General features: G+C 40.6%; 3 protein-coding genes across 9 annotated transcripts in view; all 3 read right to left on the reverse strand.

The window, feature by feature from the left end:
- The window catches only part of LOC124878956 (homeobox protein NOBOX-like), a 22,105-nt gene extending 15,881 nt beyond the window's left edge, over positions 1-6,224 (reverse strand). The window contains exons 1-2 of one of the 3 annotated variants that reach the window (XM_047383166.1): positions 6,118-6,224; positions 1,202-1,962 (exon numbers count right to left, since the gene is read on the reverse strand). In XM_047383166.1, the coding sequence (XP_047239122.1) occupies positions 1,202-1,962; positions 6,118-6,175 (819 nt within the window). In that variant the 5' untranslated portion in view covers positions 6,176-6,224. Of the gene's footprint in view, positions 1-1,201; positions 1,963-5,475; positions 5,600-5,765; positions 6,096-6,117 lie in introns of those variants that run through there. The other 2 variants (XM_047383167.1, XM_047383168.1) reach the window with 2 other exon arrangements.
- Positions 6,225-17,951: 11,727 nt separating this feature from the next.
- On the reverse strand, positions 17,952-82,886 carry sdc3 (syndecan 3). The gene is made up of 5 exons (XM_047383698.1): positions 82,289-82,886; positions 34,169-34,262; positions 28,401-29,194; positions 23,772-23,961; positions 17,952-20,960 (listed from the first exon to the last, which is right to left on the reverse strand). Exons 1-5 carry the CDS (start codon positions 82,340-82,342, stop codon positions 20,794-20,796), a joined length of 1,299 nt encoding a protein of 432 aa, XP_047239654.1. The 5' UTR covers positions 82,343-82,886; the 3' UTR covers positions 17,952-20,793.
- A 4,555-nt stretch (positions 82,887-87,441) lies between these two features.
- On the reverse strand, positions 87,442-117,464 carry pum1 (pumilio RNA-binding family member 1). 5 transcript variants are annotated; one of them, XM_047383860.1, is made up of 23 exons: positions 117,307-117,464; positions 109,685-109,861; positions 106,308-106,430; positions 105,367-105,435; positions 104,808-104,910; positions 103,108-103,301; positions 102,793-102,965; positions 102,442-102,706; positions 102,257-102,350; positions 100,107-100,205; positions 99,822-99,964; positions 99,400-99,538; positions 99,087-99,221; positions 98,480-98,779; positions 97,585-97,827; positions 96,402-96,672; positions 94,795-94,924; positions 94,567-94,701; positions 93,830-93,967; positions 92,272-92,397; positions 91,960-92,081; positions 90,699-90,891; positions 87,442-89,056 (listed from the first exon to the last, which is right to left on the reverse strand). In XM_047383860.1, exons 2-23 carry the CDS (start codon positions 109,844-109,846, stop codon positions 88,925-88,927), a joined length of 3,489 nt encoding a protein of 1,162 aa, XP_047239816.1. In that variant the 5' UTR covers positions 109,847-109,861; positions 117,307-117,464; the 3' UTR covers positions 87,442-88,924. The 5 variants fall into 5 exon arrangements, with proteins under 5 accessions (XP_047239816.1, XP_047239815.1, XP_047239814.1 ...); XM_047383859.1 differs by having other exon boundaries at positions 104,808-104,913; XM_047383858.1 differs by having other exon boundaries at positions 105,358-105,435.
- Between the last annotated feature and the right edge of the window lie 7,898 nt (positions 117,465-125,362).

The following is a 125,362-nucleotide window of genomic DNA, read 5'->3' on the forward strand; positions in this document are numbered from 1 at the left end:
GTTTTAAGGACATTACATCAAAGTTGGATCAGCCTGTAGTGTGTTTTTCCACTTTAATTTTGTGTGTGACTCCAAATCCAGGCCTCCATTGGTTAATAAATTTGATTTCCATTGATGATTTTTGTGTGATTTTGTTGTCAGCACATTCAACTTTGTACAGAACAAAGTATTCAATGAGAATATTTCATTCATTCAGATCTAGGATGTGTTATTTGAGTGTTCCCTTTATTTTTTTTGAGCAGTGTATTTTACTGATATTCAGACATTTGTTTGAATTACAATATCCTACCAAGTATTGCATCTAAGAATTAACTACTACACATATTAATATTGTGACAGTGACTGATTTGATATATTGTGCAGCTCTAATTGGGATTTTAACTTTTTGTTGTTCAAACTACTTTCCCCACTACTGGTTTCATGGGAGCGTCACTGAATCCTGCATTGAATGCAATAATTGCAGTAATTGTTCAGCAGTACAGTTGTATTACTCAACATTATAAAATTAGGTGTGATGAAGCAGCCAATTTGATAATGGGTATGGTTGCTTTTTTTGGGCAATATTTATGTTTAAGGCTCTGATCGTGGAAATATTTAAAGTTAAAAAGACTGAATTGTTTTTGTACTATTTGATCATCATTGCAATAACTACCTTAAAATATGGTCTTCACATTTTAAGTCACTATCACCCATCAATACTTCGGGACATTTTTGATTTTGGAAGGAGCTCCTGAATCCTGAAATAAAAGAAAAAATGTAATTCTTGTAGCCTAAGCCATGAACAAAAGAGATTTTTGTGGTGAAGGTGCTGCTGTTGTACTGGCAAATAATAAGAAAGTACAACCTGTGTTCAACGTTTCCCTGACGAGCTTACATATGCTTGTTATAAGCTTCAGCGAAGCTCCATTACCAACTTCACACCTCAACTTATTGCTTTAATATCCAAATGGCATTTTCACTGGTGCTTCATTAATAACGCAGACGTTTGTAGGTGTGCATCATTTCATGCATATTAGGCTCTAATTAGAAAGGGTAAATGAGGTATTAACCACCTTTTAGTTTGCCAAACATATGGCGCAGTATTTGTGAACTCAGGCTCACCAGAACTCTTACTCAAACCAACAGAACTTGTTAAAACAAATCTAATCTGTAAAGGTTTGTTTCTCAAAATGGAAGAGATTTTATAGCAACAATACTTCACCTGGAGAGTGTGGGAGCTCTGCTGGGGGAGACAGCGCGGCTGAGGGGGGCTGTGGGGTCTTTTTGTCCCGTGTGACTGAGGTGCTGCAGACTGGATCGGGACTGGTGGCTGGGACGAGTACAGGATTGGAACAGGGACCGGGGGGCAATACTGCCCAGTCGTCCCAATACCCAGATAGACTGGATCAGACAGCTCAAAGCTGTTCATCAGCCCAACTGAGGGCTCAAAAAGAGCAGAGTTTTCCTCTGAGCTCATCACTGACATTTCCTGCATCTCACTCATCTTTTCCTCCTCCAGCTTCTCACTGAGATCCTCCTTTCCTCCTTTCCTGGTTCTCACATGCTCATTTTGTTTCTTGCCTCGCCTCCTTCTGCTCTTTTTCTGCTCATTTTTCTTTTCTGTCACTTTTTTAATTTTACTCTCTTGCTTTTCAACAACTGTTTGTTTGCTAATGTCGGTTTCTTTATCTTTCATCTGAGCCTGTACCGCCACCTCCTCCTCCTCCGCTTCCAGCCCACTCTCAGGCTTCACCTCTTCCGCTTCCTCCTTCTCCATCAGCTTCTTTTCTGACACAACAACTTTATTTTCTCCTTTTTCTTCCCCCTCATTGCTCTCTTCGTGCTCCAACTCCTCTCCTGTCTCTTTGTTATCCCTCTGATTTAACACTTTCTCATCTCCTTCGTCCTTCCCCCTGCTCGTCTTCTCTTTAGGGTCCTTTGTTTCCAAATCCTCCAGTTCCTCACACAGCAGGCTTGGACAGTCTGAAACAGGTGAAAATTAGAGCAGTTTAACTTATTGTCCAAGGTGCTGCATGGCTAAAACTCCAAAATAAAGATGATTAGTAAAACATGACCCGGCTTTATCAAATGTTTTTGTTCAGCAACCTTTTCTTCTTCAGCGTCTTTCTTACAATGGAACATATACGGCTTTTTCTGAACAAGTGCATCTGGAATATCAAGACTGGAGAAACGTTTTTGACCAAATCAAAGTAAAAATGAATCCAAAAACCGAGCGTTTGACCAAGCCAGAGATTTGTGATTTGATTCTTGTGCGTCATAGATAGCAACAGAATTCCCAGGAAGGCAAAACTGAGTATAAAATATAATAATAAATGGCTATAATAGCGCAATAAGATACTGTGACTGCGCTACTTTGGGGATATTACCATCATGTGGTCCAACAAGTTTACATGCAGTGCTTTGCAAAAGTATTTATATGCCATAAACGGTTTTTAAGTTTGTCACGATTTAAGGAGAAACTTGAATGCACTTTTCTCCAATACCCCTAAATGAAATCCAGTGCAACCAATTGCTTTCAGAAGTCACCTAATTAGAAATAGTCTACCTGTGTATGATTTTATCCCAGTCTAAATACAGCGGTTCTGTGAGCAATCATAAACAAACAGCATCATAGAAAAAACAGCAGACAGGGTCAGGGAGAATTTTGTGGATAGGTTTAAGAGACCCAGGTAACTCTGAAAGTATGATAATATAAGGAAACTCTAATAATGACCATGTTTTATCATGCTTATTGGATCTGTTTTATCTTTCATTTGTTTAATGGTTTTGCCACAGATCCTTAAAGGAAAGAACCGTCTTAAATCAAATAGTTAAATGGTCTAGACTGATTGGCGAGCCACAACAGTCTCTTCTATCCCTGTACACCAGGCAGGTACAGCAAGAAGCTTCTTTCATTTTCAAAAATGACTTCCATCCTTTACACAGCGAGCTTCAGCTCCTTCCTTCCGGACAGAGATTATTGGTCCCAAAATGCAGAATGCAACGTTATAAAAACAGCTCTGTTCCTGTAGCTGTTATCGAATTGAGTAACATGTAGAGGCACTTTGCACATTTAATGGACTATATGGTACTAGCCTTTTTTTATTTTTAATATTTTTTAATAATGATTCAACTTGGCTTGGTTTTAACTTTCTTTTATTGGGATAGCAATTCTTGTCATTTATTGGGTACATTTTACATTTTTTTAAGTTTAGATATGTCCTTCCTCCCAATTGGTGGAGCCTGAAGTACTAAATTTTAATTTATTGGCTCTGCTATGTGTTAGTTTTGTTCTTACAAAGTGTGTGTGTGTGTGTGTGAGAGAGAGAGAGAGAAACTGATGTCCTTATCTCACTGTAAAGCAAATCTGCCTTTGAGTATTAATAAAGAACCCTGAACCTTGAAGACCTTAGGTATCTTAAGTTTAGGTGGGATAGTTGAGCACTTCACAAATCTATCATTCCATCGTAGTTCTGACTCCAACAGCTAGGTTTAAATTGAACCATATTCATGTGTTAGAATAGGCCAGTCATAGTCAAGACTTATATTCGAATCTGTAGCAACTCTTTGAAAACTGAAGTTCACAGATGTTCTCCATTCAATCTGACTGAGCTATTTATCAAAGATGAATGGCAAAACATTTCAGTCTGTAACTGAGCAAAAGTCTTGTGGCTGTTATTACAGGGAATGGTGGTTGTATAAAACATTTACATCGGTGGGGTGAATACATATACATGCTCCAGAGATCTGATTTTAATTTGTAAAAACATCTTTAAAACCATGCATCATTAGCCTTCTACATCACAGATATGCTCTAGTTTTGTTTCTCTATCACATAAAATCTGAAAAATACATTGAAGTTTGTTATTGTAATGTGAGAAAGATTTGTGGAGATATAAATATGTTTGCAAGGTGGTGTATTTCATAACTTCCTTCAGGATTTAAATGAGTATTTCAGAATTGGGTCAAAGATAAAAACAAAGTTGAGGCATTTCACAGCTGATTTATATTTGGAGGAGGTTAGACATGCTTCATAAATCAACAAGAATCAAAAGAAAGAACAAAGAAAGCACACTGGAAACAGACATATTTTGCAAACACACTAATCTCATATTTTGGAAAACGGCATTATACTTGTCAAATAGTCAGAATAGAAACAGATTATATCCAAGCATTCGAAGAGTATTTGGGCTTTTGTACTGCTTCAAGGATAATTAGGAAATAAAAACCTATGATTCGAACTTTTTTCCCTTTTCCACCTCCATGTAATACATTTGTTACTTTATTCTGGTACAACAAATTACCAAAACCCAAACTGACCAATTCAAATCTTCTAAACCCAAATACAACATCAATTAAACTTTTTTCCCTCTTTGGCTAAAATAAAACAGTATTTATTACCATCAAAGGAGCAGCATCCAAAAACACCTTTCAAATATATTTAATACCCATTACTAACACGGACGAAGACAACAAAAAGAAGACCAATACTTACTTTACATGTAAATACTGTTATGACATCAATCACTTATTAACTCTCTGCTATACTACAGAACACATACATACATATATATCTTTTTAAACCAACAGACCAACAGGGAAACATGGTGATAGCAGTATCATGCTGTGGGGTTAGTTGTCTTTAGATGAAACTGGGTTTTTGTCAAATTTATGGACAGTTCAAAATACCAATGAGTTTTGACCAAAACATTCTGCCCTCCATAAGCTTAAGATTAACATGTATTTTATTTTTCAAATCACTTCGAGTCCAAGCATACATCCAAGTGAACGTTTTTAGTAATGCCAAACCAGAACCTAAAACCAACAGGAAATCTGTCTCACCTTAATCAGAATCAGCTTTATTGCCAAGTTTGTACATACAAACAAGGAATTTGACTCTGGTACACTTTGCTCTCAATAATAAAGAATATCTTTTTAAATGTACATATATACACAACTGACTTCACAACAGAATATAATGTGAGATCAGTCTGCAGTAAGAGGGACAGCGATCAACAGATGTCCACAAAATCTAAAGGACCTGGAGAACTTTCACAGGTTGGTGGTCAAATATTACCCAATCTAAATTCTGAAAGTACTGATTTAAAGCTGGTCACACTTATGCAACCAATGTTTGGTTTTTTTTGTTTTTTTTCTTACATTTTCACCTCCAACAGATTTTTTTTTTGAGTGGAATTGAACATGATAAATGCCATGTTGAGAGAGGACAATCATTTATTAAGGTCCACGGAATTTTAACAGGGTTGTGAATACTTTTGAGGGCCACTGTGTGTATTGTAAAGGCCACAAGCATTCAACCCACCAGCATGTATTACATTAAAAAAAAAAAAATGACACTACATAGTTAAAAACGTAATCCTGACTCTGGTCACTCCCGCAGGCCGCTTTAAACCTGACTGATCTTCCTCAGGAGAAGCTGCAGGCTGCAGTGACCTAATTAGTGTCCCAGGTGTACAGCGCATCGTGCCTTCTCACCTGCCCGTTAATTAACTCCTCACAGCTAGCTCCTGCTGCTAAACTTGCCACCCTGTCCAAACACCGGGTCGGGGATGTTAATAACGCGGTTTTTGAAGTGTCTCCTTGCACCACAGGGAGCTCTACCACCACAGGAGAGAATGCGTATTTAAATAAGTCTTGCAAAGTTCAAAGAACAGACAGAGAAAGTGACGAAGGGCTCGTCATGACCGGCAGATGAAAACGCCACAGACGAGCCAATTAAACAATAAAACAATAAAACAATTAAACCCCGGCCTGAGTGTCCTTACCGAAATCTTCAGCTAAATCGCAGTCCTCCTCCATATTATCACACGGCACCGTCAAGCCAATAAAGTTGAGCTAATAATCTCAATTAGGCCGATCAGGGTTATGCAGGGAGGTACCGCGTCTTAACGAGCCTGATAGATTGATTAAGCCTCAGCATTGTGACAGGAAGTGGTCACGTGGAAGGTGAAGCTGACAGCCAATCATGGAAGAAATCACACATCTTACATGTGTTGTTAGTTTATGCTTAAAGCGTCTATGGTAAAGTTCATTTTGAAAAAACAATACTTGGAAAAAGACGTTTTGAGAGACCTAGAACGTTTCAGTCATTCCTGTTAGAAATATACGTCATATTACCAAACGTTGTGGGACACCCAACCAAATCAATGAACTCTGGTGTCCTAATCACTTCCATGGTTGCAGGTGAATACGGTTTGGTGTGGAGAAATCTGATTGGCCTGCACAGAGTCCTGACCTCAACCTTCTTGAACACCTTTGAGATGAATTAGAGCAGAGGCTGCAATTCTGGTTTTCTGATCTAACACACTCTTAAACCTGGAGGAAGATGTTTACAGAATGGTTAAAGTTGCTATTGCTGGCAACGGTGCGTTGATAAATTGGACCTTATAGATAGGACGTCATTAAAGTTAATGTACATGTGAGTACGTTTGTTAATCATAATTCTTATGTGTTACGGTTTGATCCCTTTTTTTCATTATATTTGCTAAAATTGAATTGTAAAAAATATATTTAGCAAAAAAAGTAAAAGTAAAAGGTGATGCAGTTAAAAGTTTAATTGTCCAATTAGTAATATTGTGCTGCCTGTTCACAGAGTGCTGTATCCAAGATAATTAATGGAAGGTTTGGTGGAAGAAAAAAGTGTTGTTGAAAAAAGGTGCACAAGCAATAGGGATAATTGCAGCATTAAGGCAATTGTGAAGAAAAGCCATTTAAGAGTTTTGGGGAAGATTCACAAGGCATGGACTGTAATTGGAGTCAGAGGTTCAAGATCCACCATACACAGACATATCCAGGACATGGGCTACAACTGCAGTATTTCTGGTGTTAAGCCACTGCTGATCTAGAGAAAGTGTCATAAGTGTCTAATCTGGGCTAGGGAGAAAAAGAACTGGACTGTTGCTCTGTGGTCTAGAGTACTCTTTTTGCAGACCAAAGTGAATTTTGCTGTTGATTTCGAAATCATGGTTTCAGTCTGGAGAAGACTTCATAAGCACAGAAAGGAAGTTGCTTGAGGTCCAGTCTGAAGTTTCCAAAATCAGTCATGATTTGGGGCTCCATGTCATCTGATGGTGTTTGTCCACTGCATTTTATGAAGTCCAAGGTCACCAAGAAACTTTAGAGAACTTCACACTCCCCTTAATGACAAGGTTTATGTAGATGCTTATTTGATTTTGGGGTCCAGACACTGTTGCCTTGCAGTGGGAATGTTCTGGGTTCAAATCCCGACCTGGTGTCTTTCTGTATGGAGTTTGCATGTTCTCTTCAAGTTCTCAGGCTTCCTCCTACAGCGTTAGGTTAGTTGGTCTCTCTAAAATGTCCTTGGGTAGAGATGTGCGTGTGCATGGTTAATTTGCCCTGTGTTTATCTGTGTTGGACCAACGACCTGTCTGACGGAGACACCACCTCTTACCCAATGACTGCTGGAGATACGCACCAACTGTATAGAAAATAGATGGATAGATCATCTCATTTTTCAGCAGGACTTGGCACCTGCCCACACTGCCCGATCACCTCCATGCCATGCTGCAATTCACGCAAAAGGAACCCCAACCAAATTTAAACAAAAATTAATTTAAGAGGTTTTTTTAACTTTATTTTTATAATCAACAAGAAACGAATACAAATTGCCACATCTTTTTTACATGGTAAACCATATTCAATTCAATTCAATTCAAAGATACTTTATTGATCCCCGAGGGGAAATTAGAATTCCAGTACAACCCATCCGGGGACGGGTCACCAAGGCTTTGCTGCCCACTCACAGGCAGCCCTACGAAACAAGCTTAGAAGCACTGGAGAACTACATTAAATTTGCATTTGACTAATTCTGATTAAAGCTATTTAAATCAATGCTATCACCAATTCAGATCTATACTGTTGTCAGTGGCTTAAAAATAGTGCATAACAAAGACATGTTTTATACATTACTGACTCTACACTTGCACCTATCAATGATCTAAGCTATAATAGACATTGGAAATGATACAAAAGACCATCAGATCAGGTAATAAAAGCAAATTATCTCTAACACATTTTTTTCATCCACCAACCACAACACTGTGTCAGTTGTGGACCACTTCAGGTTCCAGGGAACCACCATCTCTGAGGACCTGAGATGGTCTTCACACATAGACACTGTTCGGAGGAAGGCCCAGCAGAGACTGTACTTCCTGAGGCAACTCAAGAAGTTCAACCTTCCACAGGAGCTGCTGCAACGAATAATCAGGAATGCAGAGAGAATAATCTGGGCTGAACTTCCCTCCATCCAGGACTTATACAGGTCTAGGGTCAGAAAAAGAGCTGCTAAAATCTCTGTAGACCCCACACACCCTGCACATAAACTGTTTAGAGTTTAACCTTCACGCCGTCGCTACAGAGCACTGTTTACTAAAACCAGCTGCCACAGAGACAGTTTCTTCCCCCAGGCTGTTTCTCTGATGAACATTTAGTACCAAACAACCTCATACTGAAGTCGCAATGCCACCTTGTATTTATGTACACTGCTCAAAAAAATAAAGGGAACCCTTAAACAACACAATATAACTCGAAGTAAATCAAACTTCTGTGAAATCAAACTGTCCACTTAGGAAGCAACACTGATTGACAATCAATTTCACAGCTGTTGTGCAAATGGAAAAGACAACAAGGGGAAATCTTTGGCGATTAGCAAGACACTCAATAAAGGAGTGGTTCTGCAGGTTGGGACCACAGACCACTTCTCAGTACCTATGCTTTCTGGCTGATGTTTTGGTCACTTTTGAATGTTGGTGTTGCTTTCACACTCGTGGTAGCATGAGACGGACTCTACAACCCACACAAGTGGCTCAGGTAGTGCAGCTCATCCAGGATGGCACATCAATGCAAGCTGTGGCAAAAAGGTTTGCTGTGTCTGTCAGCGTTAGTGTCCAGAGCCTGGAGGCGCTACCAGGAGACAGGCCAGTACACCAGGAGACGTGGTGGAGGCCGTAGGAGGGCAACAACCCAGCAGCAGGACCGCTACCTCCGCCTTTGTGCAAGGAGGAACAGGAGGAGCACTGCCAGAGCCCTGCAAAATGACCTCCAGCAGGCCACAAATGTGCATGTGTCTGCACAAACAGTTAGTAACCGATTCCACGAGGATGGTATGAGGGCCCAACGTCCACAAATGGGGGTTGTGCTCACAGCCCAACACCATGCAGGACGCTTGGCATTTTCCAGAGAACACCAGGATTGGCAAATTCGCCACTGGCCCCCTGTGCTCTTCACAGATGAAAGCAGGTTCACACTAAGCACATGTGACAGATGTGACAGAGTCTGGAGACACCGTGGAGAGCGATCTGCTGCCTGCAACATCCTTCAGCATGACCGGTTTGGCAGTGGGTCAGTAATGGTGTAGGGGGGCATTTCTTTGGAGGGCCGCATATGGTCCCCTTGTGGGACCATATCCTGTTGCGGTTGGCCCTGGGTTCCTCCTAATGCAGGACAATGCTAGACCTCATGTGGCTGGAGTGTGTCAGAAGTTCCTGGAAGATGAAGACATTGAAGCTATGGACTGGCCCGCCCGTTCCCCAGACCTGAATCCAATTGAGCACATCTGGGACATCATGTCTCGCTCCATCCACCAACGTCACGTTGCACCACAGACTGTCCAGGAGTTGGTGGATGCTTTAGTCCAGGTCTGGGAGGAGATCCCTCAGGAGATCATCCACCATCTCATCAGAAACATGTCCAGGCGTTGTAGGGAGGTCATAGAGGCACATGGAGGCCACACACAATACTGAGCCTCATTTTGACTTGTTTTAAGGACATTACATCAAAGTTGGATCAGCCTGTAGTGTGTTTTTCAACTTTAATTTTGTGTGTGACTCCAAATCCAGGCCTCCATTGGTTAATAAATTTGATTTCCACTGATGATGTTTGTGTGATCTTGTTGTCAACACATCCAACTTTGTACAGAACAAAGTATTCAATGAGAATATTTCATTCATTCAGATCTAGGATGTGTTATTTGAGTGTTCCCTTTATTTTTTTGAGCAGTGTATATTATATATATATGTATTTAAGGACATGAAGATATATGCAGAATATATCTTATAATGCAAAAAACAAAACAAAAAAAGAAACCCAAAATGTACCGGGATCAAATTCCTTGTTTGTTGTATGTACGAACTTGGCAATAAAGCTGATTCTGATTCTGAATGTCAAATGCCAACCCCCGGATAAACAGAATAGCACCTGCAGTGTCTCAGCACATTGGAGAGCATTTCTATGTTCAACATTTCTGCACCTAAGTTATTAATAGATGCAGCCTAAAAAGCTATCTTGGGGCTGTTTTCCCCTCTCATACTGTAGTTGTTCCTCTTTTACCCACCAGATGGGGCACTGGCTAGCACCATGGTCTAACAGTCTAACCCAGCTCTACCCTCCTTGAAAAGGGCTCATGCATGATGCACCCCTATTAGAGTTTTGTGGGGCCATATTTAAAGCTCTGCAGGCTACCTACCTTAAACCAGGACAGGTTGATGGCTTCTCTGGATCTATGCTTTGTCTGCTGCAAATCCTCCACTCCTTTGCTTCAGCTAACCTTATCAGGTCTGATCATGAAAATTTAAAACGTGAAGACTAAAAGATTGATTTTCTTACTAGTGTGCTCACAAATCCCCATGGAAAGTCTGAGTACAGTACACTTTTGTCAGGGGTACCATCATTTTTGTCAAGGCCTGTTTCATGAGTTTATTTTAAAAAATAATTCTGTTGAAGCATGTTTGAAAAGCAATGTCTGACTTTCATTTGTTCATTTTTATAGAATTTTTATTCACTATTACCTTTGTCAGATTCAAGTTATTTCTGTGACCATTGTGGGTTTTTCTTTCATTAACCGAGGGGTAGTCCACGTGTGTATCTGATGTTGTGTTTCACAGCGTGATGTATGAACAGATCTAGTAGGATCAGAGAATTTATAGAAGTTCACTCCCTCTAACTAAAGCATGTTTGTTTATATCAGGGGTCTGCAACCTGAGGCTCCGGGGCCACAGGTTGTGGACCCCATCATCAAATGATGTTTTTAAATACAGATCTAATAACAAATGCAGGTTTTAGCAGTTTTGGAGTTTTTTAATGGAATAATTTGAATATCCTCAACAGAATGAAACTAAAAGTACCTATAATATTCGTTTAGGTCGATTTTTCTTCTCATAGGTTGGAAACTATGTGCTTTTTTTAACATAATTTTTCCATAAATAATATCAAATAGAAGAAAATGTGTTTTTTATTTATTTTAAAACCTAAAAATATAAATAAACTTGTTTTTTTTAAATAACAAAACAATTCCTATAGTAGATATTTATCAAAAATTATTGTTTTTTTTTAATAGGCCATGTAACATTTGTGGCTCTAAACAAGTTGTAATTGTCTGAACTAAGAGCAAAATTGCCTCTGGATTGCAAAGCCCAGGGTCGATCTCCTGCAGAGTTGTTCCTGGTTCAACACACCTAAATCAAATGTTTACGTTACCTCATCAGCATGCTGGCTCGTTCTTCAGAGTCCTTCTAATGAACTAATTATTTGATTCAGTTGTGATAAAGCAGAGACACATCTAAATGCTGCAGGACACCGACCCCCCAGGACTGGAGTTTGACACCTGTGACTTAGACCATAACCTCCAAAACTATTCATGCCCCTTCAATTTTTTCCCATTTTGTTACCACGAGTATTTTTTAGATACATCTCTGATTAATGCTCTCCCTTCCAGTTTAGTTGGATGCCCATGTTTTGCTAGGTTTGCTGTTGTACCATACTAGATTCAAAACTTAACCCTACTTTAAACCTCTTCACAGCTTTATCTGTGACCTCACTGGTGTGTTCCTTGATCTCTGTGATGGTGTTTATTTACTAATGTTCTCTGACAAACCTCTGAGGTCTTCACAGCGGGAAAACAGCTGAGTTTATGTTGGCATTAAATATCAGCATATCAGGGTATCAGAGTAAAGGAAGCTGAATACAAATGCACATCCCACTTTTGAGATTTGTATTTGTAAAAATATATACATTGGGATTTGTAGTTGTTACTTGATAAAATGTGGAAAAATACTTGTGCAAGGACCAGTAAACCCCATAAAGCTCTGCAGATGTACTGCCATGTGAGCTCTGTACTTTAAGTTTTTCATTGTATTTCCTCACAATAACAAACTGAATACAAAATGGATTTTCCTTTGTAATGCTGTCAGCATGGAAAGAAATGACATTTAAATAATTCAGCAGTTGCATGTCTTTCCAGTAACAATGTCCTGGTGGATAATCTGCAGAGCTTACTAACAACAGTCTCCACTGGAACCAGGAGGAGCTGTGATGTTGATAGTTTGTTCTTTAGATTACATGGACTAAAGACATGTTGGAGATGTTGGTGTTTCTGGCTGAGTTTTCTGATCTCATTAGGCTGAACATATTGTGAGACAGATGCAAAAATATAGGGTGCTGAAATTATCTGCATGGCTACCTCCATTTCAGACTTGTTGAGAATGCACTTTAAAAATATAAACTCAAGTAGTTAAGAACAATTTAACATTACCTGAGTAAAGTTTAGCCTTCTTATTACAAGTGAACTTTCTGTACATGCTTCCTTCTATTTGAAGCTTTTCTTGTTTCTAAATGTTTAGTCTTTTACACAGATTCCCCTCTTAAATTCACTAGTTATCTCTGACATTTGATATGCCCTCTAAAATATTTATATAACAAATAAAAAATTCAGGGGGTTTTATCAGACAGTTAAATATTTCTTTTATCCATTTTATCCATTACTCAGACTTATCCAGGGTTGTAATGACTTCAGCTGAGACTGAAGAGATGCAGAACCCTTTTGAACAGATAAGCTTAAGAACTCAAACTCCAAGTCACACTGATCAAAGGTCATTGGTTACACTCAATGTAATAGGAAAACCATAGAGATGGCCATGAAAGAAGGTTGCTTTTGTGTCCTGTGAACCATTCTTATGCTGATCTGTCTAGATCGATGGATCTTTGGATCGCTGAAGACCCAGTGATGACCCATTTCTGGTTTACAGGTACAGTAAAGCAGATTTTCATTTAAAATGTCCTGGTATTTGAAATAGTTTATGATAGCAAGGTTCCCAGGCCCAGAGCATGATAGATCCTCCACATATTTAGTGGACTGAGGGTGCTTTAACAAATATTCATCCTGTGTTTTTTACCAAGCCCGCCTATATTGTTTTTTGTACAGAATGGCTAGTATCTTAGTCTTATCTGACCAAAGCTAACAGTTCTAGTTAAAGTCTCAGTAAAGTTTAACAAACTCCACGTTTACGTTTGTGATGGTAGATCAGAAAAGGCTGTTTTCTCACATGCCTCCAAAACAACCCGTTGGTATTTAGTTAGTGGTTGTTTTTGAGACATGGTTGCCCCAAAAGGGCGTTCATATTGTTGCAATTCCTTAACATGGGATTTGGAGATTTATTTTTACTTCCATTACTATCTTTGTGTCTGTCTGTGATAAACTCAGGTCCTCATCTAGCCTTTGTTGTCACACTAAGGATATGGATAAATCCATCATCTGCCTTACCTGAGAGGTCATGTTTCCTTGTCTTTCTGATTTTGAAGGGTAGCTAGGAGAAATAGTGGCTTCTGTGTCGTATTTATACCCCAGGTCAAACAGAAAGTCACAGATTACTAATTAAGTTATTAAATACTGTAACTCTGATAAACTTTAAAACGTAAAGTATAAGCTAAAAAAATTTACATTTACAGGTCCTTCTCAAAATATTAGCATATTGTGATAAAGTTCATTATTTTCCATAATGTCATGATTAAAATTTAACATTCATATATTTTAGATTCATTGCACACTAACTGAAATATTTCAGGTCTTTTATTGTCTTAATACGGATGATTGTGGCATACAGCTCATGAAAACCCAAAATTCCTATCTCACAAAATTAGCATATTTCATCCGACCAATAAAAGAAAAGTGTTTTTAATACAAAAAACGTCAACCTTCAAATAATCATGTACAGTTATGCACTCAATACTTGGTCGGAAATCCTTTTGCAGAAATGACTGCTTCAATGCGGCGTGGCATGGAGGCAATCAGCCTGTGGCACTGCTGAGGTCTTATGGAGGCCCAGGATGCTTCGATAGCGGCCTTTAGCTCATCCAGAGTGTTGGGTCTTGAGTCTCTCAATGTTCTCTTCACAATATCCCACAGATTCTCTATGGGGTTCAAGTCAGGAGAGTTGGCAGGCCAATTGAGCACAGTGATACCATGGTCAGTAAACCATTTACCAGTGGTTTTGGCACTGTGAGCAGGTGCCAGGTCGTGCTGAAAAATGAAATCTTCATCTCCATAAAGCTTTTCAGCAGATGGAAGCATGAAGTGCTCCAAAATCTCCTGATAGCTAGCTGCATTGACCCTGCCCTTGATAAAACACAGTGGACCAACACCAGCAGCTGACACGGCACCCCAGACCATCACTGACTGTGGGTACTTGACACTGGACTTCTGGCATTTTGGAGTTTCCTTCTCCCCAGTCTTCCTCCAGACTCTGGCACCTTGATTTCCGAATGACATGCAGAATTTGCTTTCATCCAAAAAAAGTACTTTGGACCACTGAGCAACAGTCCAGTGCTGCTTCTCTGTAGCCCAGTTCAGGCGCTTCTGCCGCAGTTTCTGGTTCAAAAGTGGCTTGACCTGGGGAATGCGGCACCTGTAGCCCATTTCCTGCACACGCCTGTGCACGGTGGCTCTGGATGTTTCTACTCCAGACTCAGTCCACTGCTTCCGCAGGTCCCCCAAGGTCTGGAATCGGCCCTTCTCCACAATCTTCCTCAGGGTCCGGTCACCTCTTCTCGTTGTGCAGCGTTTTCTGACACACTTTTTCCTTCCCACAGACTTCCCACTGAGGTGCCTTGATACAGCACTCTGGGAACAGCCTATTTGTTCAGAAATTTCTTTCTGTGTCTTACCCTCTTGCTTGAGGGTGTCAATAGTTGCCTTCTGGACAGCAGTCAGGTCGGCAGTCTTACCCATGATTGGGGTTTTGAGTGATGAACCAGGCTGGGAGTTTTAAAGGCCTCAGGAATCTTTTGCAGGTGTTTAGAGTTAACTCGTTGATTCAGATGATTAGGTTCATAGCTCGTTTAGAGACCCTTTTAATGATATGCTAATTTTGTGAGATAGGAATTTTGGGTTTTCATGAGTTGTATGCCAAAATCATTAGTATTAAGACAATAAAAGACCTGAAATATTTCAGTTAGTGTGCAATAAATCTATAATATATGAATGTTAAATTTTCATCATGACATTATGGAAAATAATGAACTTTATCACAATATGCTAATATTTTGAGAAGGACCTGTATATTATAGGAAGTGCTAGGAGTGAAAAAGTATGTGAAATCCATGATTGTGTGAAAATCTTTCCTTCTAACCATGGGATCCTTTTCCCCAACTAAATAAAATAAACAGAAAATAAAAGTTGGATTCTCCAAAATTTTCAATTTTGGATACAGCCACTGCAATAAAAGTAGTTTTTATGCAAAAAAACCCAAAAAACTATAAATAGCAGAAAATCAAAACGATTTGCTAAATACATACAACTTATTTGACTGATTTGACCTGCAGAGCTTTTTGCAGCAAGGCACTTGTTTAAAGCCATTGATAACAAACTTTCTCATTAAAAAGGAAGCAGAGCTGCTGATTATATAGAATGTATATAAATAGTTTTTTTATCTAATGAAACAAAAAAAGATATAATAAGCAAGGGTTGATTAGCATGACCTTCAGAGGCTCCAAAATCCCAAGGTTAATTACACTGTAATTAGTTCGAGCATTCTGATTAATGGTGCATTTGTTAGGGAATTAGCCCAGCTGAGGCACAAAATGAAGTCAGTTTGAAGTTGTGTTTAGGATAAAAAGTTTTTTTAGTCTTTTTTTAGTAGAATCTTGCCTAATATTTTTGATTAAAAAGCAGACTGCACATAGAAATGAAGCTATAGCCCCCCCATCGCTATGTTTATATGGCCTAGGATCAACCTTATCAGGTCAGCCGGAGCCTTTCCTTGTGAAGTTTTAAGGTTTTCCCAGTATCCACACTAGCTTGTCCAAATTTCTTCTGTTTATTTGCACAGCTTTAGCTGAATAAATTCCTGTGATGTTCCTTTAACCTCTTTTTCATCATGTTTTGCAATTATCTGACAGTTTTTTAAAATCCCTAAACTGTGTTTGGAATATAGAAAATGGATGTGGGAATTTATAATAGTATTTAGTTCTATAAATGTCCAATATAAGATAAAACAGAGTCTATAGAGTTTTGATGAGCCTGGAAGTGGATATTGGATCTAATCTTACACTGAGCCCTGTTAGATTTGTTTTCTTGGGAATTTCTTTAATATTTCTTCAGGAATATTTTTTCCAAGAGGTTGTTGATAGATGTTTTGAAGCTCTTGCTTATATCTTGGCTCCCTTTCATCAAGTTCTCTCAGACTGAGTTTGGGACCATGAAGAAGTCACTCAAGGACATTTATTTTCATGTCTCTGCTTTTACTGCATTAGCAGGGTGTTTGGTTAAAAATGATCCTGCTGGACAGGGAAACTGCTGCAAATCACATATTTTCCATATCATGCTGGATCAACATTTGACAGAACTTATCTGTGCTCATGAGTCCATCATTTCTGACACGATTCCCAACACTGACCGAAATGCGGTCCAATCCATGACAGAAACTTGTTTAATTTGACATACCACCCCCTCCATCTTCCCATTCCTTTAGAATCACTTTTTGACAGCTAATCGTCCACTGAGACCATTTATGATGAGGCTTTGGCAGACAGAAGATGGATGAACTGAAGGATGACCCATCTCTCAGGTTGTGCCAGACCCTTGCTGAACTTTTTTCTTCTTAAGGATATGATGTTTTTCTGGTATCTAGATAGAAAACATCTTCTTGTCCTAAAACCATCAACTTTCTTTCATTTTTAAGGACAAGACAAACACCAACTTTCTGTTAAAAGCAGGAAAATTTATATTTGTCAGACATGTTTAAACACATTTTTTTAAATGAAATCTTTACCTTTTCGTTTATGTGTAAACATCTGTATAGAAAATGAGTAAAAAACTGCCAATGTTCCATGAGATACTTAAAAGACTCTTAGAAAACCTGGGGAAGTGTCACATTAGACCATACTGAAAGATTGCATGAATGTGTGCCTCCTTAAAAGAAAAATAAGTTTATAAACTTCTAGTCCCAATTGACCTCTAGCAGGTTTTAAAAGGAATACCTTTTAGATGGATGAAACTGTATTGCCAGTGTACAAAAAATAGTAAGTGCTGCCTCTTATTTATAGTTTTTACTTCTCGTTTTCCACAATGGTCCAATTAAGTGAAATGTAAAATGAAAATCAGAATTTCTTTTACATAAATGACAGACTTTAAAGTCCCTGACAAACATTTTCACATAGAATGGCCCACATCAAGAAAATATCTAATTTAAAACTGAGGCTCAAAGAGGATACCCATCCAGTCTGACTTAGGTTGAGCTATTTCGCAAAGAAGACTATGCAAAACATTCAGTGTCTAGATGTGCAAAGCTGGATGAGACTTCATATTTATGTACTATTTTGTGTCAGCCTATCATATTAAAGCCCAATAAAGTACATTGAAGTTTGTGGTTTTACCCTGACAAAATTGGAAATTAAATTAAAACATTTGCAAACCACTGTAAGTACATGTTAACATATCAACTGTTGCAGCATGTTGCAAGTAACCACTCGTAGAAAACGGATGATTTTGAACCTCCATGTGATTATTTTTGGTCCTGTTTGGCTCCAAAACTAAATCAGTGCGTTTTCTCTGGACTAAAGGTCCATTTTTAATCTGAATGTTCCATGGGAACACATTTAGACTCAGTAAGGAGGGGCTTCACGAGACAGAAGAAAACATTAAAAACACAAGAGAGGACCCGTTTACCCAATCAGGTTGTTTTTTATTTGGAACAGAGTGGCAGATTAGTGACAGGGCGGTGGCGTGGAGGATCCGCCTCCTCTCGTCACTCAGCAAATGACAGAAACTCAGCATTAAAAAAATGCAAATGTATAAAAACAGGAATGGGAACAGCAAACATAGAGAAAAGTGTAGCCTCCACTGGGCTTCACACATACACTCACACATCCACACCCAGACTCACATTTACACTAATATACCCTCTCTTTCTCACACACACATACACACATATTATTTGGCTACGCAGGCTTAGATGGGTACAAACGCACAACTTTTTGACAGTCACTTTAGAAAAGACGTATGTGTTTAGATCATCCCTGCCTGTGACAAAGTGGCACCTCTTCTTTCCATCCATCCCACGTTGGACAGGTACACAAGCAAGACAGATAGTGAGAAGACACAGTCAGCGTGTGTGGTAGCCACTTTGAGGGCCGAGCTGCCCCACATTCAGCAGTGAGCAGACAAAACACATGCATAACACCCACACACACACACCGGGACAGGCTAGTGTCATGTACACAAGAGTCTGCTGTGAAATACCAAGGTGACGCACGCTTACAGGCGAGGTGGCGGGTTCAGATGAGATGCAGACACAAACACACACACACTGGTGAAGGGGGATGGCAGGTGATTTAACACACAGGAGTGGAGGAGGTGTGCTACCCGTCTGTGGAAGAGCGTGAGAACTGCTGGAGTAGGTAAACACACTTGACCACAGTACATTCCAACTCTTAACGCACCCCTCCTTAGTTTTTAATGCACACACACACACACACAGGAATCCACGCGTACACTCCGACAAGTATAATTTTGACTCCCATGCAGTTTTGTTATCTACAGTACTAAGTATAAGAGAAGCTACTATCCCAGATGCACTGGTGTGTGGTTATTGTTACAATCTCTTAGATCGAAGTACGGATCTCAGACCGCCTTCCCATCAAAAATGATCCCACAGCGGATGAAAGTTGTTCTCTTTGTTCTCGTTAACCAAGAATTACCAACAAATGTTATGATTTTTTACTCAGTTAGTGCACATGGGAGCATCTCTTCACACCTCCCATCCTCAAACTGAGAGCCAATCAGTGGTGGAGGGGAAAAAAGAAAGCGAGGCATGCAAACGGCTTGAGAGGGCAGATGTTTTCCGGATGACGTAAGGACTGTACATACACTGCCTTGCAAAAATATCCATACCCATCGAACTTATGCACTTTTTGTTATGTTACTACCACAAACTTTCATGTGTCTTATTGGGATTATATGTAATAGACAAAACGTTGCTCTACCACAACTGCCATCCCCAAGACGAATCATGTTGGTGGCAGCATCATCCCGGGGGTTGTTTTTATTGAGGAACGTGAAGCCAGTCAGAGATGAATGGAGCTAAATACAGGCCATGTATAAGGAGGTGCTCAGGACCAAAAGTAAAATTACATCATATTAAAATCCCAATAAGGTACACTGAAGTTCATATGCGTAAAGTGACAAGTGAATCCTTTTGCAAGGCGCCATAATTGTGCTTATACACAAACAAACCAAACCGATTAATAACTGATCAGTAACAGCACCTGACTTCCCTCGGTCACGTCAACGACGACTGTGGCTCTGATATGTGTTCAGATGGTATAATTTATGATCAGTGTGGCCCGTTTCTAATGGACTGCTGATTTGATCTGTGTGTGCAGAGTGTGTGCGTGCACGCGACAAGAGCACAGCTCGTTTGAGGTGATAACAGATGTGATGGATAGAAACAAAAAGATCATGCAGATGATTAGTGATGCCAGAAAGGAGACGCTGATATTTACATATATACTTATTTTTTTAAAATGCTAAATACAACATCCTCCAGTTTAGGTTTTATTATCATCATTATTGTTATTACCATTTTATTATTATAATTATTATAATTCCTCACCGTCGAGCCCTGAAACATTGATATATTATTGATTATTATTATTACTATCAATAACTAGTCTTTGTACAGCCCAGAGGAGCAGAGGAGCCACCAGCTCGATGTGGCTGAAACACGCTGCAGCATGTTCTGGTTGGCCGAGCAGAGCGAGAGGTCAGAGCCACCTTCAAGCAGACTCTGGTGTGTGTGTGCAGACGTGTGTGTGTGTGTGCGTAAGCTTGTGTTTATGTCAGTGTGTGAATATTTGAGCACCAAAAAAGGACGGAAGGCACAGAAGAGACCTTTCCTCTCACCTTTGACCCTGGACTCTGCATGGCCAACCAGACGATCAGTGTGGGGGATTTTTCTTGTTTTAAGGGAGGGGGAAATGAGGGGTAGAGTCATGCCCCACCCTTCTGTTAAGTCGTGGCTTCCTCTTCTTAGCGTCCCCCTCCTCTCCTCTCTCTTATTTGCTCCATAAAAACAGAAGGGGAACTTTTTTTGTTTGCTTGTTCAGAAAAACACAGATTGTTTGCTTTTTTTTTTTTTTTACAAAATAATGATATCATTACATACAGAACAAGAAAATCTGCAGAATATTAATAACAAGTTACTTTAAAAACGTCTTGTGTGTATGTGTTATTTCTTTTTGAATATATTTGGATATTTTTTGTTCTTTTTTTGTCCTTATTTTTCATTTTCATTGAAAAAAAAAAAAGTCCCCAGAGAGAAGGCGCTCTGAAATGTTTCGGAGACGAGAGGGGAGGAGCAGGATGAGGAGATGAAGGGGCGAGTAATAGTAGTAGTAGAAGGAGAAGGAGGAGGAGGGGGAGGGCTTTAGAGTATCTTTCTCTCTTCTCTCACTCTTTCTCCCCCCCATGCCTGGTGTGAGGTGCATCTCCCTGGCATCCAGGTGTTATGCGTAAAACTCCTCCTGCTTGTCTGGTTTCTGGTAGGTGACCGTGGCCTGCTTGGGCTCCTCCAGCGTGTAGCTGCCCTCGTCCTTCTTCTTCATCCTGTACACCAGCAGCATCACCAGGAAGGCGGCAAACAAGGCACCTACCACGCCTCCCACGATCACAGCTGAAGCAAAACAAAAAAGGAAACGGATCAGTGATTTCAGACTTAATGGCTACTGAGACTACGCTACTCACACTTCTACTCTGAGAGCACAGTAGATCTACCACAGCATCACAATCACCTTGCTGCTAAGTGAAAGGTGATGAGCCTGGGTGTGCCAGTGTACATTTTCCGCTGCCACAGCTTTGTGCTAAATTGTATCTCTGCATAGTTATGAGGAGTAGTTTAACTTGAAGGGGCTAGCATAAATTTTCTACCTCAAGCTCCTCACATCAACAATCCCCTGCTGTAAGCAAAAGATCAGTTTTTGGTTGACAAAATAGTCAGAACCTCCATTGTTATTGATCATTTGAATCAATGCAAAAGCAGAAAATAAACTCCAACAAACATCTGATGTTCAGTGTGACTCTTATGTTGTTGCTGATAAGATCAGGTCCTAACCACACCTTGTAAAGTCCAGGTTGCAGTATATGATCATTTTTATGTTTGCCGCAGTTTTTTTTTATGTATATGGCTCTTTGCCCAGGGCGGGAAGGCTTAATGGGCAAGACAAGTCAATAAAAGGATGAATTTGTCAGTTGCACACAAACTTGTTTTATTTTTGATTATTTGCAGGTCCAGTAAACTGGGAATTGGCATTGACCTGTGGCTGTACACCATGGGTGGTTGGTATGTGATTGGTATGTGATTCAAAGCTTATGATTCAGTTTTAAATCTAATGGCTATTTATGGTGGGATTTTTACTAAATCTTAACTGCATTTCACCCTCTTTAATACAAAAGCTGGTGCAAGGTATATATAAACCGGTCAAACCTAGATTGAACATCTTTACTAATATTTTTTTCTCTTAGTGAGTTGGAAAAAACACACCTTTTTGTCATCAACAAGCTTCTCTTATCAGAATTTAACAATAAAAGATGGCCTTAGCATAATGCTACCACTACCATGCCTTACAGTTTGCACAGCATTCTTAGGTTTTTAAAGCCCAATCTTGACAGATTCCTTGCCATTATGGTGGAAAAGCTCAGTGGTTCTTAAGTTTCATCTGACGTTGGGTCCCTTGTTGTGGGCAACTTCAAATGCTGTTTTTGAGCAGGGGTTTCCTTCCTGGTCTGGACCCTCTCAGCCCAGTTATATTGAACATGCTTTGCAGGGAACAATGACACAAGTGTTCCAGTAGCTTCCAGTTTATGATGGGCTTGAGCCTTGTTGGTTCCTGTGTTGTTCTTGAACATGCTAACCAATTTACTTTCCTTTGACTGGGACAGTTTTGGTCAGATAAGAAAAACTCACACTGTGGAGCACTCCACAAACCAATTTAAATTAACTCTACGAGTGAAGCCAAGAAAAGTGGTCAAATATCCAACTAATTGTACCAAAAACTTCTCGATAGCAACATAAAGGTTGTGGTTGAGGTGTAACTTGCTAAGGGACATGTATTAGTGAGGGTGTATGTATACATTTGACCCCTCTTTACATGGCAAAGCTCCTCAGTATGTGTTTGCGCTGCTGAAACCGTACTCTTCCTCACAGACTCTTAGTTCAACAGGTCAAAGGTTGCTGACTGTCACACACACTAGATGTTCAATTTATGAGAATCAATCCTTTCAGGCCCTGGCACCAAAACAGTGGGATGTACATCCTCTGTGTATTTGCTGCATAAATACTATTATTTAAAATAAAAAAAAACAGCAGCAGGCACTTTTATTTATGCAAGTGTCGCATTATGGCTGAAATTTGATTGATTTCTATAGTTTCTTTGATGTGTTGTTTTCATCCCTCTGTTTGCAGTAGTTTCATTCATTTGTGTGTTAGATGAAGCATTTTGCTGTGATGTTTTATTCCTTGAAGCACTTTATGATTTTTATCTGCAAAAACTACTATATAAATAAACTTTTCTTACTTACTACAAAATGGTCCCTGTGTGGATTAGAGAAAATACAAAAACAAGAAATTCTGACTTGTGCAACCATTTAAATTATATTTATCTTAAACCTCCTCACCGTCTCCATGTTGTATCTGTTTCTCCAATAAATCATTTTATGGTTTTGCATCTAAACTTGGGCTAAAGCTAAATATAAGATCACCAGAACCCACATTTATGTACTGAACTCTTACAGATTGTTTTTTAATTCAATCCTTAGCCTGTGTGAGGAACCAGCCTTGGTTTCATTAGTTGGAGCAATAAGTTCAGCGGTGCACTGGTTCAACAGGAACAAGTCCCAAATGGACAGAGATGCAAAGAAAAGGAGCACTAGTCTCCTTTTTAACTACAAAAAGGCTGAAAACTAATCATATACACAGCTCTATGTCTAGCACACAATCTAATCTAAAATCTGTTGCCTCCTGATCTTTACCAACAACCAGGAAATCAGCAAAAACCACTGCCAGCAGTCCACCAATCAGAAGAGCTGAAGGAAAGACAGAGAGCCAGTCAGGTCAGGCAAGTTGGCTGCTCCCTTGTTTTCTACAGCAGCTCTTTGGGATGAGAATAAGTAAAAGGGGAACGGTTGGAAAGAAATTAGATTTGCCCAAAGGGAAAAGGGGTTGAGAGAAACAGTGGAGGGAAGAGAGGTTGGAGAACCCAGCAGGAGGATTTCTTCTCAGTGGATGAAATGGGGATAAACAGCATGGTGATCAATCTGCTCTATGTGAAATTAGGGTAATGCTAGTTTATCTTAGCAGCCCCCCAGAAAGAAGCAGAAAAAGAATACAGGAGGCAACGTGGGGATATTTTCTGTTCATCTAATCAGGTGATTTGTTGAAGGTAGAAGGATCAGACAGGACAGGACAAACCATCAGACCTATTCTCACCTATTAGGACCTCTTTCCTCTCCAGGATGTTCTTTTGTGGCAGCTGGGCGGCAGAACTACCTCCATCCACCGTGTTCCCGTTGAACTCGGGCTCCTCCGGCCTTACGCCTCTGCCGAGATTATTCCGGCGATCCTCACTAATCTCTGATTCACCGCTCGGGCCTACAGCGCCCACATCGTTGTTCCCCTCCTGAGACGAAGACAGAGAAGTAAAACTTAACAGGAAATGTTGATTTGATCTAATTAACTTTGTTCCGCAGAGTCGCTGCCCTGAAACCTATCCGCAGCAGCACAGAGAGTTTTCCATGACATACCATGGCATTTTTAAACAATGAGTCTCTGTATGTTCTGAACAGTGGAAAAGTGCCTTGTTGTCAAACAAGTATATACACACACTTCATAAAATATGGCAGCCTAATTGCAATGTGGAAAAGCCGTCAAGTATAAATGCATCGTGCTGCAAAGCAGTGCTGCTGCATATGAACAGATTTAATCAGAGGAATGATGGTCTGAAAATATATTTTAAAGAAAATCAGGTGGAAGGTCAGATCTTTGCACAGAATGAGCTACAGTAGCACAGTTAATCAGATCAGTTTTGAATCTATCCTTTCTTAAACCTTTCCAATAATGTTCAAGAGCAACCAGATCTTGAGAAGAAGAGATAAGGGTTATTTGATCACTGTCAAAACCAATGAATAAATCCCATAAACCGATATTGGCTGTTTATCTGGATGATTCATCTTCTGACACTTAGATCAACATGTGCCTCATTTATATCACTACAATCATTAGCACTGCAATCTTCGTTTTGTCAGTCGTAAACTCACACATCCTACTGCTGTATGCATTTCTTGGCACTCCATATGTGTACATACAGTGCCTTGGAAGAATCTTGTACGGTTTCATGTTTTGCCATATTACAACGCAATATGGCAGACTAACACAAAGAAACGCAGAATTGTGCTGTGGAAGGAGAAGGATGCATGTTTTTTTTGCACATTTTTTCAACAAATAAAAATCCTAAAAGTGTGGTGTGCATTTGAATTCAACCCCTATGAGTAAACCACTTTTTGCTGCAGTTACAGCTGCAAGTACTTTTTTGGGATATGTCTCTGCCAGCTTTGAACATCGGGACTGACATTTTTGCCCATTTTTCTTTGCAAAACAGCTCAAGCTAAGACAGATTTGATAGAGAGTGTCTGTAAACATTTATTTTCAAGTGTTGCAAGACTCTGGACTTTGACTGGGCCATTCTATTGTATGTATCATGAAAATATGCCTCCATCAGTCTTCCCATCAACTCCGGCCAGTTTTTCCTGCTGAAGATAAGCAGAATGTTCCATTGTGGGGATTGTGTTTTATGGGTGTTTGTAAAGATGTATAAGTTGTTTTATTTTAAAATAATACTATATATGCTTCATAGTCTACAAAACAGACTGAAGTGACTCAAATTCGTAGAGTGTAAATACTATTGTCCTCATTTTGCAAAGCCTGAAGATGGTAGAAAGGTTTTGAACTCATTGGCTGTGATAAAACATTAGGAAATCTTGTCAGTTAAAGTTCTTTAAATCCTTTTGTTTCAGTGTTATCACCTTCTGCATACACAAATAATGTGTTTTCTTCACCATTCCTGGCAGCTGTTCACAATGTTTTTAGATTACAATGCAGAAGTAATCGTACGCATATTATTTCATTACAAAAGCTACAATATAAACTGCTTCCTAATGTATTGATTACAAAAACATTTTTCTGTGTATTTTTGCTCCCGAGCAAAACTATCAGCTCACTTCATTTCAGTATCAAAACTACAGGTGAAGCTTTGATTACTCTACCAGTAGAATTAGCCGACTGATTATTATCAAAGACGGGCAGATGTGTTTGCAGTCATTCTCTTCTTGGTTGAAAAACTTAAAGCTATCATCAACCCATTTCTTCATAGTTACCCATGTTAGAATATTGCACCTGAATAAACAATTTTCTGTATTTTCAAGACGTTTTTATGATGTTTAAAAGTGTGCAACAAGTGCCATCACCATCTCCTCCAGGGGATCATACTACAACATGATGTTGCCACCAGTGCAAAGCTTACTTAACAATGGCAACAGGTGGGTTTAAGTGCATCTGTAGGCATGGTGAGGCACATACTACAGTATATACTACACTATATACTTTACTTAGGTATATTACAGTATCTGAAAAAGAACCTAAACATGTTGAGGTTGCAGTACACGACATTTGTGAAGCTGTTGGTCGTGAATGCTGTCATTAAGGCTGAACTGCCTTTGAGGTAACAATAAACAGCAGGAGTAAGAAATTACAGTTTGGGTTAACGTTTTTTTTAATGTAGTTTTCCACGTGTTCAGTTAGTATTTACTTTCACTCCTGTTTTATTTTCATGATCAGGATTGCTTGTTAATTATTTCATTTGTCTCTCTTTCAGTCCTGAGTTTTGTTATCGATCGCAATGTGACTTCATTTGCCCTTTACTCACTCTGTATAGTTCAGCTGCTGGTTGTCAGATCTCTGCTCTGATCGTGCCATTGTCAGCTGACCTATTAAGTTAGTTTTTTCTTTGATTAACTGCTTGCTGAAATGTCTTTGTTTTGCTTCTGTTTCTCTACAGAAACTTTTGTTACTCTTTGACAGAAATGCTCCTCCTGGTCTACTAGTGGGTACAGTATGGCAGATTCTGAGCTGAATTAAGCTAATTATAAGGATTGGTAACCATTTAAACCAACTGCCTTCAGAGCCTGACTGACACCACAGAAATCTGCCGTTGCGGTTGCTTCTTCGGTCTTCCTAATTCTCCCACCCAGCTCGTCAATTCGCACCACTGCAACCACTGTTGAGCTCTCATTACATTAGAGGCACCGATTAACAGATCCAGAAGTTGTAAAGTGAACCACAGCAGCCGGATGCATGAGCACAAACAGACACACAAACAGGATCATTTAGGGGAGAATGGAAGGTTTATGTTTTAACTGTACCCTATAAAAAATTATTTTGGAGTGTATTAAATTCTAGTCAGTAAAAAGCTTTAAATTAAAAATTTAACATTTTTCTTTTAATAGGATAACATCATGAAATGGATTAACAAAAAATATTAAGAACATCACCCACCAACGACAGCTACACCATGCATAATGCTTTTCTGTTTTATATTATAGGTTAAATAATTAGTACTTGTAATTAGGAGTTTTAGAAGGCGACAACAGTAAAGATAAATCCTGATTTACTCCTCCAGTCTGTCAGTCAGGTCTGGTGTTCAGCGCTTCAGTACTGACTCAGAATAGAGCAGAGGGACGGGCTGAGTTTAATTCACTGTGCTTACCAGCAACCACAGAAAACTCCTTCGCTTGTTAAGATTTATTAGCACACATTTAGAGTGCATAAAATTAAACCTAAACCTCAGATATAAGAAATCAAAAGAGAATATATAACTTAAAACAAATGATAAATCACGAGAAATAAATAACTCTGTTAATATAACACCAAAATATTTTTTGTTGATATGACAAGTGATACAATTGTTGGTTCCTTTAAAAAAAAAAAATTACATTTTCAATTTTAATTGGAAATTAGAGAATCTTCTGAAACATGCTAGTATAAAAATGGGATCAATTTATTGGTTCATTCTTCATAAAACTGACAACAATAAATGATGAGGCAGGTCTTCTTCCCTCTGTTGGCCACGGGGGCCTAAGCAGCCATAGTTTAGTTATACCTCTGTCCGGCTCTCATTTAAATGTATATTATTTGAGTAAGAGACCTTTTGACACTATGCAATAATACTGTGGTAAAATGAAATGTTGATTGTGCTGTTGTTAATGTTTCGTGCTTACAGCACAAGCCGGTTGCATACATGTGCCAGGGAAGCTTTGCTCTACAAAAAAGTAACCAAGAAGTATTGATTATAATAGATGCAAATAAAAGCTATGCAAATTGTTTATATTTGAGTGCCCCAACAGTGTAAATTTGACTTACCTCTTTTAACTTTAATTTAACTTGCATATTTTACATGTTCCATTTTTTGTGTGGATATAAACAGCCTGTGTGCAAATAAAGGGTAAGAAATGGCTAAGGAGCTGTGTGCTGGTGACACTGTCACTAATTAATGTCTGTCTTTAGAAGATTGAGGCTTGGTTAAAGCTACAGAGCTCCACATTTTCCAGATATTTATTTGTAAACAAATTTTTGGAAACTAACTCAATAAACCCATTAATCTTCTTCCACAAACCTAGGAGGCAGTCATAGATCAGAGTAAAGACGAGTGAATACAAATGCACCACACTTGTTATATTAGATTATTGTTTGTAAAAGGATTTGAAAACCGTATATCCTTTTCTTTCCACATTATAAATATGAACTAATTTATGTTCTAGCACATAAAATCCTAATGATTTTACGTGCACATAAAATCCTAATTAAACATATTAAAGTTTGTGATGGTAAGGTGACGAAATGTGTAAGAGTTCACGTAACTTGAATGCTTTTGGAAGGCACTACATTCTGAGGAATATAAACACTCTTTAATCTGAGCTGAACTGAGCATTTGGAAAGGTTTCTGTGCCTATAGAAGGTAAACTGTGCTCTGCATTATAAAGATGAATGATCCGGACTGTTTCCCACCTGTGTTGTTGTAGGCGGCTGTGGGCGGGTCGTTCTCTCTGTTGGTAGCCCCTGAGTGGTCGTTGACACTGGACCCCTGGGCCTCAAGGGGACTCTGGTCTTGACGGTGGTCACAGCTGTGGTGGTAGTGGTGGTAGGCTCGGGCGTGGGCTCGGCTGTAGTCTCTGCTGTGGTGAGCGCATCATTTTCTTTGATGGTTTCCATGCTAAAGCCAATATAGCCCGACGTGGAATCAGGGGACAGGTACATATCCTCTTCACCTGCCTCTGGAGTGAGCAGGTCATCTGAACCAGCAGAGGGTCCTGCGCTCTCCACAGCACTGGTTGACAGGCTGGTGGTCGACATGGGGAAGACAGCGGGCGACCGGGGGGCAGCGGTGGTCTGAGCCGCCCGGATTCTCTCTAGCTCCCTCTGCCTCTCGAGCTCCCGCTCTCTCTGCCTCTCCCGCTCTCTCTCCCGCTCTCTCTCCCTCTCCTGCTCTCTCTCCCTTTCCCTCTCTCTTTCCATCTCTTTGATCCTCTCTCTCTCCCTTTCCCTTTCCATCTGTCTTTCTCTCTCCTGCTCCTTCTCTCTTTCTCTCTCCTTCTCCAGCTCCCTCTCCACATAGATGCCACTCTCTCCATCAGCCTCAGTGGGAAACACGGTGGAGGCAACATCCTCTGGGCTGGGGCTGGGCTCGGCTGCAGGTGAGGCCGAGGGGGCAGGGCTTGTTGCCTGGGTGGTGGAGAGGAAGGGGAGCTCTTCTGTGGTGAACAATACACCAGATGTTGTCGGCCTCACACTGATCTCAGAGACTGGGGAAGAAGAAAAGAGGAAATGAGAGGATTTAAAAAAATTTAAACTAAATTAAATGACAGACATGGAAATCATCTTTTCTTGTCATTTTCTTTGTCTGAAACAGCCTGTTGTAACTCCCTTATCATCTGGTCTGAGTAGATGCTCAGATAAGGCAGTATGCATCTCATTAAGGCCTGTCAATACAGTGACTTAAAAACTGGATGCAATAACTGTGAGAATGACATGGCAATGCAGGTAAATGTCAAAATTAAAGAATCAATTAAAATGTAGCATTTCAGGCAGTTCAGGGGTTGGCTTTGTTTCAGAAGGAATCATTTTACAAACATTTACAAACATTTGCAGACATGACCTTTTAAGAATCATGTTCTGAAAATTATTTAATTGTTTTGCTTGGTAAGAAACATTTCCTGTAAGAAATCAGTTTCCGGTAGCACCCTATCAATGTATTTGGGATGGCATGGGACCTGAACAGGAAGGATCTGTGCTTTGTTGTGTCTTGGCCTTCCCTGTCGATGAGACATAATATTCAGCTTCAGTCAAAGCAAAAACTGTTCTAAAACCTAAACAAAGAAGAGGAAAAACTGATCCTCACTGTGAGTAAAAACTGAAAATGTGGGCTTTTTAATCACAATTTAGGCACTGTTTAATCTGAGTAAATAAAAGAAAAACCATAGTGATGATCCCAAGGACATTTGGGAAAATAGAGGGTGGACTGATAACACAAAGTAGAACTTTTAGGAAGGATTATCTTTGCATCTGGTAAGAACACCAGCATGTCCACCTCTTAATGCCTCAAAATAAACAAATTAAGGTTTTGGGAGTGGTCTAGTCCAAACTTAAACTCAATTCAAATGCTTTGGCTTGACCTTATACAGATCATTCAAGTTTGAACACCTTCCAATGTGGCTGAATTAATAAAATTCTGCAAAAAGAGTGGACCAATATGTCTCCATGCCGATATAAAAGAATGATTTCCAGCTGTCTCAAACACTTGATGGCTGTTGTTGGTGGCAACAACTTCCATCAAGTGTTTAATATTCTGAAATCGGTACAGTCAGTGTGGCAAAAAAACAACAAAATAAGAAATCTGTACAACCCCCCATAAATATTGGCATCCCTGGTAAAGATGTGTAAAGATCCAACAGATAAATCTTTCATGTATTATTATGCTACTAAGTGAGGCATTTAGGGTCACCAAGTTTCCATAACAGTCATTTATTTGAAGGCTTTTATTAACATTTTTACCAGGGATACAAATAGCTGTGAAGGACGCTGTGTTTGCATCTCAAGTTCCACTTGAATGTGTTTTGGACAACACTAAAAGCCCCACAGAGGCTTCAAGCGCAAGCAAGCATCAAACAGAGCAAATCAACTTCACAATTAAATATATCTCAGACACTGCTTAAAGTTTCAGTTCCTGTATCGTATTACAGGCACACCATCCACAGAATAATATTAGGTTGTCTGAAAAGTAAAAATAGAAAATACATTTGAGAGCATTTTGTAAATTCTAATATAGGTAAATCGGTTCTATAAAAACTATAAGTATTTATTTAAAGTTTCGTTCAAACAAGAAATTTGTTTTCTGATTTAAAAGAAAAAAAGCGAGCCATGAATCCTCAAAAGGTAAGAAAACAATATTATAGGAGTACCTGTTTTTAAAAAAAAATTATGTTTTCTTTTTTTTAATTATACCTTTCTCAATATTCAATGTATGTCTATTGGCCTTACAGCAGTTAAACCCTTCTTATAATTGCTGACCAGCATTTTGATTTTTTTCTACAGGTATTTTGGCGATTTGTGCTCTTTAAGGTTGGAAGGCCTCCTTGCAATTACCCTAATCTTTGACTCCCTCCACAGGTTCAAGTCAGGGCATTATGATTACCAGTGAGAAGAAACATGTCGGTCAAACTGAAACAAAACCTAAACCTGCCAGATGTATGAATAATTTTGGGCTTAAGTGTAAGAGCTAACCATGTCATGAAAACAACAACAACACTCTTCGGTGTGGGAGTTGTTACTAAGTGGAGAAGACTTAAATGAGCTTTTCTACTATCAGTGGAGTTTTTATAAATGACGTTCAAAGATATAGAAAGACGCTATTTGAAAAGAATCTGTACTGTCTATCATGTGCCGAGACGAGTCTGTGGACCACTCAGGCTGAGAGAGAGAGCAGATAACAGGAAGGCTGAACAAGGTATATCAGAGATGATCATTTAATTATTTTGAGCATTTTTTTTATCCGTCGATTTTGAAACATGCTGGATCTAGACATTTCGGCAGCCTTTTGGAAGGCAAGAGGGGGACCTACATGCTCTAAATACACATGGAGATCGCAGTTTTTGTAATTCTAGCTGTGCTAATCTTGCTAATTGCTAATGTAAGAAATATTCCACTGTTGTTTTAATATAGTAAAACTCAAAGAATAATATTATTAGTCTTATTTTCAATGTTATTCTCACTGGAGAGAGGAGACAGTGGAGAAATTGGCAGGTTAAAGATTTACAAACACCAAAAATCAGAAATTGTAACAGCAACAGAATTGTAATTAGTGCATCTCTAGTTTTCAATATTTTACTAACTGATAGTTGACTGAGAGACAACCAAGCAAATTTATTTGACAAAACAGAACTGTATAAATAGAGCTATCCCTATTTCTTGCAAACTGAGCCCTTTTCCCTGAGAAATGAAGTGTCTTTGCCTTTGTGTGTTGGCTGATTTCAAATGTCACTGTATCTAATGACACAAGCACTGTAGGAAGGTGTTTGTGTTGTCAAATCACTTAAGAGTAAAATGATGGCTTTGACATGGCAATCGCAACCACAATGACAATGTTTTTCCTCTTATTTAACGGCCTAACAGCAGGAAGTGAACTGAGAGTAAATTGGATCAACTACAGTAAGCTCAGCTGGAGTAAAAGCTGGAGAACAGAAGGTGTTTGGAGAAATAGATAAGAAAACAACTTTCCTTTGTCACCATGATCATATATTAAAAAGGATGGTTTTGTTTTTGTTTTGTTGCTAAAAACATTTGTTTCGGTCAGTTAGTGTGGATGGAGATCTCTAAAAAGAGTAACTGCAGTGTATGCCATTTATATACATGAAGTGCATTTTCAGAAGGAGAAGAGAGAAGATGAGCAGGGCTGTGGCTCATAATATTATTACTCTGCCTTTCATTCGGTTATGGCAGTGAAGCTCCTTGGGTTGAAAGAGAACCAAATTGAATTTGCAGACACAAAGACACGAAGGCTGTCAGAGGAGCTGGAGAGGATATCGAAAAACGGACTCCGACAATGCGTCTTATGTTTAATGTATCTGAAGCCACAAAATACCTCCACTGAAGCAGCAGAAGCAGACATTAAATGCACGTCTCTCTGTTAAAAGCGAACCCTTTCTTTGGAAAGGTTCAACTCCATATCACGGTTTTAGATAAAGCAATTTGCCAGGCTGCTGTTTCAACCGCAGGGGGTGCCTCTGCCACTCTCCACTGCCCTGAATTGTAATTTATTTCATGCTCACCCACCAATGCAGTGCCTTAACTGAGGGCGACCCTCAATGGGTCACATTTGATAAGAAGAAACCGTCCACAAGCTTCAAAGGCTGATCAGAAAATCAGGCTGAGTTATACAATGTGATTTTTGTTGAGCAGGTAATTCCAAAACACGCAAACAAGCAGTGCTTCCTGAAGACGACATACGCTAACAGAGAATTGCATGTGATTGTCTAATCTGTGTGGACTGTAATCTGATTAGAGCAAAGAAGATCTCTTATTGATGTTAAGAGTGTTTCCTCTTAAACTGTACCCTAACCAAGCTGATGAGCTAAATGATTGTGGAAGAACTTCAAAAACGTCTGTGTATTTAATTGGAAAGTGTACTCTGCATTTGTAATCAGCATAATGAGTCGATACCTTGTAGAACCAGCTTTCGCTGCAGCCACAACTGCAGGTCCTTTGGGGTATGTCTCAATCAGCTTTGAACATCTAAAGAATGACAATTGTTTTCTTTGCAAAACAGTTCAATCTTAGTCTGACGAAAAGGAGAGCATTTCACCAGCAATTTTCAAGTTTTGCCACAGATTCTGTAAATGTGCTTTGATATAAACCATTTTATTATAACTCTGGCTGTAGGTTTAAAGTTTTGGTCCTGGTGGAAAGTGAACCTTCACCCTAGTCCCAAGTCTTTTGCAGCCTTTTCTGAAAAAAAAAAAAACCATATCCACAGCATGATGCTGCCACCACCATGGTGTGTTCAGGGTGATATGGATTGTTAGATAACTGCCGCATGTAGTTTACAAAGTTCAGTTTTGCTCTAATCTCCCCAAAATACGTTTTTCCATGTTTGCTGTGTCCCCTACATTAAAAGGTCTCCAAAGCACCAGGCTGACGGGCGCTACCGGTCCTTCAATCTTTTACCAAGCAGCAGAGGAAGAGTAAATTGATTGACAGTTATGCTCTTAAAGATGAAGTATTTTGCAAACCCAGATCCTCTCCATGACATCGGTATGTTTCTATTTGCATGTTTTACATAAAGACTTAAGCCCAAAATTATTAATACCCCTAGCAGATTCTGGTTTAAAGTAATCTTTTTATTTGGCCAACATGGTTTTTCTGACTAGAACTAATGTTAATGTTTTGGAGCTAGCCAGCAAGAGTCTTGACTTGACCCTGGCAGAGAATCTCTAAAGGGAGCTAAAGATTAGGGTGAAGGCAAAACATAAAACATAAAATCTACATATAATACTCTGAATTTGAATGTGAAAAAGTTCAGGAGGAATAAATACATGTTTATAAGGTGCCTGTCTGTCGGGATGTGGTGAACAGCAGCCTGAGGACAGGGAGCTAAGGTGGAGGGGGGTGGCTGGAGGCTTCAGGGTCAGCAGATTGAAACCAAGCAGCTGTCGGGGTTTGAAAGAGCCAGGGCGTGTGTGCGTAACCCTCACTCGCAACAACACCAACACAGACACACTTACAGCCAGACCCAGAGCCCGAGTAGAGGTCCTCGTCATCGTAAAAGTCATCTCTCGTCGAGCCTTCGGCATCGACGGGCTGAGACCACGTCTGCGCCTGTTGGGGAGACAGAGGGAGGGAGGTGCAAACGACAAAGATTAGTTATTCGTCACAGAGGGCCGAGCTGTTCATCAGTTTATTCGAAAGAGAAACCACTTTGGCAGATTACGTCCACACAGACATGCACACAGCTGTCTGAGAGGAGGTACAGGCTGCATAATGCTGGACAGGGTAACATCTGTCAGTGTGTGGCTCTCTGGAGGAGCATAGTTAATGAGTTGATCTAAAGCTGGGATTCTGGCAGGGAAACATCAAAGCTTTTTCAGGGGGAAAAGGAAAGGAGGGGGGTTTAGTTAGTCTCTGCTTGTAAGTGATGCTCAGACTGCAAAGCACCAAAGGGCAGGACTGCAATCAACTTCTGAGGTTGGCGAATTTTCACAGTACAATAATGGGGGGATGTTTTGTAATTTTTTATTGTGTGTAAAATGTTAGAGAAAGCAAGATTTACATCCACAAATCGCAATATTGAACTGATACCACCAAAACATCTGCACAGTTAACCATTATTATTATTATTATTATTATTAGGGATTTGCTATATTTTTCAGTTAAAAGATAATGTATACATGTAAATGTTTCCAAATTAAATATTCTGAAAATGTGCACTGACCTACGTGTCTAGGGAGTAAATGTCTTTGCTAATGTTGACATACCATTAAAATGTAGAAACCTTCTTACAGGATGATATATATCCATTAATGAAAAAAAAAAAACAATAAAAGCCTTCAGTTTTTATATGGGAACAAAACTGTTTGAATTTGAGAGCTAGATTTATGCTGAAAAAAAGCCATGGATCAATTAACACATTTGTGATTCCTTTTCATACCAACACAACTCCATATTATCCTAACTTGTGCTAATTTCATACCTGTAAATAACCCTTTCCATTCCCATTTACTTAACACTCACACCTATGATTATTACATGTAACCGTTTTGAGAAATAAACATGATAAGTAATCATAAAAATGATTTAATATTACATATATAACTTGACTGTATGGTATATTCCGAATATTTTATATTACACGCTGTTTTTAATGAATATGGTTCTGATCCCTGTTTGGGGCGGTTGACTCTTGGGTCAGAAAAATAACTCTAAGGGACCTCCTGTTTGAAGTTATTGCATACACATATTTTCCCACAGCAAACTATGAGTTGATTGTAGAAAATGTATTTAAATCATCAGCGCAGATATAAAATGTTCCCAAGACGTGAACACTGCCACGCAAAGCTATTTGCCGCCTCACAGATTTCTTTTGTGTGTCACACTAAAATGTTTCAGCTCAAGCAATTTAGTTTCACATAAAGCTAACTTGAACAAACCAAATGCAGTTTTCAAATGATTGTTTTATTTATTAGGGTAAAAAATTATCCAAAACATGTGTGAAAAAGTCACAGGTTTTGTCACCCTTGCTAGCTGTAACTGCTATCAAAAGTTTACAATAACTGGTGAGAAGACTTTTATGACACTGATCCACTCTTCTTTACAGATTAGTTTTAATTCAGCCATAACGGAGGGTTTTCAGGTCAGTTTAGGATCCTACCAAAGTATTTCAATCTGATCCAAGTCCCTACTTTGACTAGGCCACCCTAAAACCTTTAATTTTTTTTTTGCTTGAGGCATTCCATAGTGGACTTTCTGGTGTGCTTAGATTTATTGTTCTGCTGCTTACCCCAAGTGTGCTTGGGATTAAGCTCATGGAGCTGTTGGTTGGCCATTCTCCAGAGTTCTCAGCTAGAGAGCAGAATTATTGATTCCATCAATTATCTCAAGCCGTCCAGGTCCTGAAGCAGCAAAGCAGCCCCGAATCATCACATATAAGAGTTTTGAAAATGGCTTTGTTACCCTGACTGATAGATGTCAGTGGTTTGTTTCTCATTGGTTTCTGAAAAACTCAAAGGTATAATGTGTTGTTTCCTGACATCTTTTAGCCTACTTCGTGTTGTTATACAGGTACTTTTGACATGAATTCTTGATCTTTCCAGTCTGGTAATCAGGCCTGGTTCTGGTTATTGAAATTGAAATCTCAGTTAATTCATAAATTAACAAAGAGGGCAATTATATTTTCACATAAAGCCAGGTCAGTATAAATAAAGTTTGTTTTATTTAGATTGAAAACATCCTTAAAAACAAATTTTCGTATTTACTAAGATTATCTTTGTCCGAAGATTGTTTGATGATCTCAAAAATATGTGTTAAAATGGAAAAACTGAAGAAATCTGTAAGTTCAACACTTTTCACAGGACTGTATGAAACAACGTGAACTGCAAAAGTACAAAATGGCAAAGGGACCAGCACCTAAAAAAAGACCTGAAAAAAAAAAATTACTGTAAGCTCGGTTGCCTAAACAACAAGAAAAAGATCATCTAAAACAAGCAAAAAACATCTAAAAGTGTATTTTGGGCATATTTACATGAAATAATATAAATGATTGTGTCTGAATACAGTTGATAGTTTACTGGGTTGATCTAATAAGGCTAATTTTCAGTGGGTTTAAAAAGGTAATTGTTCAACATATTTATCTGGGCTAAATAAAAAAAATAAAAAAAGGACTGGCTGACCTGAAACATGCAGAAAAAAAGATTTGGGAGGGTGTTTGGAGGGAAAATGGCTTTGCTTGCAGAAAATCCCCTTAAAAACAGGAGCAAGCAGCAAAAGGCAAATTCAAGAGGCATTAGTATGAGACATATTTTCTTGCTAAACAAGTAATCAATGAGTTAATCAACCAATTAATGCCACAAGATGAGAGTCTTCAGGCTTTCTCACAGTTCTGAGCTGCTGGCTGTGAACTGTGAAGGGGTCAGGAATAAAAGTATCTGAAATGCCAAAGAGGGTGCCGGATGAAAAGGTAACAGATCACTGATAAGGTTTTTCACAGATAATCTTGATTATTTAAAGCAACAAATTTTAAGGCGTCCTGTCAAAAACAGAATGAAAAATGTACAATTTTCAGGAGAATTTTTAAGACTCATTGAAATATTCAACTGGGCTGCATGGTGGCGCAGTTGGTAGCACTGTTGCCTTGCAGCAAGAAGGTCCTGGGTTCGATTCCCGGCCGGGGGTCTTTCTGCATGGAGTTTGCATGTTCTCCCCGTGCATGCGTGGGTTCTCACCGGGTACTCCGGCTTCCTCCCACAGTCCAAAGACATGCCAGTTCGGTTAATTGGTCACTCTCAATTGCCCTTAGGTGTATGAATGAGTGTGTGCATGGTTGTATGTGTGTTGCCCTGTGATGGACTGGCGACCTGTCCAGGGTGTACCCCGCCTCTCGCCCATAGACTGCTGGACATAGGCGCCAGCTCCCCCGCGACCCACTGTGGAATAAGCGGTAGAAAATGACTGACTGACTGAAATATTCAACCAGCAGGCTAAAACCAACAGATAATTTTACTTTATAAACTTAAAAAACATGAAATATTTATGCTTTATCAATGGTTAGATCAAGAATTTATTGCTCTTTCTTTAGAAAAAAAAGCTGCTGTACATTAGAAGTTACATTGTGTCTTAACCATTTCACCGAATCCTCTGCTCTCCTACCTGTCCACCTTAATCCAGGTCTGTTTGTCAGAGCCGATGAGGTTGAAGCGTGAGCCCTAGCGGGGGTCAGGCAGGGGGTAATCGAGGATCGCTCAGATAGTTAAATCTCTGAAGTGAATGACCTCGTATTCCCAAACAGTACGAGGTCAACCCCCCCCCCCCTTTTTTTCTAATGACCTTAATCCCGGATCCCTGCGATATTTAACACACCCTTCAGCGCTCAGAGGCTTTTCTCATCACAGAGGGCAACTGATACTGCTATCTCATACGTGCACTTTGTCACAATACATGCTGCAGTGCAGAGAGAGAACCCAAATGACAGCACACATTGCAATCTGTGTCGAGAAAGCTTCAAGATGGTTGTTTTCAGGCTCAGAAAGATTATTATTAGAAGACTTGTATTAGTATACGGTAAGGCGTTTGTTTTTAAACCGTTCTGAACTACAGCTTTCAAGCACTTGAACTCGAGTTTCAAGTGCTTCTGGTCTCTGGTTTCTATACATTTTCTTTAAATACAAAAAAAAAAAGTCTGATTATAATTACAAAAGAGTTAAACTCATGCATCTTCTTATTTGTTATCCCTGTGAAAGTGTTTTTGTAGTGCTGAGTTTGCAGAGAGGAGCTTTATGGAAATGAGGATTGTCCCGGCTTTCAAACTTTCTAAATCAAAACTTTTGAATTAGCTTTAAGGAAAGAAAGTCTCTATTTTTCATCCACACTGTAAAGGACGATAGATTAACAGCAGACCTATTTTTGCTTATCTCAAATGTTTTCAGAATAATGTCAATGAGCTGACTTTCTCATAAGTGAAAACAGTGTGAGCAAATTACCATGTTGGTTTGGTCTGAAATATGCAGGGTAAAATCATAGGAAAATGAAACTACATCCCTTTCTGCTTCCATTGAATTCAAGCCAGGTGCTAATAATGAAATGAAATTCTTAACGCTACACCTGGAAGGAAAGACACCAGCAATTACTTTAAAGAAGCAAGAATTGTTGATGCCCATCAATCTAGTCAAAGTTACAAGACCATTTTAAACAGTCGTAAGTCTAGTAAAAGATTGTTCACAACTAAAAAAAGTTTAAGATGTTCTACATCTTCTCAGGAGTGGACACTGGAAATTCACCTCAAGATCAAACGTAACTTCAAGCATGTTCAAATACCCAAGAGCTCCATCTCAGACTCTGCAGGCCTAAACTAGGATGTTAAATGTTCAAGTTTGTGGCAGGACAATTAGAAAAAGGCTCAAAAGGTATGCTTTGTTTGAAAGTATTGCCAACATAAGAGTCTGGAAGCAGAACTAAAGTTTCCAAAGCTAAATCTAAATGAACTGCTTCTAGAACAACGGCCTTTAGGCAGAAAAATCCAAAATAGGGATGTTTAATCATAATGCACAGAATCATCTTGTTTAACGAAACCCAAACACAGAATATCAGCACACCTGGCACAAAGGTTTGACAAATATGGTTTGACAGTCCCAGGACCTGGGTGCCTTGCAGCTACTGATTTCATGATGACTTTCAAAATCAAATTTGAGACCATCTTATCGAACAGATGCTCTCAGATGACATTGGGTCCTCAACATGCATAACTGAATAAAGAGAGAAGCCAAAATGCTACTAAAGTGTTGTGACAGACGAAATCACCCAGAAAACAGTTACTTGAAGTTATTGCTGGTAAAGGTGTTTCTTTCTACAAGCTGTTGAATTACAGGGTGCACTTAGTTACTCCCAAATTTTGCAAGTCTGCCTACCTGTAAATCAGGTAAGGTCTTCAATGCTATAATGTTTAAGAGAAGGAAAGTATATTGATCACATATGTTTCCAACTTGTAATATACCTGATGTGTTTGTTGGAAACAAGGTCCAGAAAGCTTGTACTCTATAAAAGACCAATGCAACAGACCATCAAAGTCCTACAAATTAAAAGGAACACATCTTATGGTTACCAGACCATTACTTCTTCCCATAACTTTATTATAAAATACAAAGATTGGTGCGTTAGACCCTAACTTGTTTCAATGTCAGACTGACAGCCTCATTCACCAGTGAACGTCCATCGACATTACTTTGATTCATGACCATTCCTCATCTTCTGTCAGTAAAAGAGGTGGCGTGTTTTCCACACACAGTGCAGCTGCATTTTAAACTTGTTTTAATAAGTTTTTGGTTCACAGTAATTAATTATTGTTTATTAGGTAAACAGACCAAGAGTCCCTCATGGTACATCTTTTTTTTGTCCTGTTTGTTTTCTCTGTGGGTTCCAGTTTAAATGCACAAATTAACATCCATCTGGCAAAAAAAAAGAAAGAAAATATTAGACTTGAAGATCCTAAACCATGATCCACAAAACAATGGGTAACATCAAGAAAGCCACGTCTATTTTATATAAGCAGTCTGTAGTGAAAGGAGCTATTCTGTTTGAAGAATGCAGCTGAACAAGCGATCAGCCTTACCACCATTTTCTTTCATGTTTGAGTGCATTATCCGCAGCTTGCCTTGAAATGTTGGCTGATTCACACTTTAAACAAAGAAACATTGTTTGCAGTAGGAATTTCTGCATTGTGGTCATGCTGACATCTACTGTAGGCTTGTTTTTGCACTCTATCTGCTCAAAATCAAGTTAAATGTCTTTTGTTTTTTTATATATTCCCAAAATGTTCAACAGGACAAAAAGCTGTGTGCTTATGGTGCAGAACCAATAATTAACACTGAACTAAAGTCAGTCAGTCATTTTCTACTGCTTCTTCCATAGTGGGTCGCGGGGAAGCTGGTGCCTATCTCCAGCAGTCTATGGGCGGGAGGCGGAGTACACCCTGGAAAGGTTGCCAGTCCATCACAGGACTGAACTAAAGTTTTAGGGTGAAATATGTTGAATTAAAGTGAATTAAATTCATTAAAAAGTGAAGCTTATAAAACCAAAAAATGGCAGTAGCCAATAAACACGGCCTAAATAGACTTTTTACAGAAACTTGCAAAAGTACTTTTACATATTTCACCACATTTGAAACAGAAACCGCAGTATATTATCGGGATTTGATCTGATTGACACAAAGTAGTGCACAACTATAAGGTGGATAGAATATTTTACAAATACAAATCTAAAAAGTGTGGGGTTCATATGGATTTGGCCCACCTGAGTCACAACCTCCCTTTGCTGCAATTACAGCTAAACACGAATGTGTTTTGTTCTAAATTAGAGCCGCATAATATAACAAATGCAACACAGCGCATTCTAAAACAGTTGAAGGGGTATGATCACTTTGGCAAGGCACGATAAATGCTACCTGCTACTGCAATCTGAATATACCCATCCCAAAGCTATCTCAGTAAATATTAAGTGGTACATAGCTTCAGGTCCAAAAGAAAAATAAATCTTAAGTCTCCGTTTTACTGCAGGTATTGAAAAAAAGTATGTAAATCTGAAACTTATCTCCTCAGCAATCTTAAACCCATCCTTAGGCCCCACACAGCTGTTTTCTCCAACCTGGTTGATACTAATTGTACCAACACACACACACACACACACACACACAAAAGCTCCTCCCAGGCTCCAGACACAGGAAACTTGATGCCCTTAAAAGCCAATAAAAGCATAATGGAATCTAGAAACCCGAGCATCTCAGTCCATCACATCGCAGCGTGAGGTTAAGATGAGACGCTATATGTACCTCGTGAAAATGAAATTGACTCTGAGTTGTTTGGAGCGCGGACAGAGTTGGGATATGGGCTTCACGAATCGACAGGCTGAGAGTGAGCCTGCATGTGTGTGCGAAGGTCCGGTGATGTCAAACCATGAAAGTGCAGAAAAATAGTGAAAAGACGTCTCGGTGCGAGGGAGCATGGGACTGGAGTGTGTGTTTGTCGGTGTATGTGTGTGTGTGTGTGTGTGTGTGTGTGTGTGCTGTATTGCAAGGTTTTACAATGAAGGCCGTTGCTATGGGCAACCTTAGCCTTTCACAGAAACTCCCTATCTTACCGTGAGAAGCTACCAGACACATACAAGCGAAGCAGCAGACACTCTCACACATATGAGTATTAACCACACAAGCAAAGGTGTTATGCAACATCAAATGAACAAACTAAAAAGAAAACATCATCATAGAAGCTTTCACCCCCTGCTTTCTGCCTTTTCCTGCCCCCCGGGCCTCCCTTCGCCTCCTCCTTGGATCCGCCGACTCTGTGCCAACGTAGCCCTGTCCTCGCCCCATTTTCCTTTCATCTTAAACTCTGTTTCTTATCTCAAGGGTAGCCCACTAAATTCAGCGTGACTCCGAAAAAACACACACAGTTAAATAAACACACCCTGCCCATAAAGTGGCTCTGCAGCTCAATCCCAGGGGCCCCATTTATGCTCAAGTCCCCTCTAGGACTCACTATAGCTACAGAGCTAGAGTTTGCAGTATCTATGTTTATTTCAACATTGAATGGTAAAATATAACCACAGTCTGTGCCTGGACATGTTAAATTTATGCGTCAGTATGTGTGAACTCATGGAATGGTGGGCAGGAGTGCGTCACTGTATGTAATTACACCGTGTGTGTGTGTCTGTATGTTTGTGTGTGTGTCTGCATGGGTATAATCACAGGTTTTGTTTGTTGTGTATTTACAATCAGATTTTTCAGGGCCTCCAGCTCTGCTTTTTTCCCTCTTTCTGGGGCTACAACCCCTGCCAAATTCAGCCTGCGCCCTCAAAGCTAACTAACCGCAACGAGCTCCCCATAACCTAGGGCCAAAATCGTCCCAACTTGCCCTCGATTTTCACTCTGCTGCCGCATTTTGTTCCCCGCTGGTTATAAAAGGAAACTGTAAGATGACAACCATATTCAGCTGGATCTGCAGGAGTAAATGCAATCCTGCTTCTTGGCGCTGTATGAGGCAGCGCCACTGTAAGACATGTGGTGCCAGCTGGAGTCAGTTTAAAACAATCTGGAGATCTTGGAATTTCTAATTATGTATATAATTCCTGTGAAGAGAGAAGGCAAAAACAGAAAATGGAGAAATAGGGTTGGTTTTGAGTGCAAGAGAAGAAGCTACAGGGGTTGGACAATGAAACTGAAACACCTGGTTTTAGACCACAATAATTTATTAGTATGGTGTAGGGCCTCCTTTTGCAGCCAATACAGCATCAATTCGTCTTGGGAATGATATATAAAAGTCCTGCACAGTGGTCAGAGGGATTTTAAGCCATTCTTCTTGCAGGATAGTGGCCAGGTCACTACGTGATACTGGTGGAGGAAAACGTTTCCTGACTCGCTCCTCCAAAACACCCCAAAGTGGCTCAATAATATTTAGATCTGGTGATTGTGCAGGCCATGGGAGATGTTCAACTTCACTTTCATGTTCATCAAACCAATCTTTCACCAGTCTTGCTGTGTGTATTGGTGCATTGTCATCCTGATACACAGCACCGCCTTCAGGATACAATGTTTGAACCATTGGATGAACATGGTCCTCAAGAATGGTTCGGTAGTCCTTGGCAGTGACGTGCCCATCTAGCACAAGTATTGGACCAAGGGAATGCCATGATATGGCAGCCCAAACCATCACTGATCCACCCCCATGCTTCACTCTGGGCATGCAACAGTCTCTGGGTGGTACGCTTCTTTGGGGCTTCTCCACACCGTAACTCTCCCAGATGTGGGGAAAACAGTAAAGGTGGACTCATCAGAAAACAATACATGTTTCACATTGTCCACAGCCCAAGATTTGCGCTCCTTGCACCATTGAAACCGACATTTGGCATTGGCATGAGTGACCAAAGGTTTGGCTATAGCAGCCCGGCCGTGTATATTGACCCTGTGGAGCTCCCGACGGACAGTTCTGGTGGAAACAGGAGAGTTGAGGTGCATATTTAATTCTGCCGTGATTTGGGCAGCCGTGGTTTTGTTTTTTGGATACAATCCGGGTTAGCACCCAAACATCCCTTTTAGACAGCTTCCTCTTGCGTCCACAGTTAATCCTGTTGGATGTGGTTCGTCCTTCTTGGTGGTATGCTGACATTACCCTGGATACCGTGGCTCTTGATACATCACAAAGACTTGCTGTCTTGGTCACAGATGCGCCAGCAAGACGTGCACCAACAATTTGTCCTCTTTTGAACTCTGGTATGTCACCCATAATGTTGTGTGCATTTCAATATTTTGAGCAAAACTGTGCTCTTACCCTGCTAATTGAACCTTCACACTCTGCTCTTACTGGTGCAATGTGCAATCAATGAAGACTGGCTACCAGGCTGGTCTAATTTAGCCATGAAACCTCCCACATTAAATGACAGGTGTTTCAGTTTCACTGTCCAACCCCTGTATATGTACAGCGTATCCACTCAGTATTTTGTCAGGGCTCCTTTTGAATGCATTATGGCATCAATGCAGTGTGGTATGGAGGTGATCAGCCTGTGGCTGTGCTAAGAAAGCTCCGGTTTCTTTAATAATAGCGTGTAGTTTGTCTGTATTGTTGACTGGTGTTTCTCATCTTCCTCCTGTCAATAATCCATACATTCTCCAAGAGGTTAAGGTCAGGAAAGTTTCCTGTCCTGACAAGCGACACAATTGTCATAAAGGTCTCCCCATTCTTGATCTCCAAAAGAAAAGCAAAATTGACTTTCACCTGAATAGGACTTTGGAGCACTGAGTAACAGTACAATTGTAACACCTGTTTTATAGCTGCAGTTTCAGTGCACAATAACTGTTGAAAGAGGGTGTGTTCTGTTGTTTACGTCGGTCGTTAACAGCCCAATTTTTGTAAGAATCTGAGTGCAGTGCAAATGGTACTCGCCAAACAGGAAAAGCAGCAAAGTTCAATTCAATTCAGTTTTATTTATATGGCGCCAATTCACAACAGTAGAAAGTAGAGTTTATACATGGTTGAATATAAACGCAGAGGGAAAATTTATTTCAAAATGTTACACTCGTACACTTTTCAAAACGCCTAAAAGTAACACTTGGAACATCAACCTTTATAGCTAGAGTAGTCTATTAGGAGTACACATATAGATTTGTTCTGATTCAAATTGCTGCAGACAGGCTGATTTGAACTTCAGGCACATCCCCTGCTTAAAATAGGAACTGCAGTGGATAAAGACGGTCTTCTCCTCTGAATTTTCTTAGGACACCCAGTAGATGAATGTATACCTGCAGCTTAAGATGTCTCTGATATTGTCTCTGCTTCAGGAATGGCTTAAAACAAGAAATGTAACAGTTGTAGCCCATGCACTGGATACATCTATCTGTAGAGTAGCTCCCCGGCCCACACCTTGTAATTCTCCCTCTCTTGCATGGGCTATACTTCACGATCCTGTCAAAGCTGCAGTTATTCCTTTGGCTTGTGCACGTTTTGCTACCACACCTTTTCCTTCCACTCAACGTTTCATTAATATGCTTGGATACAACACTGTATGAACAGCCAGCGTATTTCACAAGGACCTTTTGGGGCTTTCTGTCCAAGAGGGTGTTAGTGACGGTCACTCGACAGGCTGTGAATGATTGTCCATGATTGTGTAGACCATAACATAATGTTTCAGTATCAAAAAGTAATTAATTTTCGAGGATATCCTAATTTGAGATTCTCGTGTTTGTCCTCAGAAGAATGTTGCAACATTTGCAATGACTCAGATGGAAACAGGATCCGAAGTTGACATAAGGCACCGCACAGTAAATTTGATCCTACAGATAGTGTTTGTCAGCTTGTTTTACAGCTGCAGAGCATGGATTACATTTCTGAGCTAACATTTCTGCTATTTCCCACATATTATTCACAGGACCCAATCTGTCCCACAACTAAAGAATTAAAGGAGGGGAAAAAGAAAGACCAAGGTGTGTTTTGCCTGTAGAAAACAATGAGTGTCTGTGCCGCACAGCTATTTCTGTGATATCAGGAAGTGAGATAAGAATAGGAGGCAGAGGTACAGTATTTATGTGCATTGACACACACACACACACACCGAAATCCTTGTGCCAGTAGAGGAGCAGCTGGGAGATCAGCATGACCCAAAAATGATTTCTTTGCTTGTATCTCTGGCCAGTCTGCCTTACTTTAGCTTAGATCTGCTCCAGGCTACAGCCGTTCAGATAGGTAGCTTCATTGTGATTGACTTCAAATACATTCCTCTGTAACCCGAGAGGCTGTTGCTGCTGTTGCACACACACACACATACACACACACGCATTATAATCTGACATAACAGGCAATTTTGCTCTTCTTTGGAGAAATAATCATTAAATGTGGTTTTGAATAAGAGAGATTACGCTGGAATGGGTTTTCTTGACTGCCACGGCACGTTTGAGCTCTCAAGCTGTGAAGAATAATTTAAATACTCCCTCTTCTCTCCGCCACCATCTGCGACTCCTCTGTCTATCCCTACATTTACTGCAGCCACAGCAATAAAAGGAAACAAGCGAGACAAAGACAGCAAAAGACACTGAGGTCATGTCCATTTATTACCCCTGTGTCCAAGACAAAACAGACAAATATCAGTCTGGACTAGGCATTGGACAGTATGAGATTATCACAATATAATAACTGAGTTAAAATATTCTGCATTCACTGTAATTAAAAAAACGTTTTTCAAAAAGTTGTAAACCATATTAACAATATAATGGGAAATTGCAGCAGTTTTAAGCCAAAACCTTTTAAAACTTGGGTATTGCAGTGATACTTGCAACTGTAATTCATCTTTTTTGAAGGAATCTTTGCCCCACAAACTCATTTTCACAAGTGTTGTGAAAATGAGGATCTTTGGCCAAATCGCTTACTTTTTCTGTTTGGTATATGAACCAAACTAATAAGACTGGCAGAAAAAATTTAACCCTGGAGATTAAAACAGAGATTCCAAGAAGGTCTCTTAATTCGACCACGTTCCTTTTAACTTCCAGGTACAGATGTTAAATGTATTTTATCACCGACTCTAGACCCTTTATTAAGAATTATTGGAGAATTATTGATTCCAGCAGATTTAAAAAGAAAGATGAATAACATTTATCCTAGTAGTTTAAATGCAAGCATAATCAAAACCCAGATTCAGTCCAAAAATAAACATCTAACATGTTACTACTGCAGGTGGCCTCATTAGGCGTTCATGTTGACTTTACTGCTTGCGTGCTTTCTCAGTTTTTGACTCCAGTGGCATAACGGCTTAAATTTGCAAAGTGGCCAAACAGGAGGTACAAGTTTGTGAGCAAGTCTGTCTCTGAGATAAATAACGGCAGAAGCACAGAGACTCCCAGATGGCATAAAAGTCGTGAAGGAAGATTTTTTTTTTTTTTGCAACAGTTTGAAAACTCAGAAGTTAAACTGTAGAATCGAAGAATCAATGGTATAGTGAGTATAAACGGTGCCAATGTGATATGATCAATATATCTAGCTCATGTGTACCTGCACTATATTGTCAAATGCTAATGAGATGCCCCTCCTAATAATTGGACTTAGCTGTTGAAATCACTTCCATGGTCACAGGTGTATAAAACAGAGGAGCAAGGGATTCAGAATGATTTTTCCAAACTGAATTTATGGGAACCATTTAGGAGTGACCCCCTACAGTTCCAATATGACTGCGCACAAAGCAATGTCCATCAACACAGAGTTTGAAAACGAAGAACTTGACTGGCCTGCACAGAGTCCGGACCTCAATTCTGCCTTTGGGATAAATTAGAGTGGAGAATGGAAGCCAGGTCTTCTCTACCAACATCAGTGTCTGACCTCATAAATATGCTTCAGGAAGAATGGTCAAGTTTTCTTTTAAACACGCTCACACAATCATAGAACTTTCTGGACAGCCTTCCCAGTTGAAGTTGTTAGAGCTGCAAAGAGTTGGCCAACTCCACAATCAAGCATATATATTAAGAATGGGATGTCATTTATGTGCAAAGGCAAAAAGCATCTAAACACAATAGGCAATTTAGTGTATCTTAAACATTTACATGATTTCCCCTTACATTTTATGTTTTCCATCCCACCAGGGCCAAGAAAACTTGTGCAATTTTTGTTTCATTGACATTTGAATACTCCTTAGGTCCTTGTGAAGATATTACTATGCAACATTTCAGAAAGAGAAAAAACTGAAAACCTAATGAAATTCACATTAAAGTTTAATGCTCATATTTAAAGACGGTGGAATCGCAGAACCTTTTGGTTCTGCACATAATCAAATATGCTGATGACATAACTTACTGTAAGGTTCCCAAACATGTCTTTCCCATTAAAACACTTTCTCCTAAGTAATAATTCCCAGTATATGTGTAAAAATAAAAAACGTAACCTCCACCTATGGAGAGTCTGTGTAAGGCTTGATCAGGTTTGTTCTCATATGAGCAAAGCCAATCTGTAGTACTGCTGCAACAAACATATTCTGTGTCCTTGTGAATGTCCTGTCTGAAGGCAAGCGCTGAATGTCAAACTTTTTCTCAGACGCAGCTGACAGATGTGCTTAAAACAATAATTATTAAGTGGCTAAAGGTTTAGTTGTTATAAAGCATCAAAAGAGGGAGAAAATGATGGTTGAGGGCCACATTTCAAGCATCCCAGTAGTTTAATTCGCTGTAGGAGAGCCTACGCTCTGTAAAGTGCCTGCTGATTCACAGCAGTCTCTGTGGCTGCTCCTCTCCAGAACAGTCTGACCCACGCTGATAAGAGACAGAGAGTTTGTCCATCTCTTTACCTGGAAATGCTTGAACTCTTTAGCTCCTGCAGCCACTCGGAACACTTACAGGAAAACCTGCAGCCTATTTACTGTTTGTCTCACTCCCCACCCATCTTTTCTCTCCAGAGTGGATCCCTGACCCTGTCAGCAACGACCTCTAATCTCTCTCCATCCCCTGCTTTTTTTCTGTTACGTCTGTCTCTAACCAGCTGGGCAGGCAGCCAAGCTGGGTGCTAACACGTTACAGTCAGACAAGATGTGAGAGAGAGAGAGAGAGGCCGGGCTGCATGTTTATGTGGAGGGGAAGGTTACCAGGTGAGGGCCTGGTTAAGACACCTGCCACTTGAGCAGAGATTAGCACAGAAAGCCTCTGCACAGTCATGCTGCTCGCGTTCTCTGGCACTGTACAACACATACGCACAGGTGGATGTATGACGTCAGCATTAAAACTGCAAACACCTGCACGCATACAACCACAAGGAACAAACAAATGCTTTCTCAATCTTTTATAGTAGTTTATAACTCTAAAATGAAGACATTGAGCAGAGATTAGCAAAATTATTGAACATGCTTTTTTATTATTAGCTTGTTTGTAAATGGAATTCATCCCTTTTTATGAAATTGTCCAAAGAGTTTGAAGTAACAGGGAACAAATGTGATTAAATGTCAGTAGATGATACCAAGGCTTATTGTACTTCTAAGGAGCTTGTCTTTCTGAGAACCTTTTAATGGGCAGATAATGTGTGATAAAGCAGCCAAAGACAAATGTGTGATCTGGACAGGGTACAAAGCTACTGACCTAAAGATGGGCCATATCTACTCTCAGAACAATTTTCAAAACATTTAAAACAACTCCAGCTTACAAACAAGGATGGTCGCGGACAGAAGTTTATTCTGTCATCAAACACACATATTTGAAACACTGAACATTTAAAAGGATAAAACATAGTAACTTTGAAGTATTGCATTCACCCTTCCTGTTATCTCATGGAAGCCTTGCTCTCTCTGAATGAAGCTCAGAGATGTGTGAAGTTTCCTTTGAGATAGCTTCTTACATCTCCCTGCATCTTCTGACTTCCTTTGTGATCAACTTAGTGATCCTGACATCAACGTTGAGTCCTATTTATTTAGTAAAAACGTCCACACTGAAGGTAGTTGTTGTCAGCGCAATTTGGGTGGTCTTAGGTTTGGTGCGTTCAGTAATTGGAAAAAATAAATGTAAATTTTATGTCAGGCTGGTCACCAAAACTGATATCCTGGGGCATCTCTAGATGGTAATGATCATTTAGTGATTTTAAGATTTTTTTAAAACATATTTACTAGTGGAGTCAATCAATGTGGAGGACACTGAATGTCAAACAATAAAGACCCTTGAGATGCTATTTTCTGGGTAGAGGCGTATTAATTCAAGAGGCTCTAATTTCCAGTAAGTATTTAGTAGCACATTTCAAAAACTGGCAGCAAATAAGAGGGAGGAATAAAATACATCTAAAATGAATTCCAAATATGCTTTTGTGGCATCTGTGAGTGAAAAATATATCCCTTATTTGTTTTCCACCGATTTTCTTCACCAGGAATAAACTGAGTAAAGTAGCTTCAGATTTAAAAAGAGACTATTTTATTTCAAGAGATGCTTCACATTGTTAGCAGCAGCAGGGAGGGTCGAGGGAAGTCATTTCTCCTCAGTTCCCACTGAGTTATTTTATACTCATTAGAGATTTTAAAGATGGGAAGAAGATGTCTTGGGTACAATCAACGTACATGAGTGAGTCTTTAAAATAAATTTAAAGCCATTAACCTTGTTTTAAATAGCATGAATCTGTTACTCAACTCTTCAAGGATATTCATATCTGATTTGCTATACAAACGCCACTGTGTGGGAAGCGGGAAATGTCTGCCAACCATATCTCTGATCCTTCCCTACATGTTTGTCTAACTTTTTCACACTTCAGTGCTCGTTGTGAACCAACGGGCGGAAAAACCCTAAACATGTTCATGCACCACAGCCAGGAAATGAGTGAAACATTTCTTCTCCCACTATTTTTAGTCCTGATCAGATTTCTGATATTTCAACGGTGGCTAAACCCAGTTGTAGACACACATACACACAAAAGAAAAAAAACCTGCGTGAGGGATGGCATTACATGGGCTTCGGTTTGTTATTCTAGCTTGGTATGGGCCTAAACGTGTCTCAGTGCAGCTCCAAAGCACAGATGAATATCATCGAAGCTCTAATATTACCGTTCTAATGTCATCTCTCTGGTCCTAGTTATAAAGGACGAAGAAAATGTAAGTGATAAATGCCCTTGTGAAAAGGCATGCATCTGCTAAATATGGTAGGCTATACGGTACAGTGCATGGCTTGGTCAGACAGAGAAGGTGCCAGATTGAATCCCCTCTCACATAGATCATCAGTATTTATCTCACATTTGCTCCAAAGCAAAGCAGTTAATTTATAGAGATGCACAGTGTACCTCTCCTGAGTGAAACGTTTTTGGATTGATATTTAATCTGTTTTAGGTAAATCATTCAGTGAATTCATTTACAATGGCTCACTTTATATCCTTTGTAATTTGTGGTCATTTTCGCACCTGCATCAGATTTTCTGTTCAACCACGAGGGATGCGCAGGAAACGAGGCCTGCAAGTAATCCAGAGTTGTGTAACTTTATCTCATTGATATCAGCCTGCTGATAAGAAGCACTGTATTACGTAGAAGCATTCATCATCTCACACTTCCACCACCTTTATTTTCTGTCTGCCTGTGGATTCGTCATCACAAGTATACACGTTACGAGCCAAATTGTTGTGTGGCAGATTTTAAAAGAAAAATGCAGGACACAACAGACAAAAGGAGAGATGGGTGTAGCTATTATGACCTCATCCGTCAGCTTGTAAACCTTTGAGGTTTATCCTGTCATCTTGACTGTTTTGGAGCCAGTAATGATCTTACTTGGATAGCAAAGGTCGAGAAATACCTGAAATGTATCGTGATAAAAAAATACTTAACTGTAAACCTAATTCTTGTTCAGTAATTTGAATGATAATAAGAACACTGTCCAGAAGAAGTTAATATTTACAGGCAAGGAAAAAAAATGATCCATAATAAAACAAAAGATGGCCAAGCTTACTGATAATGGCTTTATAATATAATACGAGTGTTATTACGCAGTGCCTTGCAAACGGTTTCATACATCTGGAACTTTCTCACAATGCACAAAGGTGCGGCGTCCATTTGTGTTCACCTCCTTTACTCTGATTCCCCTAACCAACTGCCCTGAGTAGTCATTTAATCAGTAATTATGTAGGAAAATGGAAAACTAAGCAAGAAGGTACTCTGGTCAGATGAGACAAACATTGAACTTTCTAGCCTACATTTAAAATCAGGTCTGTGGCTGAAAACCAAGAACCCACATCACCCTGAACACATCCCCACAGTGAAGCATGGTGGTGGGGGCATCGTGATGTGGGGACGCTTTTGTTCACCATAGGCAGGTAGGCTGGTTAGAGTTAATGATAGGACAGAGTTAAATGCAGGGCAATCCTGGAAGAAAAGAGCATCAGCGAAACAACCCTAAATATCTACTGTTGAATGGTTTGACAAATTAATGTGTTACATAGTGTTAGAAGCCATGCATCTATTCCCCACCACTTCATAATTATCACCTGGATCACATAAAATCCCCCCAAGGCACTGCAGCAACCTGCATATTTTTCGCTGAGCTGTTGACAGATACATCAGTTGCACTTCTCGTGTATGTTTGATTATGTTTCCTTTGGAAAAAAAAAAACTGGATCGCAATCTTCAGAAAGATACTGTATAATATATTGTATTTGTTGGTCTCTGAAAAAAATAAGCTGTCCGTCTGACCCGTAACATCCGAGACAAAGCAGCTGAAACCACACTCGCTAAACTATCAGTGAAGCTCCGGTGACTGAGCGCTCACACATCAGGTGGCCAGAGGCTCTGAGGCAGACTGGGCCCGAGAGGCAGCCACGCAGGGTAATCCACAGATCAATTTGGGGAGCAGCGTGGTGGGAGGAAGGGTGATACTCTGTGAGACAGCGAGGTTGAGATATTCATCAATGTGTAGGACCCAGCTGTTACAGTAATCTGACAATCCAGAGGGATTAAAGGCACAATCCCAAATCCAGAACACAAAACCCTTCATGCCAGGGAATATTCCTCTATTTATATTCAGTACTGGGCAAATGTTTTAAAACTCCACTTCACTGCTTTTATACTTTGCTTCCAAGAGGCCTTGTACTGGAAGGTGTGAGAGACATCTGTCCCTCCAAGGACATTCTTCAGCTGATCATGGTGCAGCCAAAGGCGTTGCTTTGGTATGGTTCCTTCTTCAAGTTCTGGATCTTCCAATGTGAAAAACATGCCCAGAATACCTCAGAAAGTAGTGGCCCAGGAGGCATCCTGATCACATGGCCAAACTGACTCATCTAACTCCTTTCAGTGCAGAGGAGCAGTGGCTCTGGTTGATGGCAAAGGAGGACAGAAATTGTCACATTTTGGCTGTATTAAGGAAACCAGGCAACCTCCTGGAAACAGGCTGGGGGTGTAGATCATCCATAGAGGTTTGGTGGTCAAGTCTCGACTCCTAGTCCTCAACCAGTGACCAGGCTAGGAATCTCTGTGTCATAATCTGGCTCCTGAGCTAGGCAACTTCAACAACAAAAAAACATTCCTCTGAAAAAATAACAAAGCAGCCAAATTAAAAAACAAGCATCTTCATTCATCTTAATCGGCCCTAACCAGTGACCATTCAAAATCAGATGTAAGAGACTATTTAAAAGGAAAACTGTGTTTGTTGAAACCTGCTATGCTTAATTATTGCTGCAAGAGAGCAAGAGAAAGCAAGACTTTCAGCAGATGGCAAGAAGGCTGCAATAAGCAAAGTTGTTCTGTTTTGTTCCGTTTTCAGGTTTCAGGGAACCTGCTGGATTCAGAAATGTTTGGCATCCTGTCTGAGATCCTAAAGGTAAGGAAAGGATCTACATTCTCTGGGGAATAAACACTGTTACTGCTGTTTTAGTAATGCTAGCCACTATAATCACTTATATAAGATGCTAAAGACAATTTAAAATGCAAACTCTGTAATCATTTAGGGTTTATTTTAGAAACAGTGAAACCCTGCTTTACAACAAATGCTCTCACACACATTTGCCATTGCTCTAAATATAAATAATATAACGCCCAATGAGAGAGATTAAAAAATATTTTGATTGATGTTTTTAGATGTTCTTAGAACATCGCTCGGAGGATTCGGGATCAGCAAAAATTATTACCGGCAGGTCAAAGCAGATCGATGCATCTCTTAGGTGCAATCTTATGCGACAGTATGGGCCTCGACAGTTTTGATACTGCTTCCCAACACTACAGCTCTCCACAGGGTAATTATTGTGCCTAAATGAGTGTGTGTTGTAAGTTTCGTTGCTCAGAGAGTGCCAGTGTGTGTGTCGGGTTGTGCATTGGTGTGTGTATTGATGCATAGTTGCAATGAGTGCTGCTGGTTAACTGGTGGGTCAATGGCTGTGTTTTTGTGGCTTCTTCTATGAAGTGCTGGAGAGGGAGAAGAGAAGCAGAGGATGAATGCAGATTTATGTGTGTGTGTGTGTGTGTGTGTGTGTGTGTGTGTGTGTGTGTGTGTGTGTGTGTGTGTGTGTGTGTGTGTGTGTGTGTGTGATTACAAACCAGCTCAATGGACCTATTTCTGCAGGGCCAGTGGGAGGGCGTGGCGCCTGTGGCTTTAACTTTTCTCTTGTTTCTAAGGAACTTTTGAAAACGGCTCAGAAATGCGGATGTGTGTGCGCGAGTTGGAGATAGCCTCACAGACCACGATGCCTTTGTGCAGCTGAGTGCAAGTGAGAGGACACTCAGGACTACACACACACACACAGAAATGGTAATCAATGGTCTCCTCACAGCCCCCTCAATTGAACAGACACACACAACGAAAATGATAAGAGTCACATTTCTGTGGATATACAGTGATGAGAATCACAAGGAAACATCTGTGCGTGTGTGTGTCTGTGTTTATGCAATTATAGTTTGTTTAATCAGGCTAATGACTGTCATGCAACTGCACAAAAACCCCGAGGAAGGATTGAGACACAGAAAAATCAATGCAAGGGAGGAAGAGTTACAGAGAGAAAAAGGTAGGACTGAACACTGAAGAAAAGAAGGAGTGAGGAATCTAGGGATGGATGAAGCCAGTGGGCAAAGGGTGGAACACAAACAAGAGTGATTTTTGTGTTTATTGCTGGGGGGGAAATTCAATCAACCCAGTCAAATTCAATTTGAAAAAACAGAAAGATGCACCTTTGTGCGTGCAGAAGCCACGAAAGTCGTTTTCCCTGAAACACAAACCAATAAAGGAGGCAGACGAATGGCTAGTGTTCTCCAGGCATCCTGACCTTGCAACGTTCTCTTGCCTTCATCAAATTGGTTAAGCGACTATGGCAAGTTGACATACAATCCCACCCAACTGAACAATGTCAAGGCTGTTTCAATGTGTATCATTCAGTTTTTTACATTAACTTCAAACCACTCGTGTTGGACGATACGGCAGCAGAGTGAGTTCTTGGTAAACCAACAGCAGAATATGGTCATTACTGAGAAGCACTGACGGAATCCTAAAACCTTGTGACCTCAGATATTTATCATGGGACACTGGAAAACTCTAATTAACTGATGTCAGAAGACTTTAACGCATGAGCCAACTCCATGAACTTGTAAAGGAGAAAGAAATAGCCAAGAAAGTTTATCATGTCGTCAGGATGTTGTTTTAAATTACCAATAACCAATATGATTAAGTCAGATTCTTACTAGTTTTATGGCATTGTTACCAATAAATAAATAAATTGCTCTAGCCACTTTTTAGCAGTATGTTCATCTTAGTTAATAAACATGAGGAACCTTTAACATTTTAAGTAAATTATGGAGGCCCAAAAGTGCCAAAATACGATAAAGAAAAGTAAACCTTGAAACTGGTAGGGTAAAATCAGACAAACAGGCGCTAGTGAGATATGGAGGAGTAGGCAGCGTTTCCCTAGAGCTCCTGCAGATTTAGAAATATTTCTGGCACTGACTTGATATTTGGACAGTTCTATGGTACGTTGGGAGAGAGGGCAGTTTAGACTTAATTTAACTGCACCAGGACATGATGAAAGCAAGTCTGAGGATGCACACCTCCAACAAGGACAAGAGAGCGAAAGAACCGGGCCCAGCCGCCCCGGACTCGCCTGAGGGTGGCTTTCCGATGGCTAATGCTATCATCCTAGAGGCTATAAACTCTCTCCGTACAGAACTACAAGTCACCAAGTTCGAAATTTGTCAGACAATAGATACTCGCATTGAAGAGGTGTCCGCCACTATGAGAGGGGAACTCCTCACCCTCAAGACCGAGACTCAAAATGCAATTCACGTGCTGAGAATGTCCAACGACCAACATGGCGCATCCATTGCTGAACTTGAACGAGCAGCCACACAGTCAGCAGATGCCATAACAGCGCTACAGTTGGAGATAAAACGTCTACGCACAGAAGCGAATCAGCTAACAGAAAAATACATGGATCTTGAAGGAAGGTCCAGACGACAAAATGTACAGATTGCAATGTTAAGAGAAGGGGCAGAGAAAGGCGTAGAATTGAACAGATTCGTCTCGCAGCTCCTGAAAGACGTACTGACTCTGGATGAATTACCGCTGGTGGACCGTGCTCATAGAGCTCTACAAAGGCGCCCAGACGACACAGGACCTCCTCGGGCATTGGTGGTGAGACTCCATTATAACGCGACGTAACAATGATCCTCCGGAAGGCCATGATTCAGAGAGACCTCACCTACCGCGGGGAGAAGATCCACATCTTTCCTGACTTTACCCCCGAGATTGCGAAGCGAAGAGCTGCATTTAACGGTGTCAGAGCACTTCTTCGGGACAAGCCAGGAGTTCGGTATGGACTTTTATATCCTGCAAAGCTGAGAGTGACTTTCGGAGGAACAGAATCCATGTTCACTGACGCGAAAGAGGCCCGGAGGTTCACAGAGCTCCACTTTGGTACAGGTGGAGGTGGCGCAGGTGACCCCGGGGCGGACACCTGATGCGGATGTGGGGTGGCTGGATTACGGTAGTACCCAATGTTGGACTGTCCTGTGATGTTTAACCAGCTAAGTTTATATAATGTTTAAAATCTTCATTTTGGTTACATAATTAGCTGCCTTAAGTTTCACTGACAATCTGAAGTGGTCTGATATTTATAAATAGGTAGCTTGGGTAACCTGACACATGTTTTTCAGACCATTTCTTTTCAGTTGCTCAGATGTTAGTTTGGTGCTTGAATTCTACATTTTGCAGAGCCCTTTTCAACTTCTAATTAGGAGTTAATAGTAAGGGAAGTTGTTAGTTGAGTAGGTTAATGTGGCTTTGTTGTGTGAGGGTTACTCTTAATTTAAGTTTTCTGTTTAGTTTTTTCTTTATAACTTCCTTAGAGGGGTCGCGCCTTACTTTGCAGGTTCTTCTTAGTATAGGCAAGACAGTAAGCATTTTGTTTGAAGGGGTGGGCTGGGACTTATATATGATGTATAATCATTTCTTTCACACTTATGAGGACCTCTATATTCTTTGTCATTCTAATCTGAGCTATGCAGGTTAATATAACGCAAACAAAGAAGGGCAGACAGGTTACGTTGGTCACATGGAATGTTAGAGGTTTAAATAATCCGGTTAAGAGGGGTAAGATATTAGCACACCTAAAGACATTGTCCAGTGATGTAATTTTCCTTCAGGAAACCCACCTTAATAAGAATGAGCACATAAACCTGAGATGCAGGTGGACAGGGCAGACTTACCATTCTACTTGTGCGGTGAGAGCTAGAGGCGTGGCAATTTTATTCAAGAAAGGTACACCTTTTACCCATAAATCAACCATATCCGACAGGGAAGGCAGATATTTAATATTAGTTGGAGAATTGTACTCAATTCCTATAACTCTGGTTAATATATATGGCCCCAACATAGATTCTCTACTTTTTTACAAACATGTTTTGGTCCAAATACCTGACATTTCACAGACTAATCTAATCATTGGAGGGGACCTGAATCTTGTTTTAGATCCATACTTAGACCGCTCATCAACACGTAGAGCACCTGCCTCTAATGCTAGTATTTTCCTTAAGGAATACCTAAATAATTCGAATTTGTTTGATAGCTGGAGGATTTTTAATCCACAGGGGAGAGCCTATTCATTTCACTTAAATGTTCATAATGTATACACACAAATTGATTACTTAATGATGGATGCAAAGTTAGTACCCCATACTAGTGAAGTAAAATATCACAATATAGCGATTTCGGACCATGCCCCCCTTTCTCTAGTTACACTTAGATAATTTGGGCCAAACTGAAAGAACATGGAAATTACACCCACAACTGTTGAAGGAGCCAGAATTCTGTAAGTTTATTAGAGAACAGATTACCTTTTTCTTTGAAATGAATGACCTTCAATACTGTGGGAAACTATGAAAGCCTATTTAAGGGGAAGCATTATATCTTTTCGAGCAGCAAGGAGGAAAAGGAACCGTGAAGAGTTGACGGATTTAGAGCAACAAATTAGACGTTTGGACAGGGATAATGCTATACACCCCTCTACAGAAACTCATAAAAAAATTATTTCACTGAGGTACAAATATAATCAATTATTGTCAGATCACATTACTAGAGCTTTTATTTTTACTCGACAGAAATATTTTGAATTTGGGGAAAAACCTAATAAATAATTGGCTAGACAATTAAGGAAAATTGAAAGTGACCGTACAATTAACAAAATTAAATCAGAAAATGGGGAAATCTTAACCTCACACAAAGACATTAATCATAGATTTAAACAGTTTTATGAATCATTGTACTCTTCCAAGGCTGTAAAAGATGATTTAATCATACATAAGTTCTTAGATAGTTGTGATCTCCAAACTTTAACTCAGGAAGACAAGAGCTCTCTTAATGCAAATCTATCATGCGTTGATATTCAGGTTGCTATTAAATCACTGAAAAGTGGAAAAACGGCTGGTCCTGATGGATATCCTGGGGAATTTTATAAAGAATTTTGTGACCTTTTATCACCTTATTTGTTAAATACGTACACCCAAGCAAACTCAGATAATATCCTACCGCCCACTATGAGAGAAGCCACTATAATACTAATACCAAAAAAGGATAAGGATCCTGAGGACGTAGGTAATTACAGGCCAATATCATTGTTAACCTATGATCAAAAGATACTAGCCAAAATTCTAGCTAATAGGTTGACCTTGTTAATGGATAAATTAATTCATCCTGATCAGACCGGTTTTATACCAAACAGACATTCTTTCTTTAATTTGCGACGTCTTTATAATGTGATTTATTCTCAGAGGGGGGAAACTTCTGATTTGGCTGTCCTTTCCCTCAATGCGGAAAAGGCCTTTGACCAAATAGAATGGCCCTACCTTTTTGCAACCCTGCGAAGATATGATCTTGGTGAAAACTTTGAAAAATGGTTAAAAATCCTGTATCATAAACCTTGTGCTAGAATTGTCACTAACAAGACACTATTTCCTGCATTTCAATTACATAGGGGCACCAGACAGGGTTGCTCGCTGTCACCCTTAATTTTTGCCTTGGCACTGGAACCCCTCTCACAATCAATTCGTACCAACCCTCTTATACAGGGATACATTACTAAAGGAACTGTAAATAAAATTTCCTTATATGCAGATGATATCCTATTGTTTATAACCAACCTTCACTATACCAACGCTCCTAGATACAATCTCTCAGTTTGGCGGGTTATAGGATCAACTGGTCTAAAAGTGTACTGATGCCAATTAAGCTCAAGGACTCTTCGATCTTGGAAAGTATGCCATTTAAAATTGCTAATAATAAGTTCACCTACCTTGGAATAGAGATTACTAAGGATTTTAATTCACTTTATGAAGCTAATTACCACCTTGTGGTGAAGCTGCAAAATAACATTCAATTTTGGAGATCTCTCCCCATTTCCCTAGTGGGAAGAATCAATGCAATAAAAATGTCTTTCCTCCCTCAGATCCTTTATCTATTTCAAAATATTCCCATCTTTTTACCCAAGAAATTTTTTAAGAAACTTGAATCTATAATCGTTCCATTTCTATGGGACTATAAAACGCACCGAATTAGCAAAGCTCACCTTGGCAAGGCAAAGTTGGAGGGCGGATTGGCCCTCCCAAATTTTTCATTTTACTATTATTCGTGTGCGCTTCGCATTATTACAATTTGGCTAGATTGCAATTTTACACAATCCAAGTGGATCACAATGGAAAAAGAAGACTGCAGCCCTCATGAAATTGGTGCTCTTATTCTGTCACCAACAAGTATAGATACCTTGGCATACAACAATAACCGCATCATACACAGTACTATACGTATTTGGAAACAGATAAAACTCCAATTCGGTATTGAATCTATATCTACCTTATTACCAATAGCAAAGAATCCCTAATTTGTCCCTTCCATTTTAGATTCAGGTTATATACAATGGAAAGATTTAGGCATCAGGACTATTGGTGACCTGTTGGTGGGTGGTAATTTTGCCTCTTTCTCTCAACTTCAGGCCAAATTTGGCCTCCATAAATACAATCATTTTAGATACCTACAGGTCAGGGCATATGTCAAAAAACACATGCGCACTTTAGAGAATATAATACCTAATGAATTTGACGAACTCTTTAAGCTGGGTGGCGGTGAACGTCATCTAATCTCCCAGATTTATAATGTGTTATTATCCAGAACCTCGCCGTCCATGCAGGGCCTTAGAACAAGCTGGGAGCAGGATTTGGGAACGGAGATAAGTGACGAACTCTGGAAGGCTGCGCTAGAGAATATTCACAAGTGTTCTGCCAACTCTAGACACTGTCTTATTCAATTTAAAATTATTCACAGGCTTCATTACTGTAAGGTGAAGTTACATAAAATTTTCCCCAACACATCCCCACTGTGTGACAAATGCCATATTGAAGAAGCCATGCTTCTCCATTCTTATTATATGTGTACAAAATTAACCCCATTCTGGTCTGGCATATTCAAAACTCTATCAGATATGTTTCGTACAGAGTTGAGGCTGGACCCACTTCTGATTGTACTCGGAGTTTCTGTTCAGCTTTTTCAATTTAATAAATACCAACAACGATTTTTATCTTATGCCTTTATCATAGGAAAAAAGCTAGTGTTGATGTTCTGGAAAAAATCTGAGGTTCCATTGGTTAAATTGTGGTTGGAGGAACTGGTGAGGCTCTCTCATTTGCAAAGAATACGGTACTTATTAGCAAATAACTTAAAGCGATTCAATAGAACTTGGCAGCCCCTTCAGCAATATATTGATAACGCTATTTGAAGATAATTTGATTTGATTCTCGGTGTGATAAGATGTAAGTCCTAAGAAAGGGGAGGTGGGTGGGTTTCGAGAATGTCCCTGTTTATTTATGTCACTTTTGTTTTGTTTTGTTTTTTGTATTGTCTTTGTTTTACGCCCATATCAAAGAGGACAAATTTGTATTGTGGACGTCTCAATTTACATGTCTGACTCCTCGATAAAAATTATTGACAAAAAAATCAGACAAATAGTTTCTTAAAAACATAATATTTATTTAATTTACACAAATTTACAACAAAAAAAAAACTTCTGTTAATTATTTCATGTCAGATCATGAATTTATTTAATCTGCCGGCCTAATCTTTTAAAATCAGTGACCGGGATTAATTCTGCTTTAGTCGAGATGATTGGTCTGAAGCAGACTCGTCATACAGGACAGCCAATTAGATTTTGCGGTCGACGCAATGCATGCTACACCGAAGCACAGGTGTCATGAAATGAAGAAATACAAAATAAATGCATATATACTTAGGTAATAAATTCAACTTATGCTTAATGGATTTCACATTATTTATTTTATTTAATTTACTGACAAATAATGATTCAACAGTTCATTTGTTTATTAGATTGTGGTACTTTTAGCACTGTTATTTTAAACTATTTGTCATGAATTGGAAAATTGTGAATCAATGTGAAATCTGTATAAATAAGCAATGAAGACATAAACCAACTGTATAGCCTAAAGTTTGGATATATGAAGTCACAACATCGCTTCTTTATGCTGTTAATCAGAAATCACTAATAAGAAGTTAACAGTTGTTTTAGTGCTGATGGAAATAAACTAGCAGAATCCTAGTTTAAAACAAAGTTAAACCAAATACAGACAAGTTTGTTTCTATTAATCATTTATACCCTAAAAGATGGAGATTATGGCCCATCTCTGACATATTTTAAGCATAAATTGCTATATGCTGAACGGTCTTCAATTTAAATGATGCTTTTACATAATATTTTCTGACAACACTCTTGGTCAGAGGTTTTTATTATTGTCGTGTCACTTTAAGCACATAAGTCTGAACTGCAGAAGCCCCGTGACTGGCCCAACAGATATTAGCAGAGGATTGAAATGGTTTCTGTACAGTTGTTTCCTACTTCATGGTTTTATCTGCAACACATGGTTGTTTTATCGTTGTCAACCTAAAAGGCTTTATTAAAAGTGCCGAAGCTACAGCTGGAGCTTCTCTCTGATTATTTAACTCAATATCTTTAACATCTCACATTTACAGCTGTTTTGACACAGTGCTGCTGAGTTTTCACAGCAAAATGACAAATAAGGTGGATCTAATTCAGAGAGATATAGTATGTCTTTGAACAACAGATGTAGAAGAACCATTTCCTCAAGAGAGTTTACCTTGCTAATGCAGTACAATTACTGTGCTTTGCATAACTATGCCTTGAACTATTCCACATTCTGTTGTGTAACAACCACGAACAACAGTGTGTTTGATTGGGTTTTTATGTGATAGAGTACATAAAAGTAGTATACTACAGAGAAGTGGATGGAAAATGATCGTTTTAAGACTTTTTAAAGAATAAAGATTTGGAGGAGGTGTAGATATCCAAGTCACAATTATTTGTTGTCCACTTCACAAACCTGGCTATTATGGAGTAAAGGCAAGCATTATGCTGTGGCTTTTATTCAGCTTGGACAGGGAAGCTGGTCATAGCTGAGGGAGGATCTATGTGCATACAGCCAGAGCAGCATTAGGATGGTTGAGATCAAGCCTCATTCGTGTGTTATAATGTCCCAGTCAAAGTCCAGACCTAAATCCATTTTAGAATCTGTAAAAAGACTTGAAATTGATATTCACAGATGCTCTCTGTTCACCGAATTGAGCTTGAGCTTTTTTTCAAAGAAAAATAGGCAAAATCTGAGTCTCTACATGCGCAGTGGAGACAATAGTCCTTCTTCTTCTTACTAACCAAAAGATGACTTTAGTCAAGGTAATAAGAACTGTTGTGGTAAATTGCTGTGATTTTCTGCAATGCTGAGAAGACCTTTGTTTAATGCCTCACTTGATGTAGATATCTACATTTTCATGAATAGCACATTGTTCCAACATCATGGCCTTTTAAAGGCTTGAACCCATGAGGTACATTGATGTAAAGGAGGCCAGTATGGATGACTGAATGTCAGCGCTTTAACAGATTGATGACCCTGTTACTGACGCAGATCTCATGCCGGAAAAGGATTTTTAATTGCAATATATATGTTTTACTTCCTAAACCAATATTAGATGGAAACTGATTGTAATACAGTCTTAATTTTATGGTAAAACAGCAGTAAATTTATCTTATGTGAAAATACGGCCCATTAAGAAACACTTAAACCAGCAGATAACCATACAAAATGTGCTTCAATATCTAGTAATGTTTTGTTAGGAGTTCTTCATTGCCAATAAGTGCTATTTCCTTTCAGTCTCTGTTGAATCCTTTATAAATCATTAAAGCCCCCAGGTGAGAGCACATTTACTTGTTTCTGATGATTACAAACTCTTAAAAATAGCCCCATTTCTCTGTGGGCTCATTACTCATTACATTACTCACTCACTAATTAATTAAGGGGAATATTTGAGGAACTAACGGCTTCTCAAACACATGGATCTGGTATAAATGTTCAGCATTAAAGGCTTCCTCATAATTAAAAAGTGTAGCTTGAAAGATGGAAAGTGGTCAGTGATGCTAAGGGAAATATGTGGGTTATCTTTCCCATCTTGCCCTGTCTCGGTGTAATCCTGTCCAGGTTGTTCCTCCATTCAATCCGCCTCAGCTGTTCTAAGCTCTTTACAGGCCTGTTAGCCACCGGTCTGTTTGTGTCTCTGCTGCTACCAGGACACCAATCCTCCCAGTCCACCTCTCTCTCATTATCTCATTTTCCTCCTTCGTCAGCTCTGCTCTACTGTTGTTTAACTTTACTTCCAGCCACTGACTCCAATTCCTGCCTCGGCTTTCCGATGTGTCCTTTTCCAACCAATCTGGTTCTCTCAGTCGCAGCACCCGTCCTTTCATACCTGTTATCTGGGATTGCCTCTGACCTTATTCAGCTTTCATTTCGCTCACATCGCTTTCCGTGCAACTCCACACAAAATGTAATCATTTTTGCCACCACACCTTGTTGCTTTGTTCTCCCTTTGACTCAGTCAGCCCTGTGGAATCATGTCCTGGGACGCAATTTCTTTTCAGCAACCACCAGAGTACATGATTAACAATTAGCGTTGGCAGCAATCCTACATATTTCACAGCACGGCACGGCGGTACTGAAGAACACACCACTCATTACACAAAACGCAACGCAAGTCGGGAATAAAAAAACAAAGCAATGAAAGAGACTGTGTTGCGTTATTTGCATGTCTTGCTATGTTTACCTAATGTTTGTGGGGAGTTCCTACAAAGTTTTATTTTGTTTTTCCTCTACATCTCCTCATCCGACCATCTGAGCCAGGTGATCCAGCCCCTCCCTAGCTACCTTCAGGTTGGATTGGATAGATGATGTGTTTAGGGTTTTTGCCACCCAGTGCATTGAGCTTTCCTCCTTAAATTAACACTATGTGGTAAAACTCAACATTCTAGTGCATAAAAACCTTAAAGATTCCTGAAAGATTAGTAAACCTTTGAGAAAAGTTAAGCCTTTAATCATTGCAGATGTTAACTTTTTAATACATAAGTTCTCTTTTCTCCTCTTTCCTTTGTGTGTTTGTAAATTAAATAATTAGGAAAAATCCTGATTAACAATCAAACTAACTCCTAACCACATAATTTGATTAATTCTGAAGTTGTTTTGGATAAAGTCTCATATTGATTGATTAATAGATTAATCTGAGGAAAACCGAGAAATGTCCTCTTTCCTTTAAAGTTCTGATAAAGATCCTCCCGTATCAAAGTAAGAAATAAATTATCCTTCGGACAAAGTTGTGACAGATTCTGAGACTTTAATTCTGATTAATTATGTACCTAAATATAGTTAAAAGCAGCTTATTAGCTAAAACACTTGATTAATGAGGAAAATAGCTTCCTGATTAATTGCGCAAGCAAGTGCAACTGCTGATAAGTTTTAAATGTCAAAATCAAGGATCATAATAAAGGAGCTGATGTCTTCTTTGTAAATATACCTCTTCCAACTCCTGCTGGGTATAATGTTTACATGTCGTGTGACCTGCCAGTCTGAGTTATTTATCTGCCTCAGTCAGATCCTGTCCTGTCATACAGACGCCGCTCTCTGTCCAACAAGGGAAACAATTATCACATCCCACACAGCTAAACAAACAATGAACTCACACACATGCACCCGCAGTCTCAGTGTCAGTCAGCCTTTCAGGCCCAAGTCTCTGCGGGGAAGATTAGGGCTAATCCACAACTGTTGGAATGAAAGATTAAGAATGAATCACCTGCTGCCGCATATATAAGCATGCTTGTTTGTGTGTGTGTGTGTGTGTGTGTGTGTGTGTGTGTGTGTGTGTGTGCACGCGCGCATATGGAGGCGTTTATCGGGAAAGAAACCTGTAGCAGCCACTGAACATCATTACAGACTCATTAGCTTAGGGGTTCGTTCAAACTGCAAACATCTTTGAAGGAATCCTTTAAATAAACGGTTCAAAGGTTCACTTTAGAAAATCCAAATGCGAAAGAAAAAACACACAGCCGGTTCCAGTGTCCGTATTTAATTGCATCGATGCTCTTCCCTCGTGGCTCGCTGATAATTGAAGGGATGTGATGAACACGAGGGAAGCCCCTTTGTTACTTAGTTCCTGTTTATCAAGGTGGGCAGAGGACCACTTTGTAGCAAAGACGAAGGATGAGAAAACCTTGTGGGTGTAAAGACGGATGGAAAAGATTGGGGAAAGGGGAAAATAGCATTGCAGCAATGAGCTCCTGACCTCATTCACTCCTCTGTCGGGACGTGTGGCTAAATTATTTAAATGCACACACTGTCACATGCCTCTCGCACACAGTGTTTCTCGCTTAAACTGCCTCCACGTGCCTCTTCCATCACCCCCTCAGCCACTGGTTCACATGTAAGCGAACACCTGTGTTAAATAACCCCATTGTGCATCGCTTAGGAAGCCCCCTCTTGATTTGAATTCTTGGCTATAAATACAGACATCCTGTAACCAGAGAAGCTGTCAGTAACACGTTGCAAACATTTAACAAAGAGATCCTTGAAATTGTGTCACAATTCAGCGATAAGTTTGGATATTTCGAAAAACATTTATCCGAAAAAGGCAAAATGAAAAGAGGAAAAGGAGAATGACGTAAAAAAACAAAAATGAAAATCAAAGGCCAAATTACCATCACTATTTACTGCAGCTGAAACCCTTGAATGCAATTAACTTACAACAATTTTTTGAAGCCAAACTAGGGTCTGCTCAAATTGCCATTAATATTAAATCTGCATTCTGATTTTACTCGATCTAGTTTCCCCTTTTTAAACCCTTAGAGATGTTCCCTTGGGAGAAACAAGCTCTGTCTTTATTTACGTCGGCTCCAAATATATACAGTGGAAACATCCTCGCAGGGGTTGGAGCGGTGAGTTTCAAAGATGCAGTGATAGTGTTTCTGTTAAGTGCAAGTCAGAAAGCAAGTTTAAAATAAGGATATGCACAGAAGACATCTGGTACCACAACAAAATATGGTAATTGGTCAAAAACACTATTTTTATTTGCTTTCTCTATTTATCACACAGGTTGGTATTACTGTTGCATGTTGTAAAAATATCTAAAGTGCTCTCTTTAGAGGCTGGTAGTTGTAACAATGGATTCATTTATGAGTCAAAACTATCGACTTGGATGTAAAAACTACCTCGTCGGATTAAGAATTAATAGTTCACAGGTTAGGATTGGGATCACATCATGTCTTATTTTAAAGTAGAAAAGAAACGCAGTCTAGTGGCCCACTTCACATCATATCAGACCCAAAAAAAACAGCCAGATCAAGGCTGGATAGAGACCCTGGTGAACTCCACATTAATTGTGCTGGAGCATTAGCATTCCCCAGCTGCTATAAACATGCACAAAACCTCCAGGCGGATGTCGCGGTGGTGGTTTATTATTATGGTGGGAGCATATCTGGGTCCACGTTGATGAGCACCTGTGTGGAGCAGTCATCACAGAATTTAAAGGAGGACTGGCCACTGTGGCCTTGTGTCAAGCCACAGAAAAATCAAAAGGGATCTCACTTAATAGCAAATAAGACTGAGTACACAGAATGCTGTACCAAGTTAAAATGATTGCACAGGATATCTTGATTGGTGGTGCCCTGGTCTGTAGGTCTCTTATACAGATGCAATTCCCAAGGCAGCAGCAATGTGATAGGAACCAGTGCATGACTTTCTACTGAGAGTACAGTAGAGTCATGCTTCCCTTCACAGTAAATTTGATCCAGTGACGAACTAGTAGAACCTGGACACCATACGGCAGTCTGGATCCAGTGTATATGGGGGCCTTACTACTTGCTATGAATCTATTTCAACCTGACAATGTCTCACTTCCGCAAAAGATGCAAACGTGGCACCGAATCAAAGTAAACATTTCCTGTACTGTCTAATTCCAAGATAACTATGAGACTGGGATGGTTATCATTTAGTAGATTGTTGTTTCCTGTCTGACTTGCTCTACAATAAATCATGCTCTCTCCCTGGAAGACAGTCTCTGGAGAATACCTCTTGTCAGCCTCCAAAACTAAGGGTTTGGAGCTGCGCAATCAGTCTCCTAAGTCGGAACATTCTGGCAGGTTTTAGGTGGGATGACTATCAACTGTAGCAATGGCAGACTGGTTTTCTGTTTTTGCAAGACAGCTGCCATCTCAAGTCTCAATTGCACTGTGTGGGACTAAATTCAAAGCACTTAAACATTAAACATTAAACATATTGATTAATAAACATAATTTTGAGAAAGCATGGTCCAAATACAGCCTGTAGAAGATGGTATAATGCAATTCCTTCAAGTTGCTTCTGATTACAGCTTGTCTTGTCAGAGGACATAAATCTCCAGCTCTGTGAGGGTTGTTGCTCTCAGAGCAATGAGCGTAAATATGCTGGGGTGATTCCATGTTTACGCCTTGCAAAAACACCAACAAATGGAGTTTGTCTCAGTTGAAAAAAATACTTGACCAATATAAAACTCGATGCAATGTATAATTTAATGGTCAATCTTCAAAAACGAGCGTTATAAAGCTAATTTGCTATAAAATGCTAGATGGATCATGTGCACTGGTAGTAGTACAAACAATTACTGGGGCAAGACATGCAATTAACTATAGGTAAGGTAGGTAAGGTAAGTTTATTTATATAGCGCTTTTCAGTAACGAGACACTCAAAGCGCTGTTCATACAATTACAATACAATCACAAAGAAAAACACAGATACACACACAGAAAAACAAATCAAATGATACTACAATCCTTCTAAGAAATATAAAAAATACCTGTCAACACTGATAGAAGTGCCATTGTCCTTTAGAAGAGAGGTGGAAGTTTTATCAATCGGCCGCATAGTCCTATTAGCACACAGCTGGTAGGGGAGTGCTGGGGAAGAGCGTCGTGTTTATACAGGTCCTTCTCAAAAAATTAGCATATTGGGATAAAGTTCATTATTTTCTATAATGTAATGATGAAAATTTAATATTCATATATTTTAGATTCATTGCACACTAACTGAAATATTTCAGGTCTTTTATTGTCTTAATACGGATGATTTTGGCATACAGCTCATGAAAACCCAAAATTCCTATCTCACAAAATTAGCATATTTCATCCGACCAATAAAAGAAAAGTGTTTTTAATACAAAAAACGTCAACCTTCAAATAATCATGTACAGTTATGCACTCAATCCTTTTGCAGAAATGACTGCTTCAATGCGGCGTGGCATGGAGGCAATCAGCCTGTGGCACTGCTGAGGTCTTATGGAGGCCCAGGATGCTTCGATAGCGGCCTTTAGCTCATCCAGAGTGTTGGGTCTTGAGTCTCTCAACGTTCTCTTCACAATATCCCACAGATTCTCTATGGGGTTCAGGTCAGGAGAGTTGGCAGGCCAATTGAGCACAGTGATACCATGGTCAGTAAACCATTTACCAGTGGTTTTGGCACTGTGAGCAGGTGCCAGGTCGTGCTGAAAAATGAAATCTTCATCTCCATAAAGCTTTTCAGCAGATGGAAGCATGAAGTGCTCCAAAATCTCCTGATAGCTAGCTGCATTGACCCTGCCCTTGATAAAACACAGTGGACCAACACCAGCAGCTGACACGGCACCCCAGACCATCACTGACTGTGGGTACTTGACACTGGACTTCTGGCATTTTGGCATTTCCTTCTCCCCAGTCTTCCTCCAGACTCTGGCACCTTGATTTCCGAATGACATGCAGAATTTGCTTTCATCCAAAAAAAGTACTTTGGACCACTGAGCAACAGTCCAGTGCTGCTTCTCTGTAGCCCAGGTCTGGGGAATGCGGCACCTGTAGCCCATTTCCTGCACATGCCTGTGCACGGTGGCTCTGGATGTTTCTACTCCAGACTCAGTCCACTGCTTCCGCAGGTCCCCCAAGGTCTGGAATCGGCCCTTCTCCACAATCTTCCTCAGGGTCCGGTCACCTCTTCTCGTTGTGCAGCGTTTTCTGCCACACTTTTTCCTTCCCACAGACTTCCCACTGAGGTGCCTTGATACAGCACTCTGGGAACAGCGTATTTGTTCAGAAATGTCTTTCTGTGTCTTACCCTCTTGCTTGAGGGTGTCAATAGTGGCCTTCTGGACAGCAGTCAGGTCGGCAGTCTTACCCATGATTGGGGTTTTGAGTGATGAACCAGGCTGGGAGTTTTAAAGGCCTCAGGAATCTTTTGCAGGTGTTTAGAGTTAACTCGTTGATTCAGATGATTAGGTTCATAGCTCGTTTAGAGACCCTTTTAATGATATGCTAATTTTGTGAGATAGGAATTTTGGGTTTTCATGAGCTGTATGCCAAAATCATCCGTATTAAGACAATAAAAAACCTGAAATATTTCAGTTAGTGTGCAATGAATCTAAAATATATGAATGTTAAATTTTCATCATGACATTATGGAAAATAATGAACTTTATCACAATATGCTAATTTTTTGAGAAGGACCTGTATAACATCCAGGAGATATTTTGTCGATAGCCAGTTAGCAGAAGTTGCCAAGGCCACATTGGGGCGCCAGATTTAGAAAAACAATAAATGTTGTGGTTCAGGCAGTTGTGAATTTCCAACTACCTTAAGAGTTTTACTGGTATGTCTCAATTGCGAATCCAAATAGCCAAATTTCTGGTACTTTCCGCAGATCTAGAGCGTACAACTTCTCCAAGATTATATTCTTTAACCTCTGAGTCCAACCGCTGCCGTTGCGATTCTGTTCAAGAATCGTGTCCAGCTTGCGATTCTGCTCTCTTAACATTCTAGTCTGAGTGTTGATCGCTCTACAGACTCCATCTAACATCGCAGGAAGCTTTGGAAAGCTTTGAACAGCCGCCCACGTTTTGCAAATCACTCGATAAGCCAGGTAACCACCAACTCCAAAAAGTAGAAATCCTGTTATCAAAAGTCCAAATATGTACACATTTTCTACGTCTTCGACCGACATTGTAGTCAGGTACACAATCTTCCACTGCTGCCAAGAATCCATTGTGTTTCCAGAGAAAAAAATGTCCCGTCTGGACAAGAGGGTCTCCTTTACCCTGTCTTCCCGTTGAAAAGAAAAAAAATATTTGATCAATTACGTTGAGAGACCAGCTGACCAAATCCATAATTTAAAAGTTTGGCGGATATGCAAAGCGAGGCTCTGAGAAAAATACAGACAAAAAGCAGAAGCAGGAATCAGCGGGGAAGGAGGGAGAGAAAATGTGTGTGTCTTCCACCAAGAGCAAGAGAAAAAATAAATTGCATGTCTTGTATAAATAAGCTAATAAACCAGTGTATGCCAAGTTCATTGGAAAGGTAAAAACCAGATATATCTAAAGAAACAAGTGGTTCAAGAAAAGTAGGACCTTGATCCTAAAGTGGAAACGTTTGGACTAAGAGGTTCAAAGAAGGGGTATTTTAGGATAAACTGGTGACTGGTGGGAGATCTGGGAACAAATGCTCTTGGCTATTTAGGCAACACCAATAATGTCGTTGTGGGATTGCTACCAACTAAAAAGGTGCAAAACTCTCAAGGACTTTCATTAAAGTTTTCTCAAACTTGGACGTGGCTCTGGTAGCAAAGAGGGATAAGCACGTGACCCATATACAGAGGCCTTAGTCCTTGACGCAGGCTGTTGCAGAATTTAATCCTGGCACGTAGACGTTTACTGCTCTCTCTCCGCCCAATTTCCTGTCAATTTACTTTCGAAAATTGCAAAAATAAAGGCCGCAAGTGCCTACAAAATACCTAATGTTTTCTCAAACTTATTCAGTTGTCAGAAAAGGAACCAAAATCACAGTCAGTCTGTGTGGTACTGTTATCAGACAAAGAAAAATTGCAACTTTAACCAAACATAACAGACAAGAAAGTGAATTTTTTTTACTTTCTTTTGTTAATTTTGTGGTTGTTTGGCCTTTGTAAAGTAGCACAAGTACAACAAGCTTAAACTAGTAAGGTAATTAATCAGACTATCTGCTTAGGTAGCCCCTACAATTGGCTGCTAGACAGACATGGTGCTTGTAGCTTACCGACTGAAATAATTCCAAATAACCAAATTTGTCTTTTTTGTGACAAAGGGAAAAGTGTAGGGGGCCCTTCTGTTAGTCAGCTGGCCGACAGTGCCGATTCACTATGACCTGTATCGCAAATGAAAACTTTGGTTTTAAAAGATTCAAAACTGTGGAAACTGCATGATGGAAAATATTAGCGGTTATAAAAAACTTTCTAAAATCTTGGCGTATGAAACCGATAACGGGCCAATGCCAAAACAAGAACGTAATTAGTTTAAGAATTTTTAAGAAGTCACACTAAAGTGACATCTTACAAAATCCTGTCGTGATGAACAACTGTGTCGGCCATTTACCACAGAGGTTTTTAAAGAGGCTGCCAAAAAGCCGTTGTTGGCTTTGTTACCGAGGATTTAAGGTATGGCAGAGAAGTTAGAAAGACACTGAAAGCACACATTAAATATGCATTATAGATTTTTCTATCTCGATGCATGAGACAGCTGGCAGGATTGCTTGTTTATGCCAGATATGAATATGAGCTGAGAGGTTTGTACTACAGTATTTCAATGGTGGGTCAATACATGGAGCCAAGTATTTCATGATAAAAAGCTTGAGACCCACTGTCCTATGGGGAATTTTTTTTGCCACTTTCACATGTCACTCCCAATTAAGAGCCAGTGGGACATTTGGATCTAGAAATAGAGATAAATATAATACTAGAAAAACGGGATTCACTTAAAGACTGGCAGGAAAAGCTTGTTTTAAGAACAAGCCCATCGCTGGAGCTTTATAAAACCAGTTATTCCAATATCAAGAATAGACTGGGATTTCTTTTCTGCAAAGTAATTCGTTAGTTAAAAATATTTATCTTTTAAAAGCACAGATTTCCAACAAACTGAGCATCGAATTACAAGGAGAGATGAATGCAGTGATGCGTTAAAGGAGGTCAGACTCAGGCCATCTTCCTGGGAATATCGCTAAGATTTCAGTCGCTAGTGTGAAGGCCGACCTCATCGCCGCCATAGACTGCTCTTATCAGCAGCCTGCCAGTAAAGATCCATTCCAGCAGCGCCGCTGGACAGCTCTGCATAACCCCACCCAGCTTTAATATAATTACCTGACAGTTATAAAAACCCAAGAGGAGGGCGAGTTGGGGAAGTGTTCCTATAGATACAAATGTTGCCATGAATAATAAGAGTGAAAAACAATCATCTCAGAATATGGGTACAGAGCTGCTGGAAGTCATCATGACCCTCTCTCACTTTCACTGGTTTGTTAGTGGGAAGAAGGCGTCCTCTTTCTGGGGGTTTTATTTATAGCGAAAGCTGTAAAGCTCAGAGATCCCAGAATGCTTTGTGGTTTTTGGGGGGTAGACGGCACCGTGTTTGTGCGCTCTAATTTAGAATCCCAGTAACAGGGCTAAAGGCACACAAGAATGTGCTGCTCCAACGTATTGCTGCAACAGAAAAAAAGGTGAAAGCCGACCAGCATCTCTGCGTCTCAGGGGGAAGAAGAAGACAATGGAAGAAAATAAAAGTCTAAATATGAGGGGAACGGGACATGAAAAGCTGTGAATGAGGGGCGAAAACACGACCGAATGAAAGATGGGAGAAAAAGAGCAAAGGGAGGAAATGGAGAGGAGGCGAAGGGCAATAAAGCTATGACAGCACCAGCCACGGTGGTTGTCATGGCGACGGCCGCAGAGAGCAGGTAGAGCACGGTCCCCAGGGAGCGAGCAGCGCACGCATCCCTCCCCCACATCCCCTCCGTCCCGGCCCTGCCTCCGTCCTCCCTCCATCCTTCGTTCGCTTGTCATCCACCATCATCCAGCCCTCAAGTTCCCCCTCTTCATGTCCCAGCATTGCCCCATCTTCCTTCTTTCTTCCTCCATTACTCACTTGCCCGCTCTCTTGCACGCTTGCATGCCTCCCACTCTTACGTTCCACTCCTGATCCCTTTGCTTCCCTCATTTTTCCAGATTCCTGCTCCTTTCCCTGCTCTTTAGGTGATTCCTGGCTTCATTTTGCCCAGTGTTTTTTGCATTCTTTTCTTCTACCATTAGTAACCCCCTTAACTCCCTTTTTACTTACCTCCCCTCATACCTTCAACCTCCTCATTATCTTGTGTTCTGCGCAGACTCATTTTTCCATTCCCCTCTTCCTCCTCGTCTCCATATTCATCTAAACCCCCCACTTCTGAGAATATGTGCGAGTATGTCTGCCCAATTACTGCGAGGGAGTCTCTGTGTGTGTATGTGTGTGTGTATGTGTGTGTGTATGTGCGTGTGTTTAGTAGCTACACTAAATGTGTTTCTATCCTTTTTTGGCCTACCTAAAACACCTCCCAGCATTCTCAGTCTCCCTACGACTCCCTGAATCAACAAAACTCCTGCACGCCAACACCACTATTTAAACCCACTGCCAATGTGTGTGTGTGTGTGTGTGTGTGTGTGTGTGTGTGTGTGTGTGTGTGTGAAAATCTGAGCTTTGGTATTAATATGCATTGGCGTATGTATGTAAGCAAGCTGAGTGTGTGATCTGTACATGAAAGGATAGCCGGGCATGAGGAGAGACGTTCCCAGTCGGAGAAGTTCAGGTTGGAACTCTTTTTTTAATCCATAAGATAAACAGGATACGTTCCACTGGTGGAATTTTATGTTGCACCTCATTGAATTACACACATAACAGATTTACAAAGATGAAACAAAAGCAACAATATGATCAATATGGCAAACGTATAAATATCAAGAGTAGGACTTGACCTGTGTCTGGAACGGACTTTTTCAGCTTGATCGGATCTCACCGCTGGGATACTCAATAAACTACTCTTTCTCTAATGCAATATATCCAAGTGCTTTTAGATTAAGCTATTGTACACTGCTCAAAAAAGTAAAGGGAACACTCAAATAACACATCCTAGATCTGAATGAATGAAATATTCTCATTGAATACTTTGTTCTGTACAAAGTTGAATGTGCTGACAACAAAATCACACAAAAATCATCAATGGAAATTAAATTTATTAACCAATGGAGGCCTGGATTTGGAGTCACACACAAAATTAAAGTGGAAAAACACACTAGAGGCTGATCCAACTTTGATGTAATGTCCTTAAAACAAGTCAAAATGAGGCTCAGTATTGTGTGTGACCTCCATGTGCCTCTATGACCTCCCTACAACGCCTGGGCATGCTCCTGATGAGACGGTGGATGGTCTCCTGAGGGATCTCCTCCCAGACCTGGACTAAAGTATCCGCCAACTCCTGGACAGTCTGTGGTGCTACATGACGTTGGTGGATGGAGCGAGACATGATGTCCCAGATGTGCTCAATCGGATTCAGGTCTGGGGAACGGGCGGGCCAGTCCATAGCTTCAATGTCTTCATCTTCCAGGAAGTGCTGACACACTTCAGCCACATGAGGTCTAGCATTGTCCTGCATTAGGAGGAACCCAGGGCCAACCGCACCAGCATATGGTCTCACAAAGGGTCTGAGGATCTCATCTCGGTACCTAATGGCAGTCAGGTTACCTCTGGTGAGCTCATGGAGGGCCATGCAGCCCTCCAAAGAAATGCCCCCCTACACCATTACTGACCCACTGCTAAACTGGTCATGCTGAAGGATGTTGCAGGCAGCAGATCGCTCTCCACGGTGTCTCCAGACTCTGTCATGTCTGTCACATGTGCTCAGTGTGAACTTGCTTTCATCTGTGAAGAGCACAGGGCGCCAGTGGCGAATTTGCCAATCCTGGTGCTTTCTGGCAAATGCCAAGCGTCCTGCACGGTGTTGGGCTGTGAGCACAACCCCCATTTGTGGATGTCGGCCCCTCATACCATCCTCATGGAGTCGGTTACTAATCGTTTGTGCAGACACATGCACATTTGTGGTCTGCTGGAGGTCATTTTGCAGGGCTCTGGCAGTGCTCCTCCAGTTCCTCCTTGCACAAAGGCGGAGGTAGCGGTCCTGCTGCTGGGTTGTTGTCCTCCTACGGCCTCCTCCACGTCTCCTGGTGTACTGGCCTGTCTACTGGTAGCGCCTCCAGGTTCTGGACACTAACGCTGACAGACACAGCAAACCTTCTTGCCACAGCTCGCATTGATGTGCCATCCTGGATGAGCTGCACTACCTGAGCCACTTGTGTGGATTGTAGAGTCCGTCTCATGCTACCACGAGTGTGAAAGCACCACCAACATTCAAAAGTGACCAAAACATCAGCCAGAAAGCATCAGTACTGAGAAGTGGTCTGTGGTCCCCACCTGCAGAACCACTCCTTTATTGAGTGTGTCTTGCTAATCACCAAAGATTTCCCCCTGTTGTCTATTTCATTTGAACAACAACATGTGAAATTGATTGTCAATCAGTGTTGCTTATTATTTTGAGCAGTGTATTTTGTATGTCTTCATGTCGAGAAATTGGTACCGTCCATTGAGGTTGACAGACAGCGAGAGAGACCAAGATTTTCAGCAGATAACAGGAAGCTGAATGTTTTGATGAGCTTTGTCCCTGAACGTGTTACGTCCCTGAACGTGTTTGTTGGAAAACTTTTGAAAATCTCAGATTTAAGGTAAATAATTGTTTTCTAGAATATAAAACACATATACTAACTGCGCTAATTGCTTATTTATGATGCTAAAGACAGTTTAAAATCCAAAATATCTCAGTTTTAAAATCCTAATTAATAAATGACCACTCACTGCAAGAAGAAAAAAAATGTAATGCTGTTATATTTTTATATATATTAAAGCTATTAAGGTGAAATCGGAACCGGCTAAAACTTCTTACCGAAAGGCAGAAACGTTTGAAAAATCCAAAATTGGAAATCAGCTACAAAACTCTGATCAGTTCATCCATGGATAATTTCTAACTTAAACATGCCGAATTACTCCAAAGACAAAAAAGAAGAGAGAAGACATGAGTAGCAGTAATGCAGGGGTAATGAGGGGTATATTAGGAAACGGTACATTCAACAACAATAGGAAAACAGCAAAATGCATCAGGGTCACCATCGTATAAACATTGGTCACTTTTGTTCTTAAAATGGCTTTAATACTGGCTTCTTTGGAGCTCCTTTTATTTTACATAAGCTTTTTTTTTGTCTTCTTGAAAAGATTTTTTTATTGCAACTCCCAAACAATGTTAAACATTTGTTTGGGAGTTGTCTCAGAAAAAGGCTTTTTCTGTCCAACCATCCAAAACATAAATGGAAAAACTCTACTGGGACTTGAACTGAAACCATATGCTTTGGTGAGAAGACACCTTGTGCCCACTGTTAGGTATAGTATCTGTGGTACTCTGGGTCACAGAATCACAGATCCTGTGATGCTGTGACCTTGGAAACCTTGTTGGAGTGCACACCATCATGAACTCTCTGGAAAAAAAAAAGAACATTTTTATTAAAAATCTGGTGGCCTCTGCGACTAAACTGAAAATCTGTCAACATTAAGTCTTTCAACAGGATAATTAACCAGAGCACATGGCCAAAAGAAAGAAAAAAAAAAACAGTTCACTCAACACAAAATCAACCTATGCCCAGGTCTATCTCAGTCCCCAGAACTAAATCCTGTAGAAAACCTCGGGATGAGTTACAGAGCAGGATGCATGTGAGAGGAGCCAGGATGATCTAGAGGGATTGTGGAAAGAATTTCCAAAGAGCCCTCTCTGTGTATGCTCCAACCTTGTAAAACATTAGAAGAGAGGATGAGCTGTGCTGCAGCCAAAATAGGGTTCAGAAAAAAATTAACATGGGATTTAACCCGTTGCATACACAGAAACTAAAAGGTTGGATTTAAAAAAAAATTGTTCTGTGTGAGATTATGCTACTGCAATACAGAAACTCAATCTTATGTTACAGGGTAAACTTACAGTGGATTTTAAAGACCACTGACCACTTTGTTAACATGACTAAATTGTTTCTCTTTAGGTTGAAAACCATCATGCTAATAATTTCAATTGACTGTTGTTGATTTGGTGTCGGAATAATTTGCTCCTGCTCCAGGTAAAAAACCCTAAATGAGTCAACCTCAATGAGACATGTTCTTTTTGAAAATGTAAGTCTGAATTTCACGGTGGAAAAATCACCTGGAATTCCCCTCAACATTGGAAAGTTAGAGACTTTCTACTGATCCTAACATTTTTTGTGTGTGATCATACAAGTAGAACGAAGGTCTCGTACATCTCTAACCCTCCTGTAGGTTTTATAATTCTCTGTTCAAGGTAGAATTATACAGCCAAGGTTTGACCAATCACAGTATTTGGGATTTTGATCTAGTGATTAAATGCAGTCCAAAGTCCTTAAAAATAGCTTCTTAGCAAAGATTTATTTTTGGCCTGGTGGCTACGCCGCACAAAGGCAGACAGCCACATTGTCCATATGAAAAACTGCCACTGGTTGCAGAAATAAACAGTTAACTTGCACCTAACATCTCCGTTTTAATTTTGGTAAATCAGTCATGTGCATACTGTTCAACCTAGTTACTTCGCCTGGACCTTGTGGAGGCTGTTGTGACTCGAACTAATCAATTAATGTTATCCTGCTCTTGTGTCTGCTTGAGAGCAAGAGTTTACGTTTACATAAAAGAGAGGAATAAAGAGATTTTATCTCCTTTAGTTGAAAACAAAGTGCTTAAGTTGAGAAGAGAAATAGTGTGGTGAAATTAGACAACTGGTCAGATGTGGCATCTAAATTACTGGGTGTGTAGTCTGACATACAGTAGGAGGGTAAACATGGCTCTGAGATTACTGCAGGCTCTTCTAGGCTCTCTCGAGTCTTGTATACAACAATTTGCATTAAAAAGTAAAACTCCAGATTTGGCAGCAGATTTGCAGCAGTAATTTTTCACTGCAGACACTTTGCCTTGTAACAGCAGCAGCAACCACAGCAGCCCAGGTGAACTTCACAACCCAAATAGTCAGGTTCCTTCAGCTACCCTGTAAAGGCGCATGCACAACAGCAGCAGGACCTCTCCCGTGTGAGATGCAGCCATCATTACTCAACCTGTGCATTTTTCTGCTGTTGCATGTAGAAACACCTGCTGTGCTGCAGACACACCACTTTCTCAGCAAATAACAAGTACATAAGAAAGCTTTATAAACACACATTGCCAGGCATTCACAAACCAAGTATTCCATTGGGATCATATTTGACAGATCAGCACAAAGTTGTGTTTAATTGTGAAGCCGAAGAAAAAGGGACATGGTGGTGGGATCGTCATGCTGTGGGAATGCGTTTTTCTGAAGGCTGGATGTGATGGGAGGATTGGACAGAGCTAAATACAAGGCAAGCCTGGAGCCTTTTAGCGATGTGAAGGTTTACCTTCTAGCAGGACAACATGTATTTATGTTTTTTTAATTTCCCAGACAAAGTACAAACTTGAATCCAATAAAGCATGTATGCCATGACTTGAACATTTATATCTTGGGAGACTCAATTCAACCTGAATGAACTTGTGTTATTTTTCAAAGAGGAATGTGCAAAAATGTCAGTCTCTACATGTGCAAAGCTGGTAGAAATACCCCCCATTAGACTTGCAGCTTTAACTGTGGTGAAAGGTGAGTCTATACTCAAGAGTGGCTTAAGAGACCTGCACCTCACACTTTTCTGACTCTTAATTTGTAAATAAATTTGGAGAACAACATTTTACTTCCGCTTCCTAATAATGGACTAATTTGTGTTGGTATACCACAAAAAACTGTGAAAAAACTTGAAGAGGCCTTTATATTTTTCCAAGGCACTGTACGTGTTAAATCCCTTAGCCAATCTACCACTAAACCCCCTCTTTGGGCAAAGAAAATCTAATAGAATAAAATTTCAATCAAATGCTGCTCCATCCAGTGGGATAAAGGACTGCTTTCTGGTCTCCGTACCCATCCCAAACCATAAACAGCCAAAGGCAGGAAAACAGGTGGAGGGTGGAGAGTTATTTACACCAGTCTGTCCATGCAAATCCACAGACGTTGGCCCAGTCCAAATCCGGTTCCGGATATGAACCGTGATTCTTTTCATTTCCCGTACCCACTGAAAATCAAACCCCTTTCACACACAAGCACCAGAGATACCTCCTTAACCCAAGCTGCATTTCTACCTGCATACATGCTTATGTGTGTTTATGTGGGAACTTTGAGCTTCAGGAAAGCAAAAAGGACCCACTTCCTGCGACAAATTGCCTCTCACATTCCACACTCTCCCTCAATCCACCTCGCTCTGGCTATTTTTTCCCCTTCTTTCTTCTTCCTTCTGTTTCTTCAACTCTCTATGGGGAGCTTAGTCTGGCTATCGGAGGCACAAAACACTGATTCATTCGGCGAGTTAAACATGATCCTCAGGAACACACCATAACGCGCATTTGTCGAGGAGGGAGAGGGCTGGCGAGAACAAGTTTTTGGCTGTGGATATTCACTACTTCTGAGCCCACACGCACACACAAACACAGACAGATGGACAGTCATGGCTCTCATGACGGCAAACGGATTCACACACACATAAATATACTGGCCATCCGTGGGACACAGATGTCTGTGGGAAAAATCAGCCTCCTGTGTAAATCACAGTATCCCGGATGTGATGTAGATAGCTGGATAACAGGAAATACCCACAGAGACATCACTCGGGAGACGTCCACACACACACACACACAAAGTCAGCTGCTTTACAGCCAGGAGGCACTAGAAGAACGATCCCATCAGCAAATGCACGTGATAAAAGCTAGTGTGTGCATGTCAGTGTTCAAGGCCAGGGTTACTCCGGGTGAGCCCTGTAAATATCAGACTGTTGACATGCGCATGAGTCGCCTATTAGAGCAGCACCCGCACCTATCTGTGCACTCTGAACTCAGAGTGTGTCAGTCTGAGTGTGGGTGGATGTGTGTCACACCTGCCGCCATCTGCTCACTTAAAGGCAGATTAGATTGGCAGAAGGCACCAGGATCTTTGACGAAGATTACAGCTTACAGACCTAGTAGTTGTCGGTGTGTTCGCAGAGTTGAAAAGTTAGACCAGAAACAGCTACGTTAATTTTCAGCATTGTTATTACTTCAGACAAATTAATGTGTGTGACTACATGACGTAAGAGGGGATAAACCAGACCGGTTGATCAGTCGGGAGAATAATTAGGCCAATATTTGGTCATTTTCAAATAACTGGCCAAGTACTTCTAAAGAAAGGACTGCATATGGCAGTAGGTACCACACTGTTAGAGCCCAAAGGAATATCACAAGATTTTCATAGTAAATAAAAAAAAACATATTTGCCAAAGAAAACAGTAAAACCTTCATTCTTATATGTGACATGCCTCAGATCAAAACAATGAGCATTATCACATAAGTAGATAATACTTGCTGCAGTTCAAACCATACTTCCTTACAATAGACTGAGTTGAGTACAGAAGATAACTATAAATCAACAGATATGAAACATCACACTGGTGGGAATTAACTGATGCCTAGTAGGTACCAAACGTCACATGGCAGACGGCTCCATTTTGAACTTCAGATGGTCAACATTAAACAGGTATACCAAAAAAGGTCAAAAGATTTAAACGCTAAAACATTTCTAATCAAAGAGAGAAAAAAAAAACTGGTATATTCTTGGATTCAAAATTTGCTTCATAGATTATAAAACAATATTTATCCCATTATTCCAGCATTTCGCAAAGAGAAATACCTTTTCCTGACAAACCTAAAAACAGAAAAAGTTTTGCAGAATGAACATATTTATGGAATGGATGTGTGGAGATGGGAAGGAAGGGGGGCATGCACCGGGCGCCCTTAATGCAAGAACCGCCACTGCTCCGAAGTGCATGTGGAGGGGCCCCTCATAGCTGTTGTAGACATGAATGAAGTTATAAATATAGAAGACAAACACCGTTGAGCTTCATCAAAAACATCCAGTCACTGGAGCAAGGAAACGCACATTTATACAATCTCTGAAAGTATTCCTAGGCAATATATCTGCGCTTCGATTATTTTTAGTCCTTGTTTGCGTTTCTCTCAATGATTCAGCTCATTGCTCTGCCCCCACCACCTCCTCTGCTCGTGGGATATATCTGGATTAATCGGTGACGGGAGGTGTGTGAGGGGGTGGGCGTGAAGCTCGGCGTGGATGGTTCCGGAGAGAAGAGGGAGGTGGTGGTGGTGGGGCTCGCTCATCCCCAATCAGCTGCCGTCCTCGCGGTTCCCGATGACATCATTCCATCCAGGCTTCGGCTCGCGCGCCGCATCGCATATAAGTTACCCCACCCACCGAATCTCTGCTCCACAAGTACACGGTCACAACGGGATGGTGCATACCTCTCCAGGTTCTAGCATCCGGACGTGCAATTATCCCTCCCCCCTACCCCACCCGCCTCAGTTCCCCGTCCCACGACGCGACTTCACGGGAATAAAGTGGTCAGAGGCGCAGTATAACTGGAGCCCCCCCAAATTAACGGCAGGATGCGAGCTGGAGACGCAGACACCACACAACACCAGTAATCAGCCCCAATTAGAGATAACCCGCTAATTACCGACTCACACATGTACGCACACACCTCCTGAGTCAAGGGAACACAAGCCGCAATAAACCCCGACACTGAGACACAAAGGCTGGTGTGGATGAGTGCGTAAAAGCGGGGGGTGGGGTACGGTGGAGCCGCGCACTGCCAATATGTAGGTCGAGTGCAGGATCTCCAACCGATCACCGCTGTCTCGTTAATGATAGCTCACACACACACACACACACACACACACACATCCACATGATGTTAACAAAGAAGCCGAGGCTCGGGTTTACCGTGGCGGCGTGAGCGAGCAGCGCGGTGAGCGCCAGCAGCCAAGGCAGCTTCATGATAGGTGTTTCTGCGGACACAACCTCCCGGTGCCGCCGCTGCCCTCCAGGGAAGGGTTCTGGGAGGTGGAAAGGGGGGAGAGACCGCGAAGGCTGCTGCTGGTCCTGCTGTTTTTGCTCCTGGGAGTCTCGTTGTAGTCTGTCCAACTTCAGAGCGTCTGCGCGACCATCAGTCCGGCTCTTTAATCCCGCTGGTCCCAGTCTCCGGTAAGGCAACAAAAGGCCTCCTCTCCACTCGACTCGTGGTCCAAATTTCTGGGGCACGGAGCTGATAATTTAGGAGCCAGGAGAGAAGCCAGAGCCGTCTCTCTCACTGTGCGAGTGTGCGTTTCTCTCTCAGCTCAGGCACCTTCTCTCCTCCCCCTCTCCGCTCACTGCAGGATGTTCCGTATGGCGACGTTGCCCGGCCTAGGAGTTCGGCAGGAGGAGGGGTGTGTATAGCCCGTGCGTGTGCGTGCACTCAGGGGAAGATTAGGGAACCTCCGCCGGCAAAGCCAATGATGCCCCCTGCAGCTGGTTTAAAACACAAGCAACCTTTAAATATACACACTCAACAACATGCATGAGAGAAGATGAGCGTTCAGACAGCGCAGTGCCCGTTTTATGTTGGTCTTTCCACACCTTTAATAGCCAGCTGCTGTGATTGGTCGAGTCACCATGATGTCACACCTGTATAACAACAACCACCTGGTCCAAGATGACGTCTCTGATTCTGCTTATCATTTGGATATTAAACCGTTCCTGAGTTAATCTGTAACCCATCCGTTTTAATGTCACTTCATCCCAAAATCAGTCACCATAATCACGGCCACAAGCGGCCATATAGTTTCCTTTAGCAGATATTATTTGCGACTTTTAAAATCGTGACCCTCAGCAAAACCTTCGAGAAATGTTTCCTCCTGAGAGTTACCTGGAGGCTAAGTCCTTCACAAATGCCTCCTAAAGGCTACATTCTGACAAGTTGCAACTTTCACCATGTACTCTTCAGAGAAGGTTTAGGGAATGCCCCCTAAAGGTCGGACATTTGTGGCAAGTGGCTGTATGATCTTTATACAGTCTTTAAGGCAAATTCATTGGTAATGTTTTGGTAATGTTCCCTGAAAGGTTTCCTGGAAGTTTGTGGCAGCATTCAAAATGTAACATTCAGGGAACCTTAGGTTTCATTAATATTTTGCAACCTTTACAATGTAACATGAAGGAAACTTTGGGACATGTTCTTTCTCTTTATAGTAACATTGACAGTTTAACATGCATGGAAGCTTGGGAAACATTGGTTGAGGGCATAATGTAATATCCACGGAGAATTTTTGAGACCTTTCCCTAAAGGTTTCTGGAAAGTTTGTAGCAACCTTCACGTGCATGCAACCCTGGGACATGTTCCATAAAGATATCCGGAGAAACTGTAGCAACCTTAACAATTTGCCACGTACTGTACCTTGAAGGTTTGTAGCAGCTTTCACGATGTAACGTGCATGGTACCTTAAGAGATGTTCTGCAAGGTTTTGCAACAATAATGCAACACATAGCAAACATATGGAGAACATTATCTAAAGGCTTTGTCAACAGTTGTAGCAACCTTTACAATGTAACATGCAGCCAAGCTTAGGAAATGTTCCTCAAAGATTTACTGAAGATTTGTTGCTACCTGCATAATGCAATATGCATGGAAGCTTTGGAAAATGTCCCATAAAGGTTTTTCTGAAGGTTTGTAGCACCATTCACAAAATTAGGTGAAAGGTTCAGAAACTAACCTTCAAAAAAAACTCTAAGAAATTTTTTAAAGTTTGCTAAATTCAAATTAATAATCTTAAGAGACGTTTAGGGAACATCTACTAAAGATTACAGTTTGTAACCTTTAGAGAACAATTGGGGAACATACCCAGAAGATTCACCAAAGATTAGGAAGCCTGTAACTCTAAAGTTGTAAACTTTTAGGGAAACCTAGAAAGTCTACTTGTATTTCTAATTAATCACTATGTAGTTCCTCGGTGAAAGAAACACATCGGGAAAATGATGTGAAACAACTCCACACTTCTGACAGAATTTAACAAAGAATAGAAAGCCTAAAGGACTAAAGGCTCAGAGTGGAAACCGTAATGATCAGGAAAATGTCAACTACAAAGATACAATTAAAAATGGTTACAAAGAGACAGTAACTGAAATTCTAAAAGGGCTCAGAACAATAAATATATAAACGATTCATAAATCTCTCAAGTGTGCAACACAGTGGTGGTAATGTCATGGTTTGGGCTTGCAGGTCCAGTTCAACAAGTTAATCTCCAGACCTAAACCTCACAGAGCATTTTATCTGCTGAAGAGGAGACTAAGGGGACCAAAAAGAACAAGCAACAGAAGAATAAAATGACAGGGAGAATTTCAAGTACCTCAAATTGTACTAATCTTAACATTAAACCGGTTTAAACTTAAAGCAGCAGTTGGCTCTAATTTCTTACGGTCTAGCTAGTTGATCTTTCTAAGGAAGTCAACTCATCCCTGGCTGGAACAGCAGAGTCATCCCCAGAAGCAATAAGCTCTGAAAAAATGCCGACTGGTTAGAACAAGTTTATTACAAGTCAGTCTCCCAGAATCATCCCACAGGAGGGATGATGTATTTAGACAGATACCTTTAAAACACTGCAGTCTGAACGTTTACTGTCATGCTTCATAGAGCCTATTAGTCAACTCAAAAGTCTAACCAGGGCATTAACTGGAGCCAGCATGAGTCATGCTTATCCCTCATGTCACCGTTGTTCCTCCAGTTATGATCATTGAATTATCTGGACGATCTGCCACGGAGTCGAAATAATGGGCCCCCACTAAATGATTGTTTAGTGGGGGCGCTCATATTAAGTGTTCAGAATTGCTGCCTGTCAGGGAGGGCCATATTAGGGCGCAAGCCTCATTAATCAGCCAGAGCATTATGAGTGAGCACCCGGGTCCTCCGAGTCAGGCTGCAGCACGGTGGAGACTCTGCAGACACTTGGTATTTTACAGAAGTTTACATACACTCATCATCAGTATGGATCTCACATTTTTTTAATTTATTCTAAATGTTCTTGTTGATGATGGATCGATTATACAACAAACTACTTGAGGGATTTTAAAAACAAGAACTGAGTGCACAAGTTTACATTTATTGTGGATTTACTCGTATCAACAAAGGGTGAAAACTGTACATACTTGCTCAAATATACGTATACCCCTAGTAATATTTGGGTTGCAATCAACAAGCTTCCGGCTCAATCCTGGCTAGACATGGGACCACTCTTCTCATCAAAAATGTTAGGGTGGATTTAAATTGTTTGGTGTTCTGCCGTGTAAACACAGTGCAAACGTTTTTGATTGCGATTCCATTACCTGAATATAAGCATTCTTAATCCTTTTAAAGCAGTTCTGAGGTGGTTTGTTGGAGGATCCTTTCTATCACGACTGAAAATGTTACTGTTTCCTGCAGCTTAGCCATTAAGGTCAAATACTACTAGTAATTTTTATCATGTTTATGTATTTAGTTTAAAATGTGGATTTTAATGTTTCTTTCATTTATGGAATGCTTGAATCTTATAGTTAGAACTTTGATTGATCTGCTGTGTGCTCTTGCTGGAGCACCGACTTGTGTCCAAGTTTCAACCATCTAGCTGTTGCTCTGAGGGGACGTTGAAGGATTTGAGGGTATCTTCATAATTCCATCTGCTTTGTCCAATCCACCGGTACCACCGGCAGTGAATGGAACCCACAGCATGATGCTGCCACCCCCATGCTTGACAGTTGGGTACAATTTCTTAGTATTGAACGAATCACCTTGACTTCTTCAAACATCGTTCATGCAATTGTGGCCAAATAGCTAATTCTTTTGTCTCATCCGACTATAAAATGTTTCTCCAGAAGGCATTCGGCTTGTCCATTTGGGCTGTTGTAGTGAAGCTGGCCCCTTTTTCTTGGTGGGCACTCTCTCGGTTCATGTTGATGTTAAACTTGGTTCTAGGTGGACAGTGAGCGAGTTCCTTGACAGTCATCTAGTGAATCACCCTGGAGGAAGTGTTGACGAGGGGTGTTCTTAATAAATGGACAGTGAAATGTTTGCAGCCTGGAGGTCAGAGATAGCCACTCTATTTTATCATGTTATTAACTTGCTGATGTGATATAAATCACAAATATCCTGAAATTGATCATATTTGGTTGATTCATTGATTGTACTGCACACACTATAAACTCAACAGTAACTTAATCAGCTATTAAAAACTAAAAAAAAAAAAAGCAGTAAAACCAATAAAATATAACCAGATGCAATAAAGACTAGTTTGCAAAAATAAAAGCCTGAAAGTTTCTGCTTATCTCTGATGTCCAATGCACTATTATTTCAAACATTTTTATATCTGCACCAAAACGATTGTTACTTCAGTCACATTTGAAGTGGGCGTCCATGGTTCTGGCCGGTGGATGGGAAGAGGGCCTCCAGGGTACGCCCCACCCCGCACACTGGCACCGTCAGAAACGTGCAAACGACGCCTAACCTGCGTCCAAACCTGCCCGCTGAGAGACAAATGGTGGACACCCACTGACAATGGGGGTTCTGCAGCCTCCAGCTTGTTGGGTTAGGCCATGTTGGTTCTTTAACATTATTCCCAGTTTCCTTTTCTCCAATCTTGCGTCAGGTGCTTGAAACATAGGGCAGAATTGGGTGTTCGAGCAGATCTAAAATACACAGGAAAACTGCCTTTGGAAAGGACAAAGCAGTCAAGTTTCTTAAATGTCTGACCTCAATGTATTGAGTAAGCTTAAAAGACGGGCCTGTGCCTGGAAACCAAAGATCTCCTCCAGTTTTACTAAGAGGATGGATCAAATATCCAGTCAGAAAGATGCCAGAATCCTTTTAATGGCTACAAAAAGCATGGTTGAGGTGCAAATTGCTTTTAATGGAGATGTATATATTTAACCTTTGTAAAATCCACAATAAATTTTATATTCATTCAAATTCTTGTTTTTAAAAAAAAATCATTGAACATTTTTAAAAAGCTTGCAATTTATGAGTTTATGTAAACTTCTAGTCGGCTTATGCACACCAACATTCAGACGTGCATAATGAAGCACACGTGAGACTGTTAAATTTTCAAAGTTTTTTTGTTTTGGTTTCAAAATAAAGATCACACAGTTGTTTAGAGACAATCTACAACAGGAGTTACAAAAAATAGTTGCCCAGGCAATAAGCATACACAGGTTCTGTTAACTATACACATATGGTTACAGGTGTGCTCGTAGTAAATATACACAAGGCTGCTCCAAATGTACACCGCCGCCTCTCACCCAAAAGGACATGTATGATACAGCACTTACATCACTAGAGAAAAAAATGCCAAAAAACACAAGAATCTCCTCTGTACAATCCATTGATTTACCCCAGAAATCAGTCGTGGGTAGCTGAAGAGTTGGGTGGGTTTAAATCATTAAAATTTCAATCCCCACCCCAACCAGCACACCTATACACAAACATTTCATGGGGAAAAGCACTCCTATAAAAAGATCTTTTTTATATATAAAAAAAATGACAAAGAAACCCAAAAAGAGCCTTCAACATAAGCCAGAAGACACCACTAAGTCAAACAGAACGTTTCAATTGGGAGTCAGCGGGAGACCGATGTCTTTAAGTTAAGCAGTGACATGATAAAGATAAAACCAAGCGTGGCGAATCTTTGTACAAGTACTACGCTGTATAGAAAGGGCTTTTCAAACCAAAAAAATTTGATATTACAATTTACAATATACAACAACTCATATGTCACAACCAATGAGGTGAGAATATACACTGAAATGCACAGATTCTTTTTTCTAGAGTGAAATTTTTTTGTCTTTTTTTCCTTCTCATACCAAAAAAGGGTGGTAAAGCACTTTTACATTACAAGGGTTTACAAATGTACAATTATACAGTCAGAAGTATGTGGTCACTACTAGGATACATTATAGATACAGATTCAACATCAAAAACCAGAAAAACTACAAAGTTTTATATATATATTTATATATATATATATGCAAAGGTCTACACCAAGTATACACGTTATATTTATAGAAGCAAGACCAGAAAACAAATCTCCCATGCTAATATGATCTGTCTGCTGGTTAAGCTGATGGCATGTGTGGATTTGTCTATGATTCTGTGATGTCGGACAAATTAAATACTCCATCTCATAGTGGTAAATATCTTCACTGGGGCGAGGCGGAGGAGGACGGGGGAACAAAGATTGTGTGCAGCTTTAGCAAAAAGTGAAATGTTTTGAGTTCTTTGGAAACAACAAAAAAAAAGGGGTGGGGGAGGGATGGTAGACCAGGTCTCCACCCCGTCTGACCTGCGTCTCCTAGTTCACCAGGCCTGGACTTGACGGGGGAGGGGTGACAAAAAAAAATCTAAGGCCGCCGTCCGTCTTCAGAGGGTAAGATTTGGTTGAGGTGGTGAAGGAGTGGGGGTGATGTTTTCTGAAGGGTCTGACGGGGGCAGCAGAGGTGGAGCTGGTGGTCCTGACTGCTTGATGAAGGTGAGCTTGGGGGGGAGAGACATAATTTCAGGGTTTGGGTGGAGGAAAGGGGGGCTCACATGATGCCGTTAGGAGGACCACAGATAGGACCAAGATCGACGCCGTTCTTCATGTAGTACTTCTCCAGCTTGGCGAGGATGTGTTTTCCATAGGTGTACTTCCTCAGGGTCTGGATGTGGGGCCGGATCTGGGCCAACAGGGAGAAACACACCTGTTAGTCACACTGGATGTCTAAAGTAAAAAGATTCATACGGTCATTACAATCATGGGTTCAGACTCCATTGGCCAAATCAGGACCCTGACATTTCTTTTATGTCAGTAAAAGACAAAAATTTTGCTCAGGAAATCGGATCTCGCCAAGTGCCTTCATACTGCTGTTAGCATGGGACTTCAGCAATTTGAATCCCACCATCTAAACCAGACCCGGTTTTAGAGCCTCAGGTGAAGTTGAAAACCCTGATCTAAGAGGGTCTAGATGCAAAACAAGCAAGAAATTGTCCTGATTTTGAAAAAAGTGTGGACTGATCAGTAGGTTCTGTCAGTAACTCAAAACCCAAATCAATCAGTTGGGCAAAACCCCAAGTTTTGATGAAGCAAATCAATGATAAAAGACATTATTCAATTATAAATAAAAGGTAAAAATAAATACATATTTTTCATAAAATTCCTGAATGTATTTTATGGAAGGAAAGCCTGGAAGTTCAGGGATTTTTTCATACTCATCTTTTGTTTTTCAGTACCTATCCAGACTTGGAAAAATAAAATCAAATTCCAGACTTTTCCAGATTGCATAGGAGTCCAGTAACAGGCTGCCTGTCAGGCTGGCTAACTAGACTAACTCGACAAACACAAGTCCAAACCCCTTTTTAAAATCCACGATCTGGCAGCATTTTGGGAACTAGGTAAAAATAAGAAAAACAAACACTGCGACAGAGAAGATACAAACGATTCATCAGAACAAGTCCGATTGGCTGCTAGCTGGGTTATCGTTTCCTACCAGAAGTAAACCAAAGGACTATTTCACAGTTTATTAAAGAGTCTGGACTGCATCTCTGGTTTAAAATCTAAAACAGACTGAAAACCCTCAACAGCGACCAGAGACTCTTAAACCAGTTTGCAGTTTATTAAACTTGTAAATACACAAGGAACATTGCTTTGTAGAAATTCTTGTCTAGTTATTAGAATTAGACAAGAATTTCAGTCATTTGTTCTCTCCCCATTTTTCACGGCTTGTTACAAACTTGTTATGCATGCCTTCGACTGAGGTCAGACTTAATATAAATCAACAAACCATTAAATTAAAACGGACTGCATTTAAAGATGAAGCAGGGAGGGAAATGCAGGAAACAAAACCAAAAAGACATTTAGAACAGTTTTGCAGATGACAGGGTCTTTTAGTTGAAAAAGGGAAATAAAAAAGTTTGTTTGGTGAAATCATGCTAACGTTACGATTAGAGGTCCAGAAACAGTCACTGACGGTCCGGATCCAGCCCTGAATTACAGTCTTGTCCAGTTCCACGACCCCTGATTGTTTGCTAAACACTAATCTTGTGAAAACAACGTTGTAATGCTAAAACACCGACGTGGAGTCACTTTTTTCAACAACATCTAGACCTCATATGTGTCTCCTTGACACACGATAATGTGCGAGCTACTGCCGCTGACAATACTTTTTGTTTACATTTAAACGGAAAGTTTTCATAATTTGTAAAGTGTTTTATACAGTCAATGTAGGAAAGCTTTATAGGCCATATCATATGGTAAGAAGCTTTCAAGCAATACTGCCGAGCCTCCACCTAATTGACACAAAGACTTATCTTTTCACCAACCTTATGCATTACAATTTTGCGCTGTGTGGGTTCGGCCACGTCGATCATCTTCTGTACCACGTAGTTGGCGTACTGGTCCTTCATCATGGTGTATAAGGCACTGTGGGGACCCTCAGTCAGGCTGCAGACTTCGTCTATCAGCAGCGCACGTTCTGCCCGAGACGCGTGGGTCACACACTTCTCTACCACGTTGCTGAGGGAAACACAATAAGAGGTTGGCCATTAGGATGAGCATCAATACTTAAAAATTTACAGAAAGTTTGTCTTCAAATTGGCCAGTAGAAATAAATCCAAAGTTAATTTATCTCTTTTGGTAGAATGCACAAAGCAGGTGAATTTCAATATGGACTTAGCTTCACAATCCCCTCAAGGCTGTTTGAGGGGATTGTGTTTAAACCACACTTCCTCCTTTTACGTAACTTTCTGTCAATATGCTTGGATACAGCACTGTGAACAGCCAGCTTCTTTAGCAAATCAATTTATATCAGTTAATATGTACAGCACCAATTCCCAACATACAGCTTGTAAAACGTTTACTACCACACCCTTTCCTTCCACTCAACTTTCCGTCAATGTGGTTGACTGTAACATTTTGAACATATAGCTTTTCAGCATTTCAATTTATCTATATTACACCTATTCACAAATGCATGTTAGTTAGCTAAAGGGACCTTACAAGATAAACGGGTCCAATTCATTTACAGAATTATATAAATAAACCAGTCCAATTCATTCAATACAGTCCAATAAATCATTCAATGTTGAAAATTAAACCAGAAATGGTCATAACATACCATTTTTGTATCAAAATTCATTTGTTTAAAAGATGTTCTTATGTATTATTCTAATATTCTGAAACATTTAATTTAGGTTTTTCCTCTGTTGTAAGCCATTAAGATAACAATAACCATAAATAAACACTTAAAGTAATATATCCTTCAGTGCATTTAATCTTCTAAGTTATTAAGATGTATAGGTATGATGAGTCTATGTGCAAAGAAAACATCAGGTCTTAAAGAGCTCATCAGCTCAATATGTGCTACTTGGTGGTGCAACTACAAAGTATCTACTGTGTGTGGATGTTTGTGCTCAGAGTAACAGGCCCCAGCGGAGCAACATATTACCCTGCAGGCCAAATAAAAAACCCACATTGGTGAAAAGAGAACTCATTTTCAGGTGTGGTCGCAATTATAGAGGAAACCCCTTGGAGAATAACGCGCAGCGACGACACCAGGAAATGTGCGTCTGTAGTGGAATTTACCTGGCAAACTTGTGCTGGCTGAGTCCCAATACGTTGCCTCTTATTTCAGCCACAATTTTGCTCTTATCCTCGGCCCGGCCGTGCTCCAAAACGTGCTGGATTACATAGTTTCCATACTGGTCCTGAATCAAACAAACCAACCACAAATACTTTCAACCAAAATGTGAGGACGACAGCTGGTGAATCTGACGTCACATCAGACACCGCCAGCTTCTGAAAATCCCGAGGCTCAGAGAAAGGAGCTCTTTGAAGAAGCGTCTTCCAGAACATGCTGACACCAGAAAACTGTTTGTAGGTATGCGTGTGTTTTACCTGCACTAGCTGCTCTGTGTGCTGATGGAGCTCCTCCAGGATTGGCAGCGTCTGTTCAGGAAGGCAGTGTTCGAGAATACGCTGGATGACTCGGCAGCCATATGGGTGAGTAGAGAGGGCGAAGACCTGCGACGCCAGTAATTATTCATCGTTAGTCGCTTCCCATACAAACACACGATAAGGCGAGTAGAGTGAGCGTGACACTCATGTTCTCTTTCCGGAAAATATTTTCACGTGGTGCAGAAAGTAGCCCGAGCTACAGCAACAAATTTATCTAAGGCATTTTTTCACATGCAAAACCCAGCCCTGCAGGGAGGAAGGTGAGAGCAAATTCCTTTCCTGCTTCCAACTAAAATAAACAAATCTTGGCCACCGAGCAGCAAATATGCAGTTACAACATGTAAATACAAGAGTAACTAAACACATCAGTGACATTTACTGTCACGATGGATCTAGAGACATTTTTGCCCATTTGTATTCACAAGCCGAGTCAGATTGTACAGAGGGCATCTATAAACAAGCAAAAATTAAAAGTCTTTCCACAAATAGCTAGTTGTATTTAACGTTTGTTTTTGTCTGGGCCATTCTAACATTTTATCCCTGGCTGTATGTTCCGGGTCATACAGGTGGACCTCCATCCGTCTTGGGTCCTTTGCAGGCTCTAAAACGCACTGTAGGTCTGCATTTAGCTCGTTCCATTTCCCCATAATTTTGGACAACCTTCCCTGTCCCTACTGAATAACAGGATCCCCACAGCATGACACCGCCCCGCCATGTTTCACCATGGCGATTGTGTGGTCATTCGAAGGTCATTTTCAGTAATAATTTTGGGCCATATATTGCCTTTTGGATGTAGAAAGTTCAGTTTTGGTTTCTTTTGACCAGGGTACCTTCAACATGTTTGCTATGTAATCACCTACATGGCTTGTTGGGAACCGTAATGAGTCGTTTTATAGGTTTTTTTTAACCCTTTCTTCTAGCCACTCTTCCATGATAGCCAGATTTGAGGAGAGAAAGACTAACAGTTTCTCCTACCTGAGATGCAGGTCCCAGCAAGTCCCCCAAAGTTACCATGGGCCTCTTTGCTGACTCTCTGATTAATGTTATCCTTACCTACTCTGCCAGTTTAGGCAGATGGCCATGTCTTGGTAGATCAAATCTTGGGATAATGTTCTCCAAGTTGCTCTAAATGTCTCCAGAACTTTATCTCTGAAGTGTCTGGTGTGTTCCTTGGTCTTCATGATGCTGTTCATTCACCAGTGTTCTCCAATAAACCTCAAATTATGCACTACGTTGTGTTGGTCTCACACAAAAGCAAATAAAGTATACTAGGGTATATACCCATTACATGGCAAAATGTGATAGGATGAAGATGTTTGCAGGACACTGCAAATAATTAATATCTTTCCTTTAACACCTTCTGTTAATCCAACAGTTAACTATTTGGTGTGTTTTGATGGAAACAATATGCTACAGCGACTGTGTGTGTTTGGATGTCAGCCAGACATCAGTGTTTGAATGTGGAAGGACTCTGAGGTAGAGCGCAGCAGGGACCCACCTGTCCCTTAAAGGCTTCGATGATGAAGTGCAGCGCGTGAGGTTGGACGCATTCAATGCACTTCTGCACTACATGATTCCCGTTCTGGTCCTTCACGCACTTCAGCACGTGGCCGTCCAGCTCGCGCACCATATCGCTCTGCAGGGGGGAGGAGAGGGAAGAAGAGTGTGAGGGGAGGGACCTATAATTGTTAGTAGGCAAATATTTCCTGAAGGCATTTAGAAAACTCTCTCAGTGTGGCTCGGTGCCCAACAAATAACCCTGGTCTTTTAACAGATGCCCTACTGGGAAATCTATTGGGGTCCATTAAGGGAAGATTGATAGTCGTTTCTTTTTTCCTCACACCCCCTTTTCTAAAACACAGGATTTGAGCAAATGTAGACCATGCCTGTATTTATCTTCCTACCTGCAGTTCCACATTTGCATATAAACAGAACTATCATTTGTGTGTACGCAAGCAGCCTGCTGTTACACCAGGTACACAAACACGAACCCCATACTGAAGATGAAACATGCTTTCAAAGCAAAAAGGCACACCTCTTCATCGTCTAAACAGAGTGTGATGTACGAGGGACCCTCGCCCCTTCTGGTCCGAATTGTAAAGCAGGGGGATGATAAATATTCATCGAAACTGGCGCACCAGGAAATGAATCATTATCCCCTTTCAGTGAAAAAGACCAACCAAAAAACAGGGTTATGTGAGTGCAACACAGTCAAACGGGAGGGACTGCACTTACAATGACCTGCTGATCTGAGGGGATGAACTCCAGAGCTTTCTGAATGACCCTGCAGCCGTACATCTGCAGGGCCAGCGACAGCACGTGACCTCGGATTCTTTCGGCCAGAGCCAACTTCTGATCCAGGCTCCCAAACTGAAACAAAACAAACCTGTAACTTACAACACTGTGCATCAACTTCAACGAGTTGAGCGAATCTGATTTCCCATAAACCCAATATCTGCATACCTCAAAGAACTTCTGGATGACATAGTTTCCAAACACATCCACCATGAGCTGATAGGCCGCCTGCAGGATCTCACTGAAGACAAGCTGGCGCTCTGCTGAACTGGCTCGCTCCAATTTTAACTGGATAAACCTTTAAAAGCAAAACAACATTAAGGAATGAACAGATGTACTTGTTGTCTTCATTAAAATGCTATTCTCCATTTGCGTTCAGAAAATGAAAAAAGACAGATGCCTGGAAATCCACTCGATGCGTCGAGAGGATTTACAAAGTTTAGTTGGCAGCGAAAACAAATAAACGAGCAGAGTAATATAGTGAGACAGAAACGGCTCCTATATCTTTAACCTGAGGGAGACGCCAGACAATATGAGATGAGTTTTAGAGTGGAGCGCGTATAAAGAGGGAGATGAAGGAACTGAGCAGCAGCCTGTGAGGTGAAATGATGGATGCCAGGCAAGGATAAGAAAAGAGAGAGAAAGATCTTGAAGAAACTGAAGAGAGAAAATGTCTGGAATGTGAAGGATGGACGCTTTATAAATAGTTCATTTCAATGAAAGGCTCTGAATCAGAGGCATCACTGGTTAAAACATACCCTGAACCAAAGAGTGTGGTTTCCATGGTGCCTAATTAAAACAACCGTATCACAAAACAGGGCAGAGACAGTATCAGATAGTTCCTTTTTTTCAATAAAACACTTTAGCTATGCAAGCTAAAGCATCAAAAACAACACTAGCTCAACCAGGTTAGTCTCATCACAGCTGAAAACACCTGAAGTATGTACACCATGTCGTAATTTGAATCATGTTACGTTTCCTCAGACGTTTGATTGATATTAATTTTAGTTGGATGGAGAGCATCTATGAACAACAGTTTTCAAGTCTTCACACAGATACTTTGGACTTTGACTAGGTATTTCCACAGAAGAACATGTTTTGATTTAAACCCCTCTATTGTTGTTCTGGTTCATGAAGTAGCCTTTATTTCCTCCAGCGGTAGGACTTTGTAGAATCGACCAAATTCATTTAATATTTACCATTTTTTACTGATTCTGACAGCTGCAATAAAATCTGAGACCAAGGTTTTATTACTCTGATTGCATTGTATTCTGTTATATTCTGGAGATGGAGCCAGCGAGCCGGTACATCTCCTCAGGCGATAGCTGCAGAAACAGCCACATTAAAACTTTGTTTACAAGCAACAACATGTATTATCTACACCCACAGAGCTAAAATTACCAGACTAAAATCTATATATGGTGGTTGTGGTGCAGCTCTTCGTTTGGTGGTTTTTCTGTGGGAAGCAACACGCTGATGCAGGCTCTGACTATAGGAGGAGCGAGCTTCTTGGTCTCAGCAGGTGTCGTAGACATAAACAGCATGGTTCAGGACAGCAGAGGAAACTCACACACAACCTAGGAGAGATTAAGAGCTCCAGGGGAGCCAAGTTCTGGGAAGCAAAATGGAAACTCGTCTAAAACCAGAAATGCTTAAATGGTTATTTATACATAGAAACATCTATAATTTGATTACTTTCAATATTTGTTATTCTGTTTTTCAATCTCGTACGGTCTTGTTAGAACCTAGTAATAGGAGCATTAGGTCGTATGTACCTGCTGCCGTGCTGGTCCTGGCTGAACTCCATGATGTGGCCGGCGATGTCACGAAGCTGCAGATTAGGGTAGCGGTTGTTCCTGAAGTCCTCCAGCAGACGGCTTCTACCCGAAGGCATCACGTCTGACATGCCGTAGCGTAGCCGTGACGACGGGAACAGCTGGCTGCTGGGCGAGAAGAGGGAGGAGCCAGAGCTCGCTGCACTGCGGTACTTGGCCTCCGCTCCAGGAGCTGCCGAGATGAAACGGCCGCTGCCGTTAGTCAGTCCTCCTGTGGGTCAGAAACAGCAAGATTCGCCATCGTTTCAATATTAGACTCAACACAAGCTGTTCGATTGTTTTTTAATCTAAAAGATAAACATTTCCCGTAAAACCAGAAAAAAACTGACAAGCACTACAGTAGAAAATGGTTCTTTGATACGATGAACTTTCAACTTCATGCGTCTTTGTGTCTTTCACCTAACAATACTGCCGCCGAAGATTTTAATCATAAAAACTGCATCCAACCTCTTCAGCACAGAAACGGAGCACTGCCTGAAATATGACTTTATTGTGGAAAGAAAATCTTTATTAAAAGAGGATTCCCACCGTCCTTATGTGCTTCAAAACCAAGGCTACCATAACAAAATAAAACCTCTTACTGATCTCTTGTACGCCTCTACTGATTCGCAGCCTTGAACCGGTTCGTTCGCAGATTAACTGTACTCTCCCTTTCAAGGGAGACGTTGTATAGACACGTCTGTGTCACCGCATTTAGACTGTGTACACATAACTGAATATGTGGGTAAACGTTCAGAAACATCTGTTCCACATGTTTCAGGTTTGGTTAGTGCTGGGAAATAAGTCACACCCACAACATGTGCTTATTTACTTCCCTCAGAACATGACCTTTAATGCTGTTAAACGGCAGCTACAAGGCAGCAAAAATGCCAAGTTAGGTAATCAATCAGGGTGTTAATTAAACCATAATGAGACTGCACTGTACCAGACTGTAGATGACTGAATCAGATTTTAATTTGTCAAGACGTCAATCAGGAAAAACACAAGAGACCGAAACAAGTCTGAGTGATAAATGACTCCTATCGTCATAGAAGAGAAGCCAGTCACATTTTTATCAGTTGATTGAGTTTAAAATACTCAGAAGGTAAATATATAATTAAAAATGCTAATCAAAAACACTTACCAAGATTGAGGTTGGATGAGGAGCTGTGATTGGACAGCGAGGGCGGAGGTGTGAGGGAGTGGGATGGCCCCTGGTTGGGTAGAGGCATACCCACAGGCCCAGGAGATGGACTGAAACCCAAGGTGCCGTTGTAGAAGCCTCCATGACCAATGGGGGTGAGACTGGAGGGGGTGCGCTTGTACAGCTCGCTGTTGCCTGTCAGAGAGTCCCGCCTGGAACCACTGCCACCACTAGAGTTGGCCACTAGAGGGAGACAATGAAAGCTATATCACCATTATCTGCGCATGGATTTTAAATCAAGTGAAATAAACTCGGGCACTTCTGTGGGACCTGCAGCATTTGCTGTTTCTTGCAACACTTTAGAAAGCTGTTTATCTGGGAAATGAACTAATTTATCAGCTTTTGTTAGCTTCTCATATCTTTATTTGATTTTGAACGATTAAAATAAAACAAAGACAATGAGGAAATGAAATGCATTGCTATGTTAGATTTCTGACAAATATTTCACATCTTGGTCCCATCTAACCACAGCACCTTCTTCTAGGCGTTTGCTGAGTCTCCTGTGGCTTCTGGCCAACTTAAAACAAACATCTTATGGTTTCTATACTGAGATGAACTTACTAACAGCAGAATGCTATGTCCTAATTAGGTGCTTTTCAAAAACAATTGATAGCGAGCAGAATGTTATTTAGGGGACTCGGTGTAAATACAAATACAGGCCCCGCTTTTGATATTTTGAAAGTTTAAATAATGAAAACCATGCATTTTGGCAATTCAAACTCGAATTATTCACTAGTTTGTAGTTTATTACATAGAAACTAATGAAATAGGCTGAAATTGGTGGCAAAACAATACTTTTGCAAGACACCGTAAATGGGGCCGCTGTTTTTCTCACCTGCGGTGCCAAACCCTCCCAGTGTGGCTCCAAGAGTGGCACCGAGGGAGGATGAGGTTGGCTGGCTAAAGCCCAGCGAGGCCGACCCTGGTCCAGGCTGGGCTGAGCCTTGTGAGAAGAGAGAGGAGCTCTGAGAGGAGGAGCTAAGGGACGAGGATCCATAGAAGGAGCTTCCTCCCAGAGCACCGCCAGGGCCGCCCTGCTGCTGAGGCTGCTGGGATTGCATGGCACGAAACGGACCGTTAGCTCCTCCACCCAAACCACCATTGGCACCACCGGCCGAAGCTGCTGCTGCGGCAACTAAAAGATAAAAGGGCAGAGATACAATAAAAGTGATTTAAAATATATTAAAAGATTACAAATGTAATCATGAAGTTATTTGGGTTGCTGGTGCAATAAAAGATAAACCAAAGCATGTTGTAGCTGAACAACACTGACGAATCTAATAATGCACCAGAAAATAAAGCATCATAATCTCTTAATTGTAACTACAGGTTTAGTTTGACGTTCATATCATGTTTATGAACACAAAGCTCAATCTGCTGTTTGTGTGCATGAAACAGGCTGAGCTTGTTATAATGTGATTAAAGTAAAAACGCTGCGTTACCTGCTTGTGCTGCAGAGGAGGATATGATGACAGAGGCAGGGGCCATAAGGCGGACAGGGCCACTCCTGGCTCCAGTGTTAACTACCAGGGCCCCTGTCTGATCATAGTAGGCTGCCGGTGCCAAGACCGGGTACCCTGTGTAAGGGACAAGAACATAACCAAAATTGGTCTTTTGTTTATATATTAAAGTTGAAAACACCTCGTTTCAATACCTCCAATGACTATATCTGCATAATAGTACTGTACGGGCAAATAACATTTGCAATGGCTGTTTCTTCAGCAATAAAACCAATTAGAGAAACGTTGTACTAACCAGGGACGCCTGCAGCTAACCCCTGCCCAAAGGCGAGGGCTGAGTTTACTGCTGCTGCAGCGACCAGCTGATCGTTCTGCTGACCCTGCTGACCCTGGCTGGGGGTCAACGGACGCTGGCTTCCTCCAGCCCGCATCACCTTAACAAAATCAAAGATGAATCATAATTTACAATAAAATAAGTTAAATCAGGATACAAAAAAATTAATAAAAGCTCAGAGAAGCTGGAAGTGTATCCTATATAAATGCTGAATAAGGCTGCATGTCAACAGTTACTATATCAGAACAGGGTAAAAGAAAATCTGCTCTTTATGTATAAAAAATAGAATTTTCCAATCATGGAAAAACTTTAATCAGTACACAGGAGCTGTGACAAAAGCATCTGCAGACTGGGTTATTTTATCTAGCAGGTAGTCGACTGACCTGCTGCTGGTTCTGCTGACCCTGTCCAGCTGCCTGCTGATTGGCTGAGCTGTTGGCTGCAGCAGCCTGCTGCTGGAAAAGGTTGGCAGGATAGACCCCCCAGGGGGTCACCCCGTAGTACTGGGGAGGCATCACCGCAGGGCCTGAAAGCAGAGAGATGTGACAGCTGTAAGGTTACCAGCGTCTCCGCTTATGAAGCTGAATAACCTGGAGGTTAAAACAACTAAACTGTTACTACTGAACTGACTCTTGGCTACAGGTTGGTGGCAACCATCTATGCCTTACCGAGAGTAGCTGCTGCTGCGAGTCCTGCTGCGTAGGGGTCTGTCCCTGGAGGAGCAGCGCTGATGATGTAAGGATTGGGCACAAATGCTGGGGCAAGCCCTAAAACAGATAAATGAAAGCGTGAACAGAGATTTAGTATAAATGCACCTGGATCACTTACAGGAAGGCAGAAATGGACCTCAAAGAAAACTGGAAATTCTCAATGGTGCAACTCTAGCATCTTTCTTCCCTCCCTAGATTGATTTTACTTTTCACACAATTATATTTATCACAATCCACGTTTTGTGTATCAAAATGTTCAGCACAATGTTTAAGCTTTATGCATAGGGAGGTTACAAGAAAACTAAAGCAAAAAGGATAAAACAAAGGCTTAAGAATTAAAATGCTTTTTAATTATTTGTGTAAATGTCTTGGTAAACACCTTGACTCAGATCAAACTGTGTGGTTGCTTGAAACGGGTTGACCCTAGTTTCTTCTCTGCAAAAACAGCGGAATACATCAAAAACCTTGTGAATAAATTTAGAGGCAGAAAATGATTTTTTTATATTGCTTATTGAGATCAATCCCTAACCAAACATTAGGTGGCTGCTCAAAGTTTTACAAATCTGCTCAGAACAATCTTTACATTTTATTGAAAACAACGCTGCACCAGTTGCAAAAGACACAGACTGAGACTGGAATGGTGTCCTGTATTTGCAGCTTGGTACCAGAGGTCGTGAAACTGTAATGCTAGAATATTTCTCGTCCAATTGAAGTCTTCTAACACGCTGTCTAGCTGTTAGCACGTGACCTCATCTGGTAAAGAATGGGTAGGTAGTATTTACGAGAAGCGGACATGAAAGAGGATTTTATCTACATTTGGGTGGCAGAGTACTTCCTGACACAGTCTGCTGGCGTTGCTCCCGACACCACTTCTTATAAAAGCTCTGAAGGAGCCCCCACCGCTTTTAAATTGTTTGTTTGACAGCATTTTGGGTACTTCATCAGTGGAGTGACAGACAATATAGCAATGTGAGGGTAGCACATTTTTAATAACTGCTTTCGGACCTCTTCAGTATTAGACAAGCAGAATAGCTTCAATTTATGGATTTATCAAAACTGGACTGGATTATTGTATAACAGTTGTAGATTCTCTGAAACCGGTTGTGATTTGTCAAACTTTCACTTAATGTCTGTTACCACTGGGCTGCTGTAGGGTTTTTGAAATTACAAAGCACTATTTTCTTCTGAGAACCTCAGTAGACACAAATTTCTTAAAAAAAACAAAAAAACGAGAAAGGTCTTAGGTCCCGTCCACACGGAGACGAGCATAGGCATGTCTGGAAAAGTATTTTGTTGTTTAGGTTTTGTCCCCTCATGGATTTGGTGTTTTGGGAGACCAAACGATGACGTCATAGCTCCAACCCACATGCGCCTTTTTGCAGCCATTCAGTGTTTACCTCGCACGGGTTATCTGTGCCTGGCGTTTCTATCCACAGGTGTTTCATTGCCGGAGTCACAGCGCCACCATTATGTCTGGCATGCATACTACAATGTTTTCAGTGGTGCTGCATTCACTCGTGTGGACACATATTTTATTCTAAATCATTTTGACACGATGCCGCTTCAGTCTTCATGTGGACTAGGTTAAAAAAGCGTCACCTGCATTTTCCATTCTGGATTTTTAAAGAGATTTTTTTTTTAAAGCGTAATGTCATCCAGATTAAATAGAACCCTTGTAGTGCACTTAAGTGCCAAATTACACTCTTCTTGTTTTTAGTGCAAAAGGAGAAGAAATTTGAAGAAAGGTGCTTAAGAGGAGATTTTTTTGTTACAGAATTTGAACCAGGAGAAGCTACTATTTTGCCACTTGAGGAGTTCTGGATGGAGCATATTTAAAGACAAAGGTTTTTCATCTTAAATGAAAAATGTATATCGTTGTTGTACAGTTTTGACTTCATTGCTGCCGAGTGGGTTTTTCTTTCAGGAAATGGCATGTTTTAGTCTATATACTCCAGTTAACGATTAATCAATTAATACATCAGTTGGCGATTATTTCAATATTCGATTTATCACAATTAATTGAATATTACTTTTATATAAACACTTAATTAAACTGTAAAAAAAGAAAAAAAGGTAGTTTTAGTGTGAATAAGTAAAAGGACACTTACCAATGTGGGGCTGCTGTGCAGCTGCCAGCGCATATTGCTGTTGCTGAGCTGCTGTTAACTGCTGCACAGCTAGAGCGTTGTTTCTCTGAAAAAGCTGCGAACAAAATCACAGTTTAATGTCATCCGAGGCACTTAGAGAACCTATGGGATGAATACGTTCTGCTTTCTGTGCCTGCAGTCATTACCTGCTGCTGGTTAGCGTAATCAAACAGACCCACAGTGGGAGCAGAGTCCATGGGCATCTGAGAGTTGTAGTCAAACTGAAGCGGCTCCATCACCGACTCCATGGCGTCCATGGTAACACCACCTTGATCCACTCCAGAGAAATCATCAGGGGGTTTTGGGCCTCCACCGCCACCAAGAGGAGTCAAGCCTTCAGACCCTACCCCTCCTGGACCCCCCAGCAGGTCGCCCTCAGGGCCAGGTGGGGGCATGTTGACAGACGGACGACTGCAGGGATGAGAGAGACATGGGGTCAGTTTTCATGTGCAGGACGTCTGACTAGCAGGCATTTCTCCAGTGATAATGTCTTTTACCCAAACTCCTTCACATCGACGTCGAGACCGTTCTGTACGGGCAGCCCGTTTGGGTTGATGACATCATTGATCACATCACTTTCACTTTCTGTTAACTCTTTCAGTTTCTCTCCCTCAAACGCCGTCTTCGGCTTCTCCCTCTTCTCTTCCTCCACCTCTCCATCCCGCTGTCCCTGCATTGTGGAAAACACACAAGAAATAAACACAAATCACACTAAACTACAGCAGCGCAACAACAGGACAGTGCTCTATAGAATTTGCACATAAGAGGTGGAAGAGAGAGATGTCAGTGTTTAAGTAATTAAAATTACTTACATATGGTCCTTTTCTGAGGCAAGGATCCAATTTATCAGCTGGTGAGGACGACAGAACGTACTCCACCATGCTAACTCCCAGCCCCCCACTTTCAGATCGCGGTGACATCACTGAACCCACCCCTACTTCACCTCCGCCGTGGAAACCCTGCCCTGGCCGACGGGACACCATGATCGGCTGAGACACGGAGTGATCTGTCATGAGGGACAGGGATGAAGATTAATACAGAGTGCAGGAGGAAACTCTGCAATTTACCTCAAACAGATTTCAGTCAGGCTCCATGATGAGGAAACCATACAGCTTGATTATAATTATTGCTACATTTTAATATCAATTTGCTCCCTCCTTCCTTTCTTTTATGACATCATAAAGTTACCATCAGTCTCTGAGCTTTAGCATCTCAGAGGCCATCATCTACAAGAGCCTGCAAAAGTATCCATACACTACTTCTTTTTTATGTTTTATACAAACTTTAGTGTATTTTTTAAAAGGTTTCTGTGGCACTAGTGGTCTTTATTTGCAGTACTCAAAGGAAATTGGCTGCATCGAGGACTAACAGCCTCCGTACGTGGGGTGCACACTCTACCACTACACTACGCATCGCCCCGAAATGTTTTTATAGGATTTTTGGTTGTGAGGCCACAACCGAATAGCACGTCATCTTGAAGTTGAAGGAGAATAATAAATCACAAGCTTTGAACATCCCATAGAGCACTGTTCAGTTCATTCTGCTTATCTGAGAGCAGGGTTATTGATCCAAAAAGAAAAAGTCTTCCCATCAAACCATTTTATATGTGAGCAACCTGCTGCGAGGACCCAGTGTGTCACTGCCACTCTGCAGCGCATTGACAGGTGTATTGCAGATCCGGTTCTGTCAGTCATGATCATAGGTGGGGGTTGGAACATAGACGGACCATTAAATCGAGAGCTTTGCTTTATGGCTCAGCTCTTTCTGTTCATTTTATTAGAATACAAAGATGGGCAGAACGAAGAGAGAGCGTTAATCAGAGAAGCAGCCAAAACGCCCAGAGTAACTCTGAAGGAGCTGCAGAGAGCCACAGCTCAGGTGGGACAATCTGAGAGAGAGAGCAGGACATTTCTGTCCTGGAGAGGCTACAAGCACCCTGGTTCGAATCCCACAGCCTGCAAGACCCTTAGCCCCTGAATGCTCACCGAGTGCCACACAATGGCAGCCCACTGCTCCCTATAGGGATGGGTTTAATGCAAAACACAATTTCACCATTTTGAGATCAATAAAGTCTACATCTTTATATAATTATCATGCACTCCTCTTAGGAAGTGCAATTATTTTAATGGAATTTCAATGGTATGTATGATTTGATATTTTTATATAAAGATTTTAGATGTTACAGTGTTGATGAAAACATGATCATCCTGTAAATATCTTCAGAGCAGCTCCAAAAAGTTCTACAAAACGTTTAAAATGACGATGGTTCTGGTGTTGTGTCGCAGAGCTTCAAAATAAATCAGAAAAATCTTTTGTCATGTCTACAGAAATAACTACTCTGAGCAGAAGTGAAGCAGGAGGATTTGGCTTAATGATATCAGCTTTTGATTCAGACAGGAATCTAAAAATAATCCCCGTTAGAGGTGGTTTCTGGATATTCGACAGTTGTGCTCCTTTAATCTCAGGATTTTGTTCTTCACCACATTAAAAAGACGACCTGACTGCTTCATACCTGAGGCACCCCACGCACTGTCCCTCCACTGGTCCAAGAAGATCCCTTTTGGTCCATCCTTCCCAGAATCGTCCGTCTCCCAAAATTTCTTTCCAGTTAGGAGCTGCTGTAGAGACACAGGGAAAGCAACGAATTGAAAAAGAACAAGCGTTAAAGGTTGAGTAGTGTCAAAAAATAAAGCGACACCTATGCAGAAAGGTCCAAAAAAAGTGAAAGATGTTCTGAAACACGATAATTTGTGATGGCAACATTTAAAAGAAGAACTCTGCCTGAAAGGCTGAAAGAGACCAAGAAATCCAGGCTTATTTTCCTGGATGAACTTCTAAGTAAGAGCAGCCATGAAACAAGCATGGCTCAAAGTTTTCTATGACAACCAGTGTTTAGATTCTGGTATTTTTTTACTGGCTTTAATTCAAGTAATAATCAGAAAATAAATGCAACATTGTTGAAACCAACTATTTGTATCTAGCTTTAAAAGGTCTAAAGCTGTAAATATCCAGACTTCACGATTCGTCATTAATTAGGATGCAGCAACTGCTACCTAACTCACATTGCTCACCTCTCCCATAGCTCGTCCCTCCAAAGCCAGAGCCTGGAAATCATGGTTCAGCTCATCCATGGACCGCACCTGAACATCAAAAAAGCCGCACTGAGTCATAAAAACAATGTAAATGTCTTCACTCATACTTGACTAACATATAAAACATAACCTAGTCTGTAATTAAGTTGTTAATGAGTGAATGCTTTAATAACTGTCTTGTTTAAATAAAGACTAAAGCAAAAAGCCTAACCGAAGCTTAACTTGGTTAAAGCATGTAGTCACATCTATGAAAATAACTCTCGTTAAAACATTAGAGTAACAGATGTATGTCCTAAACGGACTTCAATTTGCTTTAACACACATGGGCCAGTTATTGGTATTTACCTTATACTGTTCCTGTGCTTGAAAGTCCTACACTGCCTGAGTTAGTGGTCTTTTCTCCAGCTGTTTGGAACACAGGATAACACAGTGCTGCCCCTCTCCCACCCGTTGCTGTGCACTGCTAGTCAGCTAGCTAAAAAAAAGGCTAATGCACTTTTCTCTTGCTGACACGAAATACAAATTCAGCTAAATTTAGCATGGATTTATTATAGATGTTCACAAGTTTGCCAAGTCCAATTCATGTCTCAAGTCTTTACGTTTTGGTAAATTAAGTGAGACTCGCATCTGTGTGTGAAATGAGAATTGCCATCTCTGGTGTTGATCCTATACTTTTGTTTTAGCTTTTGCAATAAAATAGAGGCGAACAACGTTACAGATTTAAATATTATAACATCAATAATATGCTGCAGTATTCTAGCAGCAGCAGGAATCATTATTTTCTTTCTGCTTGTCAGGTTATACATTTTTGAGGAAATACTGTGACACTGTGGGATTTCAATGTCATTGCAGCCTATGCCTACTCACAAGTAATCCAGACAACCCCGTATTAACAGTAAACCCCCCAGGTATGTACATACCTGACTGTCATGGATGTTGTCTCCAGTCGGCCAGCGATGTTTGCCGGGCTGTTCGCCATGCTGCCGCTGGAAGAAATAATCTACCATGGCATCATCCTGGGAACGTCCGGCGCCCGCCACACCCTTTCATTGAAAACACAAACACAAGTAGATGAAGCTACGACTGGGCAGGCAGTCTGAAAAAAGCCACTATGAACAGGGATTATCACCAGAATATGCCTCAACAGTAAATATTCAAAATAAATTAAGCAAGATTCAAACAACAAAATGCATTGTAAGATTAAGCTTTATCTAAACGGTAACTATCGGATAGGACTCTTTACTGGCCAATGACCAGTTTGGGTTTTCTTTAAGATCTGACGTGCCAATTCCAGTTTTGCTTTTTATGCTTTTCTTTCTGAGGACAACAAAACACTAATTTATTTGAGTAAACTTTGTGCTAATTCAACAACCACAGAAGAAAAACATCTCCCCAGGTTCCTCGAGTGAGTCATTTTAAATAGGACGCAAACAGGTGGGATTACATTATTATTTCCGTTTATGCATGAAAACAAATGACCCTAACCTTTACCTGATTTACGGAACCCAAAACAAAGAACATAAAAGGCTTTTATTATATGTTTTACAGACCTAAGAAAGGCTTTGGTGCATTTAATGAACAAAAATAAAACACGTTTTTCACTACTTGAAATGTCAATCAAGAAAAAAATTATTCACAGATTTCAGATTTTGCGATCTTAGCATCGTCTAAACCCACAAGGAGATGACCAGAATCACATTTTGATGTGAAAAGGTCACATACATTAAAACAGAAAGGAGCCCTTTACCCTATAACAACAGGAAAGGTGACTTACTTCTTACTCATTCTGAGCATAAACACAAAATTCCCCTCAAAAACCTTTCTGCCTCCACAGAACTGTTAGTCAAACTGCACTGGAAACAGATGGAGCATGTTATCAAAATGTGATTTAACTTGAACTAACCAGAAAACCATACCAATAATGCAACATGTTGCAGCTGAGAGTATCAGATCTGGGAACCACATCTCTGATGATCAACTAAACCAGTTATTTTTACTTTTTCTTGGTTTTAATTAAACGTGTTGGCATGTTGGTTAGCCTGTCGGTCAGCCAGCGGCTCCAACACTAAACTATCCCGACTAAACAGTAGCACCTCAACTAACCAGGTGAAAATAAAAATAATTTACAAATCATCCACTTCATGTGCTCATCATTAAATAGCTCGTTTTATTTAGACAGTGAAGAAAATTATTTACACATTTAATTAATAATTTATCTGCACATTGATTGTGAAAAAGCAGCCTTTATTTCTCCTTTATTTTATTTTTGATTGTAATAAAAGAAGGTATGTTTGTTAAAAACCATTCACAACAAGCATCTTAAAATGACAAAGAGCGGTTTATGGTTATTATAAAACAAGATGTAAATAACCTCGTAAGGACATAATTCTTCAGTTTCATTACAGAAAACCTTCATTTATTTGGTTTATAATTAAGTGGCATAATGTGGTATGATCCATTTTCAGGCTTAGCAATAATCAGCTATATTAAAACATAAAAATATGAATTTGTTGCTTAATCTTAGTCCTTGGGATTCATTATTATTCCAAACAAGAGACAGAAATAATAAAGGCTCTGCTGGCTTTGGGTGCAACATTTACCACACTAGTAAAGCTACATATATAGTTTACCCAGTAAACACACCATTCTGGGATTAAATGACTACATGCCCGTCATCCGGATGTCTGTGGTCATGAAATCCTTTGAACGTCTAGTGTTGAAGTACTGAAGCCCCCTGCTGTTTGCTTACTGAGCAAATAGGTTGGCAGATGATGCAGTCAACTTGGGTCTACACTTCATCCTGCAATACCTCGACCACCCAGGTATGTACGCCAGGATCCAGTTTCTGGACTTCAGCTCGGCCTTCAACACCATAAACCCAGACATCCTCCACCAGAAGTTCACCCAGTTCACAGTCCCAACCTCTACGGTCAGTGGTTGACCAGCTTCCTGACTGACCTGCAGCAGCAGAAGCTGGGGAGCATCTTCTCCAGCACAAGAACCATCAGCACCGGAGTAACCCCCACTCCCCTTCTCCAGCAGTGGGGATAGAACACACCCCTGGTGGACCTGTCTGTGAAACTCCTGAAGTTTGCGGATGACACCACTATCATTGGTCGGATCCAGAACAATGACGGCATACAGACAGGAGGTGGATCTGCTGGTCCAATGGTAAGGTCAGAACCGACTGGATCCTATCCCACCTAAGACAGCGGAGATGATGGTGGACTTTCAGAAGACACCCCCCAAACTGCCTCCCCTCACCATCCTCAACAATACTGTCTGCTGTGGACCACTTCTGGTTCCTTGGAACCACCCTTTCTGAGGACCTGAGATGGTCCTCTCACATCGACACAGTTCACAAGAAGGCCCAGCAGAGACTGTACTTCCTGCAGCAACTCAAAGAGTACAACCTTCCACAGGAGCAGCTGGTCATCTTCTACTCTGTCATAATTCAGTCTGTCCAATGCACGTCAATCATTGTGTGTTGGGGCTCATTCATAAAACAGGACAGGTCCAAACTGTAACGAACAGTCAGGTCTACAGAGAGAATCATTGGGGCTGACCTTCCCTCCATTCAGGACGTATACAGGTCTAGGGTCAGGAAAATGGCAGCTAACATCTCTGCAGATCCCACACATCCTGCACACAAACTGTTCAGGCTTTTACCTTTAGGCCAGAGCTACAGAGCGCTGTCTGCTAAAATCAGCCGCCATGGAGACAGTTTCTGTCCCTAGGCTGACTCTCTGATGAACACTTAAATAGTCAGAGTGCCCAGATTGATACCATGTATATTTGCAATTCAACCATGTCTTTTGCTTTTGTAAAAACACAGTATATACACATGTTTACAAAAAAAAAACTATTATTTTTACTTTCCTTCTTATAATTAACATATAAAATGTCTTTACTAAGAGCAAAGTGAAGTGGATCCAGAGTCGAATTTCTTGTTGGTGTGCACAAGCTTGGCAAAGAAAGCTGATTTTGATTAGCAGATCGCAGAAGCCCTACAAACCCCCAAAACCAGATAAAACTTCATTAAGCTCCTGAGAGCTGACTGACGTACAAATACAGATGCTGACAAGTTTTTTGGCAGCGCTGGTAAAGATGTGTAAAAATCCTTACAGATGAACACTAAGTGGTATCCTACTAGCAAAGCACAGACACATTCAAGATGAGGTAAACCAGCTCAACTTTCCAGTGGACCGTAAGCTCACCCTGCTTTCTTTTATCAGGTGCATTCATTCATTTACAAATGAACCAAAAGCAGATAGGAATCAAGAGCTGTGGGTATTACCTGCTGACTGGGGGGTGTGGCCTGAGGGGTTTGTCCGGTGGGGGGGGCATGTCCTCCGCTGCTCAGCACCACTGGCATGCTGGGAGATGTACTTCTATGGTGGGGACTGAATGAATCCTGCCAGAGCACTGCTTTCCTCTTCAACACACACACACTGCTCATTCCACCACAGCCTGTCTAGAGAGAGAGAGAGAGACACGTGTTTTACTCGAAGACTGGTTCAATACACTGAAGAAACACAAGTTTGATCTGTCCAGACAAGTTTAAGAAGATTTCTACTGATTTATAGGATGATACAAAGGCTAAATGTGGAATCCAGAACAGCTGAGTACTGCAAAATAGTAGTATTTCAGACACACAAAACTACTAAAAATAAATTTAGTAATTCTGAATTTCATCACAGAATCAGTACCTCATTAGCACTTTAGATTGATGCCTTAACGTCTGCAGTCTATTATACAAACACAGTTTTAAATAAAGCTTGGCAAAGCATTTTATTATGCAGACTCTGATCAATAATCATAAACAGATTGCAAATGGGAATTAAAGTTTACCAGGTAAGAGGAGCTTGGCTCCACCAAAACGCCCAAATAAGTTTGTACCTGGGGAAAAAGTGCCGAAAATGTTTACCTCCACATATTTTAGACCTGGCTTGAAACCGCTCTCTAAAAGATGCCATGGTCAGCTGTTTTACACGTTTAGCTATTTGAATGGGTGTAGTAGGTTGTACATGTTTTAATTTGTCAAATCAAAAGTCAACCTTTCCTACCAGTTAAAAGTGAGGTTTCTCCAACAGGATGGTGCTGGTCACTGTAAGCAGGCTCTACAAGGTGGACAACATGCACATTTTCATGGATGTGGTGATTGTTCACCTGTGGTTGCACCCAAAAAACATTCCTGAGACGTTCTAGTGCTGGGTAATAAAACTATTCCAAAAATGTATAAAGAAATAGGAAAATGTCACCAACAATGATAGTTTGACTTTAAAATTCAACAAACCAGACAATACATGTGGCCTCTCAGGTAGGATGTGGAGCCACCACTATTTGAGCACCTTTACAAGATGGAGAAATTGCAAACAATAATGTTTGCATTATTTTGCACTTTTAAACAGTAGTACAAATGGGAGTTTAGATCAGGTTTGGTCAGATTCAGGCCTGTTTACCCAACAACGTTTTCTGGTAAAAACTGACAAGTTTAGCTGCGCTTCTACTGCTCGTTTACAACGATACACGTTTTGTCTGAAAACGGCACAAGTTGAGAACAGGTTTATAAGGCCACAGTTATCACTACAGGCGTCTAAATTGTTTATGCATGCGTTTTATCACACATAACCTATTGTCTTACAACTTGGTCACAAGCAAATAAAACAGCACTGAAATCTATAGTCAGTAAACACACAGACAGTCAAATTATTGAACAAAAAAACCATTAAAATATCATCATTGCAATATTCTAGAAAAACATGGGTTCTTGGGTTGGGAATGTTATTAAATTCTCAAATCTCTGTCTTCTGTACAAAATTGTTAAAGGTCTGTCATCTCCACCACTCACTCAGTTTGTAAAAATAAGGAACAACACATCTTGTTTAACAAGAGGGGCAATCCGGGAAGATTGTACTGTTCCTTTCTGGAAAAGTGCTTTTGGTCAGAGTGCATTTTCGGTTACAGCTGGGCGGGAGTGGACCTCTATTCCTCAGACAATCAGAACATCCGCCACTTATAATCAATTTAAAAAACAACTAAAGATTTGGTTCATAACACATCTGTCAACACTCTGTATAGCAAACACCTTCTCCTAATCCCATCATGGGACCACCTGTGTTTTTGCTATCAATATGAACAATTCATTTAGTTTTAATTACTTCTTTCACGTTTTTTGAAAATTGCCTGTAGTTTACTTATGTATTTATTGCTTGTACTGATTGATTTTCTTTTTTTTATTGATTTGACAAATTTGTGTAGTTTAGTTATTTAAACCTTGATTGTATAACCTTTGTTTGCTTTTAACAAGACAAATGGTGTTTTGTCCCGGGACAACAGATGAAAATAGCCCGTTGGCCAATTCTGATGCATTTACAGTTTGTTAATTAATTTCCATTGTTTCTACCAAATAAACAAAAAATTCAAATTTAGGGTGTACCGGTTTGAAAACGTCCCGGTCTCCGTTGTCGTGTAGGCAGGAAAAATTAAATCTCCTTGCATGGGGGAAGCTCTGGCATATGCCGATTATGAGCGAAATCAGTAGAAATTAACAGCTACCGACTAGTTTATAACCCATAGAGGACGAAAATATCAACAACAATGGCGGATTGCAGAGTACCTACTTGTCTTTTGAATCTAGCGACGGTTCTCCAACAAAGTGCTCATTTTCTCCCCCTTTTGTAAGCAGGAAGTGTTTGCGCATGCTGCTGAGTTTCAAAGAACCTACTGCCCGCTAGTGGCGTGGCAGGGGAATTACACCAATTTCATGTTTCTAATGGTGCTTTGTGCACATAGAATGTGCTTAAAACATTGTCGTGTAGACGTGGTGACAGAAACGAGAAACAAAAATCAATTTTTCAATGGAGGTTTTTTGGTTTCTTTAACAGTCTACAAATGAAAAAAAAGCTATGTTTTACTTGTAAAATTAATTATTTGAAATCTGGCTTACAGTTAGAAAATTTGGGTTCATAAAGAGGGTTATGGTATATGGTATTAAACTTAGTTTGCTGTCATAATCGACATTTTTTAACAGAGTAGGATTTGGGCAAATGTGAACCAGATCAGCAGAGTGCTATGAAATCCATTATTATTTATTTTTTTATTAGATGCTGTTTGTCCATCAAAATGTATCAATTTCCTCTCAATTCTTTGCTTCAAAATTTAGCCCAACATTTACAAATTACAGCCTTCGAGTCACCTTTTGTTTAATGTGTCTTTTTTATTTCTTTTAACAAAGAAAAGTAGGTAAAAACAAAGGTCAGTGCCTGTAAAGTTCAACAAACATCTCTCTCAGACAGAACAACTGTTAAATTTGTTTGCCTTATCTATTTTGTACCTAACAAACTTCCCACTCAGCATATTGCGTAAATGAAACTACTTGGAAAAAGAACGCTATCTAAGAATGTGTGCACAGAGAGAGATTACTGCCTTTACTTGCAAGACATGGAGACAAACTGGTGGCTGTCGTTTTGAAAAGGTCAGAGGTGGCCTGGTTGCATAATCAGGGGAAGAGTGAAGGACTGGTAGTAATTAAATGCAGAGTTTTAAACCTGAAGAAGCGTGATAATCCACACAGCTGAGTGATGGTTGTAGATAGTGCCTTGCAAAAAGTATTCATACGCCCCAAACATTTTCATATTTTATTACATCATAACCACAAAATTCAAACTGTATTAGAGTTTTTTGTGACTAACCAACATAAAGTAATGCATAAGTGATGTGGGAAGAAAAGGATACCTGATTTTCAATAAATATTTCTAGTGTTCATGCTCCTTCACTCTGGTAATCCTGATTAAAATCAAATATGTTGAAGATGTTCTCAGATGAGGCTAGAATTTTACTTAAATATACCATCCCAAAAGGAAACATGGTAGTGGATGCATTACGCTGTGGGAATTAGGGCTGCATGATATTCGAAAACCTTGCACTGGCTATTGTATTGGTAAATATTGCAATCGTATATCAGTTGTGATGTTTATTTTCTTCTTTCCTCTCGTTCTCACCTGTGCTTCCTACACTCTGGGATCTTTAGTATTTTAGGTAATGACATTTGTGTCCAGTGTGAACATCTGCTGCTATGAGACTCTGTCCGATCAGGTAAATATTACATTAGCATGTAGAATGCAAGTTCCAGGGCTGATGGTGAGAAAAAATCCTGAGCCAGAGCTTTTTTCCATGGACATGAGGTGGGGGGTGCTATCTACACTCACCGGCCACTTTATTAGGTACACCTTGCTAGTACCGAGTTGGACCCCCTTTTGCCTTGAGAACTGCTGCAATCCTTCGTGGCATAAATTCAACAAGGTACTGGAAACATTCCTCAGAGTTTGGTCCATATAGACATGATAGCATCACACAGATGCTGCAGATTTGTCGGCTGCATCCATGATGCAAATCTCCTTTTCCACCACATCCCAAAGGTGCTCTATTGGATTGAGATCTGGTGACTGTTCGAGGCCATTTGAGTCCAGTGAACTCATTGTCGTGTTCAAGAAACCAGTCTGAGATGATTCGTGCTTTATGACATGGCACGTTATCCTGCTGGAAGTAACCATCAGAAGATGGGTACACTGTGGTCATAAAGGGATGGACATGGTCAGTAACAATACTCAGGTAGGCTGTGGCGTTGACACGATGCTCAATTTGTACTAAGGGGTCCAAAGTGTGCCAAGAAAATATCCCCCACACCATTACACCACCACCTCCATCCTGACCCGTTGATACAAGGCAGGATGGATCCATGCTTTCATGTTGTTGACGCCAAATTCTGACCCAACCGTCCGAATGTTGCTGCAGAAATCGAGACTCATCAGACCAGGCAACGTTTTTCCAATCTTCTATTGTCCAATTTTGGTGAGCCTGTACGAATTGTAGCCTCAGTTTCCTGTTCTTAGCTGACAATGACACCCGGTGTGGTCTTCTGCTGCTGTAGCCCATAAGCTTCAAGGTTCAACATGTTGTGCGTTCAGAGATGCTCTTCTGCATGCGTTGGTTGTAACGAGTGGTTATTTGAGTTACTGTTGCCTTTCTATCAGCTCGAACCAGTCTGGCCATTCTCCTCTGACCTCTGGCATCAACAAGGCATTTGTGCCCACAGAACTGCCGCTCACTGGATATTTTCTCTTTCTCAGACCATTCTCTGTAAACCCCAGAGATGGTAGTGCGTGAAAATCCCAGTAGATCAGCAGTTTTTGAAATTCTCAGACCAGCCCGTCTGGCACCAACAACCATGCCACATTTAAAGTCACTTAAATCACCTTTCTTCCCCATTCTGATGCTCGGTTTGAACTGCAGCAAATTTTCTTGACCATGTCTACATGCCTAAATGTATTGAGTTGTTGCCATGTGATTGGCTGATGAGAAATGTGCGTTAACGAGCAGTTGGATAGGTGTACCTAAAAAAGTGGCCAGTGAGTGTATGTGGCGCACTTTTAACACATAACATGGAATATTATATAAAAATATCCCGTTTAACCTAAAGGAGGTTTATGATCTAGTGGGCTTCTGGGCCCAGATGTATAGCTAGCATGCTGCCTCAAAACAAACAGGTGTGTGAGGGCGATTTTATCCTCCGCCAACTTTTTGCATGAACTGATCAGCGGAGGAACGATGGTAAATGACAGCTCAGCAATGAAGGAGCAGACTCACATTTTTAAATCAGTCACACAATCGGCCAAAGAGGGTAGGATGTCTACCATGGCAAAAACAGGCACCAGGTTGTTGGGAGTTTTTGGCACCAGCTTCCAAAGGGTTTACCGTCACGACCCACCTCCTCTAACCGAGCTGAGCGCTTCTTGTTCCTTAGGTGTTTATCGACATCTTTAGTGTCTTCCCCTGGCGATATACTTGCGGTCCATGCGCGATGCCCGTTCCCAAAATTGGAAACAGCGATGACTGCTGGATAAAGGTTTGCCAAGAGCTGCCCCCACCTCATTTCTGATTGGCTAGCAGGCCTATTTAGCGTGTTTGGGAGGGAAAGCTGTGCTTCTGTTAAATTCAGAGAAATGTCTGATAAATTTCTGGGTGAACCAGCTTTTTTTTTCTCAATACGCCATTGATCCGGCACATGCAGGAGCGCTATTAGCCCGGAAGTTCATAAAACTTGCAATATATTAGTCAACCATAATCGCGCTCCCAGCAGTCCTTTGCTGCAACAGGTAGTTTTGCAAAGTTTTGCCTCAGAGGGCTGTTTAGTATGGCTGCACAATAACTCGTAGATAATTGTTTTGTTATTGCAGTATAACTATACGTATATAGTGAATAAGTGCCTGGACGATAATAGGTGTTAGCTAATAATTTATGTACTATGCATTCAGGCTCTCTATGCCTGTAGTATACTTAGTGACATTTGTTCATTTGTTATTTAATTCAGCATAAAAGGTTTTAAAGGTAAAAAGTGGTAAAGTCAATAGGAAACTACAGGAAAGTTGCTTCAATGTCAAAAGAAAAGACTTCTTGTTAAGATGTAAATCATGATTTGCATTTTGTTTCCCAGCAGCTGGACAGTATTTTGCCATGAGCCCAAAGCAGAAAGACATTAAGACTTTTTAATTATGTTTTTATTGCAAGTCATATCATTATCATTGAGCTATACATATCGCTTGTTTCCCAAAAATAGTTCAGCCTCTACTGTATACATATGCAATAAAATTTGAAAACAGGTCTTTGTCTTACCCTCCACTTCACAGTTATGCACTACTTTGAATCAGCCTATCATATAAAGTAAAAAAATATAAACATTAAGCATTTGAACTGTAACAAAATGTGGAGATCAAGGACTGTGGCTACTTTTGCAGGGTATAAGGTCATGAAGGCATTAGTGGCGTTCAACATTAAGAGTATAATTTGTGTTTTACAACCTCTCCTTATCCAACAGGCTCTAATCTCACATTAGTGTCCCTACAGGAGAAGCAGTGACAAGCAATCCTTTTTAAACTGATCCATATATAGCGGGTTACCTTTGTGTGCGCCTGTCTGACACTATGGACCTTCTAAACACATGCAGCCCGGCCAACTAAAACCACCCTGAAAGATAACCACAAACCAGCCGGTTAAACACCTCCAACAGCTAACCCGGACAACTGATCATTAACAAACCTAGTGCTGCCTTTGTTTTCCTGTTACACTCATTCAGCAACAAGGAAATGCTAGCTCTTCGTCTTGTTCCAAGTCTCTCAACACCCGGAAATCCACCCCAGAACACGTCCATTCCGCACACTGCTCTGTGTGCTCTCAGTTTACCTCGGTCCCCGGAAACGGGCAGAGTACTCCACAGTCCAGCGGGGTTAATCATTCAATATCAGGTCTCAATCCACCGCATTCCGGGCACACAGGGGTGTGACAATCCCAACCTGCTGCTAACAACAGATCCCGTTTGGAGTCTCCACACAGGCCACCCCGGCACCTACAACATGCTAACGAAACAGAAACTGTAGCTGGAAAAAGTCGTACAACTACCGAGGTTTCTTATATAAACTAGCGTTCACTCACACCAGTTATCCGTGTGGTATGGAGGGATCACTGCCTGTGTCTACCAACAATAACACGGCCTCCCGTTACAAGCTCCAACCGGTTGCAAACATGAGCTTCTAGCAATCATTTTTAACAGCCTTGGTAGTCCCACAGCTTCATAGTGCTGTAATCGATAAACACCCGAGGGATTTTACCTGTCTGCCGACCCCGCAACCCGGGTAGGACCCACTGACGCGGATGCTAACAAAGGCCCGAAAGCTGTCTGGAGCGGAAGACCGACACAAGGGGAGGAAGGAGGCAGGCAGCAGAAATGTACACTGCCCGCTTCAGCTTCATAAAATCCCCTTATTTCACCTCTCTCTGACCCACTAAAGCCACAATATCTGTATCTGGACGTTAATAACTAAGGTCTGGAGCAACAGCGCAGAGAGTCCGGGCGATACTTACCGGCGGAGAGGGTGGATGGTCGCGGATTTTGGCCCCAGTTTTTCTCTGACACCCCGGGCTTTCACTCCAACAACATGGCGGCTCGACGGAGGAGCAGGCAGCAGCGCCGCATGACGGGAAGGGATGAGAGGGAGCGTACGGTTCATTGCGCCTGTATGGCAAGCCGTCGCGTTTTCTAATAAAACCACACATCCAACATTGGGCGTCAGACACCAATAATACCTGTTTTAGGCAATGGAAAAGAAAATTAACCATGAAATGTTGTAGATATTTTATTACCAGAAAGTGAAAAAAAAAAAGTAAATTACATTTCCACGAAAAACGTGCTGAAAAAAAAACACTTTGCTCTATTTAGTTTAAAGGGCATATTAATGATTTAAAGAAAAAAAAACTTAAATTCACCCCTAAAATACACATCCAGGTCAAATGTTATGCTACTTGCATGCACACAAAGTTTTGCAAAATAAAGAAGAAAAAAAACACTCAAAAAATGTCCACAAAATGTGCCACCCGAAGATTATTAATGGCTATCAGGCAACCCATTGCAAAACTTTCTATCTACACCCCAGCAATAATAGCATTTTTCTTGTTACAATTACTGTATATGCCTACAGTTAGACTTATAATTTTAAATATCTAAAATTACATTTATACTTATAAATACTTCATTTTAAAATCTTCACAAATGTAGTAGGAAAAAACAAGTCTGAGATATCAAAGTGATTTAAGACTTTAATTAGCTTTTCTATCATTAACCTTTGACAAAGTTGAATATGTATTGCAGACCGTATCTATAATTCTATTTTCCAAAGTTAACAAAACAAAACCTTGAAAGGCTTTGATTTCAGTGCAATTATCAGTTTCACATGTCTCAAATATCTGATGACAGATTATGTCCTTCTGATGCATATCATGATGCATTGTATTTGTACTGAGAAGTTCCAAAATGGACCAATCAATAGAACTTTCCCTGAAATTGGAATTCTCACTAGGAAAGTCGGTGATCCCCCTCTAGCCCCAGGTTATGATTCAAAATGGATGCTGCACACATAAAACGTAGTGAAAGTTGAGGGAGCAAAACCTTTTATCTGCAGCTACCCGTCCTGATGACTTTCGACCTATACCGCTTACATTTGTCATCATGAAGTTCTTTGAGCAAATCATCAAGAACCACATCTGTGCCTCCCTTCCTGACACATTGAACCCTCTACAGTTCACATATGGAGCAAAAAAGTCCACAGACGACACCATTGCTCTAGCAGTCCACACTTCCCTCAACCACCTGGAGAGGGGGAACACCTACAGTACAGACCAAAAGTTTGTACACAACTTCTCATTCAAAGAGTTGTCTTTATTTTCATGACTATGAATATTGTAGCTTCACACTGAAGGCATCAAAACTATGAATTAACACATGTGGAATTATATACTGAACAAAAAAGTGTGAAACAAGTGAAAATATGTCTTATATTCTAGGTTCTTCAAAGTAGCCACCTTTTGCTTTGATTACTGCTCCACACACTCTTGGCATTCTGTTGATGAGCTTCAAGAGGTAGTCACCTGAAATAGTTTTCCAACAGTCTTGAAGGAGTTCCCAGAGATGCTTAGCACTTGTTGGCCCTTTTGCCTTCACTCTGCGGTCCAGCTCACCCCAAACCATCTCGATTGGGTTCAAGTCCGGTGACTGTGGAGGTCAGGTCATCTGGCGCAGCACCCCATCACTCTCCTTCTTGGTCAAATAGCCCTTACACAACCTGGAGGTGTGTTTGGGGTCATTGTCCTGTTGAAAAATAAATGATGGTCCAACTAAACGCAAACCGGATGGAATAGCATGCCGCTACAAGATGCTGTGGTAGCCATGCTGGTTCAGTATGCCTTCAATTTTGAATAAATCCCCAACAGTGTCACCAGCAAAGCACCCCCACACCATCACGCCTCTTCCTCCATGCTTCATGGTGGGAACCAGGCATGTAGAGTCCATCCGTTCACCTCTTCTGCGCCAAAGATCTGAAACTTGGACTCATCAGACCAAAGCACAGATTTCCACTGGTCTAATGTCCATTCCTTGTGTTCTTTAGCCCAAACAAGTCTCTTCTGCTTGTTGCCTGTCCTCATAAGTGGTTTCCTAGCAGCTATTTTACCATGAAGGCCTGATTTACACAGTCTCCTCTTAACAGTTGTTCTAGAGATGTGTCTGCTGCTAGAACTCTGTGTGGCATTGACCTGTTCTCTAATCTGAGCTGCTGTTAACCTGCGATTTCTGAGGCTGGTGACTCGGATGAACTTATCGTCCACAGCAGAGGTGACTCTTGGTCTTCCTTTCCTGGGGCGGTCCTCATGTGAGCCAGTTTCTTTGTAGAACTTGTTGGATTTTGCGGCTCTACTTGGGGACACTTTGAAAGTTTTCCCAATTGTTCGGACTGATTGACCTACATTTCTTAAAGTAATGATGGCCACTCGTTTTTCTTTTCTTAGCTGCTTTTTTCTTGACATAATATAAATTCTAACAGTCTATTCAGTTGGACTATCAGCTGTGTACTGTATCCACATCCTGCACAACACAACTGATGGTCCCAACCCCATTTATAAGACTTGAAATCCCACTTATTAAACCTGACGGGGCACACCTGTGAAGTGAAAACCATCCAGGACTTATACAGGTCTAGGGTCAAGAAAAGAGCTGCCAAAATCTCTGCAGACCCAACACACCCTGAACATAAACTGTTTAGAGTTTTACCTTCAGGCCGCCGCTACAGAGCACTGTTCACTAAAACCAGCCGCCACAAAGACAGTTTCTTCCCCCAGGCTGTTTCTCTGATGAACATTCAATAGAGTACAGAACAACAGCATACAGATGTTGCAAATGCACCTTTTCTATTAGATATGTGTATATTGTACATTGTAAATTGAAAATTAGTATATTCTGTAATGCAAAAACAGAACAAAAGAGCAAAGTGTACCGGAGTCAAATTCCTTGTTTGTATGCACGAACTTGGCAATAAAGCTGATTCTGATTCTGATTTCAGGTGACTACCTCTTGAAGCTCATCAACAGAATACCAAGACTGTGCGGAGCAGTAATCAAAGCAAAAGGTGGCTACTTTGAAGAACCTAGAATATAAGACATATTTTCAGTTGTTTCACACTTTTTTGTTCAGTATATAATTCCACATGTGTTAATTCATAGTTTTGATGCCTTCAGGGTGAAGCTACAATATTCATAGTCATGACAATAAAGAAAACTCTTTGAATGAGAAGGTGTGTCCAAACTTTTGGTCTGTACTGTATGTTAGAATGCTCTTTATTGACCACAGCTGAGAATTCAATACCGTAATCCTCTCCAAGCTGGTCACCAAGCTCACCGCCCAGGGCCTGGAAAAGTCCATCTGCTGCTGGATATTGGACTTTCTTACCAACAGACCACAGGCAGTGAGAATCAGCTTACACCTCTCCTCCACACTAGTCCTCAGCACCGGTGCACCTCAGGGCTGTGATCTCAGTCCACTCCTTTACTCATTTATCACATATGACTGTATTGCCAGGCACAGCTCAAACGTTATCCTCAAGTTTGCTGACAATGTCACCATCTTAGGCCTCATTACAGACAACAACAAGAGTGCCTACAGGAATGAGGTGAAATCACTGACCAGTTGGTGTCAGGAAAATAACCTCTCCTTGAATGTCAGCAAAACTAGGGAGAGGATAGTGGACTTTAGGAGACAGCGTGGAGGCTGGCATTCCCCCACCTATATAAATAACATTGAGGTGTAGCAGATCAACAGCTTCAAGTTCCTCGGCGTTCACATCACTGAGGACTTATCCTGGACAGTACATAGGCAGTACAAAAGGCAGAGGAAGTTCGGTATGAACACCAGCATCCTTGTGAACTTCTACAGATGCTCTATTGAGAGCCTGCTGACGGGCTGTACCACAGTGTTGTACAGGAATTGGACCCGTCAGAGATGGAAAGCACTACAGAGGGTGGTGCGAATGGCAGAGATCATCACTGGCAGCAGTCTCCCACCCATCCAGGACATCTACCGCAGCCTGCGTAAAACACGTAGCATCATTAAGGACCACACTCACCCAGCAAAAGGACTTTTTCATCTGCTACCTTCTGGCAGGCGGTACAGGTGGCTGCCAGCACACACAAAAAGACTTAAAGACAATTATCCACAAGCTGTCAGACTACTGAACCCTGGAAAATAATACTGTACCCAACCACATTTGTGACACTTTATTAGCTTATTGCTACTGCACGATGTGTACTTTTTATTTGTGTGCCATTAGTACTTTTGTTTTTATAGTGAGTTGATCGGTCCTTCTTATTCCAAGCATTTCATTGCATTGCTGACTGTGTGTTAACCTGCATATGACAAATAAACCAATACAATTCTGACGTGTTGCATCACAATTAAACTGGTGGCACAGACACAGTATCGTACAACCTCTATTTGTGATCATCTTCTTTTCCTTTTTAAAGGGAAAAAAGGCTTCTCTAGGATATCCAACATATGATTTTAAATATTTCTTATTATTCTTTTTCTCATGACTGTGAGAACTGATGTCTAACATTTCTTTTTAACTAGTCATGAATTTATATTGGATATTTAACATAAGTTTAGTTATTAAAAGTAGGAATAGGCATTTAAAACAAAGCTACTATTGGAAAATTACATTATATTACAATATTTTTAGTTTTGTTTTGCTTACTGTTGTCCCAAAAACACATAGAGACATGATGTCTATTTTCTTCTCTCGTTCAATGCTATTTGGCATGGCTAAAAAAAAGCGTTAGCAGAATAGGAAGCTGTTTTTTATGTCATAATAATAAGATGATGAACCAGAAAAGGCGTCACTGTGGTTGGCAAACAAATGTGGTGCATTACTGCCCCCTTGTGGTGGCATTGATAGCATCAAATTACAGCAAGGTGCTAGGAAAAAAACAATTACGTTTCAAAAGTAATAACTTAATTAAATATTCAAATGTGTTCAAAATGTCCTTTTTGAATATTTGAAAATCAGTTTTTGTTGTGTTTTGGACAATTAAAATGATTTTGATCTAAAACCCCCTGCGTGTCTTATAACAAAATGAAATATTTCTACTTATTACAATTCTGCAATTCAAACAATAATGCAGATCCTTTGTTAAAATAATTTATATTATACATATTCAAAATTATTCGAATTGTATCTTTAAAAAACAATCTGATTGTTTAATAACAACGGTTAACGATTATGTTCTAGTTATCTGAAAAAAAAAGAAAAATACTTGAATGTGTGGCATTACACACACATGGAAACAGTGAAGTCAATTGACCTTTAAGTAAGGACGATTAAAATATCTCTAATGTTCAATTTTCCTGAGTAGCTGAAAAGTTTATTTTGCCCTGAAAAAAAAAAAGATATTTTTCCTGCTGTTATATGATAAAAGGGCTTGCCATACTCTCCAACAGAGTTATGAGGGAGGGTTCACATTGGACCGGTCTCTTTGTTAAGCGGTGTCTCGTCTGCTGGTATTGTTTGCCGTATTTGTTATGGTTTTGTTTCAGCCTCGTTCACATAATTGGGAGATTTAAATATTTGCTCTACTTTCGCTGCTATTTTAGTAAAAGAACCAGCTAAAAAAAAAAGAAGAAAGAAATATAGTCAGGAAGCCGCTTAATAAAATAATGTAATAAATAATTACTACAATTTAATATTGATGGCAGGGAACTTACAATGAAAATTATATAAAGAATGTTGGCATTATTCTTCAGCTTATTAGGTGGTGATAGTAAGATGGCTCGTCGTGGTAGATACACAAAGCAACTCGGTCTCCACGGTAACGGGGTGTGTGTAGCCATGGCAGCGTGGTGCACCGCACGGCCATCCTTTCCGTGGCTCCAGGACGCTCCGTTACATCCCTGGAATGTGAAGGGACGGCGTGGAAAAGAGGAGATGGGGGGTGCCACTCTCAAAATGAATAAACAGATAAAAAAAAAGAGCTCAGCGGGCATGTGGGAATGTGCCAGTGTCCACCCAGAGGCTACAGAGAGAGACTACTGACCCGGTGTGTGGATGATGTAATGGGGATGCAAAAGATTGCCGTTAATTGAGTTACCTTTAGAGAAATGCGGACACTTCTGTGATTGACTGCAGGCTGCTTGAATGCCTGACGTCATGAATTAACACCGTCAAAAAGATGGTCATGACTCATATAAACAGCGTGGAAGCAGCAGATTACACATAATTTAGTATACCTTGGTGGGAAACAAATGAGTAAACAATTCAGGCCGACTAATAGTGGAAGGAATTGCAAGGCATTGCACACATAGATTACATTTAAGGTTAGATTTATAATCTTTGAATGTATGTTCATGGCAAAGGTCACCACTCTCACCTCAGAGATTATTGTTATACTTTTTAGTGCATTTATTTGGAGTGTGTGCCACACCTTCCCAGCCCCATCCCCATACTCTCCCCTCCACCTGATCAATATTTGTTTAATTAATGAATTAATTTATTACCCTGTATCTTACCAGGAATCAACTCAATGAGATTAAAATCTATTTTGCAAGTTGAGACAGGCAGCATTAAACAAACCAGTTAATATTATGAGAAATTTACGTTTAACAGCAATAATCATCAGCAGGTTTTGACAAGACGAGATGTATAGATGTCTGCTACAAAACTGAATGTGAAGAAGGATTTAATTTTTAAACATCAGGGAGTCCGATCATACAACAAAATTAGCTGGCTTCATTGGAATAAAATCATTTTGGAATGGTCTAACCAAGTCAAGTCAAGTTTATTTATATAGCGCTTTTCAGCAACAAGGCACTCAAAGCGCCAGAGTCCAGAACTAAATTAAGCATGTAGGGCTCAGCCATAGAGGACTGTGGATAAGAGATTTGGAGAACTTTTGCAAGGTGGACAAATATTGCCAACTCAGGATGAGATGCTGATTAACTCCTACCAAAAAAGACTGAAACTGTTTATGAATCAAAGGATGTTTTAACAACGTTTTATCTTAAGGGTGTGCATTTATACAAAATTATGTTTATTTTTTATCCTATGTTTGTTTTTCAGTTGATTTGTACAGAATATAACTCACCTTAAAGAGGGAAAAAGTTTCAAAATTACTTATCTTGGTCTCAGTAGCCCACCTTTAAGGGGCCAGGCTACCCCACATATTTAAAGGGCCAGATCAGATTTTTTTCCCAAGTAAGGCTCTATTAAAGATTTTTAATTTGCAGGGTAGAGCAGTTGCTAGCACGGTTGCTTTGCAGCAAGATTATAACCAGGGCACTTTTGCATGTCTGAATGCCTGTGTACTGGTGATACCGAAATGTAACAGACTGGAACACTTGAAACCAGAAATCACAGATGAGATTGAGTCATAAATTATGTATATATATACAGGTCCTTCTCAAAATATTAGCATATTGTGATAAAGTTCATTATTTTCCATAATGTCATGATGAAAATTTAACATTCATATATTTTAGATTCATTGCACACTAACTGAAATATTTCAGGTCTTTTATTGTCTTAATACGGATGATTGTGGCATACAGCTCATGAAAACCCAAAATTCCTATCTCACATAATTAGCATATTTCATCCGACCAATAAAAGAAAAGTGTTTTTAATACAAAAAACGTCAACCTTCAAATAATCATGTACAGTTATGCACTCAATACTTGGTCGGGAATCCTTTGGCAGAAATGACTGCTTCAATGCGGCGTGGCATGGAGGCAATCAGCCTGTGGCACTGCTGAGGTCTTATGGAGGCCCAGGATGCTTCGATAGCGGCCTTTAGCTCATCCAGAATGTTGGGTCTTGAGTCTCTCAACGTTCTCTTCACAATATCCCACAGATTCTCTATGGGGTTCAGGTCAGGAGAGTTGGCAGGCCAATTGAGCACAGTGATACCATGGTCAGTAAACCATTTACCAGTGGTTTTGGCACTGTGAGCAGGTGCCAGGTCGTGCTGAAAAATGAAATCTTCATCTCCATAAAGCTTTTCAGCAGATGGAAGCATGAAGTGCTCCAAAATCTCCTGATAGCTAGCT

Source organism: Girardinichthys multiradiatus, chromosome 13, assembly GCF_021462225.1.
Source record: "Girardinichthys multiradiatus isolate DD_20200921_A chromosome 13, DD_fGirMul_XY1, whole genome shotgun sequence".
In the NCBI taxonomy this organism is placed as follows: Eukaryota; Metazoa; Chordata; class Actinopteri; order Cyprinodontiformes; family Goodeidae; genus Girardinichthys; species Girardinichthys multiradiatus.

What these genes read in the sequence shown, in the direction of transcription:
- pum1 (XM_047383857.1), bottom strand. Translation starts at nt 109,846, where the DNA reads ATGAGCAGTGTGTGTGTGTTGAAGAGGAAAGCAGTGCTCTGGCAGGAT. An exon ending in ATTACGCTAACCAGCAGCAG is followed by an intron (nt 102,351 to 102,441) that starts GTAATGACTGCA and finishes TTTTGTTCGCAG; the next exon opens with CTTTTTCAGAGAAACAACGC. An exon ending in TCATCCAGAAGTTCTTTGAG is followed by an intron (nt 94,702 to 94,794) that starts GTATGCAGATAT and finishes GTTTTGTTTCAG; the next exon opens with TTTGGGAGCCTGGATCAGAA.
- sdc3 (XM_047383698.1), bottom strand. Translation starts at nt 82,342, where the DNA reads ATGAAGCTGCCTTGGCTGCTGGCGCTCACCGCGCTGCTCGCTCACGCC. An exon ending in TGCTCGCTCACGCCGCCACG is followed by an intron (nt 34,263 to 82,288) that starts GTAAACCCGAGC and finishes TCTCCCCAACAG; the next exon opens with GCGCAGACGTGGTCTCAGCC. An exon ending in CTCGGGCTCTGGGTCTGGCT is followed by an intron (nt 29,195 to 34,168) that starts GTAAGTGTGTCT and finishes CTTCTTCCCCAG; the next exon opens with TCTCTGAGATCAGTGTGAGG.